The following is a 144179-nucleotide window of genomic DNA, read 5'->3' on the forward strand; positions in this document are numbered from 1 at the left end:
GAGAAAGTTTAAGAAAGGAAGAAGATGGCTTATCAGTGGAGGACAGAGGACCTGACCTGTCACTCATAAGAGCAGGGGACATGTTGAAAAGGTCAGTATGCTGGACAATGAGTTTCAAGCATCATGGCTAATGTGTTACATTTAGACGGAAGAAAGCCTGGTCACCAGGGAAATTTCTGTGAACACTTGCCAGAGATTTTGAATGATGAGTTTAAACTAAGAAGTTTTGGCATTTGCTCTGGTTCTTCAAGGGAGGTTTAAAAAATAAAAATAAAAAGCGCACACGTTTGAGAAAAAATAGTCACTGATCATGGAACACCGTGTTTCTATTATAAGCCAGAAAAAAAGTATCATTATTTGCAGCAGAAAACGTCAACTTATTTTGAGACTTAGAAAAAAATACCCATTTCAAAACCAAAAGTGCAGAGAAGGCTAATTTGTTTTCTTAACATCAGTGACATTGTTCATACTCAGTTCATCCCACAAAAGCAGAGAGTTGATCAGATTATTTTATGCCTAAAGACTAAAGTGATTGGTAAATGTTAAATACTTTTTAAAGAACTCCAGCTATGATTCATTTCTCAAAAATGACAATGCTTTGACCTGCAGCTAACTTTCTGTCACACAATTTTCGGGGGAAAAATTATTTACTGCCCTCGATCACCAGTCTATTTCACCAGATACAATTCCAAATGACCTGTAGTCATTACTATATTTTTAAAATCCACCCACAAAGGAATTGGATTTGCCACTATTGGTAACAGTCAAAAGGACATGATGAACTAGAATTCTTTGGAGAAATAGTTGATTTCAGGGTCAGGGCAAGGAAAATACTAGATGAGCCTGGAGCATCTGGTAGTTTCAGGAGTTAAGCAAATGCTCAAGAAACGAGGGAAGGAAAGTGTGTAGAAGGGACCCAGTAGCCAGCTCACATGCTGAGTGATATTGTGTGCCTGCCACATAATCCCTGGCGTGATGTGGTGAGAAGGCACGTTCCCTCTGTGACATTCCTTACAAATATCCACAGCTCCAGTCTCGTCATGAAGAAAATAACAGACAACCCAGGCCAGGGGACACCCAGTAGGATACAGGCCAGTTCTTCTCAAGACTCTCAGGAGAAACAATACAAGACGGGCCAACCATCTCAGACCACAAAAGATGAGAAGAAGCCATGACAACTAACTGCAATGGAGTATTCTGGATTGGATTCTGGAGCAGGAAGATCTCACAACATTCAGATAAAGTCTGGAGTTGAGTGCACAGTAATGCCCCAATGTCAATTTTTTTTTTTTTTTTTTTTTTTTGAAGAATGTTACCACAGTTGGGTGAGATGTCAACAATGGGGGAAACAGGGCAAGGGGTATTCAAGAACTCTCTCAACTTTCTGCAACTTTTCTCTAAAACTAAAATTATTCCAAAATAAAAAGTTGATTTTGCTCTTTTTTAAAGGTCAGTTCTGTGTCAGTCAGCTTTCCATCAGTATAACAAATAACTGAGAGCATCAATTATAAAGAAAAAAGTTTTATTGTGTCTCACAGTTTCAGGGATTTCAGTCTATGATTGATTGACCCTGTTGCTTTGAGCCTGTGATAGCAGATCATGATGGGATTGTGGGCTGAGCCGAGTCTTTCTGCTTATGACTGGGAAGCTAAAGAGGAAGAGGAACGGACCAGGATGTTCCATGGTCCTCCTCAATGTATACTCCCAAAGACCTAAAGACCTCCCCTAGGCCCCACCTGCTAAAACTTTCATGACCTCCCAGTGGTGCTGGGACCAAGCCTTTTAACACAGAGGCCTTTGGGGCCATTCAAGATCCAAACCATAGCAAACCCCAAGGGCAAAACGGAATTCCACATAAGCATTTTGAAAAATGGTAGTAGCAATAAAACAAGTGTTCAGTCTCTCAAGGGGATGAACTCGACTCTAGTTTTTGTTTTTGTGCTCCTTGTGTTGTTCTGGTGTGGGATCAGTCCCTCAAGAGGAAGGCGACTTTTTGTGACTCTTTAATGCTGATCCTGGCCGAGAACTCAGATCTCTGACTCTACAGAACAGCACAATGCCGCCTCAGTGCAACAGCTGGTATTTCTATAGCACTCTCCTGTACCAGACAGTTGTGTCTTGTGTAAACTATTCACTTCTCACTTACACTCTTATCCCCAATCCCTATGTTGCAGAGGGTTCCTGATTTGTATGTCTTCCACTACTAAATGGCAGTAATGGAAAGAGTGGGTGTCAGTCCTCCCGTCTGGAGTTTGTAGGAAGGCCCTTGCTAGACCTTCATCTTTGGAGCACTCAACACAGTAAGGCGTGAACCAGAGGTAGAACTGAGGGGAAATATGAATAGCCTTTCGGGGTGAGAGGAGAGTGCAGTCCAGGGAATGCCCAGGCTGGGGTTTGGGCCAGAGGAAATCTGTGATGCCCTTCACCTTAAGAGGAAGCTCAGGAAGAGGGTCCCCGGGAGAAAGAGATCAGTGGTCTTAGACATACTGCCTTGAATGTGGACTTTCTCTGGAATTTAATAAACACGCCTAATGCTGCAGGGTATATTCTGTTTTGGAAATAAAGCTTTGGGGTCAGCAACATGTTGACAATATGTGTTTTTCGAGGGAATCAGGTCACCTTAAGATTTTACAAACCATCGGTATAGAACTTCCACAGTTAAGTGACTCTCAGTTGCTTCTCTGGTTCGTTTGTGAAAGTCCATCAGGAGATCACCAGATCTTGAACCTAGCTCCAGAGTCTGCTTTCCCTGGGCCTGCCAAACACTCTGCATGGTCTGATGTGGAGGCTTCTCCCATTTCTAAAGATCCCAAAGTTTCCACTCAAAAGATCACTTCCTCACATCTACTACCTGGACATCTCAAGACTTCACTGAGTTAAATCCCCCACCATGCCCAAGGTGCCATGCCAGGTCCAAACCTGGGGAACTTTCAGACTTGGTGGCAGCAGAAGGGCCCTTTTGTACTGCAGTGAGTTGAAATTCATGTCTATCAGAAAGTGGCATTATTTGGACATCGCAGATGCAATTAGTAAAGATGACATCATACTGGAGGAAAGTGGGCCAAGTCCAGTGTGTCACTAGACACACACAGAGAAAAACGCCATGTGAAAATGGAGGCAGAGAATGCCAAGCATTTGCTGGGAACCACAGAAGCAGGAAGTGTCAAGGAAAGAAGCCCCCCGCCCCCAAGCCCCTAGAGACAGTGTGGCCCTGCTGATACCTTGTTTTCAGGCTTCTTGTCCCTAGAATGTGGGCGATAAATTTCTGTTTTAAGCCATCAAGTTTATGGTGATTTGTCATGGCAGACCTAGGACAGGAATACAGCAGACAAACATGAGTGAGAAGACGAGTGCTGGAGGCACTAAATACACACGTGGACGATGGCCAGATGATAGGACCACGACAATGGATTTCTGAGCCTCAGCTCTGCAGTGACCAGCCTACGAGCCAAACCTTTGCAGCAGTTGGTCTGGAACAGCCAGGACTTGGCCAAGGATCATCAGCTTCCCTAAGCTTTGCTCTCGCAGCTTCCACTTCAGAACCAACCGGAAAGAAGCCAAATAAATTCCCCAAACTGGTCACATACAATGTCCTGCTTCCAGCCAGGTTGCCTCTAGGCCCCTCATGTCAGCGACTTCCCAGTAGAGCACACCCAGCCGTCCACTGTTCCACTACACAGCTTCCACACCCTGCCTGCCCTGTGTCTCTGCCAAATGCAAGTGAAGGTCACTGACCCCCTTCTACAGTCAGGTCTGAGTGAACCGCCTGTCTGTTCTCAGTGGATGGGCTTCATTGTTTCTATACCTGGGGTTTGTGGGTATATTAAATTACTAGGGCTGCCATAGTTAATTACCACAGATGGAATGCCTTAAACAACAAATTAATTTTCTCAGTGTTCTGAAGACTAGAAGTCCAAGATCAAGAAGTTGGCTGGTTGGGTTCCTTCTGAGGTCTCTTTCCTTGGCGGGCAGACGGCAGCCTTCTCACTGGGTGCTCGCATGGGCTTTATTCTCTGTCCTTGAATCCCTCGTGTGTCTCTCCGTACATTCAAATTTCTTCTTATAAGGATGCCCGCTAGTCTAGTGTAGGACCTACCCTAAGGACCTCATTTTATTTAACTTCATCACTTTAAAGGACACATTCTCATTTAAAGTCACATTCTGCAGGGGATAGGGTTTCAACATGAATTTGGGGAGACACAATTCAGGTTATAAAATAGTATAGAAGTGACAAGGTCAGTTGGGGTGAGAGGGAGTTGTGTGAATGGCATCTTGATGGGTAACAAGCTTCCTTGTGAAAATCCATTGTCCAGCTGATAGTGGCTCCTGGATGGTTTGTGCACAGCACAGCAGGGAGCTTGGGATGACAAGACTGAAACTGAGGCTCTTTCAGTTTCCTTTTACTTCACTGTGAAGCTTGGGCCTCAGTACACCAGCCTAGTGAACAACTCTGTGGAGGGAGCGGCAAGTTAACTGTCCCGGTTGATTTGATCGTCTCCTCATCTGGCCAAATCTCTACAGGTCACCAAAGGAAAACAATCAAATGGGTAGGCATGCATTCCATACAGGCTTTACCACACAACTGAGGTCCTCGATTCCTTAATTCCAGAACAGGGAAGGGAGCTATGGTAGAAAGATCTGTAAAGGATCTTAGTACCCAAAGTCAGGCCTTCCTTCTTTAAAAGAAATCACATATTTGAAAACTTATGCTCAGGGTTAGGGGAGTATGCTCTTTACCCTTAACTGCCCTTCCAGAAATCCACTAACTCCTTTTAACATATACTCTTAGTTCTAATTTTTCATTGGTCCATTCATCTATCCACCAATTCATCTACCCAACTATTAGTCCGTCCATCCATCCATCCTCCCAACCATCCCTCCATCTATCCCTCCATCCATCCACCCAACCATCCTTTCATCTATCCATCCACCCAACCATCCATACATACAAACATACATATATACATACACTCACCCAACCATTCTTCCACCCACCAGGGACTCCTTTAATTCTAGGCTCTTCTGAGTTAGTGGAAGGAGAACTGAGCCCAGAGGCAGATGTTACTACCAATAAGCCATGAATTTTTCAGTGCATCGTTTCTCCATTCTGGCCTCAAATGCATCCTCAATAAATAAGAGCAGTTGTACCTAGCCCCTGCTTCTTAAAATTTTTCCCCAGCAGGTTCAAAGCAGACTCCAATGATGAGGGTTGTATTCACAAAATTCATACTAATTTTACATCTGTGTATGTGACACATTGGTTTTAAGGAAAATTGTTTTATTTTGCTGTTAAATTAGCAGAGTTAGAAAACCATGCTCAGGAAGCTGCACTGTGCTTATCCTGAGGCTCCATGTGTTTCTTGGTGACTGCTTCAAACTCCTGGGGACCTAGGCCCAGAAGCGAGTAAATTCCAAGGTCCCCGTGATTCTCTGACATGGGCGTGACAGCTGTGAGAGAGAATGGCTCATGTAATGGACGTGGCCGTGGGTGGAAGGGACACTGAATGGGCTATTTGGAACGCTCTGACTCAGAGGACACGATTCTTCCTTCAGAGGAGGGACGAAGGTCCAGCCCAGGGCCCTGCGTCACCCGGCGTGAGTAATGGCCACGATCCATCTGGAGCACCTTCCAGCTCCACATCTACTGCGTTTCCCCTTGGTCCCCAGGATTCCCTCTCTTCATATGCAAACAAGAGCCTTTTTTATTTATTTATTTATTTTTGAGACTCCATTCTCAAAAGAGGAAATGAACTTGAAATGGAAAAGAACTTGAGGACCCAGGCCATGCTCTTTTGTACAGACGAGGCATGAATGAATCTGAGTGGGAACTCAGTGGCAAAGGCAGATTTGTGACCCGGACGGCCCTCCTGAAGCCGTCACTGCCACTTCAGTGGACGGCCAACCACCTGTAAACCCACTGCTGTGGTCTCGGTGTGTTTCCCAGTGTTCACGCTGAAGTTTACTTCCCACTGTAAGTAATGCAGGAGTGTGGGCAGATTAATCCCACCTCGGTGTCTAGAGGTGGGGCCCTTGGGAGGTGGTTAAAGAGTACATAAGGTCATCAGGGTGGAGCCCCATCAGCCGCTACGATTGGGTATACAGGAAAAGAGAGACCAAAGATGTAGAAACACATGCACACTCCTCCCTCCTCCTCTCTCACCATGTGATGCCTTGGGCCACCTTGAGACTCTGCCAATGAGAAGCTCGTTTTGGCCTTGGGCCAGAACCCTGAGCCTAAATTTCTTTTCTTTATAAAGTTACCCTGCCTTAGGTATTCATTATAGTAATGAAAACCAGACTAATACATCTACCAAAATCAACACAAGGATTGGCAAGGAGAAAAGCCAGGCTCTCTACCCACTTCCACCTTCCCTTGGGTCAAATCATTTTGCCGTACTCCTAACCAGTTCATTACTATTATTGGCAGACCCTGCTGGGAGTCCAGAGAGCCAGCCCACTGTCCCAGACACAACAAGAGTTTTCTCTCTTCTCTTTCTCAAAGTGGTGAGTTCCTAAGATCATTTGTTCTATGTGTTGACTGTGAGTACTAGACAAAGTCCGCTAAACTCATCTGGAAAATCAAGAAAATATGACACTATACAGGGTTCTTGTGAAGATTAAATCAGGAGTTAGCAAACCATAGCCTGGAGCTGTGGAAGTCTGTTCTGGCCTATTTTCCTATGTCCACCAAAGATAAGAATGGATTTCACATTTTTAAGTGGTTGTAGTACAAAACAAAAAAACTTCACTAAACTGATTTAAAGGAAAAAAAAAAAAAAAAACTACAAGAAGAAGAATATGCAACAGACTGCATGGTAATCCTCTAGGCTTAGAATATTTACTATCTGGTCCTTAGCAGAAAAAGTTTGCAGATCTAGGGATCAAATGAAGAAACATTCTTGAAAATAACTGGCACACTGAGTTTAGTACTCAGGGAACATAGATAAAAGGTCACTCCTCAAATAGGGAACTTTCTAAGAGTAATTTAGTTGTCAGGAAAGGGTAAATGTATTTAGCAGATAAAATCTGTAAGATATGTAGACTATGTAAATACTACTGCTTGGCCTTCCCCCACATCAGCCCACTAGGGCTGCCATCCCAGACACCATAGCCTGGGGGTTTACACAACAGAAATGTGTTTTCTCACAGTCCTGGAGGCTGCCAATCAGATCAGGTGTTGGCGGGGCTTCTGAGGCCTCTCACCTCAGTTGGCACGGCTGGCTGCCTTCTCCCTCTGCCATCACATGGTCTCTCCTCTGTCCAGTGCCCCTCTTGTCCCGTCTTATACGCACGTTGGTCAGATTAAATTAGGTTCCACCCTAATGACCTCACTGTAACTTGGCTCTTTAAATGCCCTATCTCCAAATTCCGGAAAAATCTGAGGTACTGGGGGATAGGGCTTCAACATAAAAATTTGGGGAGGACATAACCCAGACCAAAACACTCCCCTTAAATGAGACATTATCATTTTCCAATGCTGACCCCCTTATTTAGAAAAAGTAACACTTACCCACTAAGAGGGGCTACAATTGTGTAACGATGGGGCAAGCCCAGTACAGCTACAGAGAACTGTTAAATGCCAGGCATCTGTACCTTTCCTAAGGTGACAGAAATATTACCTGTACCCCAAATAGCCATTTGCTTTCCATACTTCCTAGCCTCTTGCTCATAGACAAGCCCTTAAGACTAGTTTAAGTCAATAAGCTGTTAGAGGCAGTGATAAGCCCTCTCACAGAGCACTCGAGGGCTGGCGGGAAATTCTCTAACTCTCCCTTTCTTGCTGAGAAGCTTCATTTTAAGTGGCTGGAGCCACAAGCGGGAAACAGCCTTGATCCCTGAGTCACCACATGGAAGACACCTGCTTTGAAGTCAGTCAACCTCATAAAAACTTATGTAGGAAATAAATCTTTTTGGGAAGGTCACAGAGATTTGGGGTTTAATGCTACTAAAGTCCAGTTGCCAGAGAGAACATAGATGAAGAGGTCAAGTTCATGGCAAGGCATCCCTGCTGAGACCTGGTATGAATTCATCACCCAACTTTAGACAAGAAGCCTTATTCTGGAGAGGGGATTGCAAGCTGTCCTTTTCCAGCTGGCTGTGGCAACAGATCAAGAAAAAATGATTTTTTTTTTACAATATAGAGTTTAAGTCAAAGCCTTTGTTTTCAAAATAGCTTTCAGACCATTTTCTTAGTAGGGAATGCAAGTAGCACAGGCCCTTGAATCAGAGTTATTAATTTTTTCACCCCTAAGTAACCGTTTCCCAGCATTGTCCTTTCTACAATGTGCATCTTGTCATTGTAAACCAGTTGACTCCTATTGATCCCCAAGGTTGCTCCACCTCAAGCTTTAATGCCTCATTATCTGCACACCGACTCAGATGTGGATACTGGAGAGGGCTGGTGGTGCAAAGCCTGAGATGCTCCCCTCTTCTCTTCCAAAGACCTCTGCCCTCTCCCCAACTCCTCCTGCCTGCTTGCCCACAGGCAGCAAATCTCCGGACTAACCGTGTGTTGTGAAAACACATTCACAGAAAAGAACAAATATGTACCCCTTTGTCTTTGGAACCAGATGTCTGAAAAGCTCCCTTGACAAAAAAGCTGCCACAAATAATACAGTCATTTACTACTCAGGAAACATGCTCCTTTCATTGAAAAGTGATGACATTAAATTGAACCAGCTCCCAGTACTGCTCTGAATTATTCTTACTATGCCTGTGGCACACAGGATCCTACAAAGAAAACAAACACAATAACAGACTTCCAGACCACCCCCCTCAAAAAAATATATCAGTCTTGCACTCTCTGAATTTGTCTCATTTTGTGATATGGTTATATGCAAAATGTTTTGATTTAATCTGGTAGCGCCCAATAGACTTATAATAGCTAAAGTAGCAACAAGCTATCCAGGGGCTGATGCTTACCTGGGAGATCTACCAAGGGTGACAGAGTCCAGTAAGAAAGCTATTTCCAGCTCCAATACTTGGCGATGGATGGTGGAAAGGGGGATGTTCAAGAAACTGCACGATAAAAAAACTTATTCTCAAAATTGTGCAGAATCTCAAGAAGCTGCACAATTTTGAATATAACTTAAAAATGAAGCCTGGATCCTGTAGGAACCTCAGAAATACCTGTTGGAATGACAGCTTCATCGGCTGTCAATTTTACCCTCTCACCACAGTGGCCACATATAATTTCTCTGTTCTTTGAGAGAGGAATATATTTTCCAGACTGCCTCTGATGTAGCTCATTTGGGGACTCTGGGTGTGTCCTTAAACTATTGGGGGCTCCCACTTCCTCTTCGTTTAAAAAAAAAAAAAAAAAGCTGCAGTTGAACCAGAGAACTTCAGGTTCCTTTCCACTCTAAAATGTTGTGGTTCTTCTGAGAAAATTTCAAAATTAGATACTTGTTCTTTCATCTCCCCATCAACTCCAGAGTGAGCTTGTGTGGTAGAAATGGGGGCCTCTATGCTTTCCAGCCATGCTGCCCCCTGAGCCTCATTTCACCACTGTAAAAGGGGCATGAGGGTTAAGCAAGATGGTGTGCATGAAAAACGTGTGTGCACGGTTAGGAATGAAGCAATGCCTGGGTCATGCCACACAGCTAATCTAGAATCCCCTCAGCAATGCCTGGGTCATGCCACACAGCTAATCTAGAATCCCCTCAATCCCATCCCATCCCTCTTAACCCCATCCTTGACCCAGGCCTGAAGTAGGAACAATATCCAGAAGCCACGTTCACAGACATCATTCTGCAAGGGTTGTTTTCCGAGTCTCCATGGGAAACCTTGACCCCTCCAAACTGTAAAATGCTGATTCATCCTGAACTGCCACTTGCAACATGTCAGTGACAGAGACTTGTAGACACACCTGGTGCAAGTGAAATGAAGCTGGAACACTGGAGTAGAAAATGTCCATGATGATTCTATTATTTACAACCATCTTATTTTATAATGTATGAGCAAATAAAGAAGCAGTTGTAGTGAGGAAAAAGTGTATTTCACAGTCATTATAAAAGTACATATATTTAACAATGGTGACATAAACTTACTTAGGACCAAATCATACAATTACAATGGACTTTTCCCCCAAGACTTTCTGACCAGTTGGCAGTTCGGTCATTCCCATCAGTAGCTACTGAAATCACAGGCACAGACTGAGGAGGGACAGTCACGGGTCAAACAGACAACACGCTTTGTACTTACCAAAGGGATAGTCAAGTTTTCCATATAAATATAATAAAATAATAAAGAATTTAACATTTCTTCTTTCACTTGGTTTCATAGATTTGTCAGGTGCTCACACACACCAAAAAATACAGCTATTCCCTTTCCTCTCACTGGGTTCAGAGTAACCCTGAGTTCAGAGTCCAAGTTACCAGTGGCAACGTGGTCAGCTAGCGGTAGACATCTGCGGCCTTTCTTGAGGTGTGTGAAGAATGGGAAACATGTTTTTCACGCACTAACACAGAAGCACACACACTTGTGAGGAAAGTAAAATGCAAGAAAGAGACATAGGGGCTACGAAAAGTTCACAACACACAGATCAGCATCCCACCATCTTGCAGAGCAAGGCAGTTGCGATTGGAAGCCATCTTTAAAAAAGGATCCTTCACCATCAGAAATCCAACATTTTGTGTCAAATGGTTGGAGGGTCTGTCCGATGATTCTTCCCTTCTCTCCACTGAAAAGGCTGTTGTCAATGTGAATGGGAACCCAGTCTGAAGCACACAAAGGAGTAACACCAGCAGCCAGGATCCTGACCTCTTCCTAACGTGCCCCAGAGCTGGAGCGGGCCCCTCAGAGGGAGTGAGGTCTGCCCAGACTAGGCATCTCTGACTTCCAGCAGCAGCCACATCTGTTCCCTCCTTGCTCAGTGAGAGTCATGAGGGGCCAAAGGAAGTCTCCACCAGGAAAGGAGAAAGTGGTAAAGGTCCATCTCGCCACTCTGGCTCAGGGCTAGCTGCAGGAAAATGAAGTCTGACTTTGCGATTCTCAAGGGATTGGCCTGTTTTGGAATTCCTGGACTCAATGGACTGAATGACCACCCCAGGGGTGGCAAGCAGTGGTCTAGGGTCTCATTTGCACCTGTTGAAAGTCAGAGACCCGAGGCGGTTCGGCGACCCTGTCTTCTAACTGATATTCCAGCTGGGCGGATTTTCCCTTGCAATTCTGCTCACAGCTAAGTCCCCTGCCAAGAGCTGGGGCCCCATTCCCACGTGGAGACAGCCTCCATCAGGATCCAGCTGGACACAGGCAGACAACACTGAGGTCCACAAATGCACACACGGGGACGGCACAGTCACGAAACTGGAGACACATCTTTGGTTTGATCCTTGGCAAAAGGTGTGAAAACACAAGACAAATTGAAACCCTGTTGGAGGGACACTGTTTCCCTCAAGGAAGAAGCTGTCCTGTATCTGAACATGCTCCCAGCCTGCAGCCTCTACACAGCTCACAGCAAACCAGCTCAGCTCTAACCCATACGAATTTTCTGGGCAATTTAAAAACTGGTGCCTTCTCATTGTCTGAAATTTGCCAGCACATCCTTTCTCTCTAAAGAACCAGCTGTCACCATGTTCTATGCCTTCTGGAAGGATCAAGGTTCTGTTGATGCAATGGGGTGAAGACGAGGTGGCTGGGATCCTGCCCCCTCCTGCAGGCAACCGGGGTCCGACACCACAGAAAACGCCACCCCAGCCAGCCTTCCATGCCAAATCCTCTCATGAAAACATTAATTTGGTGGAACTTCTTTTCATCTCTCCATCTGGGTTTTTAAAGAATTCTGCTATATTGATTTATCAACATTATATAACAAAAAATATCTTTGGACAAGATCATTCAATCATCAGAAAGTTTTGACCAAATAAAATAAAATCTGCCCAAACCCTGCTTGGGCCTGAGTGTTTCTGTCCGTCTTTTTCTTCCCGAGTCCATACTGTTGGGTTCCATCCTTATCTGGGGCTCTGGCCGTCCTCCTCTGGGGCTCCTAGGGCCACTGCTCCTGGTCACGGCTCCTGCTAGGCTATAGGGATTGGCTGTCAGGAAAAGGGTTGTGTCGCTCCACAGAGGAAACCGTGGTTGGGATGAATGACCTTGCCATACTACTGGTCCCCGTGAGACTGTGACCAACAGCTGAACAGAGAGCAATCCACTGAGAGGCATGCACATAGCACAGAGTGAAGAAAGATCTGGTAACAGTCTATAAATCTGGGTGGCCCAGAAGGTCGGTGTGTGGTTTTCAGCCCCGAGTCCAGCAGGGGTATGTGGAGGCAGCCTTGGTGAGTGGTCAGGAGGGAGGGTCTGAGACTGGAACTGGGACTGCTTGCCTCTGTAGCCACCCTTCCCAGTGATTTCCAGCGTCTTGGGGGTCCCTAAGGGAGGCTAGGTTGTGCAGGCTTTGGGTCTGTGGTTTTGGCTGATCCATAGGGGAGATGTTGCAGGGCAGAGCGGGTGAGGCTATGAAGGATGCTTCTGCGAGGTCTCTGGTCACATCCTGGCAGATGTGTGGAGCCCTGTTCCACTGTTTTCATTACAGAGGCTCTGATCCCACAGGCTCAGGTTAACACTGGCCCTTGACCCCGTCAGTCATGTCAAAGGAAAGACTTCCAGGGGCTGAGGGCTGCAGCGGGGGCATGCTGGCTTCTAGGGGCCTCTCTGCACAAGGCTGCAGGCTCTGGTGCCGCTTCCTTAGCATCTGTCCAATGCCCATCATGGGGAACCTGCCCCGGCTCTTCACACAATTGGGGCTCCCCAGAGGCTGTGTGTGGCCATTGCTGGGAACCAGAGGTGGGGAGCACACACCCTCCTCTTTTGGTGGGCTGTTCTTATCTTCATGAGCAAAGGACACCAGAGTGGGATGCAGGGGAGTCTGGAGAGGTGACGTGCTTGCAGACAGCAGCCCTGGGGAGAGTGTCCTCTCACTGGAATTCCTGCGAGCCAAGCTCACGGGCGAGTTCAGAATCCTATAGTGATGGGAAGGGGACAGCAGTTCCATGTGGTCCTCACGATCCACAGACTCGAAGGACCGCACCATGTCCAGCATCAGGGGGTCTTCCTTTGGTGGGATGCTGGCACTCCCAGGCCCTTGTTGATGGGGTTCTGGCTTCTTTAAAATCCTGGGGGTCCGGGGGGGTGGGATGGGGATGAACTCCATGGAAGAAGAAGCCACACAATTGGAATCAGTGGTTTTGCGGAAAATGTTCCGACAGCCGAAGGAATCTGCACACCCAGAAAACAAAACCATTAAGACCACCACAGGAACGGTGTGCCTGGCCCTCCTCCCGCCTGTGCTGCCCCCCAGTCTAGCTGAGACACTGAGCTGGACATTTCAGTTGTGCCATCAATCCCCATTAGCCATGCTCACCTTCCAGATCTCACACTCCATGCCCACTAAACAGGGCCTCCCTGTTCTCTCCTGCCACCCCTGGTACCCATCCTACCATCTGCCTCTGCAGATCTGACCACTCTGGGAATCTTGTGTGTGCAATATTGGTTCTTAGACTGGCTCCCTCGACTCAGCACCATGTCCTCTAGGGCCACGAGTGCTGCAGCATGTGTCAGGACTTCCCCCTTCCTTCCCTCTTGGTTCTGATCCCCACAGAGCCTCATCCCATCCTACATGGAGTAGTTCATGGACCAGCCAATCCCTACGGTTTCCATCTCAGGTTGGCACAGACCAGGACCCAGGTTTGCAAACTGTGCCAGAAAAGGGAGGGAAAATCCCCACCAAGTTGGGAGGAAAGCCACGTCCACACTCTGGGTTAGCTCCTTTTTTCTGTGTAGCCATCAGCAGGCCCAGCTGCAGGGGCTAGCTGCTGCGCATGGGGAGGGTTTGGGGAGCAGTAGAGGGCACTGTCTTCCTCCTGGCCTCACATAAATAAACCCACAGACACCAAGACACCAAAGTCCATCTCCTCAGAAGCGCACAGCCTCAGGCCCATCAGCAGGAAGACGTAACCTTCTGTTGGTGGTCATGCCTCCAGTGCCACCAGCTGGCCCGTGAACCAGCCTCCCTGTGAGGTCAGTGGCCTGCTCTGCATCAGGGAGGCCGGCTGCTTTGGACCACACCAGGACAGTGGCTGCCTTCATCCATGAGTCCCATAACTGCCCGGCAAGCCTGGGTTGACCTCAGACGGCTCTGGCCCTCTTTCAATCTTGGTTTCTTCACATTTACAACAAAAGGATTGGACAGTGTGACCTCTCTCACTTGCTTGGAACCAAGAGCCTCTCCTTTCCCTCTGGGCTGTAAGTCAGGAGGCCCCTGGCTCCCCCACCCCCTCTCAGCACACCCCAGTGTGTGTTAAGCCCGCTCCTGGTGAGCGCTCCTACTTCCTCCCACACCCACCCGAAGGTTGTAGAGCCCCATTTATTGTTTACCTGCAACATACTAGATTCCAAACCAAGCAGAGAGGCCTATATATGAATCCCACTTTATCTACCTGGTAACTCTAACAGGTGGGAGCCGTTACAGGTAAGGGCACCAGTGAGGTGGGTCCAAGCAGCAGAGCTGAGATCTGAACTCAGCTCTGAGCATCCTACCTCTACCCAGTAGCTCAGACTCAGTCACACGTCCATGCCTCACTTCTGGTAAAAGTTCCAACAAAACCATGCGCCCGCCTAGGCTTCCACCCAACACTCTCTGCTTCTGCTCCCCGATCTCTGTTCCTGTACCCCGATTTCTATTTCTGCACATCCGTCTCTACTGAAATACTGCGCACCATCCCTGGCTCCAGAACACTGTGTGTCCCCACTTCTGACCATGCATACCTACCCCTGTTACTACACCCCAATCTCTACTCCTTAACACCTTATAGTCTCACCTCTCATCCCACAAAACCATATACCCCAATCTCCATTCCTACAATACCTTCACCCTAACCTCTGCTCCTATAGCTGCATGTGCCTCAATCTCTACCCAGGGTACCACACACTCCGACGTCTGCTCCCACAATACCAAGCCCAGTCTCTGCTCCTACAATACCGTTCACCCCAATCTCTTTCTATATTGCCCTGAACCCTGTTTCAAAACTCCTTCCTGCCTGGGTTGCTAATGTCCCCAGCTTGGCTTGCGACTGCTCTCCTGTCGTCTCAATCGTGCGACTGCTGCTTTCCCAAGGGCACAAGAATCGTCTCTGTCCTGGGCCCACACCGCCACCCTGCGAGGCGAGTGCAGTGGACTCACGGCTCCAGGTGAGGGCCGAGAGGGGCCCCGGGCTGAGCTACCTTTGTCGGGGAAGCCAGACTTGGACGTCTTGCGGTCCTTCAGCAGCGCCTTGGTGTTCTGGATCTGCGTGATGAGCGAGGCAGAAGGCTGTCTGTACGAGGGCGGGTTCTTGTCCATCTTCTTGGCAAAAGGCCGATGAAGAAAATCTCCTCTTTTTTCTTGTTCTTTGGGCTTTTTGTCCTTGGAATCAGAAGCAAACGTACATGCTCACACACACACAGGATATACGATGGGATTCCCCCTTGGGAAACCATCCACGTAGACTGGAGAACCTCCAGCTCTGGGCTCTCAAGTGTGTGCTGAGTGAGGAGAGAGCTGAGGCCCAGCCGCTACTGGAGCCTGCGTCCCTCTGCCTGGGCAAGGAGGGGCCTTGCCGGTCTCCAGCTCCCTGGCACTGTGACATTTCAAGGTGTCCCAGGGAGGGTGAGGCCACACTTAGGAGGCCTGTTATCCTGGCACAAGCTGCAGGAAACATACTGAGGCAGGGCAGGACTTGTGGGCTCCTCCCATCTGCATTTAGTGGTGCCCTGAGATTCCACCCACAGTAACAGCTTTGCAACTTGAGGTACAGTTGCTTCCATCTTAATATCAGGTCCTGTTTGTTCAGTCAAGCCAAGAAGGCACTCAGGGCAACTGGGGCGAGGGGTCCTGGGTGGGTTTCTGGCCCTTTCCGTCCTCCAAGCCTATAAGCACTTACTTGAGAACCTAAAACTTGCATGTATGTCAGCATTGTTTGCTCTACATTTTACCCGTACACAACTAGATTACAATCCCTCTGACAATTGACTATTTGATGTATCTCTAGTCCTACAGCCCCTGCCATAAACCAGGCATTTAGAGAGAGCGTAATAAATAATTATTGAAATTTAAACAATAAAGGCCAGCGAAGGCTGAACTGAATTAAAATGAATCAAGTTCAAGTTTCTGGGAAGGCTGTTGCCACTTAGAGGGAGCTGCATGTTTCCTCTTAAACACAAGCACTGGCATCCCTGATCTCCCCCCGGGTGAGGGAAAGAGACAGATTTCCACATTTCTGCCTCCAACTTCAATAGCATTTGCAATTCAAGAGAGCTCATCTATTTTTCATTTCTGTTGTTGAAAAGCTTCTCAAGGAAACATCTCTCTGCACTTTTACAGAAGTGCCTTTCCAATGAGGACGCTCAGCGACTTTGCAGAGCAGGGCTCATTACGTTCCGTTTTCCATGGGAAAGAACAACAGGGAGAAATGGGAAGTGGGGATGTGGGGCCTTCAGAGCCCCGACCAGGGGCAGGAGCTCCCTGAGTTTCTAAACCTTAGCCAAAGTGGTTCATCCCCAGTGGAGGGGCAAGGTGGGACAAAAGAGAGGGGAGACTTCCTCAGCACCGTAACCGTCACTGCCAGCCTTTCATGGGGACACAGAGAGTCACATGCTGTGCCAAGAGTGACCTGCAATGAGCAGATTCTGTTAGCCCCTTTAGAAACGAGGAAATGGCCTGGGTGGCTAAATAATTCACCGGGACAGGCTGAACACTGAGATTTTCATAACCCTGAGGTTGGCACTATGAACGCTTCACTCCAGCCTGCGAGGCCTGCGGTGGGTCATGCGAGGCCGGCGGAGCAGAGAAAGCCAGGTGCAGTGGCTACACCGAGGCAGGCAGCAGGCTCCGGAGAGGTATATGCAGGCCGGCCAGAGACATGTGCTCTGGGTCACTATCTGGGGCTATGGTTTGAATGTTCCTCCAATTTAAGAGGTGGGACCTTTAAAAGGTGATTGGGTCATACAGGCACTGTCCTCCGCCTGGATTATGGTCCTTACTGCAGGAGTGGGTTAATTATGGTGGGAGTAGGTAGTTAACCTGCAAGTGGCTAGTTGTCCTGTAAGCGGGTCAGTGTTCACGGAAGTGGCTTAGGTGTCTGTTGCAGGAATGGCCTCCTAACAGTGGATGAGTGCGTCCAGCTGCTTTCCTCTCGTCTCTGGGAAATGCTCCCTGAACACACGATGCCCTCCACATGTCACAATGTGGCAGACAGGCCCTCCCAAATGCTGGTACAGAGCTCGTGGGCTTCCCAACCTCCAGAAATGTAAGAAATACATTTCTGTTCTTTACAAATGACCGAGTCTCTGCTATTCTGTCATAGCAGCAGATTAAGACAAGGGGGAAGCTACCAAGGGGACCGTGTGCTCGGGGTCACCCTGGTCAAGGCCAGGACAATCACAGTTTTTCAATGTTTTGTGCTCCGTTGTTTCCATGAAATCTGAACAGGCCTCCCTCTTCCTCTAAGGCAAGGAGAGCAACCCTTTACACACACGTCCCTACCCAGGATCAAAGGGGACACGAATGGCCATCCTGAAAAGTCCGGAAGAACTTCTTCCGTTTACTGTTCTCTGATTTTATATGAAACTCACCAATTCTACCTTAATAGGAAAAATCACAAATGCACTTTTGTGATAGTTTTGAAACACTACTTGATAGAAAAGATCAAATTGCTTTCACCCTTTTTAGAATTGTTTTTAAAAATTGATCAGCAAAGTCTCCTTCAAGTTGCCCTGTGATCCCCACAACTGGAGAGCTCTGGCAGCTGGAAGGGTCCACTTCAGCTCCTTTCCAACTCTCCTGGGGTCCCAAAAGCTTAAGGCTCAAGTTACAACACTCCTAGGGCCAGCAGCATCAAGAGGCACACAGAGTTTGCTGTGGAAGGAGACCGAGGTTGGCCTGTAAGATCAAATTTCTCCTGTAACCAAGGGATATGTGGCAATAACCAGAAAACCCTCTACAGGAGCAGAAGAAAGGGAAACTTCACTGCTGGACAGAAAATTCTGGGAAACGCTGCTCAGGTCACCCTTGCTGAACTTGACCCCAGGATCCTGCACCCTGAACATCCAAACCCCCAGAACACCCTTCCCCAGGCTAAAAGAATCAGTGATTTCATAATAACTGGTTTCTATGAAAAGTGATCAAAAAATTCACAACTGACCACTCCCTGAAGGGACAAACCCTGCATCAGCCCATGCACAAGGGTCAACAGCCCAGAGTCAACGTGTTTGTTTACCACCAACTGAGTCCACTGTCCTCCGAGCACACGTTACCAAATACAATCCATTGCCCAATTATACCTTTGCATTTGCATGGCCTATTTTCTCTAGAAGAAACTTCCTAGGGAGCAAGATGCTAAACTGCCTTATGTAATAGGAAAAGGTCTTCAGAGGGACTAATTACACTCCCCCTCTCACACGCATGCTCCCTACCCAGCAAGGCTGCAGCCTGCAATGACCTGGCTTCCCTCCATTCTCCCTGGCCGTGCTCCCCAGCACCCATGTGAGCCTGGGGCTAGCAAAGGGCTTCAAGCTCTTGGCTCTGAGTACATCTTCTTTGCAGCCCCATGGCAGATGAGAGATGGGAGCCCGTGAAGCCCCAGATGCAAGCCACACACAATACAGCTTCTCATTTTCTAGAAATTGTTTCCACCCACTAGAAATGTGCACGGACATTTACGAAACTGGATGTTTAGAAAATATGGACCCATAAGGATTATCTATCCCAAATTCTTTTAGGTCTTCTATCATTTCATGGGGAAAAGAAGTGGGGGTGCTGATCCACTGGACTTCTAGAGGAAGACATGTGCAAGCTCCAGCCACCAGTGACAGAAGGAGGCCCCGTCCTCTGCCTTTGAGGTCTGAGCTTGAGAGCTGGCCCCCTCGGATGCGTCCCTGACAGCTGTGGGCATGGCACACAGGGGGCATGGCAGCCACTTCAGCACAACTCCAGCCTCCTGGAGCTCCCAGGACACCAGCCACGGCAGCAGCTGGACAGTCCAGAAATCCAGAATCCATCCCTGGACCTCTCTGTAACTTGCTAGGTGAACTTGGGCAAGTCATATCATCTCAAAGGACATGTTTCCTGGTCTGCATTGGAAAGTGCGGGTCCTCCCCACTCTGCGAGGATAAGCAAGAATCCACACAGCACCTGCTTCACTGCCTGAACAGCAAATGCAGTGACTTAGCAGGAATGGATGCTCTAAGCTGCTGCCTGGGAAACTGAAGAACAGGCTGTGGAGAGCGATTCTGACAGCAGAGCCCTGCGGGCTGAAGCCAACCAAAGTGCCTTCCTCCAGTAACCACAAAGTCCAGCTCACCATGGACTTTTCTGGAGCTTTCTGACTGGCGGCCTCAACCAGTTGTACGGAGCATTAGTACCAGGTGCTGACCACTAGTACCTGGGATGGCCCAGGGGCCCATGGGTCATTGGCTGGTGGTTTTGGTTCCTTGTTGCCCATCACAACGGAAAGCATGGTTTTGCCATGGGGGGCGGGAAGCAAAAGTAAATTGATAAAAAGGGACTTGGTGCATAAATCAGGCCACTGAGCCAGGAAAAGTTTGACTATAGAAAACCCCTACTCACACACAGGTAAACAGGCATGCACAGCTGGGTGTGCAGTTACACAGACAATGAAACAACCTCAGGGCAACACAGAAAGCATCAGCCTGATCTAAGGGGACTCAGATAAACCCACCCACAACAGGTTTCTTCCTGGTTTAATTCAGGATAAGGACAGGCATGCATAGTGTCTGCTGCCCTGGGCAGAGACTGAGCAGTCCTTAGGGACCCTATGTGATGGTTAATTTCCTGTGTTAACTTGGCTGAGTTTGGTACCCAGTTGTTCAGTCAAACACCAGACTAGATGTTCCTACTAAGGTAGTTTTTAGATGTGTTAACACTTAAATCAGCAGATATTAAGTAGATCATCCTCCATAATGTGGATGGGCCCTATCCAGTTAGTTGAAGGTCTTAAGAGAAAAAGAATGAGGTCTTCTGGAAAAACAAATTCTGCTTCTAGAAGCCTTTGGACTTGAAACTCAGCACCAACTCTTCCCTAGGTCTCAGGCCTGCTGACCTGCTCTGCAGGTATCAAACTGGCCAGGCCAGAATCACATGAACCAATTCCTTAAAATACGTCTCGATCTAAATTTCTCTCACTCTCTCTCTCTCTCATAATGTGTGTGTGTGGGAGAGAGAGAAGATGTGTCTGCTTCTCAGGGGGACCTTGACTATTATATCAGAACCCACCATGCTCTTACCTGCACAGCATGGAATTCAAGGTCTCTTGTCCAGGTGTCCAGGGAGGCCTGTGAAAAAAAGCATTTTTCAGCAATTGAAGCAGCTATATCTGCTATTTATTCCCTAAACCCTATCCCCTACCACTTCCCCTGTAGCTCTGATTGAATATTATTCATTTCAATGTTTATAGAAAAAAATTAACCCTCTAAGTCATAGTGGCAGTAGGGAGCAGATGTCCTAATTCAAGTGCTAGGAAGATTTTTTTAGGTAAACTTTTCATTAAAAGCTGAGACTAAGAACAGAAGAAGGCGCCAAAGAGAGGCAGGCAGTTCATTTTCTGTTTTGTTTTGTTTTGTTTTGGCGGGGGTACCAGGGTACAGGTACAGGTACAGAACTCAGGGGCACTTGACCCCTGAGCCACATCCGCAGCCCTATTTCGTATTTTATTTAGAGACAGGTCTCATGAGTTGCTTTGCATCTCACTGTTGCTGAGGCTGGCTTTGAACTTGAGGTCCTCCTGACTCAGCCTCCCGAGATGCTGGGATTACAGGCATGCATTATGGTGCCCCACAAGCAGCTTGTTTCTTAAACATCAAAAATGCCCACGAGAATGGCAGCCAGGTCAAGAACCAAACCCAGCCAGCATCTGGGGGCGGGGTCTCTCTGTGTTTTTTTCCCACTCTCTGTCCCCAGAAGTAATTACCAACCTGAGCTCCAACAGTGCAGCTTGCTTAGCCTGGTTCCAAACTTTATTTTAAGAAGTTGTATAGACATTAAGTGAACACAAATTGAACATTTAATTATTTACCTTTAAACTTAGAGTACATGTTGTGAGTTCAAGTGCACGCTCTCAAAATTTACATGTTGAAGTTCTAACCCCCAGGATCCCAGAATTTGGTCTTATTTGGAGGTAGGACCTTTGTAGAGATAATCAAGTTAAAATGGGGTTATTAGGGTTGACCCTGATCCCATATGAGTGGGGTCCTTACAAGAAAGGGAAATTCGGACAGACAGGCGCACAGGGAGAACGTCATGGGAGAGACCATGGTGGCCACGTTCAAGGCAAGGAATGCCAAAGATCACAGCAGCTCCTGGAAGCTGACAGAGGGAGAAAGGTCCACAGCAGATCCCCCTTGCAGCCCTCGGGAGGAACCCACCCTGCCAACGCCTTGGTCTTAGCCGCCAGCCTCTACACTGCAAGGCAATACGTTTCTGCCCCACACATTTCAGCTGTCAGAGCAGACCCATCAGAGTAAGCCAGTCCCTGCACCGCTGAACAATTTTTCTTCTAAAACTCCAACTTTCCTTTGCATTGTAGACAACGCCTACTTCCATTTCACATTTTCTATGAAGCAAAGCTACTTTTTTTTGTGTGTGTGAGAAGACTGACTTTGAGCTCCGTACAGCTTTAACAGACTGTTAAAAAAATGTTGCCTGCAGGCGGCCTTAACCCCAGCCATCCTCCAGAGTCCCTTTTTTAGGAAGAGGGTCCCTCAGGCATACACACACAGGTGTTTCCAGGTGAAATACATGTCCCACTTTTACAAATACATTCTCTGCCTTCTCCAAGAAGAAATAGAAGGGTAAGTCTTAAAATCACAGCCCTGGAATCCCAAGTGGGAAGTTTTTTAAACTCAATTCAGCTCATTTGTCTCCTAGGAGAAAGAGAACTGGAATGGACGGGAAATAAAGAGGCCATGCTTGCACTCAGGCAGGGACAGAGCCTGACCACATCCTGGGGGACAGGGGCCCTAAGTCACACCTCCATCACCTTGCACACGACCTGCAACTTCTGTCCACCGCATGCCCTGTCCCACCCATGCAGCCCTTCCTGGGCCAGCCCCTGGCAACCAGAGGGAGCCTGAGGCCCGAGCGGCGTCACCGGGGTAGGCAGTCCCAGACCTTCTGAGTGCTTTCCCTAAGTAGCCCCTTCCACTTCCAAGGTGCCCCCCCCCAGAAGTGGTGCCATCGAGTAATAGCCTGTCATCTAATTAGCAGAAGTATTGCTGCCGTAGGGAGAAAACAAATGGATCGTAGAAAGTTGAACTGCCGCTTGCCCATTAGCGTTCCTATTTAAATCCTAGTATTTCAACAAATGTTTGAAACGTTCGCCATGTGTCTCTGAGCCAAGCGAAATAATGATCAGAGAAAAAGAATATGAATGAAAGAAGGGGCCATTTCCTATCAGGGTTCTGGCACTTTCAGACAAACGCTGGGGCCGAGGGTAGATGTGAGGGTCCCATAAACAAGTAGCCCAGGGCGTCGGCAAGGAGGCTCAGGGCTGCTCAGGACACAGACAGCGAGCACTTGCTGCGTCTAAGTTTGAGTGATGATTTGAAAAAAATGCAACCAAGAGGCTGGGAAGCCTAGCAGTTAATTTTGCATCCCCTGGACTCCAGCCCGGTACTGCCCTGAGGCCCCACCCTGCCTCAAGACATGGCCATCTGGTGATGATAATGCCTCTTGTGGGCCACCCTTTCCTCCTTACTTTAATCCACCTGGGTGTCCCACCCGGAGCCTTCTACCTTCTCCAGCTGCTTGCCCTGGTCCTATCCATTTCCCATGACTCAGGAAAAGGTTCACTTGATCCTTTGATCTGTTCATTTAGCAGATATTTATTGAGCACCTACTAGATGCCAGGCATCATGCAGATGCCAGAGATACCGACTCAGCCCCTGTTTTTATGGAACTCAGTCCAGTGTGGGGCAGAGACGTTAATCAAATAATCCCCCAAACAAATGAAAAACTGCTGATGTGAATAGCCAAAAGCAGAATGTGGAGTGCCGGTGGCAGAGGAGGGTGGGACCCAGGGGCAGAGAGCAGGGAACGGCAGGGTCCATGTGGAGCTGAACTCACTGTGGGAGCTGAAGATACATGGACACTGGCTGGGCAAACAGGGGTGGGGAGAAACTTCTGGAAGAGGGAACAGTATGGGCACGGCCCTGGCAGGCAGAGGAAGCACAGCAATCCTGAAGGCCCAGGGCAGCAGGCACAGAGCAAGCGGTGGGGCCGGGCACGTGTAAGGCATGGGAGACGAGGCAGAGGAAGCAGCAAACAGTGACCCACACAGGGGCATGTCAAGGGCCACATTCCAGGAGAAAGAAGTCCCCTGGGCTTTGAGCAGTTGGGGGATGACATGATTGACATGACGGGAACGGAGGGTGAAAAGCTCACGGGAGCCGCTGTGGGTAGGAGGGGGGAGGCAGCCCTCAGGGAAGCCTGGGAACAAGGTAGGAGACTGGAGCAGGGCGGGGAGAGGGACCCGGCGGGGGACAGGGACAAGGCAGCAGAGGAGAGACAGGAGCCGAGTCAGCTGAGGGGCTGGCTCTGGGGAGAAGCAAAGAAAGAGAACGCTTTAAGAAGGAATTTCAGGCTCTGTCCTCTGGCCCGTGAGGATGAGTGGGAGTTCGCTGCTGGGCATGCCAGGTGTCAGACAGCTTCACTCAGGCAAGAGAGGCCAGGGGGCCTGGAGCTCAGGGGCGTCGGGTCCCCACACCCCCTGGCTGGCCTGCTTTCCACTGAGAGCCATGCATGCCCTGGTGCTCAGCTCCTGCCAGACAAGCTACCCTCCAAAAGTTCTCTCCATCCTGCTGCCCTGGGCCCCACAGCTGGTCTCAGGGGGGCTTAGCCCCCCCACCCCGGCCCTCCTCCGACCCTGCGTGGCCTTCCGCCAAGGCCACGTTGCCTCCTCTTCCCCAGCAGCACTGACCGAGAGCCCGGGTTCGCCGTCTTCTGCCTTCTGCCTTCCATGGGGCTGGACCCCCTGACGTCCTCTGGACAGCTGACTGCTCCACCAGCTCTGCGGGCGCACAGTCTCCCTGGCATGGCTCCCTCCTGCCTCTGCTCGGAGCCCTTCCTTCTCATTGTCTGTGCCCCCACCCTCTGCCCCAGCCCTCCACAGGATGGACAGATGTGCCAGCCCCCTCACCCCGACTCCTGAGCTCCCACCTCGTTCACTCGTGGCGCCTTGCAGCTCAGAATTCAGGGTCGTCCCGGGCAGAGCTAGACCCGGTGAACCCCAGAGAGAATCCTCCCCTGGCAGCGAGTGGGACTCGTGGGACCAGGATGCGCATTACACAGGGAAAGGAGTGGAAAGTGGCCAGGCAAGGAAGAGCCCTTTTTGATGTCTCCTCCCATGAAGGAATTCCTGAGTATCCCAGGACAGGTTCCTGTGACAGGGGACACAGGGGACGTGGCAGAGGTTCCAGACAGGGAGTGGGAGTGGGTTCTCCGGAAAAATACTGAGAAAGAGGAGCCTACTTGCCCAAGTTGAGAGGGAAGCCCTGTGCTCCTGGCCCTGGGTCTGGGATTCACAGACCCCATCTCACAAATGTGTATTTGGGGTGGGACATTGTAACCATTTGCCAGAGGTCACTAAGTGTTACTCTGAAATTAACTGTTGGTGTTTTCTCTCAGGTATGTTCTACATGGCCTCAGATCACCACAGACGACTGACTAGACAACTTTACTTTCCCCTGGAACTTTCCCTGCTCCTCATCTTGCTTTCTCCTGGTGCCAAGCCTGACATTCAGCTATATCTGGGGCACCTGATGTTTTGTTTTTCCTTGTGGAGCAGTGACAGGGTTTCTAACTTTGGTTGCTCATCGGAATCACTCAGGGAGCTTTGAATCATACTGATCCAAGATTAGGTCTAACTGGTCTGCCATGGGACCGGGGCACCCGGATGGTTAAGTGCTCTCTGACTCTGACATTGGCCACAGTGAGGATGGTGGCATGGGGACTGAGTACCGGTGCTCCAGCAGACCAATCCCCAAGGCCTCAGTCACAAGGTGTCCGTGTCTTGGTACTTCTTGTCCCACAGTAACTGGCTCCTGTCCACTCTCCCCTCAGAATGGAAATGCACTCTTCCCAAGAGCTGCTGGGTTTGCTTCTGAGCCACTCACCTCATAATGCTCCTTAGCACCCCGGCACTTCTCTATCTGGTAGAGCTGGGTCTTGTAGCAGACGCTGTCCTGGATGTCGGATTTCTACCAGAAGAGGAAAGAAAAAGCAGAGCTCAAGTCTTGAGAAACAGGAACGTCCATTAAGTAGTCATTAACTTTAAACCAGTGCTTGGCTTAGAAAGTGCCCCAAACGGTTGGCAAGCCAGCCCACAGCAATGGGAAGTCTCCTCTGAGGATGGAGGGGGCGGGGGACACACGTGGCTGGACCCAGAATCTGGCAACCTGCTTCTACTACCTGAAGCAGAGGGCCCCGTGACTCTGGGCCAGTCACTACTCCCTGCTGGGTTTCAGTTCTTTCATCTGTGTAACAATTACTCTAGGCTGGAAAGCAGAAGCCAACAGGTAAGTGGGTAAAATAACTTGTCTTTCAGAACCACTCAATAGAATCTAAATCTCACTTGTTGGCTTATTTTAGAACAGCATATCCCTCCAAAGGAAAGCCCCAGCAATTCATCACATAACTTAAAGAAGAAGATGGATAACTGCACCTAAGATGATAAAGGCGAAATTTTGTCTAGAGACAGAGAAAATTAAGTGATTAATTAATCAATCAATCAGTAGTGAGTGCCCTTACAGACTCTCCAACTCAAAACACATGCTTCCTCATTTTAAAAAGAGGAGGCCAATAGAAAAAGGAAGAAAAGGCAAATAATTAAGGTATTGTAGTCTACTTTTTAGTTCACTAGATTAGATTTCAAAATTATACATGTATTGTTAGTAATTGATAAGATTAATAACTGGGACAGTACATATGGTGCAATTAAATTAGCCACCTGAGCAGGCCAGCTGTAGTTGTCTGTGGAGATTAATTTGCTCTAGATTAAAAACAGCCATTTGCCTACAGTTTGGATTCTCAGACCAGGAAAGTCCTTCAGTTGAAGGGTTAAATATGAAACCAACACAACAAAATAAAAACCTTCTCCTGTTTGAACTCTGCCAGCTGAGTTTCCAGGGAATGTTCTCAGCGACAAAACCATGCTCAGCAACACTTGACACTCCAAGTCTAGACAAAGCAGAGGGGCAGAAACCTAGCAGAAAGCAAAACACCCAGAAGAATCAAGAGCTTCCGGCAAAACGGTGCACTTGCTTCCTATGAACTATGTAATTGTTTCAGAAGCACATAAATGACCAAAATTTTTTATCTGAAAATATGAAAGTAGCCACAGGAAACCATTTTAAAAATGAACATCTCTTCTGTTTAACTTGGTAAAACACTCAAAAAACACTATAATGTTTGACTCCATTAACTTATGAAAACAGTAGTCATTTCATAAGACATAAAATGATGAACTTTATAATATGGTTAGTTTCATGAAAATACTTCTTAATTTTTGAGTAACAGTCATTGCTTGAATAGTGTGTCAATTTTTTTCTTACTTGAGAACCATTTGAAAATTTGACTTTTACCCTCTATAGCATGGTGGTCTCCAAATGGTATCACTTTGAGCCCTTATGAGTGAAAAAGTATAGAGAGGGACCTATAATAATATGCATATTCAGCCATCAATCATAAGCAAGGACCATCTATATCATCTACATTATAAAATATGCAATAGGAAATTAAAAGAATAAGATAAAAGAAATTTGGAACATATGGTTGTCTTACAAAAGAGAAATGAGATTCAGCTCATGTCCCATGTCTTTTAAATTGCTCATGGTGACAGTAGAGGAACACTGTGTAGTACAGAGATCTTAATCTCTCCTCATCACATAGTAAAATAATAAAAATAATTCAACGCTATGGTTTGAGTGTGACCTACGGAAGTTCATGAGCTTTTAAAGCTTGATTCCCAATGTGGTCATGTTAAGAGGTGGTGGGAACCTTTAAGAGGCAGGGGGTCTAATGCAAGATAATTAGGTCACTGGGGACTCTGTCCTTGGACATGATTAATGCTGGTCTCATGGAGTGAGGCAGTTCTCTAGTGAGCAGACTGTTATGAAGTGAGGCCATGCATGTGTTCTTATGCATGTGTTCTCTGCCATGTTGTGATTATAGCCAGGGAGTCCTTACCAGAGACCAAGCAGATGGAGCTGCCTGATCTTGGACATTTAGCTTCCAAAACCATGAACAAATAAACATCTTTTCTTTATAAAGTAGTTTGTTACAGTAGCAGAAAAATGGACCCATACATATACTATGTGTCAAAAGTCCTGTCTTTGTAGGTTTGAAACCTCTTCTACAAAAGTTTTCCCATGAGTGATGCAGCAACAGTGATACTATCTCTGAAATGCAACCTCAAAGCTATAAATCTATTCCCAGTGGAATGGATTCTCCACTTACACAGAGCATATTTTACACCCATAAAATATCATTCTCACTTTGAAATGCCTTTCACTGTAGAGAATGTTTCTTCTCTTTCTTTTGGTGGTTCATCAAAAAAAAAAAAAAAAAAAAAAAAAAAATTCTGTGGATAATTCCCTACGGAAGCAAAATCTAGCAAATATCCTAAGCTGAATCAGCTTGGAAACATCTGTACTTTCATCCAACAATTTAGCAAATCTTCTGTAGAGTTCCTTCACATATTGAGCAATGTTTTCCAGACATCTCCCAAATTTATCTGCTGACAAAGAGACAAACTGACCATCTTGCTTTATGGATAGTATTTTGTCACTTCTGCCATGGCATGGAGACTATCATGTCTCCAACTGCAGATGGGTTTTCTTCTTTTGCTCTCATATAGAAACCTCAAAAAGGTGGTAGAATTTTGTGACATATTGGGCTATTGTGTGACTTTAAATAGCACTGAAAAAGCTCTAAAAGTTTATTCTTACCATCTAGATTCTAAACTTTATCCCAACAGAGACAACTATAGTCTATCAGATCTTAAGGTGCCATAGACACAGGGTCAAGGTTATTCTTCATAAAAGCTAATATTTCATCAAATCTTAGATGGGCTTCCTACCAATTCTGAATTTCTTTGGCTGACTTCCTGTTAGATCTGGTCTGCACTAACCCTTCTGAATAGAAGCAGGAGTAGTCCTGGATAGGATCATTATTGTCACAGATCCGTTTTCTTTGCAGAATTAGTTTAAGTTGTTGCCAACTTGGAGAGAGATGATTTAGCCAAAACTAGATACTGAAGCACATCAACTCCCTTTTCCAGGCACATATGAACTGCTTGTGGCCAAAATGATAAAGGAAATCAAATGCACTTGACAGGTGACACTAGACATGAACTTCCTGACAGCCAGACTACGTGGATTACCAGGGTCAAGAGAGTGAAGCTCAATTTCATTCATATTTTCTGAAGAAGTTAAGTGGAGCTATGGGCATCCCTCAGTATCCTCAGGAAATAGGTTCCAGGACCCAGTGAATACAAAAGCTGTCAACGCTTATACACGGTGTAGTATTTGCATATGACCCATGCATATGAACTCTTCTACTTTAAATCTCTAGATTACTTGTGATACCTCATACAAGATAAATACTATGTAACTAGTTGTTGTACTGTATTGTTTAGAGGAATAATATCAAGAAAAAAAGTTTGTAGTATTCAGTAGAGATGCAATTTTTTTTTTTTTTTTTTTTTACTTTTCTGTCCCTGGTTGGTTGAATCAGCAGATGCAGAACCCTGACATGCAGTGGGCTGTCATGGCTTTCTCAATACCATGCTGTACAGATGAATGCCCAAGAGGAACTACTCCCCAGCTGGCCAGAGAAGCCCTCAATGCCTCTAACACGGGGAACCTAAATGGGGCAGAAGAAAGACAGACAACCGAGAAGCTGAAGGAAAGCGGGCTAGAAGCCCTCACAATTCTGCCCAGTGCTTAATTCTATGGGAGAACATTTGCAAAACATCTTAGATTATTTGAGAAGCAGGGTTGGATACTTCTTTATCCCTCAGTCTGGAAACTCAGCTTTGCATCAAGTTAAGTTAGAAGCTTGGATCAAGTGTCAGTGACTGGGCAACACTGGGCAGAAATAAACCTCCTCTAGGGTCCCACTTACGCCTGACAAATAGCGTTCAAGTTTCTTGTTTAAAAGGAAGTAGATGGCGAGGATGTGGCAGGCACGGTTGGACAGCACCGTGTTGATCACGTCACTGTTCTTGTAGCCGAGCTTCTCTGTCATGTGCAGCACCACACTGGGACTCAGGTCCTCCAGAGAAATCCTACAAGGCAGAGAGACAAGCAGTCACCTCTCCATAGAGTGGCTCACTCACATGGCCGCACAGCTGACCCCAAAGGCCCCCTGAGGACAATCAGGGTCATTCATTCATTCAATCACCTAACTATGGAAAAGTTCATGCATACCAGAAAGGGAAGGGAACAGTGTACAGTCAGCCCTCCAGATCCAGGGGTTCCCCACCAGTGAGGTTAAGCCACTCTCAGAGGGAAAATATTCTTTAATTACTCTGTACTGAACGTGTACCAGCATTTTTCTTGTGATAACTCTCTAAACAAATGCAATATAGTAACTATTCACATAGCATTTATATTGTTTTTGGTATTATAAGTAATAGAGAGGTATATCAAGTATACAAGAGAATGTGCAAAGGTTACATACAAAAACTATAGTATTTCACTGTACATAAGGGATTTGAGCATCTCCCAATTTTTGGCATCCTGAGGAGGGTTCCTAGAACCATTTCCCAGATAGAGGGACGAGCATACTTACCTCATGTCACACCATCACCTGGATGTAGCAAGTAACACTTTGCTACACTCACTTCATTTACTTCATTTATTGATTTATTTAGCTAAAGTATTTTAAATTATGGACACCATGACATTTTCTCTCTCAACACTTCAGTGTATGTCTTTAAAACCCAAGGATATCCCCTACAGAATCACACTCCCTTAGTATCCTCTTAATAATTCCTTAGTATCATCTAATACCCAGATCACATTCAAATTCTCCAACTGTCCCCCAAGTCCCTTTACTTAGATGATACTTTCCATAAAACCTATTTCTTGGCCATGGGTGGAGGCCACCCTCAATCTGGCCTTTGGTCTGCGAAGGAAGGTATTCGAGAGCTGGCCCACACCAGGTCAGGGGACAGGGAAGACTCACAAGTTCATAGGGGAGAGCCTGGGGCTCAGCTGGGAAGCGGGTACTCTCAGAGGAAGAGAGGTTGAAGCTTCATCACAGGGGTATGTAAGACACTTGTTAGGTCAGAAGGTTGAAGAAACAGTGGGCATTCACTTACTCACTCATTCATTCATCCACCCACCAAATCCCTGCCCCCATGGAGCTGATGTTCCAGTGGGAAAGAGAGAACATGACTTGATTTGGTCCTCCTGACAGTCCTATAAGTAGATACCATCATCATGTCCATTTTACAGATAAGAAAACCAAAGCCCACAGCAGCAAAGTAACTTTCCCAGAGTCACACAGGTGGAAAGAACAGCCCCAGAATTAAGACCTGGGCAGCCAGGCTTGGTCTGGATGTTAAACCTCTATGCTGTCTCTCAGCACACAGAATGGCTACAGAGAACAAGAAGTCAGGCTTAGGGTTCTAAGGCACTGTGTGCTGGTAATGTATACATCGTCAGATAGAGCATTCTAAATCTCTAAACAAATAGCATCCTGGGTGAGCAGAAGGCAAATGCAGATGGCCAGAGAGCCCTGTAACTGTCACCAGTTACATATCCGATGGAACCTCGGAACCATGATACCCAGAGGAACCCCACAGTGCAACCTGTAATTGTAAAAAGCTGGGAACCAACATGCCCAGTCCACATGGCCAATTGACAGGGTGCCAAGGGCAAAACTGCCTCCTGACCATCATCTTCTGTCCGTTGGTGTGAACTACCTCAGCTCTCCTCTCACTAGATTGGAGTAGCTACCCTCCCCAACCCCAAACCAAAGAAAAAAATGCCCAAAGAACAATGAAACCATTCTCCTCACTCCTGTTTACCACAAAATTACAAATTCTCGGTAATGGGTAGGAGAGAAGCTGAAATGACTAGTTGTAAAAAAAAAAAAAAAAAAAAAAAAAAATATATATATATATATATATGTATTAATAATGTTTGTTCAAATATATAAAATTACATGTGGTTGGCTAAAATACTCAATGCTCAAGGTGAGGTTGAAAATGCATGGTACCAACAGTGGGGGATGTGGTTCTGCTCCTGGCCAATCAGACCACAGACTCTTGCATGACTCTGCTCCTGGCCAATCAGAGGGCACCTACACTCACACAGTCCAACCCTCTATCTAGAGCAGGCTCCTGGGAGGCGGTGAGGCCCTAGCACAGGGACAATGATGTGAGGAGGGATGTAACCCGGGAATGGACACTCCATCTCTCCCTTTGTATTTATTGTCTTCAAGAAGAGGAGAGCCTTGCCAAAACAGGCTGTCAACAGTTTCTTGACTGCAAGTAATACATATTTAAAACATTTCCAATAAATAATGTATAATATTTGGTGCTCTCCAATATCTGTTATTGAATTTGTATCATCTCTGAATGTTTGAATGATATGGAGAGTGGTAAACTGTTCCAGAATATGAGGTATAATTTAAACTATGTAAGTTCTCATTAAATCTGGTTTTATACCCTTTTGAACTAATTCTGTTCTGTATCAGCCATAACTTCCTTTCCTCCCCACCCATCTGCAGAGCTAAAGGAGAGTTGGGGAGCTGTCCAGGCCTCTATAGAGAGGCAGCAAGGTGGACCCTAAAAATGTCTGTGTTAGACCCAAGGGCCAGCCAGGCTCCCCACAAATATGTATGGACTGACTGGCACAAACATTTATTATAAAAATGTTATTTTCTTCTTTCTTTTTAGAGATCAGTTCAGAAGTCCAAATGACTTTATAGGAGAAGATTTTACAAAAGAGTGATATAAAACCTGGGACCTTCATTTCCTGAAGGAAAACGCTGACAACGTCTGAAATAATTAAATCTGGGGCTAGGAACGTTGGGAAACAATAAACCACACTTTATAAATAGTCCTTTCCTTAATTGAATGTTCTTTCTCCTTTTATCTATGTGCTAGTAAAACTGTAAAAGTAAGTATCAAAAATATATTTTTATCTTAAAGATAAACATTTTTTAAAATAAAGATTATAAATAACGTGGACCTCCCCCAGCAGTTTGGCATTCTGGCTTCCTGTCTTAAAAATGGAGCACTGATCTGACTCTAGTATAAAATGAGTAATGGACCTTACATGAACAGAATACACTGAGCATCCAGGGGCGGGGAATCGTTATATATGAGCTCTGAACCATGTTTACAATCTACCTGACCAGTTACTTGTTCCGTCTCTGTGTTTCTGACCAAGTGCAAAAAAATGACCAATCTGGCAAAACCAGAACTTGAATTTCAGTTTTAATCTACCAAATCCTGTTTACAAATGTGAGAAAGCTACAAAATGAGATGCCACATCATGACTCTTTGTCAACAAAGATGTGGCCACCAAGAGGAGGGCTGGCTGGATTTCTAAGGCCCTTCCACAGCTGCGGAGTTGGTGGATGGATTATGCTCATTTAGATGGTGATTACATTAGTTTAATGACTCATCTGGCTGCCACCAGTGCCCCTGCTTCAACAGAAAGCATACCTGAGTGCTGCCATCCATTGGTAATGAGGCACGTCCCCTCAGCTCTGCTTTCTGCCTCACTCTAGGGTAATATTTCTGGTGTATGTTTCAGATACTGGCCCAAATCGAGCAGGTGTTGGAAAACAGCAATCTATTTTCAGGTTCCCTTGGTAACCTAAGTAATCTAGACTTTGTCTAAATTACCGCCCATGAGCCAAATGCTAGAATTCTAGATGGCAACTGTGCAAAACCACCTCCTCTCTGGCCACAGCAAGTGTAAACTTGGCCGAGTAGTGTGGATAAAGTAGTGTGAAGGGTTCCACAAGGCCCCCTTCCATTCTTCTAGAACTTCCCTCCCAAGGCTGAACCTTGCTGCTCATTTTGTTCAGAGAACTCTGCATTTCAGCTCTGACAAGAACTAAAGCATGTTTTCAGAACTTTCTAGGCATTTTGGAACTATGACCACAGAGGATGCCCCCTTCTCTACCCTGTCAGTCTCCCTTCAACCAGTGGTTCTCTGGTCCCCATCCAAGCTTGGTCAAATGTGCAGGCCTCTCTACATCTGTAAAAAGAGGAGGGATCTCAGACCTGGAAGGTACTGGGTCTGGTGGTCTCCACGTCTGCTCTAACATAACCAGGGTGAAGGTCCCCTCCCAAGCTCGCATTGGTTAATATGATGTCAAATGAGTAAGAAAGAAGTTTATCAGGACATGATACTTGTTTTCAAAACTGTAGTCAGCACCCCAGCACAGAGAAGCATGGGCCACACAAAGTGCCCCTCAGTGTTCCTGGCTGTGGATTCCTAGTCCATAACTCTCCTTAATAGGTCCTCCTCATGGATATGGACAGGTAAAGCCTGATGGCAAGTCCAAGGGAAACCCAGCAGGAAGTGAGTTACCCCTTCCCCCTCTTCTTCAATGTATTAAGGTGAGGTCTCAGGGCTGCAAGAAACATCAAGAACAAAGTAGCAGAAAAGGAGTCTAAGGGGTGGTCTCAAGGACGGTTCCCCGGGAGTCTGCCTGGTGTTGGCAGGAGAGCTCAGGGGTGGATCAAACAGGCTCACATGCTCACAGACACACAGACATGCACACACACACACACTCACACATGCACATGCAGACCCAGGCAGACACGGGTACACACACATCCACACACACACACTCAGGCCATAGTTTGTCTGCATGGTCCCTTCTTGGGAACTGAAAAGCAGTATCCCTCAGGGAAGACACAGCCCGTCAGAGCAAGGCTAGGAGACGGGGGCGTGGCCTGGATTTCAGCCTCCACTCGCCCCTCTGAACAACCGCACGCCCAGGCCCGGTCTTCTTCCTCTTATGCACGGAGGTGAGCTTGTCTGTGGACAGGCAGATGCAGAGGCCAAGGGAAAACGCAGCTTTGCCTTGAATCACGTGCAACCTCCTGTCCAGAGGACTACTCAGGGCTTCAAGGACAGGCCCTGTCTCAACAGAGGCGTTCCTCTGCGTGCGCTTAATTACCTGTTGGGATAGGTGACGTTACAGGGCACTTTGCCTGTGTAATTCTCATTGAGCCAGCGATTCGCCAGTGCTTGCTGAATATTTGGCCTCTTCACGGGATCTGGTTCCAGGAGAGAGCGCAGGAAATTGATGGCTCCTGGAAGACATTTGGCAAAGAACACACTTGTTACAGGCTGAATGCAGATATAGACACCACTGAGAGTCACAGCCGGAGACCCAGCAGCTCGCCTTCCCGCCCGGGGCCACTGCTGGTGTGATCTTTGTCTGTGTCTCTGGGCACTGCTTGGACTCAATCATTCATAGAGAATGGGTTCCGTCCCACCTCCCCTTGGACAGTGTGGCGGGCGGAACCTGGGGCCCAGGGTTACGCCATGTGCATCCAAAGATGGCGACTGGCAGAGAGCAAACGGCATTCTGAATATGCATGGAGAGAGGCAGAACGCGTTTACAATTGGCTGTATTGTAATCAGTTCAGCCGCCTAGCGCGTGGACAGATATACTTTACATGTATGCTCGAGTGAGTGACTGCTTGACCTTTAACAGGATTGGATGGACATATCTGGTTACAATTGCTTATGCATGAGACTGCTTATATATTGAGAGTGTTATTGGAATAAACGGGAAGCTGCTTCATGAACTTCTGAAGAGTACGTGTCTTTTGTCCTGCTGGTCAGGCCGAAAGCGTGAGAAGCGGCTTTCCATAGGCGGAGCAGCTTGGAGCCGCCAGGCAAAGAAGCCATGGTCTTTCATAAGAGCGGCGCGAGCCACTTGAAGCAGCCTGTTGGCAAGCAGCAGTGGCTTTCCGCATGACAGATGGGATTTTATTTTATTATTTTATATATATAAAATATTTATAATCTATTAATATAATATATTAATATCATAATTATATTATAGATCATTAATATGTTACTATTATATTTATAATATATAATATAAATATATGTGTATACACACACACACACACACACACACACACACACACACTGGGGATTGAACCCAGGGGCACTTTATCACTGAGCCACATTCCCAGTCCTTTTTTGTATTTCCTTTTTTTTTCTTTTGTGGTGCTGGGGATTGAACCCAGGGCCTTGTGCTTGCAACTTTTTTGTATTTTATTTAGAGACAAGGTCTTGCTAAGTTGCTGAGTCTCAGCAATTGCCTCAGTCTCCCAAGCCACGGAGATTACAGGCATGTACCACAGCACCCTACCCAGATAGGGTTTTAAATCCCATTTCCTCCAATTTCTTTCTCTCTCTCTCAAAAAAATAAGAGAAAAAACAGAGGTCTTAATCTAAAGAGTTTAAGGTATCTGTCCAAGGGGTGCAACTGGTATGTGACAGCATATACTGTCTCCCTGAGCTGTGTGCTTCCCAGGACAACCTGTGGTCTCTTCTTATCATTTAGAATCAACCAAGGAAATGTATATTTATACACTTGAAGGATGAAAGAAGGTAAGCGGGAAATGCCTGCTCTCAAGGGCCGTTACTCAGCACCCAGAAGGAAGCCAGAGGGAAAGGAGAGGCCTTCGAATTAGATCCACAGACATGCCCTTACCGTGGGCACCCAGCTCTCAGAAGCCCAAGGAGGTTCTTTCTGGTCTCTTCTTATAAAGCCACTCTCCATGGCTGCCCACTTCTTCCCCAGACTCTGTGAATAGATGAAGTAGCACCCAGACCAGGCAGAGTCCATGCCCATAGAGTCGAGTGCATCAGGCTGACGTGACCCCAGAGAGCCACATGCTCTGGCTAAAGCGTTAGGTAAACTCTGTAGTGGCGATTCGCGTCTTAAACTCCTAGTTTGCCTACAGAGCTCCAGCAAGCTCCGCGCTGACCAGATGGGCTCCCTTCTTTTGTGCTTGGGCAGGGAGTATGCCAATAAAGTTTCTCCTTGTTTTTTGGCCTCAAGAGCCTGCCGCAGTCACACTAGTCATGCCGAGCATGATGTGTAAGGAAAGTAATGAAAAACTGTTGACAAAACGATAAAATCCCAAATATCCCTTTTCCTTCTATCACAGGCAAAAAGTCTTTTTTTTTTTTTTTTTTTTTTTTTTTTGCAGTTCATAGTACAATATTTTTAAAAGCACTGGATCTGCCTTCCCTAAACATTTACAGAACACCTGCTATCTGCCGAGGCTAGCGACCAGAAGCCAGCTCATTCCCGAGCAGAACATTTGCATCCTTTAAGATTATAACAAGGGAGGTAACTATGTAACACAAATATATGCACATCAAGGTCACAGACTGCAAAACTGTTCAGCTTGACAGCAGGCAGCGTGTCCTCCTACGGTCAGAGAATGCCAGGGTTACCACAAGTGAAGATGCACTGAGTGCTTGAGTTCTGGGGCTACAGTATTTTCTTATTCTATATTTCTTATTTTAGAGAGCATTATTACAATGTCTTGAAATATAAAAAGATTCTTTTATGTAGCCTTGTACATGATATCCAATTTGCAACATACCAAATAGTAAGTCCCAGAAAAATAAACTGAATTGAGTCAGTCTCCAAATTTTTCTATCTTTTCCTCCAAAGTTATTTTCCAATTTTCTAAGAGGACCTCACTTTGCAAGGAAAAGTTATAAAAATGCTCACTTTCTCACCAGCTTTACGTTTTCATTTTAATACGGTTCTTAAAAGCATGATGGGACGTGGGTGACGTATTTTCTGCAGGATAGAAATAAGGCCATCATGAGGGGCCAGCTGTGATGCAAGAATTGACTCAAGGGAAACCTCCTTTACTAGGTCATGCCCCAGGTGACTCCTCCAGGAAGAGTTCCCAAGCAGCTAAAGAGGTCACCAGAAGGTCATGTCCCTTTAAGAATGGAGCAGGTAAGAATATATGTAAAGATACCCTAACAATCACAAGGAATATTTAATAACATAAATTTGATAGCTGGATCTCCAAATAAAACTTTCCTAAAATGTTCTTCAAAGCAAACAGATCTCTAAAAGAAGAGCTTCCTCTTTTTGGACCCTCTACCTCCCTTCCCTGAGCACCCTGACATTGCTGAGTCATTTGGATCTTAACCAGGGACATCTACTGATCCAAGGAACAAGATATGGGCTTACTGAATGGAACTGAGAGCTGCAGAGTAGGATGTGTTCTGAGATGTCTCTGTTGCTTACCCTTATAGGACCTGAACAACCCTCCTGAGTGATGGCTGGGCCTTTTCAGAGTATGATTAACCAGAAAAGCTAAGGATAAACTGGATATGCATTTTTGTTCTATTTTCACAACCAAGTGCTCTGCATATTCACAAACTGCTGATGAGCACAAGTAATTTTAGTTCAAATCTCTGCTGACGAATTTTATTCCCTTGGACGTCACAAACATTGCATTACTATCCTAAAAGGACTTTGAGAACATCCTTAGACCTCTTTGGAGTTTGTGTTAGGTCTTAAAAATCTCTATGTCTCTGGGGAAAAGGGATTAAAAATATTTCCCATGGTCTCAGAAAGCCACTATAGCTTCCTGAACCGTCTAGAAGAGAGAGCTGGAAACGTCCAGAAGCTTGAGTTTCCACTGAGGTGACAGAAACAAGGGGTGAGTTTCATGGACTTGCAAGGGTAATAATGCCGAGTCAACTCAAATTTCAAGATTTCTTCAAACTGAATCTACCAAGATGACTAGGATATAATAGATATGATCATTACAATTGGGAATGACTCAACTGTCAAATTAATAAAAATGTGTGTTACTGAAACATGATCAAATTGACATATTTTCAATCTGGATTGACATTACTCAAAACACAAAGACCTACAGGCACTCGAAAGTAGTAAATCTTGGAGAGAGGGGCATCTTATACTCAATAAAATAAGGGAATGAAAATAACACAATATAGTGGGAAAATCTAGGTCTTCAGTCAAGCAGGCTTAATCCCCCTGAGACTCAGTTTCCTCACTGGTAAATTGGAAATGATGGTTCTTACCATGCAGGATTGAGTGAAAAAAGATAACATGAAAAACACCCATGAATGGTTATCCAATAAACAGCACCTACTCTTGATTAGGGGTAAACTGTATTCCTGGGGGTTAGCAGATACCATGGGTGAGCTGAGCTGAGCGGGTTGGAAGAAAGAGGAGATAAACTGGGAGGTGTGTAAAGGGCTGGAGAAACGGGACGATGGGACAGCAGCTGGTCCCCACAGCCCAAGTCATTCAGTCTGTAAACAACAGATGATGCCCAGGGCGACTGAGCAACTGGTGCACAGTCTGGACCCTCCTGCAAAGGGCCGTCCCAGCCCTGAGCAGTCAAACCATTGAGTAGGCCATCCGCCCAGGCCATGCATGCACGTCAACCCTACAGACAGCAGCACAGATTCCTTGAGCCACAGCCCTGGACACACCCTACACCTGATACCTGGCATAGAGGATTAAAGCCCTGGTTGAGGAGAGTTATTTATGTATACCAATAGTTTGAAAAGGAGGAATGGGAAACCAGATTCCTTAACTGGGAAATCAGATCTAGAAATGCAATTCATGCTTGACAAGTCAAAAAAATAAAGCCTTATAGGAACGTGAGGCTCTTTAAGAAACACACTCAGAGTTGTGCTTAGGGCCAAAGGAAAAGCTCTCTGCTCTATTCAAGAGTCAGGTGAAGCCGTGATATTAGACACCAATTCCAGTGACCCTGAAAGCTTTTGAAACATTTCCAATATTTCCTCTCTGCAATTACCTCTGGACCATTTCTTAACATTTCAAAGTGGGTATTTTTTACTTTTTTTAAAGAAAAATTAAATTTTCCCAATCAAAAAACACTTAGAAAGCAGCCTGAGGAGGTGGGCAAGGTTATTGAGAGTGAAAACACAGTATGTCTCTGAAGTAAGGAGAATGATTTTCTTGTGCCCTTAACCCACCTGCCTTTGTCTGGCTGCCCAACCCAGGCCCATGATGAAAGCAGGCTCAACTGTCATCTGCTCCTGTCACAGCCTGTACGTGTCTCACATGAAGGCCACTGGCAAATCTCTCTGGCTTTCCACCTTCAATACACAAGGTAAGGTGGCATGTTCCACCCCATTTCCTAAGCGAGCTATGTGCTGTGCTTCAGAAAGCTAAGAGGTATGAGTGGAAGGGACATGTTGTGGGAAATTTCATGATGGTGAGAGATCTTGGCTTCCTCTTTCCCTCCTCCCCTCTGCACCAACCCAGCAATGTTGGAAATGGTGGCTGTTTCACCAGCCTGGGGCTGTAGGAGGGGCAAAGCCTGTCAATCTCTGGTCCAACTCTTAACATATATAGCATGAGTGGGAACTAAGCCTTCATATATCTCAGGTCTCTGAGAACAGGGGTGGGGGATGATTGTTACTGAACCTTAACCTGGCCTACCCTGACTAATACAATGAGAAGGCAGCAGATCAGCAGTTCTCCAGCTGCTTAGGGTCTCAAGGGGATTCAGAGTGAGCACTGCTTGCCTTTTCCAGGCATGGGGTGCAAACATATTGCTACTGTACTGTGTTGTGGTCAAAGCAAGTTCCAAACCATCAGAGCAGCTTCAGAATCACCCTGAGAGATGGCAACATTCATGACTAAATGATGCTATAAACGGAGCTTGCTAGAGGGAATACAAAAGGGTGCAGCTACGCTGAAATGAGTGTGGCTATTTCTTACAAATGAAATACATGCTTACTATCTGACCCAAAAATTTCACTCTTAGGCATTTGCCCCAGAGAAGCGACGTCATATTCACACAAACACCTGTACATGAATGTTCACAGCAGCTTTCCTCAAAACAGCCCCAGAAGGTGAACTACCCAATGGTCCTTCAGTGGGTGAATGTTTAAACAAACCTTGATGTATCTTCGCCACTACTCAGTGTCACAAAGAAACAAGGTCTTATGCATGCAAAGACTTGGATGGATCTCAAAGAAATTATGCATCATACATATATAAATGCACGAATGCATATACTGACAAAAAGTCATATGTATATATTCAAATATATGCATGCATATACACACACATGTATTGCATTTTTGAAATGACAAAGTTACAGAGATAGAGAACAGGACAGTGGTTGGAGGGAGAGTGGGAGGGAGGGAGGAGCTGAGGCTACTGAGGGACCGCACAAGGGATCCTTGTGATGGAACTGTACTGTCCCTTCACTGTGGTGGCCGTAACACGCACCTACCTCTGTGATGAATTGCACAGGACTGACTATACTCCAAACCAAACAGGAAGACCTGTGAAACTCGTGAAATCTGAATAAGGCCAACAGACTTTTATCCATGTTAGTGTTCTGGTAGTGATATCATGCTACCATTATAGATGGTCACTGCCACTGGAGAAAATTGAGTGAAGGATATATGAATCTCTATGCATTATTTCTTACAGTCGGGTATGAATCTGCAATAATGCCACAAATCAAAGTATTTTTTAAAAAATCTTGCTAAACAACTATCCCCTCTACTTTCTATCCCCTTATCTTGATTTTACTTAGAGCACTTACATTACCAAATACCACAATTTTTATGTCTATATATATATATATATATATATATATATATAATTTTTTTTTCCTTACTCACTGAATACAGTATAAGTTCTATAAGGGTAGAGACATGGTTACTGGCACCAAGAACATGCCCAGCACATAAGTGGTGCTTAACACATGTTCACAATATAAATGAACAAATTAAATATGGAATGAATGAATGCATGAATATTCCCCATAGTGCTCTGCAGCACATAACAATTCCTTCATTATTTTGCACATTTTCTAACTCTAAGAGTTAACAGCACTCGAAGTAGAGAGATTTATTTTGGAAGACAGAACCATACCATATCTTCCCAAGGCTGGAAGGCCTCCCTTACTAGCCTGCAACCTCCAGGGATTCCACCCTGCCTCATGAAGGTGAAGGTGTGGTCTGAGTTCAATGATTACATACAAGAACTCGCTTCAGGGCTGGGGTGCAGCTCAGTGCTGGAGTGCTCTCCTGGTACGCACAAGATCCTGGTTCAATCCCCAGCACCATAAAAAAAATTAAAAAATAAAAAAAATTAAAGGGCCTTTGAGAACTCATTTCAGCTTTGATTCCACTGGTCAAGCATAAATTCAAGGTCAGCTTTGTGGATGTTTTATAAACTCCAGAGAAAAACTACCTAACAGTAGTAAAATAAAATGCCATTTAAAAAATTACTTCGTGGGGGGATGTCTAAAACTTCATCCCGGTAAAGCTGAGTTAATCCCAAGGGAAAACTAAATGGCCACCAAAGCCAAGCTTAGGTCAGGAACTTGATGCGAACTTTGAACAAAACAAAAGAACAATTTGTACTGACTTATAGGATCAGAAACCAAGTCTTAACACAAATTGTTCACTGCAATGGGAACGTGCTGAAGTCTGAGAGTTCTCTTCTCACACACCTGATGAGTCAGTCTAATGAAGTCACTGAACCCATATACATTAAAAGCTTTTGAACAGGCTCAAAAACTCACATAACAAAACAACTTGAATGAAACTACTATTTCTTTACAGTGAACTGACTGCAGAAAACATAACAGAAATGTGATTATAAACCCTGTTTTCCAAGCCAACCTTCTAATATGAAGAGTTTTAAAACAATCAAGCCTGTAATTACTTTTCGAGTGGAGAAGATCCTTTTGATGTGTGTTTTGTTCAGAAGGAGGGAGTTAGGGCTTTGGAATTCTAACAGAAACGGAAAGGACACAGGTGCCAGAAGAGGAGCGCACGGCGTCTGCTCAGCCACCCCCGGAGACTTAACAATGGGAAGACACACTCACCAGATAGCCACGACAGCACCGCCTCAAAACCAAATACCACGTCACCAATGGACCCAGCCAGTCAGAACCAAGGTCCTGCAACCCTGGATCCAGAGTCGCAGGTGAGTTACCTGTGGAGAGCTGGGTGGGCAGGGGGTTCATTTCTTTGTCCACCATCTTCTGGTACAAAGCTCGCAGGCTGAAGGGTTCCACTGTGAAGGGCAGGGTCCCAGTCAACATGGCATACATGTTCACACCTCTGAAAAGAGAAACCAAAGCATGAGGCCAGGGTGAGGCCTCAGGTGGGGTGGGCAAAGGGGACATGGGCTTGGTTCACGCTTCCAAGCTGACCTCAACAGGTCTCCTTCCTGGTCATCTTTCTAGAACTCTAAGCACCAAGCTGAAGCACCTGCGCTGACAGGTTCTGGGGAGAACAGGACTCCAGAGCTGAGCAGCTGAGACCTCCCAGACCTGCCTCCTCAGGAGGGGATGCCCTGTACCTCTCTTCTCTCGGAATCATGAACGGGTTGAGCATCCCTAATCTGAAATCCTGAAGGGCTCCAAATTCTGAAACTTTTCTGAGCCTCAACTTGCCACCACAAGTGGAAAATCCCACCTCTGACCTCATGTGACAGGTCAGCCAGACTCAGATTCACTAGAAGTGTGGCATAAAGTTACTTTCCGTGGATATGAAACACCCGTCAAGTTAGTGATTCAACATGGGCCTCATCCCCAAGCTATCTCATTATGTGTCTACAAAAATTCTAAAATCTAAAAAACATCCCAAATCCCAAACAATTCTGGTCTCAAGCATTTCAGAAGTGGCCCTGCCATTGTGCAATTTTCCAAGTGTGGCTTACAAGGTGGAAACTACAAGTGGCCAGACAGACCAAAACATCCAGGGCAAGACCTCCCTATGAGCACCCAGACCCATGAGCTGACCAGGTTACCCATCAGCCCTTTTAAACCAGGTTACTAATCAGCCTTTTGAAAATCAGTGTGTTATTCTTCTCTTGAATTTTTTTTTGGTTTATCGCTAGAGAAATTCCTTTCCACCCTCATTTCTTATTTTATTGCTTATTATGAGACCATGTCATCCAGCCCTGGCCCAATATCTCAGGTATGGTTAAAATACCTTCCGAGTGGGCTTAACTGCTGATATTCAAAGCCAATCTAGAGAAGAGCAACTTCTTCTCAGAGAGTTTTTATTTTCCTGATGTGCAAGCCTAATATCATTTTGATGAGATTTCCTGATGGGGATGAAATGCCTGCCTGCCAAGAGGTCTCCACTGTTCAAAAACACCCAGGGGAATATGTTTTTAAAACAGGCAATAGGATTGCCAGTCAAAACAAATCCGATGAGACTGATTGAAATGAAGACCCTTGAGGCCTAATTCCACGGAGGCGCCTCTGAATTATGGCATTCCAGATAATGACAGGTACTGGGGCCCATGGGCTCTGACTAAAAATCATTCTCAAATTTCAGACACACAGTAAAAGCCACTTCCCGCTCTGAACTCACAGCGGAGTGAGGGAGACAGTTACACAAATATTCATTCCACAAATTCCTGCTGGATGCCTCTCTGCCCACACAGGGTTAGAGGTGCCCGAGAAGGATGTCGCCATCTTGGATTTGAAGTTGGGGAGAAGCAGCCACTTGAATACATAAGAAAATAAGCACATCCTTTCAAGTACACAGGAAATAAGAAAGAGGTGAACTGTGCTGCTTTGGACAGCCACTAGCAGAGTTCAATGAAGGGAAACAAAGGATAGGCCCACAGGCACATGAAGACAGGGAGGCCTCTCAGGTGGTGGGCACTGAGGGTAGGAGCTCATGTTTGTATATACTGTTGTCTGGCTGGAGGTGAAGAGGGGAAGATGAACGGCATATCAAGAAACGGAGAGGAGAATAGACAGGGCACATGTGGCCATTTATAGCAGCAATTCTCACTGTGTGTGCAAGAATCACATTCCCTGGGATATGTACAGGTGCAAAGTGAACACAAATTCTAGAGCCAAAGTGGGGAGTAGTCCTCTCCTGGAAATGGATTAAAGGGGTTCAGAATGGGGAGCAGGAGATGGGCAGCAAAGGCAGTGAACTGCTAGTGATGTCGGAATGAAAGCAATGGCACAGGATAGAGAGAGAAAGCAAATCAGCAGCAGCTAAAGGGGACACACAAAGGCACCAGTGTGGAGAGCCAAGCTATGGTGGCCACAGAGGGACAATGGAGGAGGCTGAGAGAGCAAGTTTTGGGGTGGAGGGAAGGAGCGTTGGGGTGGAAACACATTCAAGAACCTACTAAGCAATGCTGCATTTAAGATAGGTTTGAGATAAAACCAAACACCTCTACCTTGGAGGATTTTTGGAGACCCATAAGAGAGAAAACTTAGCCAAATAATTCTAAAATTTCTAAATATATGAAGAGGCCTCAATGGATGGAAATCCTCTAGCACATCCCAGAAAGTTGCCGGGAAGCACTGAACAGCCTCAGAGACAAGTACCCGACCTTCCTAAGGCTGCCTGACCTACTTAGGACAGCTATGCAGGAGGAAGGGCTTCCCAACACTAGGCCAAGGTCGACATCTCCTATGCTTCAGTTCTGGAACAAGATCGGTTGCTCTTCCGTGATCAGCACTTGACTCATTCAAAACCTGGAATCATGACCTCCCCAGCCCAGGCCCTTTGCCCGAGCTTCATGTGACACGGCTTAGAGTCCCATCAAAAACCTGGCTCTCTGCTCTGAAAACACACCAGCTGATTCATGTACTTAATGAATTTTAAAGTTTTCATAGTATATAATAAAGACCTAATATTTCAACAGAATTCGAGTGAATTGAACTTAAGGGCAAAAAGAAAAAAAGTTTTTAAAGGATTCTACCCCTGCTCACTTCCCTGAACTTCATCTTGTCTCTAACCTTCACACTAAAGCTGCAGAGGCTGGTACTTACGAGTGTTTTATAACGTCAAACCCCATGCAGTGCTTTTGAAATTGAGGTACACGGGCATATTCTCTGGGGTGCAGCAGTTCTTATTTTTCTTTTTGGTGATGTAAATACATACATATATATATATATATATATATATATATAAATATTTTGTACACTAGAAATAGGGCATCATCAGGACCATGACATAACCAAGGACTCTTCCCCTGTAGACACAATTTCAGTGCTGCAAAATTATTTAAAGATGCACAGTTTTTACCAAAACAAATCCCTTTTATTGTCACAGTGTAATGGGAACAGAGCAGAAGTGATGCTTCTGAGCTTCTGTGGAAAAGAACATGTCTTGGTAGTTGGAGAACTTCAGAGGGCGTTCCTCAGTCCTGCAGCGTCAGCACCACCCAAGAATTCGCCATGGAACCTTCCGGGTGCTTCTGATGCACACTCAGGTTTGAAAGCCATCGGAAGGATGGAAAATGGTGGAGAACTGTGTCATTCTGAGACGGGCCTGACCAGCTGCAAGAACCCGGCCCAGCAGGGAGACTGCACTCAGACTGGCCTCAAGAGCTCAGCTCCGTAGACCATCAGCCACTGCGTTACATTAACATCACTTACTTGGAATACTCGGGGATTCTTTCAGTCTCACTCATAATTAACTTGTAAATTGGTTTTGGCAAAGGAGTTTGATTTTTGGATTCATAAACTTGTAAGTAACATTTAAATAAAAATAACCTAAGTCAACAAATGAGATGATCAAGAATGCTATTCCTTTAAAAAGAGAGTGTGCACTACTCAAGTCTGAAGAACTTTGAACTCTAAGGTCTATATTCACTTTCATCTTTAGGGGACATGTGGCTTCCTGTTATGGGTGGAGTGGATCCAAAGTGCAGGATGTCTCCAAGAGACAGGATGCTGCGGCCATAGGCCAGGAACCCAATTGAAGGGGTCTGGCGAGTGTATGGGGCCCACTCTAAAACTCTATGAAAGTCCCTTTAAGGAGTCCTGGAGATGCCAAACTGCCTGCCTCCTTGTCACTGAATGGCTTCAAAAGATGACTAAATCTCCAGTCACTGCATATGACTCTGGTCTTTGCCTCTCCATTGTCTGGCTTGAGTCACAGATAAAGGTGACAGACATTTGTCTTAAAGAACTCCAGGGTCTAACCAGAATCCAGTAAGTGGTTTCTAGAGAAACTCTTGATTACCAAATTGACACCAGAATTCCACTCCTCTGGGAGGAGTCAATCGTCATCAAAAACAGTGGCAAATCCTTAGAAGAGCTAACTTCCTCGTCCCAGGGACTTTCGGCTGTAAAACGTGGATAACAATGGCACCTACCTCCCAGGTTATATGGAGGTCAAACACAGGAAATCACAGAGAGAACTCAATGCTGTGTCTGGCAAAAGTTAAGTGCTTAATAAATGTGATCTGTTGTTTCATTTTTAAAATCTTTTTTAAAAAACAACAGGAATAAAAGTTACAATTAAATCTGTGCCCCACAGCCAAATAATAATGGAAACCTACATTCGTAGTCAGATAGTTATAGATGTCAAAAGGGAAACCAGACTGGGCATCTGAATTCCTCTCTCTGGGAGTTTGCATGCATGTTTAATATCTGGATAAAGAGAAATGTAGTCCCTTTGACATGTGACAAGCATGCAAGAATACCAACGGGAGACGTGGAATGCAGTTTATAAACCTCTGTAATCCCATAGAATTAGGAGGAGTTTCCAAACATGTTCAGAATTTCCTGATGGGTCTTTGAAATATGGCTCAGGGGCTTCCTGGGTTCTCTGTGGCAGACATGGGACTCCTAAGAATCAAAGAGTTTTAAAGAAAGAGAATAATTAGAGATGGGAATGAAGGAGATCGACAAACTAATACTACTAGCATTTTTCCAAGCAGAAAGAAATATGGGTGAGTCATTGTCAGACGGGAAAAAACCCAAAGGAGACTGGACAGTGGAATATTCTGACGTCCAAAGAGAAAGAAAGAGTGAGGTTAAGAGAGCTGAAGGAAGGAAAGGGGCCCCACGAGGTGCAAATGTGGAACCTCTGAAATTAAGTCAGAAACTAAATGGTCCTAATATTTAGTCTGAGACACAAAAATATTTCCTGAAGGAAAAGCTGGGATATCACCTGCCAACCCAGAGAGGAAAAACATAGCTCCCTGGAAAAGTCTTTAGAAACTCTACCAAGATGCAAGGGACAGAGCAACTGCAGTGCTATGCTGGTAGGTGGATACAGATTCTGCGTCCTCAGAGGGCACATGGGCAGGAGTCTCAACAACCACCCAGAGAGGTCCAGAGTGCAGCTGAGAGAAGAGCAGCTCACAGATACACCTGGCTTCATGAGTCTTCCAGGAAGGAACCACCTTAGAAAAAATGAAAACATTTTCCACCTGAAAACAATATTCTTCCATCTTTCACTATCAATTTTCAGTAAAACAACTTCCAATTTAAGGTCTTGTAAGTAGAAGAGGAACAGATCTCTCTTTAGAAAATCTCACTCTTCAACACTGCTCCATTAAATGCTCTGCAGATTTTCTTGTGGGTTTCAAGACTTTTGTTTCCATTTCCTTCCCTCCTTCATCTCTTCTATTTGAAATGCTCATGCTAGCTGCAAAAGAGGGAGAGGAGCCTTGGACTTTATAACTGAAAGCTCAAAAGCTAAAGGAAGCTTCTTTTTGAAAAGTCAAAAGCCCTGAACGTTCCAAAAGCAGCAGAGGTCTCTTTCCACCTCCTTGTCCTTCCATTCTTCATTTTGAGGGTGTCTGAATGGAGAAAAAAAATTCTTCCACATCTGACCCCTGCTAATAGCTGATGGTGTCTGATAGCACTTTTTTACCAAGCACTGAGTCTGAGGCCTGGAACAAATTCTCTCACTCTCCATCCTTGATGCCCAGTTCTTATGAAGATAGGAGAATGGAAACATGATGGTACCTCTCAGGCAACTTGTCTACTCAGATATGTTGGAGACAGGCAGAGGATTTTTTTCCCACTCAGTGAAAACAGATTCAGTGAGCTAGGGAGGAGACTTGGGTGTGCCAAGCATGAGTCTCCCTGAGGCGCTCTGCCTTCACACAATGCTTCACCCACCCCAGAAGGCCCAGGACAGCAAAGGGCAGCTCTGGTGGATAAAATGCTGTAGTCTCCATTCTTTGAGAAAGAACTCTGACAGTCCATTTTCCTTATCCTTAGGGGATCACAGATGTTCTCCAAGAAGCATTGTAATATTCTAAAAATAAAGTTAATTTTGATTCTTTTCAAGTAAAAAAAGTACTTCATTAAAGATCTTTAAAATTAGCATAAATAGCATTCTAGAAAAAGACCAGTTAGCAACCATAAAGATTTGATGCACCAGTATGAACATCTTGGTTTTGTGGGTAAAGTCTCAAAGTTCACTGGAGATTTTAGATAGATATAGATATACATATATATGTATATTATATACATAAACACATACACACATATGTGTGTATATATTTCAGTCATCCAAAGGAAATATGCGAGTAATTTTAAGGATTTTTTTATGGTCCTGAAAATAATGGAAGAGCACATTTCCATTTCCATGGTTAATTCCTGTTTCACTAGAGGAGAGTCTGGGGACCCTGCCTGTGGGAAAGAGCCTCCCAAGGTTTTCCCTGAGTGGCGGGCTGGTTTGCTTCCTGAGTCAGTGTTAGACTTAGGTCTTAGAATAAGTCCCTGTCACCCACCAGAATCTAAAACCTCTGGAGAGGGGAGTTTTTGATCTCAGAAGGGAACTCTTCATTCTATTGTTGTTTCAGAGCAATAAAAAGAGAAGATGCTTTAAAATAACCATATCTAACCCAGGGAGAAAACTGGTTCGTTTTTACTTGTCTTAAGCAGCCCTTTGAATTAAATCCTCTTTGGGTTTTCCATTTGCAATTCTGCTGGCAAAGCCATGGACACCAATAGTAAACCTAACCTGTATCTCAGACACCATACCCCAAGGCAGTGGAAAATCGATTTCTGAAAGAAGCTCGGAAGTTCTGTATTTTCACCAAGGTTAAGAGCACTGGCAGTTGGATGTCCCCCACCTCTGGGCCTATGCACATGCTGTACCCTCTACCTGGAAAGAATCCCCACCTGTTCTCCACCTGGCCCTGATGGCTTCTTGACTTAACCCAGCCCCAGCTGTACACCTGTATTTGCCTCCTCTGCTCCACCACACTATTTACAGGTGGGACTCATAAGAAGGTAGCTTAGTCAGCTTGGGTGATGTTATGGTTTGAATAAATGTCCCCCAAATGTCCATGTGCTAAAGGTTTGGTCCCCAGGGTGTCACTATTAGGAAGTATTTATGTCACTGGGGGGCTGTCCTTGAAGAAGACTGTGGAACCCCAGCCCTTTCCTCTCTTCTCTTTGCTCCCTGGCTTGTGATGTGAGTAGCTTTGTTCTGTCGTGTGCTCCCTTGCTGATCTGCTGCCTCACCACCACCCAAAGCAACGGAGCCCATCAATCATGGCCTGAAACCTCCAAAAGTGTGTGCCAAAATAAACCTTTCCTCTTTATAATTAATTATCTCAGCTATTTTGCCATAGTAATGAAAAGCTAACACAGGCTACTATAACAAAATGCCACAGATTGGCTGGCTCTAATAACAGATATTTGTTTTCTCACAGCTGTAGAAGCTGTAAGCATAAGATCAGGGTACCAGGAAGGCTGGGTTTGGGATCTTCCTAGTTTGTTGGATTCTTGTGAGAATGCTCTTCCTAGCTTTCTGTCCCTCACAAGGCACAGAGAGGGTACAAGCTCTCTGGTGTCTCTTATAAGGACATTCCATCAAGGGGCTCGACCCTCATGACCTCATCTAACCCTAATTAACTCCCTAAGGCTTACGGATTCACTATATAAATTAGGATAGAGGGCACAACTCAGTTCATAGAGGTAGGTAAATATTTACCATGCAAACACACGCACGCGCACACACACAGACACACACACACACACACACACACACACACACACACACAAAGCTACCATTTCTGCCCACACCCCCAATAAGGGCTGAGATCTACCTCTCCTCCTGACTTAAGGCCTGCTCATGCAACTGGCTTGGCTGAATGGGACATTAGCAAACACAACACAGCTTCACCTGCAAGGGTCTCCTGCACTTGAGTTTGCCCTCTCCTATAAATGCAGTTCTACGTATTTTCTGCTTTCACGTCTGCCTCCTTCCCAATAAGCTCCAGAGCTGTGTCACCACGAACTGAAAGACCACCTGGTGTTTTGCTCCTTATCTAGGACTTTTGCGAACGTAACTTTATTTCACTGGGACTCAGAATGTGGCCTCATTCGAGTTTTTTTGGGCACCTGGCAGCTGCACCTCACCTTCATAGAGGAAAAACAATGCAGTGAAGCAGAGGTAGCCCAAAATGTCCAGCAGCCCTGGAGGGACCCCGCCATGCCAGGAGCTGGGGGGGTGGGGGGGCAGCTGCTCCCTGGCTGGATGCAATAGCCACCAGAACATCCAGCCCCCCTGGGCTGGCATCATCTCTGTCCCCTCCCATGGACGCCATGGTGGAGTCACCATTTCTGCTTAATGGACAGAGACAGAGAAGGTGGCAAGGGCCCTGAGGGTTGGAAAGCCGCTTCACTGAGGAGCCGATGCTTTCTTTCCATCATGGGGCCTGACATGGACAAACGGAGTATCTGTGGTTACTAAAAATGATTTTTTCCCCTGGTCAAACCACCTGGCACAGGAGCAAGAACAAAGCCTGACCTTTTAGCAGCTGGAGCTTTTCATCTCCCTTTGTATCTCTCCAGACAGGTACGGATTCGCTTCCCTGTCACAGAGAGCAGGAGGAGACAGAAGTCCCCTGTGAGTACACAGCCTGCTGTGACACTCATCCAGAAGCTCGGCCTGGGTGCCCTCCTGTGATTCCGACAACCCACGAGTCCTCCCACTTGCATTCTAGACTTGGGGGAGATGCTGCTTCACCTGACATGGTCTAAAAAGGGTCCCGTTCCCCAGGCGGAGCCTCTTCAGATTGAGGATTAGACACCACACAGCCTGGACCATCCTCCTAGGAGTGGGAGGGGACAAAACCTGTCCCCTGCTCCCTAGCCTCCCAACTGCTCTTTCTCTTTGGTCATCCCATCTCCCTGTCCCCACCAGTCACATGACACCCTTGGACGATCTGTTGGTATCTCAGGTTCCCAGAGTCCCATGGATTTACTTGCTTATTCACAAATTCTCCCTTCCACAGTTTTCTACTGAGCATAAAGAGTTCCCCAACTGTTCCGGAACTGTCCTCTCTGACTGCTGGAGACAGCCAATCAAGGGATTTGCAAGCAGGAAAGTGACAGGCAGGAGCAGGTGTTAAAGAGGAAATGACCAGGGTGAGGAGAGCCCGGGGGGCCTCCGGGCAGGAAGCTGGAGAGTGGGGCAGCCCTGCTGCTGGATTACGGCCGGAATGTGGCACACGTGGGCCATTTGAAGAGCTGGGCATGGCAGTCTGAGCACAGGGAATAGCAGGTGCAAACCCAGAGGTGGGCAAGGTAAAAGGGAGGCATGTCTGAGGAATCATGGGTGGAGGGCAAGGTGAGGCAGGAGAGGTGCGCAGAAGCTTGGAAAGTCACAGCCAGCTCTTAAGTAGGACATGAGTGGTTCCTTTAACCCAAGTGTGAGGTCCATGAGTGCAGGACCTGGTTTTCTTCCCTCCCCAGCATCTTAACCAATGTTGGTGACGGCCATTCTGACAGTTTTTGCAGAAAAGACTAGAAGGAACACAGAAGAAAGCCAGGTCCCAAAGAATCACGGATGACATATTCCAGAGCCTTTCCTAAACACCTTCTCATCAAATCCTGAAGAATTATCTCATGGGAAACGAGCAGCAGAGATGCAGCAGGGAGCGTCAACTTCCACGCGCTTGATCACTCACATGGACCAGACGTCGATTTTGGGGCCATATTTCTTCCGGGCCAGCAGTTCTGGTGCGGCGTAGGCAGGACTGCCACACTGCGTGCTGAACGGGTCGGAGTAGCCCAGGATCCCCGCACAGTTGCTCAAGCCAAAGTCTGCAAAGAGGAGAGGACAGAACCACCTCTGAATTAGCAAAACGGGGACATGAGGAGGGAGCGGGGAAAGGAGGAGGATAATTAAATAAATAGCAGGAAAGGAAACTGTCTCTGAGGCTAACGTGTAATTTAGCATCCCACAAGGAAAGCAGGCAGCTGCAAACCACAACCTCTGGATAAGGAGACTCAAGACAAAAGAATGTCAGGTGGCGGATCCCTTGCTGAGCCGAACATGTTCCACCCTTCCTACCATAAAATCCAGGCACAGTTCACAGCGTGTTGGACCAAAGCATATTTCCAACAAGCCCTGTAAATGAGTCACCGGGGAAAGCAGAGGTGTGCTTTCTAGGACTAAGGCAGGAAGCGAGAGCCCAGAGAGGCTGCCGTCAACGTTCTGGCTTCCCAGTGGCCAAGCAGGGGAAGGCTGGAGGGGGGCGGACTTCTCTGGCTGGTCGGTGTCGTCACCCTTGGTGACATATGATACTGCCATTTACAGCTGACTTCAGCACAATGCTTCATTTCATAAGTCTTTTACAAATTCCTCCCTAATGGATGTGGCACCTACAGGCATCTGAAGAGGGACTTGCTGGGAAAGGTAGCCAGCAATTGAGACAGGGCTCCACATTGGCTAGAAAAGGGACGCGGGCGAGATATGATGCAAACTGGACCAAGTGACCTCACGGCCTGGCTTTGTTCTTGGAGGAGGCAGGAAACTGGGTCGAGCAGAGGCAAGTCCCGGGCACCTGAAGCTGCTCTGGGTCTCTTACGCCTTTGAGCCTTGTTGACTTTTGATCTTAAAGATACTGCAACTGCCAGGTAATTAGAGAGCTGTTAGTGTCATGCCCTCGCCTGATCTTTCCTCAATCTTTGTTTTGATCTCAGAATTAAGATTCTTTGAACTTCAGTGTAAATATTTCGGCCCTACCCCCCAGACGCAGGACCGCAGGCCACAGGGCTGGCTCAGCCCAGACTGGCTCCAGGACTGGAACAAAACCCTGGGACGTTCTCAGCTGGCCCTGAGAGTTTCATGCCTGCCGTTTCCCCTTCGTGCCACAACATGCCTCCATCTGCCAAGAGCACGGCTATTAAGAAAGCAGTAGGAAAGCTCTGGAAAGGAGAAGCAGCACAGGGGTCCCACCAAGTTCCCTGCACCCTGTGGATCAAGAAGATACAACTGAGAAGTCTCCCAGCAGCTACTGGATTGTGCTGTGCAATGAGACAGCTTTTCTAGAAAGAACCCCATCCAAGCAGAACTCTAAAACTCTGTAAGGCTCTGAAGATCATCCCTGGCTGCCACAGGGGCAGAGCATACAATAGGAATTGGCACAAACAAGGACCAACCAGGAAGGCCGCGTGTTTGAACACTTAAGTCTTCTTCAGTTTCATTTTGTTCCAGTTTTCTTTTTCTGCCTTATCCTCCTCCTGCTGCCTTTCTTTGCTACCTTGAACTTTCCACCCCTACCCTCATCCTGCCCCCATTTCCCTTCCCAGTAGCCCCACCAGCACCAGGAGACACAGAGACCCTGCCCAGAAAAGCCCTTCAGGAGCCACAGAGGGTCTCTGGGTTCCCATCTTAGGAGGAGCGGTCTATTCAAAGAACCTGATACACCCTGATCTCAGACCCTGGTGACCTAGACTACAATATCCCTGAAACAGTTGAGGGTTTTTTGTTTTGTTTTGTTTCTTTGGTTTTTTTTGTTTTGGGTACTGGGGATTCAATCTAGGGGTGCTTTACTCCTGAACTACACCCCCAGCCTTTTTTATTTTTTACTTTGAGACAGGGTTTCACTAAGTTGCTGAGGCTGGCCTCAAACTTGCGATCCTCCTGCTTCAGCCTCCAGAGTTGCTGGGATTACAGGCATACACCACCATACCTGGCAAGAAGGGTGACCATTTTTCCAAGAAAAAAAATCATATTGTGCTTAGCATCAGAGAATTCTTTGATTGCTAAGAGCATCTACTATAAGAAACAGCACCACAAAATAAAGACTAGTCTTTATCACCGGGGGTGACATTTTAAAGAAATGTTCATGAACTGTTATGTTAAAGGCCCAATCTCAGAGGTGACACAGAAAATCTCTCTCTAAATTTCAGAGATTAAAGCAAAAGCCTGTGTTTCTAATCAGCAGGTTCCCTGAGCAAAAGGCTGCCTCCTTCAGTTCACTTCTTAACCCCCCAGATCTGGGTCTATAATAAAGGGTAGGGAAAGACAAGATAAGAGACCAGATCACCCTCCTTGTCCAGGCAAGTTAAAAGACTGGCCTTATCTTAAGCACTTTCAAGAAGATAAATTAGCAGAGGGTTTGGGGAGCGGAGGGAACAGAACCTGCATGGCAAGCGACTTGTGTTGATCTAGCTGAAGTAATTTGATTTAAATAAACGACATTGCAGAGAAATAGCCAGCATGTTTCACATTTGTAACTGGAGTTATTAAAATTTTACACATATGCCTATAATTAGAATCGTGAAGCTAGAGAGAAGTCTGCCTCCCAGTAATGTCACCCAGGTCTGCCTCAATTAGATTTGGTAAATACATAAGCCAATTATCACTCAATTTTTCCAAGAACTGCAAAATGAATCTCAAAAGAGCGTCCAAGTGAATGCTGCTTTGGAATATGTACACAACTGTTGTGAGTTGTGGCTCCCCATTTTAAGATGACACTAAACTCACAAATACCAGGCTGCTTTGTTTTTTGGAACAGGGGGAAAGTCCTGATTAAATCTAATGCTATCCTGGTAATGCTAGTTAATTGGAATCATGGCTTAACTAGATTTATTTAAACCAAATTCTTTCAAAGAAAGAGAAACTACTAAGAGGAAATGATAATAGCTATAATCACCTATGAAAATCAAGCAGGTAATTCCTTTGAAGGAAAGAAGTTCAAAAGGCTTTCAAGACACAAAAAGGCAGCAGCGGAGACTTTGATCTGCATTACCCAACCCAGTGGCAAGAAAACCCACAAGACACTGGGCCTTCTTCCCTTAGAGTGGAGGAACTGCAGATTCTGCTAAGCAGAATGCAATTCCCTGCTGCCTTCTAGAGCCACAGAATATCCCTTTCATTTACAGGTGTACGTCAGGGCTCTTTAGCTAGTCCTGAGCTAATGGAAGAATTCTAACAGGGAAACCCAATTTTCCAAGTCTCCTTTCCAGCTGTGCTAGAATCCTGGCTTCTGACGCCTGGTCATTTTCCAAAGACTGGGCCTATTTTGTCCTGTTAAACTAATTAAGTTTGGTTTCCTCTGTGCATATTTTAAGTTTGGCCTAAACACTTCCCATACATAGTGAGGTGGAACCTAAAGACATGTAAACAAACTGTAACCTACTTTTGTAAGAAGGAGCTGAGTCTCAGCCACTCACAAGCCACCAACTGTTCAAGTCCTGTTCAGGTAAGACAGTTGTGAGCTGGAACCAATCAGGCTCTCTGTACCCCACTTCCGTTTCCTGTATGTCACTTCCTTTCTCCAGCTGTACATGCAACCATTTTTGATTGAGACTGCTTTCCAACCAAACCGATTGCAAAAACAGCCAGATAAGAGCTGCAAAACCATATTTACTTTATTTTTGCTTTTCAGCAGTCCCAGTGACCTGGAATATATGCTTAAATGCCCATCCAGAGGTTACCAGCTAAAAGGTGGTATCTCCCAGGGATCTGAGTGAAGTAGTTCCTGGTCTCCAAAAAGCAACTCACTAAAACGGCAGGCTCTGATTTAGGTACATAATTGCTTCCTATTACTATACCGGTTTCTTCTAAGAGGTTTTATTATTCAGTTAGTCTGCAAGCTACATGTAAATGCATCTGCTATTTACAGTGACTGGTTCTTTCAGAATCATCAGAGCAACCTTCTAATCAATAAAAAGGTCTATGCTTTTCAACATTGACAATCCCACAGGGCTATCATCTAGGGCTATCACTTGAGAAGGAGGAAGAGAGGCCAAAGTGAAGGAAGGACACAATCCAAGCAACGCTCAAGTGGGATCTGGAACCTACCCACGGGTGGATTGCTCTCCACTTGACTCACCGCTGGTGTACATGAGGCCCAGAAGTGACCAGTGGAAGTGAATTAATCTTTTACTGTAATATAAATCCAGCATTTACCAAGCCTGTTTTCTTCACAACCTCTGCTGTTACAATAACTCTGTACTCCCACCTCCACATTTTCCAAAATCAAATACAGATCAGCCTGCCAGGAAACCTTTTAAAAAAATCTTCTTTCCTCCATTCCTTACCTCCCACCAGGAGGGTCCTTTGTTGAGAGCTGAAGGTCCCACAAAGTAGGATCAGAACAACATCCTGCAGACATTTGGCCCTGTCTTATTTCACTGTTTCTGTGTTTGGCCCTCAGGAAAATTAAATGCAATAATAAAACAACTTAACAAAATGAAAATCCTTAGGATGGTCTATGAATCTGCTAAGAATAGATGCTTTCAAATGCTTTTGGGGAAAAGAATTGGTTTCCTTTTAACAGTTATTCTTCTAATAATGGGTATATCCATCAACTGCTATCAATGGTGCTCAGTCACCCAGCTAAGGGGACTAGAGTCAGCCTTCTGCCTATTTCTGTTGGGAGCTGGCTGTGATCCCAAGGTATCTAACAAGTTGTTTCAATGATATATTTTGGAAAGTATTGAGATGATTTTCAACATTTGCTTACAAAAATCTTAGGTACAAAAATACCAAAATTTACAAAGTTGTATTGATCCTTCTCTTTTCCCTTATAAAGCCTTTTCAAGTCATTGGGGTGGGAGAAATGACTTGTACTTGAGGTGGGAAAAGAAAAGAGAATAGAGGAATAACAGACAGTGCTAATACCTGGGTCCAAAAATAATCAAGAGCAACCACACAGCACAGGCAAACCACCTAAACAAACAAATAAACAAAAGGCCTTAATTCTTCTAGAGAATCAGCAACAGAGTGAATTCCCTTATGGATCCTGAATTGCGAACTCGTACTACCCAGAGTTTCCTTGCAATTGGTACAGACTCTAACCATTGATCTGCACAGCCACCACTGCATCATGGGGCTTGGAGGCTCAGATAAAGATTTTATCAAAAGAGAAACAAGTTTCACCTCTGTTTATCTTGGCCATCCCTAGAATCAGTGAAAAGTGGAATGAAACATGGCAAAGCCATAGGCTACATTACTGAGCCAAACTGCTTTCAACTGTTTTCAAGATGCTTTCTTGTTAATCTACATAAAAATAACCTCTATAAAAGTTCAGCTCCATCTGAATTTCAGGAGAAGCTGAACTTTGAATAATGCAAAGAAACACATGGCCTACAAATACTTATTTGGGACTATGAATTCATTTCACAATCAAATTACAGTATTTTTATCTTACTAATTTTGTTTGAACTATTATTTAAATAAATTATTAAATTACTATAAAATTAATTTTAATTTCCAAAACCATTATTATATATTAGACATAAAAGAAGGTAAACAAGAATTCTTGCCCAGGGATTACACATAGAACATGGATAGTTTTCAAAGTTGAGAATTCACAACACAACCCTTAAAAGATAATTTTGCTTAAAAAAAAAAAAAAAAAAAGCCATACCAATCAGCTTGATATTATTGTCTTCATCTAGAAGCAAATTTTCTATCTTCAAGTCTCTGAAATAAATAAAACCACACAATATTTCAGATAAGCATTGGAAATAGTGGAAAGACATTCTGCTTCTGAAGGGAAATGAACTGTTTTAGAGTCCCTTCCAACCAACCCATAATGTTTTCTGCCAAAACTCACTCAGTCAGGTAAATATTTATAAGACATGATATAATTCATTGCCATTGACTATAAAAGCTAAAGGATTTCAGAGAAGACAAGAGCACAGAAGAAATCATGGTTTCCAGAAGCAGGACGTCAACTAGAACCTGGAAGTTAAACACAACCAGGTGAGTAGAAAGCAGAACACACCTTCCAGCCAGGGTCTGCCTGAGCAGTCAGGGAAATAAGAGCTGGCTGTGAGTCTGTGACACTGAGCAACATCAGCCAGAGGCAGGAATACATCTGGAGAAGCAGGTGCATCATCATCATCAACAACATCATCGTAATAATAACAACAATAAAAATAATGATAGCTAGCTGACGTATCAGTCTGACAACCTCCCTGCTTAGAGTCCAAGTGTCAGGAAAAATTGGCAAGTGAAAATAGGTTAATATTAATCTATTTAGCAAGCAGTTACTATCATGGGCAGAATAATAGAGTCCAGAGAGATCAGCACTCTAATCCCTGGTGTTATGACTGAGGATATGTTAACCTGACATGGTCAAAGGGAATTGAGTTTGCAGACAGAATAAGGTTTGTTCATCAGAGCTGGGAAAGGTGGCACACACCTGTAATCCCAGCTACTAGGGAAGCTAAGGCAGGAGGACTGCAAGTTCAAGGTCAGTCTCAGCAATTTAGCAAGGCCCTAAGCAACTCAGTGAAAACCTGTCTCAAAATTAAAAAATGAAAACAGCTGAGGTGAGGCTCGAGGGGTAATGACCTCTGGGTTCAATCCAAGTACCAAAAGAAAAAAAAAAGCCATCTATGTCAATTATAAACTCTGGCACCTTCAACTGTAGCCTGCCAACTCAGACACACCCTGAATGTTAATTATGTAAGAATATTTTTCTCTTTCATAAAACACACATTCTCTTCCATTGTTTTGAAACAGTCCATTCTTGGTCCAGCTTTTGTTTTTACATTTGAATAGTGAGGCAGTGGGGGATGGAAAACTCTTTTTCTTCTTAAAGGGAATAGGAGCTAGGCCTGTCTGTGGTAAACAGGACAGCAGAGTCCCATTTAACAGGGACAGATGCTCCAAGGCCGGTCCCATACTGCCAACTTATCCCATTTTAAAAGAAAAGCCAGAAATGTGGATTTGGTCTCAATTTTTAAATGTTGGCAACAAACTCACATTTAAAACAATAACAACACTATGTGAGCCAAACTCACAGGCAAGATGTGACCTGCCAACTGCCCATTTCCAACGTTCATATGGGTAGAAGCTGAAGTTTTGAAAGGACTTGTGGTAGCCCAGGAAGAGGACAAAGAATGAGAGAAAAAGATGAAGGACCCCAGGTCACTGGGGGACACAGCCATCCAGAGTCAGGCAGGCAGGACAGAAGGACAGGCCATTCTGGAAGGAACAATCATGGGTGGGATTTCAAGACAGGAAGAAGATTTAAGGAGTCCAGTGGAGAAAAAAAGTGGGTTCTACAAAGTGTCCAATGGATTTGAAATAGGAGGACGCCTTGGGCCGGATACTGGGATGAGAGGAAAGATCTCTGTTAAAACGCGCAGCTCAGGACTGTTAGGAGATATTCCCACCCGAATGCTCTCACAGATGTGAAGAACTGTCTACTTCCACCAGTTCCAAGAAAACAGTACACAGTCAACATCAAAACTATGGCTGCCTTTAAAAGGTATCATGACTGTCCAAATACGATATGACCCCAAATACAAGGTGGGCCCTGCTCCTTTTTCCAATAGGAAGACCTTGCCCCATAGAATGGGGATTTTGGAAAAAAGAGATAAAAAATTTTAGGAATGCAATGGAATCATCAAAGGACTATTTCTATTATTTACTATGAAGCTACATTATAATCATATTTAGATTATACGCTGTTAGCAGAATTTTTAATTTTCAAAATATTGTTTCCATTACATCCTCACATTTCATGAAATAATGTTATTCACATTTGTCAAGGCAAAATAAAGGTGGTTCCCTGAGTCACTGTACAATGTTTCTGGTGGAACATGATCTTTCCCTTGACTAGAAGTTTGCAATAAAGCACTTTTGGAGTCTGAGTCTGAGACACTTGCTAGAAATCTGATCCCAATCCATAAATGCCCACTCAATGTAAGTGAGCCATTCAGGGAAATGGTACAGCGGTACTTCAAACTGTTGCCATTGTGAGGCCATACCTCTAAAAAGTTGTGATTAAAGCCACCCTGAGCCTCTCTTCCTACAAGATTCCTCAGGGGACATCTACAGCACCCAAAGTCATCACAGAGTCAAAACAAGGCTAGTGTGTCTTCCACAACTCTACCACATTGTTAAAGATAAAATAATTTCATAATAAAATGAGAGCTGAGCACAATAGCTCACGCCTATAATCCCAGCAACTTGGGAGGCTGAAGCAGGAGAATGGCCAGTTCAAACCCAGCCTCAGCAACTTAGTGAGGCCCTAAGCAACTCAGGGAGACCCTGTCTCTAATAAATTATAGAAAAAAAACTGGGGATGTGGCTCAGTGGTTAACCGTCCCTGGGTTCAATCCCTGGCACATCATCATCATCATCATGATAATAATAATAATAATAATAATAATAATAATAATAATAATAATAGATTCATGAGCATACTTCCTCTTTCCTAAAGATAATTAAGACATGATACAAGCCTGGCTTCTAACAGTAATTCCAAAACACACAAACACCCAAAAGAAGGCCAACCTTAGCCCAAATTGTAATTCTGTGAAAACCAATTATATAGCAGCAGCAATATTAAAATCTGAAGAGAGACTACAGTGTGCTTCGAGTGAGATTCAGCCTCTTTGCCTGGGAAGAATAGAAAGCACACTAAGTCATGAAGGAAAAATTTGGTTCCAAAGAAACAGGGAGGAGAAAAACGGCCTAAAGAGAACAGGTGAAAGAAAGCAATTGCCAAGAATGATAAAACTAAGCTGGGTCATTCCGGGGCGGCACAAAGTCGAGAGACCCAGAACAATGATCAGAAAAATGGTTGAAGGGGAGATTAAAAATAAGAGATAATGCAACAACAACAGAGAAAGCACCCGTTTTTTAAATTGGGGAAATGTCATAAACCAGGGGAGGATGTATAAAAACATAATTATTAGGCAAAAATGAGAAAGATGAAATCAGCTCAAAACCACTGTCTTCCCACTCTGCTTCCCAAAGTAATCAACCCCAACCCCTAGGAAAAATGGAGAGAACAAGTCCAGGAGACCAGGGCATTTATCCAAATTACACTGTGTCCAGGTTTCTAAGATTTTGCATAACCTGTCTGACCGCCTGAGGCTCCATGACTAGTTAATGGGAAGGAGACTGGCCTGAGTCTCTGTCCAGGTAATCAGTGGGTATAACCTACCCCAAGGAAAGAAGCTCACTACCTGCCTCCATCTCCTCTACTACAAGTGTTTTTAAAGTAGCTTTTAGAAAATTTTCCCTTTCATAAATAAATTAGGACAAAGAGTCCTGTGGCTACCACAAATGCCCCTAGGCTGTCCACTGTGGGGCTTTCTTAGGGCTCGAAGTCGTGACCTAAGTCTGTTCAGCACAGTGGGTCACCCAGACCCTCTACCCAACTAAACAACCACCAAATGATCCCAAGAGATCACAAAACCAAGAGACATCTTCTTGAATACAAAAGGAATTTATTCATAATGTTTCAGTATTCATGTATTACAATATACCTTTAAAAAACACTGGGGCAGGACTCTACTATCCAGAAAACTAGCTCCATCAGAAAACCTGCTGTGGTCCAAGAGGAAAATACGGTATTGACTCTAACTCCATCCCAAGGGCAAATATTTGGCTCTGTTAAGTGTCCGCCTTGCTCTGTGGGAAGGAAGGCAGGGATGGCAGCCTAGTCACACTTGGTCATGGTGGGGTGCGGGGGACGCCCACTTCACACCAAGGGTCCTTGATCTGATCAACACCTTTGCAGCGGGGGAGGGAACTAGGAGGATCTTCCTTCAGTCTTGCAATATGAGGACTTCCTCCCCATGGAAGGTAAACATGAATTTCAGTGTTAATTGCTAACTGACAACAAAAGGGAAGGAGAAGGGAAGGGCCCCCAGATGGATGAAAAACAGTTTTTTCTTGGCCATACAGGCTTCGAAGAGGAGCAAGTCTTATTTCAATTAACAGACCGTCCTCCAGGCACATGCATATTGCCACCAATGACAGGACTCCATTCTTTTTATGGTTGTCATAGTCCATTGCATATATACACCTACTTGATTCCTCAGCTGAGCACAGGGGACAGAGACACAGTAAACATGGGGGTGCAGGTGTCTCCTCGACACGCCGATTTCCTTTCCTTCGGAAGTACACCCTGAAGGATATTGCGTTAAGGGAAATAAAGCCAAATACTGCATGTTCCCAATCATTTGTGGAAGCTAAATAAGCAGACCTCACAGAAGTAGAAAGCAGAATAGTAGCTACCAGGGAAGAGGAGGGGGACAGAGAGATGAGCGATCAGGAAGAAAATTACAGTTAGGCGTGAGGTCTGGTGTCGTCTAGCACAGTGCAGTAACGCGAGTGAACAATAATTTATTGCAGATTTCAAAATACCTAGAAAACAGGATTTTGAATATTACCACAAAGAAATGAGAACTGTTGAGGTGACAGATACGCCCGTTACCCTGATTTGGTTTTTCCACATTGCGCATGTGTCCAAACAGTACTCCATACCCCAATAAATAGGTACAATTATGTGCTGATTAAAAACAAATTTTAAAAAGGAAGAATGAAAACAATTACACTTAAAAGAGGACTTTGGACAGCAAGAAAGGGGAAGGGGCAGGCCAGAGTTCAAGGCGGCTACAGAAGGCGGGTTTGTAGGACAGCACGGGAGGGGAGCCGGGTGTCATCAGAACAGAGAAAGGACCCGGGCACACAGAGGAGAAGCCACTGGAGCAGACCTCTGGCAAAGCGTGAGCAGGGAGCCCAGCCAAGAAGAGCTGGCCGGGCAGACAGTGGACGCCGGCACAGAAAGGCTTCAGGCTCCTCTGCTAACTGGAGGGGTCCAGGGAGAAATGCCAATGGGACAGACTGACATTGATTTGAGGCATGGGGGAGGCAGTTCCAGAGAGGCAAAGAGGACCCAAGGGCAGACGTCTCTTCCATACCCATGCTGGCATCACCTCTGTGTCCCTGTGTTCTAGGTGCTCTTGAAAGGACTCACACCAACCACTGCTAACCACTGAAAGTTCACCCACGGGCTGTTATGTGGTCTCCCTCTCTCCTCCACCCACCCAGCTCTGCTCACCTTTCCTTAGAGATGGTCATCTCAAAGGTTTGGAGAACGGCCACCGTGACCTCCAGTGGCTGCCCTCCAGGTGGAGGGGTAAGAGGGAGGATTCAGGGAAGACTCTTGTGGTAACCAACACCAGGGTCCTGGTGGATCAGGCAGGGAGGCAGCTGCTCACATCCTGCAGGACAAAGAGGCAGCCAGAGCCGTCCTGGGGAGGAGAGCAGCTGGGGTGGAGAATGCACACGCGCGTGTCTGCTGGGTACATGTGTGCACACCTGAGTTGTGTAAGTGCACATGAGCGTGCATGTGCACACGGCAGGTGCAAGCACACATCTATATGAGTATGCACATGAGTGTGCATGTGGAGAAGAGCATGAGTGTGCATGCATGCGTGTGAGTATACACGTGAGCGTACATGTTTTGTGAATATATACGTGTGTTGGATGCATACTTGGATGTGGGAATCATTTGTGACAGTGAGGTAACACAGTGGATATGGTCATGTGTGTGTGTGCGTGCGCGTGTGTGTATGTGTGGCCATGTGTGTGGCCAGGTGTGTAAGTGTGTGTGGGCGGCGTTCATCACTCCCATCTAGGACAGTGAGATGGGAATGAGGCAGATTTCTCCGGGGCCTTAGCATGCTGTGCCCAGCTCAGCCATGAGGGTCAGGCCAGGCTGCCACCAAAGAGGAGGCCTAGACACAGGGACAGGAATTCAGGAGAGCCTCGGGAGTCCCCAGAGTCGATGCCCCAGATGAGGGCAAAGAGGCGAACGACAGAAAACCAAGGTGGCAAGGATTCCAGGACCGGGGAGGAGACCCGCAGGAGCGGTGCATCCCTGCTACTAGGGAGCTGAGCAGAGACCAGGAGCAAAAGGGCCACCAGAGAAGTGGACAGACAGGTTTCCATGGCCTCCTCGGCCTGGTCAGCGCACCCGCCCTGGGCAAGTTATCCAAACTCCTGGGTCCAATTATTCCTCGAAATATGGCATCCTAACACGGACCCCAGGCAGGGCCGGGAGGAGGCACCAGATGTCTGCTTGTGTGCGCCAGCCGGCAGGCAGGACACAGGCAGCTGCTGAGAGGCCAGAGGCTGGGGGTGGGAGGACAAAGTTCAGGGTTCTAGAAGGACACATTTGAGGCCCCAGGCACCACAGGGGCAGGGCTGGGGGGCACTGTAGGATGAGACCAGGAGGGAGGTCTCTAGAAAAGAGGTAAAGGGGGATTAACTTGGTGATAAGTCAGCCGTGCTGGGGGCACAGCCCTCCAAGGGGAAGGTCAGAGGAGCGGGCCCACCAAGGGCTAGACCAAGCACACAGATTAAGTTTGCGGGGCTGCGGGGGCAAGTTTTACCTGTGGGCAGGCTACAAGATGGATTTTAGTAATAAGTCAAGAATAAAGCATGCAAGAAAAGCCTGTAACTCCCCAAAGCATTTAGTAGTGAACAAGAGGGTTTTTTTAGGTCTAATCTTCAAAAGCACTGTATTACAACCAAATGATTTCTAAATCTTTTATTTGTTTACAATATGGGTGTGTTGGTAAAACAAGAATAATTTGCTAAGCATGAACCTGATTCATCTATTCAAAGCAAAACCTTTATTCAGTTCCCATAATGTTCTAGAAACAAATTCTGTTTATAAAAGTGAAAGTGCAAGTCACTAAAAAGATGCCACTCTTTAGATGGTAACCTGAAAAATAAACAAATGGCAACTAAGTCAGTGAAGAAACCCCCTTGAAATTCCAAGGAGAATATGGAATATTCCAGAAAGAACCTGGATCTGGCTACCAGAAAGCTTCCATCCCTGTACCAACTCTGACACTGACTGTATTCATTTGATTTTCCTTCCTTCATTTCAGGCTTGGCCCTGAGCTAAGCAATGGGCAGGACACAGAACGGTCAGGTAAGTAATCCCTGAGAGGTGTTTAGAAGGCAAAGGGAGGGCGCCCTGGGGGCGGTGGCCAGGAGCCCAGCCTGGAGGGCTTCCTGGAGAAGGTGAGCTTGGAGCTGGACCTGGAGGATTAGCAGGATTCAAACAGGCAAAGATGGCAAAGGCAGCAGAAGCAGAAGATGACTGTGGGCCCTGGGAGCACCCAGGACTCGGAGCATAAGCTGGACTCAACAATAATCGCAGCAAACCCCACCCTCGGGGAGAATCTCAGTTTGAGAACTGGCACCTCCAGATACCGCTTGCTCTTTATAGCAGAAGGCCCTCAGATCCCTCACAGCTCCTGGATGTGAGCAGAAACTACTCCCCTCTGGTCTGCCTTCCCTGCCTCCCTGTGTGGGGTGTGGGGGGGGCTCCTAAAAGTCAAAAGAACTTCTTCAGCCTTCCCAGCCCAGATTATGCTTGCTTCTTGTCCTTCTAAGTGTGAGGACCTTCTTCCAACATTGATGAATGAGTAAGGTCATGGCCCCGGGGGGAGGGGTGGGGGATGGCGCTGAGACATGTCCAGGCACAGGCACCGGCTCCCTTTGATCATGGGTCCCTTTCTCCTAATCCTGAGGCCCCCTGGCTTGTCTCTTCCTGCTTAGGAACAAGGATATTGTATTACCCTGCAATGTTTTGCCTGTATAGTTTGATTGGACTTTGTCATTTTGAATGAACAGATGAATCTCAAATTAGCTCTCAGCAGAATCAGCAGGTCTTATTGATTCATGGTAAGAGTCAACTCTCTGTATACAATAGGCAAATCATCAGATTTGGGCATCCTACTGGGAGAGCATGCTGGAGGGAAGGAAAAAGAAAAAACAAACTCGTTATATTTTAAATGTGTAGTATCTCAGGCAGTTCTAAAATTGGAGTCATTAAGTTAGACCATGCTCTGTGTATGTAAAAGTTCGTAAGAGCTCACTGGAGCAAAAGATGCAGACTCCAGACAAGTCCAGGTTCATGTACAGCTGGGAATCTGCTTTATATGGCTTAGTTTCCTTGTTTTAAAGTCCACCTGTAATAGTTATATGACTTTTAAAGATTTGCTTCTTTTAAATGATATTGAGTAGTTCTGGGTAGATAATTAAATATTTAGACTTAATATCAGAGGAAATGAGGGCTCCACTAGCATTAGGTTGATTAGGACCTAAGAGCACAGTATTAGCCTCATCAAGAACCGAGTTTAAACGTATCCTCTAACACTCAGAACCAAAATCCCTTTAAGTGACTAGATTTACATAGCCAGAAAAACTCACTCCAATGGGCTCGGGATGCGGCTTGGTTGCAGAGCTCTTGGCTAGTATGCACAAGGCCCTGGGTTTCATCCCTGCCGCTGGAAAAAAAAAAACAAAAACAAAAATTCATTCTGGCTGCTTTTGAATAATCCAATCTATTCGATCAGAAATCTTCCCACCAGGGACCCCAGGGTTTCTCTGAAATGCTAGGCTCTCTTATTCATTTGAAAAATCTAACCTCAAAATAATTTCTGAAATTCATTCCTCCTCTGCAGCACCAAGAAAATTCTCCATCAATGGAGAAGGCTACAGTAAAAAGTAGACCGAAAGAACCACAGTTAAAAAAAAAATAAAAAATAAATGCCAGTGGCCAGCCAAATTACCATCTCTGCTAGTCAAGACCTTCGGATGAATGTATCCTACGCAAACATCTTAATGCAATGCCTCAGCCACCTGAGCACCTACATCCAGGTGCTGTGACACACATTAACATGATTTCTACAGAGAAAAGCAAAGAAAGTCTCCTAAAAGTATATTTATCTAGATTTCCAATCCCCTCTAACTTTAAAAGATCTGAGCCCTCACCATTATTGGATTATGAATATATTTCCAAGGAGAGAGAGTAAGAAGGAGAAAGCTGGAGATGAAAGAAAAAGCGTCCTGTCTTTGCTATCAAAACATTATCAAACTCATTCCTTTGACATTCTGACAGTAATTGCACTGAGAAGGATTGGATTTTGTTAAAATTACTTTAAAAGGGTTGTTGAGAACTTCCTGGGGGAGAGAAGCAGAGAGCAACGTTGGCTTTCGCCTGGTTTTGCTTCACTGTCCTGAACATCCTGAGAAACTCCTCTCATCTTATTTTTGACAGCACAGAACCCTTGGAAAAACACCCCAAGTCCCACAGAAAGCTCTGCCACTTGCCCCGCCCCCTGCTTCTATTTTCTGCTGTGACCCACGGAGTCAATACTCCGGACTGATTCATCCGTGAGGTTTCTGCCTCTCTCATCTTAATAAACAAAGACGGAGCCAGGCACCCTCACGACCATCATCTCGCTGATAATGGCAGAGCCGTGACACCACGGGCCACGCAAGGTATTGTTGGGAAGAGCCAAAAATAGTGTTCTTCACCTCCAGTTTCGGAGTGTTCCCTGCCTGGCTGACGGAAGCACAGACTTCAATAAAGCATGATTGCACAACAACATGTGAGACTAAATGTCTGTGAAGAGGGTCTGGCACCTCAGTAAGGAGGAAGTAACCAGCCTGAACAGTGCCCAGCCGGAGCTGGCTCTGGAAGGCCCCACAGTGCCCCTGGGTTTAGAGTCCCCAGGGCTCAAGAGGAAGAGTCAGCCCTCTCCGTGGGCAGAGTGCAGAAGCTCTGTTAAGTAAAGTCCTCGAGTTGCTTTCTTCACTGATCAGAAAATGAATGACTTTTGGACAGATAGAAGGTACCACTAGATGTTCATTTTTTTTAATATACATGTTTCCTCAAAAGGCAAAACTGAGAATTATTGTATGGCCCAGCAATTCCACCCTAAGAGTGGAATTCTCCAAAAGAAGCAAGAGAAGTGAAAACGTGTTCACCCAGAAATTATCTACAAACACTCTTCTTAGCATTATTCATAACAGCCAAAAAAGTGGAATGACCCAAATGTACATCACTTGATGAAGAGGCTGACAAACTGTGGTATATCCATACAGTGGAATATTACCCAGCCATAAAAAGGAAGGAAATACTGATACTTGATATGACAGAATCTGAAAAACATCATGCTAAGAAAAAGACCTTAATCACAAAAGACCATATATTACCCACCCCCCACCACACCCCACACCATGGGCTCCCGAGTTGGCAGATTAAGCATTTTATAAATTGCATTTTAAATACATGTTCTAAACTTGTCAAAAAAAGACCATATATTATATGATTCCATTTATATGAAATATCCAGAATAGGCAGATCCACAGAGACAGAAGAAAGTCAATTAGTGGTTGCCAGGAGTTGGCAGAAGGGAGAATGGAAATAGAGTTTCTTGGGGGAGGTAATAAAAAATATTCCAAAATTAAGACTGTGGTAATGGTTGAACAACTCTTTAAAATACTGGATTATATATTTTCATAAGGTGGATTTTAGAGTATGTGAGTTGTATCTCAATTTTAAAATATTAAGTATGTGTGCATGCATGTACATAACAGTATGTGGGCATGCACATTTCATGCTATCAGTTGGTTTTTTAAATGAGAATTCATTAAACATGATTTTTGATTTTTCTCTACAACTGAGTAATTATTAATTATAATTCCACCAAGGAAGAACCATGCATTTATTGGTGAAGCCCACAGTTTCTTAGAAACTTTTTTAATTTTTTAAAATTTATTTTATTGTCATATTAAAAGTAAGCACCAGCAGCAAGATTGTTAAGAATATTATTTCCATTCACTTTCTGTGAAGCCTCCTCCCCAGAGGCAACAAGTTGGTGTAAGAGTTTGATTTTCATAATTATTTGCAAAGTTGGTTTGATTTATGGGGAACACCCCTTGGTTCCCAGGGCAAGTCCACAATTTGGTGATTCAATTCAGTTGACGAAAACAGTTACTGAGCAGCTACCATTTGAAAGTAAATAATACAATGAAAGCACTCTCCCTAGCTGAAAAGTCATCCTACCACTGAGTCTTCTTTCAGGCACCTACACACCTGCTCTCAAGACTTCAAGAAAAATAAGAACCGCGGCTAACATTTACACAGTGCTAAGTATGCACCAAACACTATTCAAGCTCTCCCCACATATTAACTCACTGACCATCAATGGAGAGTAAAGTATTATTTTCTCATTTTACAAATGAAGAAACTGAAGTTCAGGTTGGTTAAGTAATTCGTCCAAGTCAAACAACCACTAAAAGCCAGGGCCAGGATACACGAGAAGGCACCCTGACGTTAGCCTCTACTCTGAATCTCCACACTGGCATTACCCCAACTTATAAAACAACTCGATGGAAGAAAAAATACAAAACAGGATGTGGTCACTCACTCTTTCTTGGAGCGTCCATTCAGTACAGATTCAGCGATCACAACCCATCCGGGGCCTTACCCGTAGACCACCCCAGCCCATCCGGGGCCTTACCTGTGCGCCACCCCAGCCCATCCGGGCCTTATCCGTGCGCCACCCCAGCCCATCCGGGGCCTTCACTGTGTGCCACCCCAGCACATCCAGGCCTTACCCGTGCGCCACCCCAGCCCATCCGGGGCCTTATCCGTGCGCCACCCCAGCCCATCCGGGCCTTACCTGTGCGCCACCCCAGCCCATCCGGGACCTTCCCTGTGCGCCACCCCAGCCCATCCGGGCCTTACCCGTGCGCCACCCCAGCCCATCCGGGGCCTTACCTGTGCGCCACCCCAGCCCATCCGGGGCCTTACCTGTGCGCCACCCCAGCCCATCCGGGCCTTACCTGTGCGCCACCCCAGCCCATCGGGGCCTTACCTGTGCGCCACCCTAGCCCATCCGGGCCTTACCTGTGCGCCACCCCAGCCCATCGGGGCCTTACCTGTGCACCACCCCAGCCCGGTGCAGGTGCTCCACTGCAGAGATGAGCTGCCGGATGTATCTGCGAGCCTCGGACTCCTCCAGCCGCTTCTTCTCGTAGATCTTGTGCATCAGGTTGCCCCCGGGGCACAGCTCCATGACCAGGTAGTAGCTGTTTTCTGTCTCTAAGATATCGAGGAGCTGCGTGATATTGGGGTGGCGAATCATCTGCTGGATCTGCCCCTCTCGCCGCAGATTTTTGGTAACATAGGTGTCCTTTTTGGCTCTCTTCTTATCGATGACTTTTATGGCCACCTGAGGAGAAGCCAAGAACATGGGTGTTAACAGACTCTGCCGGCAAAGGTTATTCCTCGACCACTCTCAGGAACTCCAGGAAAATACACAGCTACTTCGCACCAGGAGAAATCCTGGATCCACAGAGCAGCAGGACTGGGGTCTCGCTCGGCCGGGGAGCACTTGCCTAGCATGTGTATGCCCTGGGTTCGATCCCTAGCACACGTGAATAAATAAACTAATTAACTGAATTGGACAGCAGCAAATGGAAAAAAGCAGATCATCAGGGGGAAAAAACAGAAGATCCATTTATTAAGGGGCAGCATAGAATTTACTTGGGTAAACTTGAACGGGGGCCTGGAAAAATCAGGAAAGGGTTAAGGTCGAATTTCACTCTCTGCAGGGAGCTAAATACCAACTTCTGGAGCAAAGGTCCCCACTAGTTCTGAGGACTCTCCATCATCCCCCTAGGTGTGGCCCCCCCACTTCAGAAAGAACTAACTCTGCCCCCCAGTCTTTAGTTCCAGGCAGTTAGGCAGCCAGCCTCCCCAAGCCTTCTCTGTGTCCTGCACCCCCAGGCTGCCCCTGGCCTCCCACACTGACCTCTCTCCCTTGGTGAGTCACCTCTCAGGTGAACCCGCACCCCACTGTCAGGACCAGCCTCACAGCTCAACCACCCACAGGAAGCTGCTCTGGCACCAGTGCCCCACCAGCAAGGGTCCTGCACAGTAAGGGGTTGGGGAGAACAGAGGGAAGGAGGACAGGGAGGGAAGACGTCTTTTCCACCCCAACTCTCCTTGTTCCTTTTGGGGTATCACCTCTTCACCCTCCAGGCCCCAAGGCACCCTGCTGGTCCTCTCTCATGTAACCAACCATGACACAATGTCAGTTCCTCCACACCCCCTTCCTTTCTGTTCATTCAGTACCTTGCCTCCTGGTGCCCAGGGTCCCTGTGTCTATTGTATACTTCATACTGCTAAAAGAGTAGGTTTCAAATGTTCTCACCACACACACGTACACACACACACAAATATTAACGATGTGAGGTGAAGGTTGTGTTAACGAGCTTCGATTGTGGTAACAACTTTATAATGTATACACATATCAAAACATCACACCACACATGAGAAATAGATGCACTTTTATCTGTCAATTAAACCTTGATAAAGCTGTCAAATAGACTTTTTTTAAAAAGAAAATGGAAAAAAAAAAAAAAAAACAGTACAAACCAAAGGCAAATTTTAAATCAAATTAAATGAATAAAGTTTGGCAACCGCCGATCAGCCTGGAGTAACACATCCATGTCCTCTTTTCGGTGACCCATCCTGGCCTCCTGAACTCACTCTGCCCTCTGCCTGGAAATCAGGGGACCGGGAACCTGTTGACACACTCGGGGCTCTTGTGGCCAACAGGAGCAGCCAGCCTCTGCTCAGTCAGCACCACCGGGAACCACTGGGTACCCACTGAGTCTCCAGGTTGTCTCCAGTGACAGGGTCTCCGTGCTCTCCTGGGACACATTCTGTCACTCTCCCCACTCACATACCCCCAGTTCTCAGAGGTCAACTCGAGAGCCATCTTCCTCTAGGGAGAACCCCAGACACCCCCCACCCCTGCCCTGCACACTTAGCATTTGAAGGTGGCACAGCACTCCCCACTTTAACACAGGGCCCGGGGGAGCCACTCCCTCTTCGCCACAGATAATAAACAATAGGTGACCAATTAAACAGCTGCGTCTATTATCTCTTCTGGAGAACAAAGTTTCCTCTTAATAGGGAATCTCAGGCCCTTCATCCAAAGATTAAGTGGGCCTGGAGCCAAGGACAAATCAGCAGAGGGAAGCAGACAAGCTGGGGAGCCCCAGTTTACATGCGCCACACAGAAGGGGCACCTGCCCCACCCCAAGTCCCCGAGGCCAGCACACCCAGCCCACAGAAGTTGAAGTCACACTAGGTCAGCAAATGGGCCCCAACTCGCTCCCCAGAAGGCAGGTGAATGGATACTTTGTAAACTTCACTTCTTCCTGTACCCTCCCATGTATATCTTCCCATTATCTTAGGGGGATGGGGGAAAAGATGCTGAGGAGTACAATTAAGTTCTGTCTCCGCTTGACTCCGTGTTGCAATGTTTTAAAAATTACACCCCTCGGCAATGAAATCTTTAAAAAGTACTATGCATAAACAACAGTCTGAAAGCCAGGCGGAATACGATCTGCCTTTTTCGACAGAGCACACAATTGTTGTTAGGATAATTTATTTAGCTCGTTAATTGCCTGTCCTAAGTTGAATAATGGCCATCCAAAGATAGGAATAGGAAGTGCTAATCCCCGGAACATATCAGTGGGACTTTATTCAGGAAAAGAGATTTTGCAGATGTGGATTTAAGTGAAGGACTTTGAGAGAAGATTAAATTGGATTACCAGGATGGGTCCTACATGTCCTCACAAGTGTTCTTACAAAAAAGGCAGAGGGAGATTTTGTACAAATAGGCAGAAGAGAAGACCATGTGAAGAAAGAGACAAAGACTGGTGTGGCCACAAGCCCAGGAATGCCAGTCACTCCAGAGGCTGGGAGGCAAAGTCCACATCCCCCACTACAGCCTCCGCAGGGAGCATGATCCGTTGACATCTTGATTTTGGCCCAATGCAGGGATTTTGGAATTCCCAACTACAGACTATGAGAGAGTCCTTATTTGTTGTTAGAAGTCACCAACTTGGCAGTAATATGTCACTGCAGTCCCAGGAAAGTAACATACCAGGCGTGGGCCCCACCATCCATTGATATGTGGGTCGCAAGTTCTACTGGTGGAGAGACCCCCAGGGAAGACCCTGAGTTGGCAGCTCCTCCCCCACAGAAGCCTCCCTTGGGCTCCCTCTCCGTTTTCAAAGACCAGCTCGGCACCTACTTGTTTCTGTCCACCTCTCCTCACAAGCTTGAGGCTGGTAAAAAACAGAAAGTCACTTTGATTACACAACACCACTTAATCAGCTTCATCTACAACAACGGAGATGGGGGGAAATGAGTGGGAAGTTAAGGAAAAGGCAATCGATGGCAGGCCAAGGGAGGCATGGAATTTAATTTGACAGCAATCAGGTTTGCAGGCAACACAGGTCCGACACTGATTCTATCAGAGTAAAAGCCCAGTGCAACGAGGGGACTCCGGGTGGAAAATATGCTGTAGACAGGAGAGTTCTAAAGAGGAAAAATAAGTCTGCTCTCAAATGGCAGCAAAATAAGCAAGTTTAGCATGTTCCAGAAAACAGGAGAGAGACCACCAGTGATTGATAACAGCTCTGCAGATTCCCTGACTTGCAGGAGGACAGTCACAGCCAGTGCTGTTTAGAAACTCCAGATCTGGTCTGGTGTGTGCGAGTGTGTGTGAATTGGGGGGAGGAGAGGAGGGGGACCATCTAAGCCTCAACGCCATCCTGCACACACCCAGCAAAACGATTTTCTGTGAAATTAAAACTCCAGCGCTTCAATGGATCCAAGCTACAAAGCCTCCCAGGATTTCACAAAGGAATCTGTTGTCTTGATTGCCCCCGTTATTTCCAACAAACTAAATAGCAAGGTCTTGCATGGCTCCAACATGTGACAGTCAAAAACAACAGATTATTCATCAACTTCGTTAATTAATTAAGAAATAGGATGTCTCACAATATGGCAACTCTCCATCATCTCGCCCCTTTCTCCACCAAAAAGAAAAAGAAAAAAAAAATCCTACCAACAATGGATAAGACCAGCAAACCAACTTTTAAATAAATGGCTAAGCTCATAAGAAAGAAATGGAAATCCTCCAAGGCTAAAAAAAAAAATGAGCAGGACTAAATCACTAGGCAGCAGCCACAGGGCTGAGAAATAAAAGATAGGGGAGAGACGTCAAAACCTGAAGGAAGGAAAGAAGCAAATGAAATGGAATGGGAGCATAGCTCTAAGAAGAGAGGAGGTGGGAAGGATGCACATGGGTCCCAATCCACCAGGAAAGGGATCAGTGGAAAACAGAAGCATTCATGCTCTAAGTCTTCGTCATATACCAGGAGAAAAACCAATGCAGAATAAGGAACACACAAAATCCCCTGGAAGCAATAGTGGCATACACTTCCACAAACCGACTGGTCCCCAGGATAATGTATACAAACTCCGAGTGTAGAGTCTGGCACATGGTAAGTGCTCCTTAAATCAATGCCATTAGTGTCATTACCTTTTTACTTTCAATGAATCAACCTGTAGAGAGAGTGAAAAGCCATCCGAGCTTGAGTCAGCTGAGGAAAAATGGTGCATCTCCTTGACCCCCAGTTGTAGCATATCAAACAAGAACCTGAACCGCATTTCGGTGTTTCAAACACTCTAGAGTCGAAGAGCATTTACATCCCATGGTGGTGGTCTCCTAACAGTCTGGTCTCTCATCTTGTTTAAATATTGACTTAGTTGAGACTGTCTACACAGGATCAGAGCTAACGTGATTTTAAATTCATCATTCGTCCTGAATCACCCTTCCCTGCCTTTAAAATTCATTACTGTGAGCCATATCAAGCATTGTCAACATGTCCAATCTCCAAAATGAAAAGTCAGCTGTAAAATGAATCTTCCGTATGACTGAGAGGAAGAAAAAAGTACTGATCAAAGAGACTCCTTTTTAATATCTCAAAAATACACATGCATGTTTTACGCATTATACAGTGTATGCTGTACTTTAGAAAGCTCATCCTTTCATCAAAGTGCTTTTATATCACGATGTTTTAAATAATCTAAACGCACAGGGAATGGGAGGTCCTGCTCAACTTAAGTTTTTTTTTTTTTTTTTCTATATGGAAAGGAGCCAAGAAAGAGCCTTCTTTCCAGAACACTTTGGTTCCTTAATGACTACTGTGTGCTAACTGAAAATAATCTCTCCTTCTTCAACAAACATGTATTAAGCACTTAAAATACACCCAGTACTGTTCTAGGTAACAAGAATGTGCTAGGTAAGAGCCATGACTCTTCAGGACCATTTGCAGCAGATAATTCTGATTCTTTGTAGTGGTTCAAGATTACTATTCGTTTAAAATAAATAGTGTCTCCCTTAAAATGCACATGTTGAAGCCCTAACTCCCAGTGTGACTATTTGGAGCTAGGGCCTTCCAAGAAGAGATTGAGGTAAATTAGGTGCTAAGGGTGGATCCTAATCCAGCAGGGCAGGTGTCCATGTGAGCAAAGCAAGAGCGAGTTTTCTCTTTCTTATTGTGCTCAGAAAAGGCCGTATATGTGGCACAGTTAGAAGGTGGTCTCTTAGACGATAAAGAAAGGGGCTTCAGGAGAAACCAACCTTTCCCACACCTGGACCTCAGACACCCAGCCTCCAGAACCACAAGAAAATAAATGTCTGTTATTCGAGCTACTCAATCTCTATGCTTCACCAAGCAGATTACTGGACCACCTAAGTATTCTATGATTCTACGGGGTTACCTACAGGAGTAAACAAGAGCCTGGCCTGTGCCCACTGAGGGCTGGGGTCTGACTTCATAGTACCACTCCCGACTTCATCCTGCTGCCCCCGTGGTGGCAAGTCCAGGATGTCCCAGCAAAGCAACACGGCGCTGAGCACTTGGGCTCTGAAGCTCGGTGGGTGCCATGAGCACAGGCTCTTGTCTCTGCTGCTGCGCAGCTGGGACCCCTCTAAGCCTTGGTTTCCTTACTGGTTTAAAAACTGAAGCAGGGGCTGGGATTGTGGCCCTAGCATGCGAGAGGCACTGGGTTCGATTCTCAGCACTGCATATAAATAAATGAATAAAGGTTCATCAACAACTATTAAAAATAATTAAAAAAAAAAAAAAAAAAACTGAAGGGGGATAACAGTGCCCACATCAGGATATACTGGAGAAATAAATGAGGAACCGGATAAAAGGCAAGTAGCACCAGGGCCATTCATCAGCGTCCTCAGGGAGCAGAGTCCTTAGGGGTTTTGTGTTTGCACAAGAGGAGTAAGTAGAAACAGTCAATCCCCTGCTGCCAGGCTCCCACGCCAACCACCCCTGTCTGCCCTCCACAGGTCCCTCGGGCCCTCCCAGGTGCACCCAGTCCAGAGCCCTCTCTCCCCAGCCCTGCCCCCACCCATCACTCCCTTGCCTTCCCAGGTGCTCCTGATTTTCCTCCTGCCACAGCTTGTCCCAGGCCTCTTCCCTCCTCACATCAGGGAGGTGCATGTCCACCTCCTCCACTGCCCTGACTCCAGTGACCATCCAACTGCTGTCCTGCTCACACCTCTTTCCTGGCCTCCAGCACGCCTGGGGCCATGTCCACTTGGATCACCTGAGGGCTGCTCAAAGCCATCACATCCCAGCACCTTCCCTGGGCTCCACAGCTCAGCCTACAGCAAGTGCAGCTCAGACGGGTCCAATCGCGCTGGCCCTCCTCTCCTCTACTGCCCAGCCCCAGTCCCCCACCCCTGGCCCCTCCACCTCCTAACCACCCCCCTCCTGTTCCTTCCTCACTGCTGCACAGACCTGGGTTAGGCCCCTGCTAATGTCCCTGCCGCCTGCCTCTGACTCCCACCCACCCCCCGCCTGGAATTCCCTTCCACAGAGTTCCCAACTCCTACTCCTTCTCTCTGGCCTCAGGTTACATTTTGCTTTCCCCCACACCTCCCCCACTGTCACATCCATCACCCACACGTAGCTGTTTGTGACACCCTCCCCTGTACTTTCCAAAAGGCAGGAATTGCATCTGGCCTCCCAGCACTAGCACAAGAGCAAGGGAGGGAGGGAATGAATGAATGAAAAAATGGAAAAAGCCACCAGTCCCTACAGGGGGTCAGAATAAGCTCTCGGCCATTCTACCCACTGGACTCCTCAGTTCCTTAACTACAAGATAGGGAGACCAAAGCTTCCCTTCCACCACTGAAATGGTCAGATGTCCATGCCACCTGTGGATATGGGCTGAGCTAGAGAGTGTGGTGCAGAGTTCACAGACCTCCCTCTGAAACACGCCACTTTCTGAGAGAGCCTGACAACTGTGTGGCCCACCCCAGCATCACAATCCTCTTACCCTAGTCCATTTTCCCCCATTCCTCACTGAGTTATAATAAGAATTTTTCTTTCACAGCATAAAATTCTTCCCCCTACAAACCCCTTCCCAATATCTGGGGTCAGGTCTGTTGGATTCAATCCTTCTCACCCTTCAAGGCATGTTCTTTTCCTAGAGCACATGTCCAGACCCCTCTTCTGGAATCAGTCCTTGTGATATTTCAAAAGGCAGTTCACCCTCATATGCCAGTGCCCAGCAGTGTTAGGACAGAGAGGGAGTTCAGTAAACATGCTCTGGATGAATGACAGAGCCAATGCACAGAGAGTGAAGAAAGAGAGGAAGGGAGGGCAGAGGAAGAGAGGAAGGATGGAGGATGGATGAGTGGGTGGATGGATGGATGGATGGATGGGTGGGTAGATGGATGGATGGGTGGATAGATGGATGGGTGAGTGGGTAGATGGGTGGATGGATGAATGGATGGGTGGATAGATGGATGAGTGGGTGGATGGATGGGTGGATGGGTAGATGGATGGGTGGATGGGTGAATGAATTGGATGGGTGGGTGGGTGGGTAGATGGATGGGTGGATGGGTGAATGAATTGGATGGGTGGGTGGATGGATGGATGGATGGATGGATGGATGGATGGATGGATGAATGAATGAATGGATGGGGTGGGTAGATGGATGGTGAATGGGTGAATGAATTGGATGGGTGGATAGATGGATGGATGGGTGGATGGGTGAATGAATGGATGGGTGGGTGGGTAGATGGATGGGTGGATGGGTGAATGAATTGGATGGGTGGATAGATGGATGGATGGGTGGATGGGTGAATAAATGGATGGGTGGGTGGGTAGATGGATGGGTGGATGGATGAATAAATGGATGGGTGGGCAGATGTGTGGGTGGATGGTTAGATGGGTGGATAGGTGGGTGGGTGGATGGACGGGTAGAGGGGTGGACAGATGGACAAATGAATGGCCCCATTCCTCTCCTCCCCAATTATGTGAGTGCCTGGTAGGTTCCACACAGGACTGGAAAGTTGCCATTGGCTAAATGCCAACGATAGAAAGTGGATAAGAGGAGACTGCATGGCTCTGGGTGAGTCCAAGTAAAGAGAGAAATTTAGGATCACTGCCAAGTTCAAGGTGGTGGAGCCAACTAGCCTTTCAACTGCAGGAAGCAGTTTCTCGCTTCCTAAAGGTATGGCTAAAAGCTGGGGGTGAGGGGAAAGCTCACATCACCGTGTTAAATCAGGTTTCTGGGGACCCCAGGTTTCACGGTCAAAGGACCCTCATTCTTCACCTCTCACCCCTCCTGCCCCTCTAAAGTCCCTCCCACCCCAATGACTATTTCTGGGTGGAGCTTCCGCCTGGTACACTCTCTCCCTCCCAAACTTGTCTGAGCCATCTGCCACCTTCTCCAGAACAGCTAACCTAGGGGGGACAGGAAAGCTCCCCAGATCCACAAAAACACACCCAAGACTCCCCATTTCTCCCAGAGGAAGGGCTGAAGCCCTGACAATGCCTGTATGCCCCTGCGCTGTTTCTGCCCTCCTCTCCCCCAGCTTGACCTGCTGACCTCCTCACTGGTCCTCAGGTGACACAGGTGTGTTGCCACCTGGAGCCTCAGCCACACGCTCTCTCCCTCACCTGCAAGACTCTGTGGAAATGTCCCCTCGCAGAGGCTTCCCAGGCCTCAAAACCTGCGCTCACAGTCCCCTGATTCCAGTCTCTTTTCCCAAAGTCTCTTAGCACCTCTAAGATCTTTCACAACTCAGTGACCCCCACAAGCCCGGAAGGAAGGGATGGTCCTGTCCCCTTCACTGACAATGTTCTTGGCATCCTTAACTGCACCACACACAGATGGCGCTCAAAAAATATTTCTTGAGTGAAACAAAGAATCCAAGTATACTTGGATAAAAAAAGATTCTATAACTTGTCTGGGCTGAGTTATATCCCCTACTGAATTTGTAGGTTGAAGTCCTAAGCCGATGTGCATGTATTTGAAGAAAGTATCTTAAAAGGAGGAACTAAGGTTAAATAAGGGCATAAGAGTGAGTTCCCAGTCCAATAGGACGGGTGAGTTTATAAGAAGTGAGACGCCAGTGGTGTGCACACAGAGATAAGGCCAAGCCAGGACACAGCAAGAAGATGAACAGATGCAGGACAAAGAGAGGCCTCAGGAGACAGAAACCCTGCTGGCATCTTGATCTGAGACTTGAGTCTCCAGACTGTGAGAAAATAAATAAACTCCTGTGGTTTATAACGGCAGAGCCTCTGGTATCTTGTTATGGCGGCCTGAGCAGACTAACAAAGTTATTCCTATAGCTTGCTTTGTAAATCTCATTATAAACAGGAAAACCTGGCTGACAAGGCTGGATGAAATGGATGGAGTAGGATGGGTCAAAAGGGAAGCCCCAAAAGCCAGGGAGAAAGTGACAAGAGACCAAGGGCTCTGTGCTCCAGCCCAGGCCTGAATTCAGTGTAAAAAGGCTGAAAACTGTGCTAATTAGCATGACCCAGTGGGACGTTCTGAAAATAAATTGGTTTCACGCCTTCTTCCAAAGAAGATGTGTGCAAATGCATCCGGGTGGAACGTGCCCCTGTGTGGATGATACTTATTTAACAGGAAGCAGAAAATATCCTTTGCTGGCTTCATAATTAATTTCAGTGTTGCTCTGATTCACAGAGAAACGATGCTAGACAGCAAACACACATGGCTGTCTTTTCTAGGGACCCATTAATTGCTGCTATTTATGTAGTCAAGCTCATCTGCTTCTGACCCCTGGCTCCCTGCTGGTCACCCTCCTGCTGGGAACTCAAATCCATCCTTCTAGAAATAAGGGGAGAAAGTATCCTCTCCCCATTTTTGGAAAAGAGAGAAAAAAGCTTCCTTCCCGGTTGAAACAACAGCGTTCATTAGGACCCGTCTTGTCCACACTGACACCTGGTGCTGGATAAAGCCTGCTCCCAGAGCAGGGCTGGGAAACCCTCCCACGCCCACCCTGTGGAGTTCTGAAGTCACTTTCCTGGAGACACTGTGCCCGCCCCACTCCAGCTCCGATTCATTAAGCAAATCACCCTGGAAACACATCCTGCTGGCGGGAAAGTAGGATCTGGTTCCTGCAGGAGCGAAAAGAAAGGGAAGCAGAGCAGGTGGGAGCTGGGCTGCCTGTTGAGAGTGGCCTGTGGTCACCAGAATCCTCACCAAAAGCCCGTCTACTCAGATACAATGCACATCCTTCCTGCATCATCGTCAGCACGTATTTATGACCCAGAAGAATCAAGTGAGCCCAAGGAAAACCCAGCTTGCTGTCTGGTCGGAGCTTACCAAAACTCAGTAATCTCAATGGAAGATGAGGCAGTAATTAAAACAGGCAATGCAATCATCATTTCTCTTTGGGTCTGGAAGTTTCTGGAGACCCTGTGTAGTTGTTGGGGCCCCACCACGCCTGCTCTCTGGAGCCAATTGATCTATGTATTAGCTAGAAATCGGAACCAACCTCTCAAATTCCCATCAGTTCCTCCAGCAGCCCTTTCTGCACCACCCTTTCCCAGCTGGGCCCCCGAGTAAATCGGTGACAAGGGACAGGAAGCCCTGACTTACATAATCTAAAAGCACACAGAGCCAAGGAATCCAGAAGATAAGGGGTTGGTTTTAGCTGACTGCCCCTCGCCCGCTACAGTGAGCCCACAGAGAGGAGAGGCTGCCCCACTGTGTGCAGACACCCCCAGGTGGGCAGCCCATGCCCCAGCCCTCCCTACCCACCTGCAGTTCAGACCTCTGCAGCCCCACCTGGTGCCTTCGTCCCTCCCCTCCCTCCCTTCCTTCTCACCTCCAGGCCCCAGGGCTTCTCCCTAAGGACAGTCATTTCACCAACTGTGCTAGCAAATCTTAAGGCCAGAGTCCTTGACGAGGCAATAAATGTCCTTCATGATCTGGCTCCAGGCCCTCTCCCCACCCCCTCCACTCTTCTGTTTCTTGAAACAGATTTTATTCTGATTACCTTATATTCTGTCCATTTTTCTTTTAGTCCCATTGCTTTTGGTCAAACCCCTATCATTCTTTAAATGCTTTTTACATAATAGTCCAAGTAGACACTCCTTACATTTTTGTTCATTTTTTTTTTTTACTTTTTTACTGTATTAAAAAAAAAAAAAGCATAACATAAAAAAGTTACCATCTTCAGCAATTTCAGTAGTGTTAACGAGGCTCACGTTGTTGTAATCCCACCTCAACTTGCATTGTGCTCCCAGTTATGGTTATGGTTATGGTTTAGATATGAGGTATCCCCCAAAAGCCAACTGTGGGACATGTAAGAACGTTCAGAGGTGAAATAATTTTGATTATGAGAGCTTTAATCTAATCCACGGATTAATCCACCGAAGTGGATTAACTGGGTGGTAACTGTGGGCAGGTAGGGTGTGGCTGGAGGAGGTAGGTCATTGGAGGCGTGTCTTTGGGGTCTGTATTTTTTCCTTGTTGAGGGGACCGCTCTCTCTGCTTCCTGCCTGCCACGTCTTGAGCTGATTTCCTTCTTCACACCCTTCGCCATGATGTTCTGCCTCACCTCAGGCCCAGAACTATACCATCAGCCGAGTGTGGAGTGAAAATTCTGAAACCGTGAGCCCCACATTGACTTCCCCTCCTCTACAGGGTTCTTGTCAGGTTTTTCAGTCGTAGCGCGATGAAAGCTGAGATATCCTCCGAGATTACCCATGTGCTGACTTCCAGACTTCTCGACACATCCAGCCCACCAAAATGTGCCCAGGTTAATATTTATTAATTACTGGTCAGGAGGAATCACTGTCACCTCTGAGCAACCAGACACTCCTACATCAGAATGACACAGGAGAAGCCCCTGGAGTTCCAGGTATAACATTGAGATTGAAATCATCGCTCAACCACATATCCAGTGCTGTTGGACCAAAATATGCCTGCCACATATATAATTTTACATTTTCTAGGAGCCACATAAGAAAGGTAAAGAGAAACAGATGGAGTTAATTAACATATTTTCTCTAACCCAATTTATTCAAAACATTATCATTTCAGCATGTGATTCAAATTTCAATGTTCTTGATGAGCTATTTTATAAGCTCTTTTTCATCCTATGTCTTTGAAGTCTGATGTGCATCTTATATACCTGCAGTACTTTTTTTTTCCAGTGCTGGGGATCAAAATCAGGGTCTTTCTTGCACATATCAGGCAAGTGTTCTGCAACTGAGCTGCATCTCCAGCCCCACATCTTTTACATTTAGGCACACTCCAAGTTTTCAGCAGCCACCTGTGGCAAGAAATGACTGGAAGTAGACAGCTCAGTTCTGGCCACATGGCTTTACCCGATCATTTACCCTCTCAACGCTTGAACCCAAGCATGCTGCCTGCCTAAGACCTAGCACTTGACCAAAAAGTCCAGTAAAGGAATGAAGACATGCTCCATTTTCCCATCAGGCAAAGCGCAGGTGACATTGCCAATCACACATTATTTGTAGCAAAAATTAAATCAGCCTTTTAGAACCCAGCTGAGGTCAGAGTGCCAGTCCTGAGAAATCCCTGGCAAGAACTTCACCTCAATAAAGCCTCAATGATTCATCCGTGATCTGGGGATAAAAATGGCAGCCAAGGTGAATCACACAAGGTGCCTGGCACACAGGGACCTTCCATTCATTATACTTACCACTAAGTGAACAGCAACAGCACAGTGGGATTATGATACAGTGGAGAGGAAGGAAGGAAAGAAGGAGAGAAGGAGGGAGAGAGGAGGAGGTCAGGGAAGGGCAGGGAAGGGAAGGAGACATGCCGAGAGGTTGGGAGGGCAAAAACCCAGAGGAGAGACGGATGGGATAGCTCCAGAAAAGGAAAGTTGGAATAACACTTGTGCACTGAACAGAGCACAGGAGTCCTTCCCATCGCTCCGGACTCCCAGGCCCGGGCCACTGGTGGCCATTCGCACGAGGTCCTCAGTGCACTCTGCAGGTGCTTCCCTACGCCACAGGAACTCAAGAATTCCCTCCCCTCCGCCTAAATCCCACGCTTAGTGTCAGGACCAGCCTCCATGCTGTGTTCATCAGAAAGGGAAAATGAGGCCTTTTTCCCACTCTGCTCTGATTTATTCATGTGCCTTTACTGTGTCAGTCTGAATAAAGCACAATTTGTGTTCCTGCAAGGAGTCCCTAAATCCTCCCGGCCTCCTTTCCACTTGATGGGAATTCTGAAGCTCTGCTTCCACTGACAGCAGATAATGGCTCTCAGGAAGGGCATAGAATGCACAAGCAGATAACAAAGGAACTCGGTGGGAGGTGGGCATGTGCTTGCACGCATGTGTGCGTAGGGCAGGGGCTGCTGGAGAACGCCTGGGATCCTGACTCAGGCCGATTCCTTTATCTTCTTTTAACCTGAGTTGCTCTTCCGGTCACTTGCATTGGCTAGGGCCACCATAACCAAGGTCCACACACTGGGTGGCTAAAAAGCATGGAAATGCATGGTTCCACATCTCCGAAAGTAGAAGTCTGACGTTGGTTCCTTCTGAGGCCTTTGTCCTTGGCTTGTGGCATCTTCTCGCCACCCTGTCACGTGGAATTCTCTGTGTCTGGGTCCAGATTTCCTCTTATGAAGACACCCATCATGGGATCAGGGCCCAGTCTCATGACTTCATTCAAATTTATTTTAATTCTTTCAAGATCAAATCTCCAAATACAGTCGCATCATGTGGTACTGAGGTTTAGGACTTCGACATATGAATTTGGGTGGGGGGAGATATAACTCAGCCCATAACCTCCAGTTAAACTTGTCACCGATTTTAGTGATAAGAAGGGAAGCAACAAATCTACAGGACAGGAGACCAAGCTCCAACAGGAAATCATATGACTTGAGTAAACTCAGCTCCAACAAGTTGTCAAAAAGTCTCCAAGCGAACAGAACACCTGGTGCTTTTCTCTCTGTGGCACATTTCCCTAGCTTGTGAATTTCAGCACTTAATATTTTGTTATTAACTTTTCCACAAGTAAGTGTGTCTTCTGCATCTTAACTTTGCACAAGTATGCTTCCAGCTTATGTTTGAATAAAGAAGCCACCATCTTTTTAATTTGCCTTTATCACACCAGCTTTCCTTTTCTCAGCCACTTTTAGTGATGCTCAAAGTTTAGGAAACAACAGATAAAGACCATTTTTACTCTTAAGATACAGAGTTTAGTAAAAAAATAAAATAAAATAAACAGATGAAAGGGGCCAAAAGAGTAGATCCTAAAAGGAGACTTCCTAAAGCAAATCCATATTGAAAATCATCTGGGATTTCATATTTGAACATTAAAAGGCAATTCTTTGGTATATGGTCATGATTTGAATGAATACTGTACAGAGAGCTGTGGCTAATCATTTAGTTGGTAGGAAAGGGGGAACACAAGCTGATATTAAGAAGAAACAATTGTTTGTTGGTACCAGATCCCATAGAGAGGTCTTTAAAACCCTTTCAGTAAGGAAACCACTGAATGAGAAATGCACAGCCCCACCCAAATAAGCAAGTTTTTTCAACTGATCTTGTTTAGTTTTCTTAAATGGCAGCATGTCTTTAGAGTAACATCACCTAAATCAACTACCAAAAGACAAAAAGAGGAAACCAACCATTTTAAACCAATACTGTTACTCTTAGATACAATCTGAGTACGTTTTAGTAAGATTAACTTGAAACACTCCTCTTATGTTCTCCAAATGCCTCTGAATCTCATCTCGCCAATGTGCAGAGAATAGCACAATCCCTCTGTAAACGTGACCATTTTAGGAAGGACTGGTGTGTTAGTGGATTTTTTGTTTTTGTTTTTGTTTTTTCCCATTAATGGGAGGGGCAAGCTTTATCTAATGGAGGTCTGGGGACTTGCATAGCGTCACACAAGATACCATGGCTATTCCAAGATTGAAACACACTGAATTCTATCCAAGATATCAATGTTCAAAACTCTTTTAAAATGTTAGAACTCTAATTCAACATTTAGTCAACTACCTACCTGTAAAGGTACAATTTTTTTTTTTTTTTTTTTTTTTTTTGCGGGGAATAAACTTATCTGAGTGGGCAAGAATTAATTTCAACTCAACAGTATTTTCAGTACTTAGAAAAAAATTTTAAACTATTTCAATGGTTAAAAAACTAGTGAAAAAAACATACAACAACATGAATATGTATATTAGTCAAGTCCGATGAAAGAATCATTTCAAGAAAGCAGACGATCACAGACTTCAAAGGGATGTTTCCCATTTAAAAGAATATGAACACCAACTATGAAAACCCATTTTAAATTCTGAGATTTTTTTAAAAAAATTCTTAGTGGAGGAGTAGCTGTGATTAGAGTTTTCCTTCTCAGTCTGTGAGCTCCTTTCCTCTTGGGTCCCGAACTGTGAATTTGGGTCAAGCATCAGTTATCCGTTTCTTTTATCACAATTAATGGAGCTTTGTTATGTCAAAATAAGGCTGGAAAAATTTTAATGTTGCTTTCATGGGAAATAAGATTTTCTGGGTGCAAATTCAATCTCTCTTCCTCTCCATCAAAATAAATAAATAAATAAAGGAAAGTAAAATTAGATACTTTGATCTATATCGTATATATATATATGTAATATATATAATTTTTTTTGCAGTGCTGGGGATTGAACCCAGGGTCCCGAACTTGCAAAGCAAGCACTCTACCAACTAAGCTATATCCGCAGCCCCCTTTATCATATTTTTAAAAAAATGAATCAGTAGCATGGATCGCATGATACGGAACACATTTTTATCACGTAAACAATATAATCAAGCAATAACCATGGTATAGTTCAACCAACCAACGAATAGAACTTAAACCCTATAAATAGTCCTCCATATTCTTGGTTTCCACCTCCAAATATTAAACCAATCTCACACGGAAAATCCTGGAGGGGGGGCGGATTCCAGAAAGTTCCAAAAAGCAAAACCTGAATTTTTTCCACACACTGACCACTACAATAAATCCATGAGAATGAAGTGCAGCTCCCTGCTGTGGTCTCCCACCATTTAGTCCCTTCTGTTGGAGCATCCCTGGCCCAGAGTCTCACTTGCATCCTCTGTAGTTAGACCACAGCTGCTCTGCACTTGTACTGAACTTGTGCAGACTTTTCTTTGTCCTTATCTCCCAACAACAGTATGCAATCACTTGCACAGCATTGACATTGTAGTGGGTATTATAAGTAATCTAGAGATGATTTAAAGTGCAAGGGAAGATGTGCTACACCATTTGACAGCAAAGACACGAGCATCCACAGACTTTGGTATCCAGTGGAGCTGGGGAGGTCCTGGAACCAATGCTCCATGAATACCAAGGGATGACTGTATTCAAGCTGGTCTGACTTACCTAGTAGAGCTGTCAATGAGTATAAAATTGATGTGGCCACTTCTTTGTCAACCACACAGCATGAAAAGGAAGCATGCTGGGGCCACATTCATACCTTGTAAATTTCAAATGGAGACTGGTCCCATTTAGTAAGCACTTGACAAGCAAGACCCATTTAACGTGTCTCGTGCAAACTTTGCACCACCTAAGGAAGATTCTAGCACATGCCCTCTTTGGTTTACACAGAGTAAGAAACTTGCCCAAGGGTTACCCATCTGGGACATGACTGGGCTTGAATTTAAATCTCTTGACATCTAGCAGGGTGATGGGATCTGGGTCAGGCCCGAGTTGGACTGCCCAGGGGAGGCCTGAAGTCATTGTGGGCAGTCACATCTGATAATCCAGTGTGAGCAGGGAAAAACAGTACCATCTTCAAAAGCATAATTCCCAAATCTCTATACACTGGCATCTCAGGGAGACAACCTCTTCTATCTGTTTTAGCAGAAGATCTGTGTCTCAGTCCCTCATTATCAGAACTTGGTTTGCAGAGGAAGAGACAGCACAGGTGAAACAAGGGAGACAGGGTCAACGGCAAAGGGCAACTGACTCACTCAGACATCAGCTGAAACAGAAGTGTCTGATGCTCGGTCCTTAACTCTTGAGGTCTCAGCTGCTAGAGGGATGGGCCAACCATTGCCTGCACCCTCCGTCCAGGCCCACCACTCCTGGTCACCAGCATGAGGCCTCCACATCCAGATTTGCTGACTATGTATCAGCAGCCAGACACATAATCCCAGAGTTGTCTTCCCAAGGAGCAGAGGAGGGGTAGACGGATGATCACCCTCTTCCCCTCACCACTGAGGGAACATCCTTCTGACCTGAGGAACTTCAGTGACCTGCCCAAATCACCCAGCAGACACTACCAGATCCTCAAAAGAGTCAGTACTTGCTAAGGGTTTAATGGTGTCTCCTAAAAGATCTCATGTTGAAGTCCAAACCCCAGGGCCTCAGAATGTGATCGTCTTTGCAAACAGGGCTACTGCAGACAATTAGTAAAGATGAGGTTATTAGGGTAGAGCCTAATCCAGTATGACTGGTGTCCTTTTGAAAAGAGGAAATTTGGACACAGATGCACACAGGGAGAACTCTGTAAAGCCCGAAGCTATGCTGCCACAAGTCAAAGAGCCACCGGAAGCTGGAACAGACACTTCCCTGCATCTTCGGAGGCACATGGCCCTGTCACTACCTCCATCTGGGACTTCTAGCCTCAAGAACGGTGCGACAGTATATTTCTGTTGTTCTAAGTCACCCACTTGGTGGTACGTTATTGTGGCAGTGCGTGGAATCTAATGCAGCACTCCAGGGTTACGGCTGCTGGTGTGTCCTGACACCCGTCTGGGAAGTTCTTTCCAACCCCTCTGCATGCAGTCCATCAGGAAGTTAAAAAGTAAACCACAGTCAGCCCTGAGCTGACTTGGTACAGGCTGCCTTCCAGAGTGCTGATTAACTTGGGTAGTCCTGTGCACACGGGGCTCAGGAGGGCGTTATTATGAGAGCCAGACTCAAAGAGGAAACCCGTGGACCACAATGAAACCTCAAAAATGCGGCCAGAGCTTCCACACACACCTTCCCACTCTGCGGTTGTCTAAGCGCCCACAGTCGGTGAAAAATCATGATCGGCACAGTACAGTTGTGTTCTGGGAGCGTGTGGTTGTTTTGCTTGTTTGTTTTAATTACTGAGACTGGTTCCACTCTAAATTATCCTACGATTGAGTGAGGAAGCCAACAACACTCACTAATGCCCAGGATACCACAAGGAACAGAAAGGGGACCCAAGGAGGCAGAGCACGGAGACAGGAGAAAACGCTCCAGGCTGGGTGGACTGGAGGGCAGGCTCCACGGATGCACAGAGGGGCTGGACAGGCACGGCAGAGGGCAGAGGGCAGAGATCAGAGGCAGTCAACATGGGAACGCAGAACCCGCCTCACCTGCGCCAAGCCAACGGTGCTGGGGGAGACACTCTGCACTAGCACAGGGACTGACTAGGGAGCCCTGGACACGGAGGACTCAGTTCAGAGTTTGCTCTGTAGATGATCAAGGAACAGGCCATGGTTTTCTTGGCGGGGCTGCAACAATGATGTAGGTTTTTTCTAGACAGGATGGATTATACTGTGAGGAACTAGGGGAGAAGAGGGGTGAAGGACTCAACCAGACCATGGCAGAGTCGTTGGGCAATAGGAGAGAAATGGACAGGGAACCAGAGGTGGAACTCCCAGAAGCCAGGGAGCCCAGCAGGGGCTGGGGAGGATGGAGGAAGTGAGGCAGCCGGCCCTGGAGAAGCAGAAAATGGCGAAGGGTCAATGGGGAAATGAGTCCTCAGGACTTAGAGCATACTGTGGGAGGATCTGTGTTCCCAAAAAGAGATGTGTCCAAGTCCCAACCCCCAGACTTCCAAATGTGACCTCAGCTGGAAATAAGGTTGTTGCAGATAAAATCAGTTAAAAGAGGTCATTTGGGTGGACCCCTAATCTGATGAGGCTGGAGGAGATGCAGACAGACGAGGAAAGGCCACGTGAAGACAGAGGCAGAGATGGAGTGATGAGTGTCAGTTTGGTTTCTGTTGCAGTAATAAACTGGGTAATTTACAAGGGGAAGAAATTTATTTGGCTTGTGGTTCTGCAAGCGGGGAAATCCAAGAGCACGGAGCCAGTCTCTGCGGGCTTCTGGTGAGGGCCCGAACTACATCATAACAAGGCAGAAGCAGAAGGGCCAGCAGAACCTGCAGGAGACAAAACACGAGAAGACTAACCACCCCAGTCTCATGTGAACAGCATCATCCGTTCGCAGAGGCTGAGCCCCAGGACCGGTCACCTGGAGATCCCACCACCTCTCAGTACTGCCACCCTGGGGACTAATTTTCTAGCATGTGAGTTGCAAGGAACAAACCACTGCAGGTAGCTTACACCAAAGGCAGCCAAAGATCGTGCATACAGGCAACCACTAGAAGCTAGGTGTAAGGATTCTCCCCTGGAGGTTCAGAGGGAGCGCAGCTCAATTTCCTGCTGCTGGCCTTCAAAACTGTGAGCAAACATTTCTGTGACCTTAAGCCCCACCCACACCCCTCATTTGTGGTACTTTCCCACAGTGACCCCAGGAAACTAATATAGAAATTCATGAGGTCAGTGCAGGAAACAGTCACCAGCCTTGACTTGTAAAATCCTTTCCTCTATGGGGCCAAGTACAGAATAAGCTTTTTCCCTCTTACATTCACATACCTGTCGGGAACCATGCAGGGGGTGATAACAGGAGCAACTTGGAAGCATTAAAACTGGTTCTGCAGTAACATACATTAGAAATGCCCATAAACACTAAACCACAAAAGACAAGAGGCTCACAAACGGTGTTCTGTAAGAGGCTCCTCACAAACTATTTAGGAAGAGCAACGTGATGCTTCGTGAATGTTAAAGACTCCACTTAGATTTCAGATCTCTTCATTTCTATGAAACCCGCCGTTTCTCTCAAACTTCCCAAATTCATCACTTCAGGCAGAGGTAGTCTGACATTAGTAATCCTCCCCCTGACTTCTGGAAGACTAAACCAGATTCCCATCTCATCCACCTCACCCCACAACAAAGTTCAATGCAGGGAGTGACCAAGAGACAGGAGAGCAGACTTCACAGTCTGGAAGAAAAGCAAGTTGCAAATTACATAGTCAATGTGTCTATGTTTGCCCTAATAAAACAAAAAACGCAAAGCATAAAGGTTGCCTAATCATAACCAAAAAGGGTACAATGGTTTTGCCAAAGGTGAATTCACTACGGGGCATGTGAGTGAAAAAATAAAAGTGAACAATGCTGCCTGGTGTTGCTCACCTCTCATTTCCCAGAAGCCAGACCAGCCCAAAGGGAACGGAGCACCAGTCCCTTGCCAGGGTGTCCGGAAATCTGTGTCAGAAGGTCACATAACCACCCTCATCTCTACAGTACATTCTGCTGTGAGCTCCCTGTGACCTCCCCACGTTAACTGCCACTGCACCATGAGCCCCAAGAGCCCTTAACAGTGACCACCTTGCAGGTGAGTATCTCCAAAAGCCAGAACTCAGGGAACAGCGGCAACTCAGCTACCTGGGAGTCTAGGCATGGCTCTTCCCCCAAGTCCCAGGATCACCAATGCCCTGGCAGGACCGTCAGGCCACATCCACGGCTCACAATTCAACCAACCATTGATGGAAAACATCATGTCTGTACTGAACACTACAGACTTTTTCTTTTTTATTCCTTAAACAATATAACAACTATTTGCAAAGCATTTACATTGTATTATAAGCTATCTAGAGATGATTTGAAGTATATAAAAGGATGAGCATAAGTTATATACAAACACTACCCTATTATACTGTATCTAAGGGGCTTGAGCATCTGCAGACTTTGGTATCTGAGGGGATCCTGGAATTAACCCTCTGCAGACACCAAGGAACAACTGTATATCTCTGGGCCCTATCACCCCATCTCCTTCACTGGCCCTGGATCTTGCCTGTCTCCTGCTCTTTGATTTGAGGGAACGACAGTCCTTCTTGGAGTTAATAAGAAAAATTCTAACATAATGCTATGGGTTGAATTGTGTCCCCCCAAAAGCTGCTAGGTTCCTAATCTCCACTATCTGTAAATATGCCCTTGGAAATAGGGTCTTTGCAGATGATCTAGTTAAGATGAGATCATCAGGATGGGCCTTAATCCAATGTAACAGTTATAAAAGGAGAAAATTGGACAAAAGGCAAATATACAAAGACAGAAGATAACGTGAAGACTCAGGCAGAAGGCCAGGCCAAGTCAAGGAACACCTGAGGCCACCAGAAGCTGAGAGAGGCCTGGAGAGACCCTTTCCTTCCAATTTTCAGGAGGAACTGGCCATGGCAAACCCCTGATCTTAGACTTCTGGACTCCAAACTGGGAGACAATAAATTTCTGTTGTTTAAGCCACACAATCAGTGGTAGCTGATTACAGAAACCCCAGAAAAAGAACACTCATGACAACATGCAACGGGCAATAACAACTTATTTAGTGTGATGCCTTCAGGAGCCACACAGCATACCCTTTTAGATTCATGCAAATCATATGCAAATGCAAACTACTTACAAGCCACATATAAATATCCCATAAACAATTAAACACTGATGCCTTTGTGGGCCACCCTAATAATTTTGTATATCTAAAATGTGTCCCTTGAGAAACTAAAAACACTTTTTTTTTTTTTTTGATGGTGGGAGAAATGTTCCAGAGAAATCAAGAAACTATTACTGAGGCTAAACATTTTCGAAGAGGAATTATGTCCACTCCCCTTCCACTTAATCAGACAGCACCGGGCTCCACACCACACAGCAAACCAGGAGTCTACCAGCAAGATCCATTCCTGACTCCAGAGGAGGTTGCTTCAGGTAAGGTTTCATGGCATCTGGACACAGTCACAGTACAAAGTAGAAATTAACCAGGCAAGGGTGTGAGAGGGAGACCCCCGGTTCTTTCCCACAGGAAAAATTCACTGAAGAAGGAAGAGGATCTCTTTTGAAAGAGGTCTTAATAATTAACTGCAGTTTCTCAGCCTCATTGCCTTAGCATTCAGTACACCCAGTGAATTTGGATTTATAAACACAGCATTGGCTTGTCAGGGCTGCCATCACAAAGCACCAAAAACAGGGTGGTTTATGCAACAGAAATGTATTTCCTCACAGTTCTGGAGACCGGAAGCTCACGATCAAGACATGAGCAGCGCTGGTTTCTCCTGAGGCCTCTTTCCTGGGCTTGTAGATGGCCACCTTCTCCGTGTGTCTCCACAGGATCTCCTCCCACTTGCTGTCCCAAATTTCCTCTTCTTACAGGAACACCAGTCATATCAGATTAAGGTCCAAATATATGATCTCCTTTCACCTTAATTACCTCTCTAAAGACCGTATCTCCAAATAATCACATTCCCAGGTGTCGCATTTTATGGGGACACAATTCAGCATGGCAAACACCTTGACAAATGCAAGACTTGTCAGATCTAATGTGACCCTGGCTCCTCCTGGGCCTCCGTATGCATATGCTCAGGATGACAGAGTCTCTGGGGTCACTGCAATATACCAAGTACCAGTCTAGCAGTCTTTCTAGAAGAAGCTGCTAAGCAGCTATATGTAAAAGGTTACTTTTGCCTAGGCACCAGTGAGGCCTGGCCCACCCAGCTGTTTGTTATAAATCATAAGTTCCTTTCCTAATGCTAAAATTTTTCCTCTGTCACAGAGAGATGGATGAGCCTCTCAGATTACACACAGAGAAACCCAAAACCGCCACGTTCCTTTCCCAGAAGAAAAAGAAAAGAAAATCCCTGTTCAAAGGCTCTGGCTTTCCATTCTCTCCAGTTGCATGTCATTGTACAGGTCCCTTATTAAATTGTGACACTATTTACTCATCCAAGAAAGGAAAAGCACAGAGAGAGCCCGTGAGCAATCGGCACTTCGGGGAGATTTTTCTCTCTCAACTTGTAGCCCGGGATCTCTCAGACCAGATTGAGCAGCTGCTTCAGCTCTTAACACACAGGAAGTCTGAGCCCTGCATCAGGTTGAGTGATGGCTCCGGAGACAAAAGGTGATAGGTCTTGAGGGTCCAGTGCAGGGCATTTCCCCAAGACCCTACTTGTTACACATGCCACAGAATGTCTTGTGTCTCGCTGGTAGTGACTGACACAAATACACCGAATTGATTTCCCACCCAGATTCTTCGTCTTGCTTCTCTTTCTCTTCTAAAGAAAGCAGCAGAGTAGACTGCCAAAGACGGACCAGGACCAATTTTGCAGATTTGTACTTGAGTTTCCCTGAAGTCCTGGGGTATTTAATCTGTCACTCTAGTAGGAAACATTTCCTTTTGCACTGTGACAGCATGAGTCCTGTCTGTGATTCAAGCCCAGTTTCCATTCTACAAAGCAGGGTCCAGTGAGGGTGAATCTGATTTTTGAACGTGTTTATGGAGTCTTTGGTGCATTAGATTCCAGCACCCATTGGAAGGTAATACTGGGGGCAGAAATCCAGACCCCTCTTGGCTTGCCAGCCTCTGTCCCTGGAGGAAAGGGCAGATTTTTTCTCCCGAAATGGGCCTGCTTGCTAAACAATACACCATGTAGCAGGATCCACTCAAAGAAGAAGCATTTCTCCAACTGGTCTACCCAGAAGGGGGGCCTTCTAATTGGTCCACTTTTTCAAATTGGCCTATTCAGAATGGATGTCTTTTTCTAATTGGTCTTCCCAGAAAGGACACCCTTTCTAACTGGTCTGCCTAGGTATAACTTTTCTGATCTGTACAAAAGTCCCATACAGGTTATCAGCAGCTCCCCATGAAGAAGGCAAGCAGATGTTTGAATGAAAAATGGTCATCTTGATGGTCAGGGAAAGGTAACGTTTTGATACTTTTTTGTTTTTTGTTGTTTGTTGGTTTGTTTGCTTTTGCAGTGCTGGGGACGGAATGCAGACCTTCATTCACACAGAGCACGTGCCCAACCACTGAGCTACGTACCCAGGCCTGTTTCAGTTTGTTTTTAAACTAGTTATATCTGGGAAATTTTCCAGTAATGAGTCTTCTGACCTCACAGCCCATTTAGCAAATGGCTTTAGATTAAGAAATAAACCTTAAGACGACCTTTATAAAAACGGAAAGAGATTTCCAGAAGTATAAAGGAATGGCATAGAAAAGGAGGTAGTCGCCAGTTCTCCTCTCTTTTCCCTTCCCCTAGGCCTGGGATGCCCTTCCCTTTACAACAAAGAAGTCTCAGAAAAAAAAGAAAAAAAGAAGTCTCAGACATGCTTTCTTTCAATTTGACATTTAATACTTTAAACTCCAAAATTAGTTCTAATTCAAGAAGAATTCCTGTCCCACAGGCAATAGGAAACAATCACTATCCTATTTTCACATCATAGAACAACTGGCGGCCAAATGTGGCTGAAAAGGTACAGGAATAAAGTAGCCTTGCAGGACAAGAGGCTTGGGGGCATCATAGCAATTGGAAACAGAAAATATGGCAATCGTAATGCAAGACAAAATTCTCTCAACCCAGTCCCAACCTCTAAAAAGATCTTAGATCACGTGGACTTCTGGTCAAAGGTTAGATAATGAATGCAGCTAGGTACCCCCAAAATCATAAATGTAGAAGAAATCATAACCCCTAAAGATGGTAAAATGTTTTGCTGACTGTTGAGGAAAGAGGTAGCTACCAAACCAAGAACATGGAGAATTAAGCTGTCCAATAAACCTTCCCAAACCATTTGGTAACTCATAGAGAATCACCTATAAATGTGTTCTTTCTTCCATTGTGAAAAACGACTCTACCATCAAAGGACATGCAGTGCTAAGAAGGTAAGGAGGAGGTGAGGCCGCTAAGTATCCAGTTATAGCCTCCCAGCGCTATGGCATCAATCCTAGAACTGTCAGGGACAGTAAGAAGCCAGGAGGCAGAGGGCAGGCTGGTTGGAGGAATATTTTCTAGGAGCCAAAGCTGCCGAGGAAGCGAGGAAGCTCCGGGCAAAGGCAGATAGGAGGGAAGTGGAATCTGAGGGAAGCTCTGGGCAAAGGCAGATAGGAGGGAAGTGGAATCTGAGGAATGCAGACATCTAGCCCCCTTGTGGCATCCCCAGAAGGCTTCCAGGTCTCAGGGGGGTGATTAAGGCAGAGGGCCCCATGAGCTTCCTCACCTCCCCTTTATCCCCAATGTGAAACTCCATCATCCCTGATCAACTAGGTGCAGATCTGTTTCTTGCTATCTTGAAGAACCTAATTTACACATACTTCTAAGTTTTAAACATAGCTCTGAGATTAAGTGAATAACCCACTGCCATTTGTTCACTAAAATAATAATGAATGTTTTCAAGCTATCTGTGTGTGTGTGTGTGTGAGTGTGTGTGTGTGTGTGTACTTTTTTTTAAACCAAATACCCATTGAATATCCATGATATATTATTAGCATTATTTTACAGATACAGAAAGTAAAGTTAAGAGTATTTAAAGCAGAACATGGTGGGGCATCCTGTAATCTCAGGGACTGAGGCTGACCTGAGATGGGAGAATCACAAGTTCAAGGCCTGTCTGAGCAACTTAGAGAGACTCTGTCTCAAAATAAATAATAAATAAATAAAGAGTTGGAGATGGTAAAGCACGTCTGAGTGCAATCCCCAGTACAAAAAAAAAAAAAAGTTTTGAATGCCTTGCCCAAGATTACCCAAATACTAAGAAGCAAAACCACGGAACCAAAGTGATCATCCCAAAAGCCTATACTTTAGTACGACACCAATAGGTTAAGTCACTATGCAACAGGTTAGAAAAAAAAGGCCAAAGTCCCTACCCAACACAAACACAAAGACTTTTCTGCAGAAAACAATGAAACACTGACAAAACTTACTGATAATATGTAAAGCAAAGCCAACAACAAACCCTCCAGCTCACATCATAAGCATAAAACTAAGGGGAAACTAAAAAAAAAAAAACAAAAAAAAATGAGTTGGTTTGAAGAGACAAAATATAAAATTTCATTGTGCCTCTGCCTCCTATATAATGAATTGAAAGATAAATGACCAACTAGGAGAGAATATTTGCAACATAACAAAGAGAAAAGGCTAATACCCTTAATATATAAAGAGTTCATACAGTCAATAAGGTAAATAGGGGGAAATCATTAATGAGTTTGTAAAAGAAACATTTTCAATCAAGTACACCAATTATGATTAACTCTACTAATTATCAAAATGCAAATTTAAAGTCACTTTCATGCAATGGTGTATCATGTGGCATAAAACTTCTGAAGTCAATGTGGCAAAATGACAAAAGCCTTCTAATTATGTGTCCTAAGGCGGGGCTCAGAGATGTACATATAAGAATAATCATAGCAGCATCATTTATGTAGGGAAAATTTTGAAACAACTTCAGCATCTAACAATTGAGAACTGGTTTCACAGTAACTTCCAATAATGGAATGCTATCAAAATCAAACTTTAAAAGAATATTTAGCAACATGGGAAAACGTTGTGTTATCAGCAAAATAAAGAATACTTGCAACACAATGTGAACAGTGTATTCCAATTTTGGAGCATAGGTATTCAAAGGGGGCAAAAGAAAAATCAAGTGATTTACAACAGATTGTGGGATTACAGGTGATTTTTATTTTCTTCTTTGTGTTTGTTTATTTCCCACAAGAAACAGAGGTCTGAGGGAGGGGTCATGTTTAATTCACCAGAAAGAAAATTACTGTTTGAAAGTCATCTAAAGCGGAGGGGGAGTGGATAATGAAGCAGAATGGATAAAGTGCACAGAGAGCAGAGTATGTGTGGGGAGTATTAAAAGAAAGCACATCACAATTACCAGATATTAGCCCAGGATTTATTTGAATGTGTTACAAACTTCAACCATTCTAAAAGGTACCTGTGACTGAACTGATTAAAGGAAAGCTAAAATGCTAAATATTTGGTCAGAAATACTTCTTGAATATTATTTTAAAGCATGTAGGTGGAGGGTACTGACGGGGTGAATGCAGATGGGGTACCTAGCAAAGGAAAAAATCACAACTGATCATAGGAAAAACACTGAAGTGTCTGACAATTTATATGTGTTTAAGTACATATGCTGTTGAGTAGTGAACCCCTTTGAAATCTGGAAAACATTCTTCATCTGATTATTAGGATTTTTAAAAAAAACATTTTTTTGACTCCAAACACTCTTAAAGAGTGTATCAGCTGCTTTAATATAGCCCTCTATGATTAAAAAAAAAAAAATTAAAAAAACAGCAACACTTCAACACCCCATTCTTGATCTAGGAAAAAGCATCTTAGAGTAATGAATTAGGAAGGAGCACAATAGTCACATAGCACTTGCCCTCCAGAGGAAAATTCAAGTTTCATTACATCAAATTGGCCTTGAAACTGCAACGACTGCTCACAAACGTTAGTTTTTAATAGAATAAAATGTCATCCTATGGGAATGACGCATTACAAACCTGGAGAAGTGTTTTCAAAACAAGCTTTCTTTATTCGTATTATTAAATGTAAATGTTCAACCGAGAACTGAGTCATAGACTAGTTTCTCTAATTAAATTTTTAATCTGGAACAAAGAATGAATTGGAAAGCCGACACGTCTATATCAGAGCAGCAGGAATTCCAACGAAAACCCAGATTACATAAGTGATAACACTTATCTTCATCCATTTGGTTTCACTGAAAGAGGGCTCAGATAAAGCGTTAAAATACTGATCCCAGACTCTACAGCCAACTTTCCTCAAGTTTTACTTTGACCCCAGGCACTTCCTCATTCCGATTGCCTCTCATGTCCCCTTTCTCAGCCCAAATGAGAACTATGCAAGGTTTGAAAAAGCCCGTCTAATTCCAGAGAGTCTGCATATTACACTAGGCAAAATCACCAGGTATTCTGTTCTGCTTTTAATGAACATTCCGTGTCCATTCTTGTAAGGAGGGTTTAACAAAGTGACTTAAAGGGCCTGTAGTTACAAAGCATTGTGCTACGTAAGACACACACTTGCAGCTTTACCATTGGATTCAAAAACCTCTCTCCTCTCATAGACTTTTCCCCCTCCAGTGCAAAAGAAAAACTAAAGTTAGACTGAACACGAACTTGAGCAACTCAGTCCTCCCTGCTTCCTTCATTAAGAAAGTCTCCTACAACAAAATGATGGCATGATGTCACTTTGCATGGTATTATGTAACTTATGTTGAATATTATATATACAAGTGCACGTGCATTTGTGTATATATATATACTACACACAGATGCCTTTGTGTGTGTGTGTGTGTGTATCTCAATGTGTGTTCATCATAACACACATAAGCCATAAATGTTAATCATTATTCTTGTGATCAGTGCTGTGTTCCTGCTTCATGGTCAAAGAAAAGATCATGAGCTCATTTCCTTACAGTAGGTTTTTGGTGGTTCAGTTTTTGGTGATCTTGCTCCAGGAAGACAAATCTGGACTTCGTCCTATCATCCCTGAGATAGCAGACTCCGTGGTGGCTCTCTGAACTCAGTGGACACCCATTCTTGCTGTACACAGAGCTCTGGCAAAGAGCAGAGGACCAAGAGAAAGGCCTGATGGAACAAAATTGTCCAAACAGCAACAGGAAGATGGTCTGACAACTTACCAAAAAGCCATGAGGTAGGATATAAGACAATCAGAACTCAAGCAGGGGGTGAGATGGCAGAGGTAACGCAGGCAGGGGGATCGAAATGAAGCCAATGGCTCAGAAAATGGGCAAGGGAAGCAAGCAGGATTATAAAATGTTTTGGCAGGAACTTGGCTTTGGAGACTAATAAACTTATAAAAAAATTATAGTCAAAGAGACAGACGCCAAGCCTACATATATCTCCATGGGAAACATCCAAAGAAATGTATGTTTGCAAATAGCAGCTTCTCCCATCTGTTGCAGTGTTGGTACATTTTCTCAGGGAAAAGCTGGGGGTCCATTAGCAGTCCTGTGACACTGCAAAATATTTGTCTGCTTCTTGTTGATCACCTGTCACTCTGATCCCTAGGTACTTACCTTAACAAATCCCTGCAGAAAGCACAGCTATTTCTGGGACAGGATTTTCTACAGAGCGCCAGCCAAACAACCCGTTCAACCTCAGGCACTCCCAGAAGCAGCAAGGAGCATGAGAAACAGAAAATGCCTGTGGATCCACAGCCTGCCAACTTGTATACTGCCACCCAGGAGGCTGTCCGCCTGTCCTGGAAGATGAAAGCTTTCTTAGCTCCATCCCCAAACTATTTACCCAACACTTTCTCTGCGCCAGGTACTACTCTAGGTACCAGGGATAGAGACGTGGTCCATTCTTCACTGGGTTCACCGTCTAGTGGGGGAGTTAACAAAAAGCACATCGACACAGAAATATACACTGTGTTAGTCAGCTCTTGTGTTGCTGTGACCAAAAATACCTGAGAAGAACAACTTAGAGGAGGAAAAGTTTATTTGGGGTTCACAGGTTCAGAAGTCTAAGCCCATAGACAGTCAGTCTTTGCCCTGGGCCCAAAGGGAGGTGGCACATCACGGCAGGGAAGGGCCCAGCAGAGGAAAGCTGCTCCCCTCGTGGCAGCAAGGAAGCAGAGAAAGAGAGGGGGATGGGGCCACAGGGAAGATGCGCCCTTCCAGGGCACACCCCAGTGCCTCCTCCTCCAGCTATGTCCCACCTGCCTATGGTAGCCTCCCAGTCTACGAGGATGGACTGGCTAGGTGACAGTTCTACAGTCCAGCCACTTCTCCTCTGAATATTCCTGCATGCACACAGGAGCTTTGAAGGGGGGCGGGAGGGGAGGACTCATATCCAAACCGCAAAATACACACAGGTCCAAGCGACAGTTCAGAGTCAAACTGTGCCCCCTCCATTAGTAAATAGGAGTCCTAGCCCTCCAGACCTCAGAATGTGACCTCATTTGGAGACAGGGTCTTCATAGAAGTTACTGAGTTGAAGTGAGGTCATTGGGGTGGACCCTGATGTAGTATGACCAGTGTTTAAATGCAGAGAAAGACAGGCACACAGGGAAGACAATGTGAAGAGACATAGGACGAAGATGCCACTGAGAAGCAGGAAAGGCTCAGAACTGCCCCTTCCTCTTGGCTCTCCAAGGAACAACCCGCCAACCTTGACCTTGGACTTCTAACCTTCAGATGGGGAGCCCACAGCCTCTGCTGTTAAGACATCCTGTCTGTGGTAGGTAGTTACTGCAGCCCGAGCAGCAGTGAGAAACACCCTGAGGAGAGCAGGGGTGACAGGGGACAGGGGCATTTCAGGGACAGCTGTCAGAGTAAGGTCGTACTGATGCTGATTCCAACCAGCAGGACCCAGTGATTTCCCCACCAGTGCTGCTCCCCAGGGGGCCTCTCCATAGGAAGAACTCAGAGTGCCAAGGCACATTTCTACACATGTGCACACGGTTGACTTGGTGCATTTGATGTCCAAGTTCCACAGTGGCTCTTGCTCCTTAAAAAGTCACTTCCCTCCACATTCCCCCTTTTTCTTTGTCTTTGTCCCTTTGGGATGCTATAACAAAACACCACAGACTAAGTAGCTTGAAAATAACAGAAATTTCTCTCTCACAGTTCTGGATGCTATGAAGTCCAAGATGGAAGCTTTGACAGATTTGGTGTCTGGTGAGTCTGTATCCTGGCTCATAGAAATGGTGTTTCTTGTCTCATCACACAGTGGAAGGACACTAATTACACACAGGAAGCAGATCTAATTACCTCCCAAAGGCCCCATCTCCAAAGATCATCACATCTCCAAACAACCAATGCAACAATTCACCATAAACTATATTGCCTTTCCCGTGAAGAGGGGATGGGAGATGCGGTTTTGGCTTGTCCCAGCTAGGGTCGAGGTATGCCAGTGTCTACTCTCTATCATGCCTCTCCCCTGAAAGCCAGTAATGGCAGGGCTGGAATAATAACCAGGCATGCTTAGTTTAGGGTCCTGGTTATACAACTAACCCACCTAGCCTGAGTATGATCTGCTATTTTAGCCCAATTACACAGATGCTAACAAATCAAGGAGGCCAAAGCCTCGTCCTAGTGACCCACAAACCTCTCTCCAGTCAGCAGAGCTGACAAAACAGGCACTGAAGCAGTAGCTCTTAGCATTTTGGAAGCAAGTAACTCCTCATAAACCCTCTCCCCAGAAATATGATTACGCATACAATCTTTAGGGGCTCATGGACATCCAACTCATTAGTGGACCTTTCTAGTTAGTGTAATTCATGGAAATAACCCCTGCAGATGGCAAAAATCACCAAGACATAAAGACGCAAAATAAATGAGGAACAGGGAAAGATGAAGCAGGCTGCAAACCATATCACTCAAAGAGAACTAATTTCCTCAATATATAAAGAGCCCTGACAAATCAGTAAGAAAAAGACCAAATACCCAAGAGAAAAACTGGGGACCAAACATGAAAAGTGAACAGAAATGAAATGCAAATTGCCAAGGACGTGTGGAAAATTTACTCAATTCTCTTGTAAATAAGACAAACTATAAATAAGGTACCATGTTTAATCTACCATATTGGAAAAAATCCAAAAAGTATGAGAATACTCTGTGTTGACAAAAATGCAAAAAACAAACAAACAAAACCAGACACCCCTACACCAAGTTGTTGTGAGTATAAACTGGGACAACCTCTATGGAACACAATTTGGTAGTTAAAACAGACATACGATTTGATCTAATACTAAGAATTCACCCCTCAGATACATGGAAAACATCTACAAAATAACAAATGGGCATAGATATGCACCTCAGTATAATGTGGGAATAACAACCCCCCCAAAATGTATAAAATCTAAATATCCATTTACATGGAATGGTTAAGTCAGTATGGAACCTCCCTATACTGAACCCAATGCAGCATTTAAAAAGAATAAGGCAATTCTATAGTAGTTCTGGGGGAGGATGTTCAAGAGGTATTGCTAAGCAACGAAAACATGGTACTGAACGGCACATACGGTGCGCAGACACATCTGTCCACACCCACACATTTACAGATTCCAACATGGGCATGTGTGTATAGGGCACCTCTAGAAGGATGCATGAGAAACTAGAACCTTGGGTCACCTCCGGGGACAGGACCCAGGAAAAGAGGAGCACACTGAGAGGCAGCTACTTCTCACTGTGAACTCCCTCAAAGACTCCGAATTCCAGACCATGAATCTGTATGACCTATCCCCAAACTCCACCAAGTGCATCCTAAAATCACAAAACAAAAAGAACCCAGGAATTAGAACTGCAGACTCGGGCACAGTGGGCACAGTGAGGTGATAAGAGGACATCAAAGGTGGTTCCGCCCTGAGTCATCTCAGAAGGTCCGAACTGGTACTTGAGTTGTCAAACCCATTTCCCACAGCCCCCTGAACGACCGTGGCCCCACTCATGATTAGGGGAGAAGGGTCTTTCCCAGGGAAGGCGATACTGTCTCTGAATCAGGCGCACAGGTGGACAAGTTAGCCAGACACTGTTGCCACAAACTTTTCCAGAGAAAACACACAGAGCAAAGGGAGCCTTCAAACTATAAGGACCAAGGAACACAGAGTCCCAAGCACTAAAATGGAGAGAAATGAGAGGCCCGACTCTCGCCCTACATGTTTAGACCATGGAACCTGCCCATCAGCCAGCCACCTTACTAGAGGCTGAAGTGAGAAGCTGCCCGCTCCAGCCCAGTCCCTCTCAGCAGGCAGCAGATGCTGTGCTGCACCAGACTCCCCCAGCTCGGGGCTCTCAACTCTGAGACCTTCCCAGGAACTGCCCTCAACATACCCTGTTCAAGGTCATGCCTCCTTCCCAGGGCCTGATCACTGAATTAGAATAAAGATCCAGTCTGCTCAGTTCAACTTGGACAAGGGCCAGCTCAGTTCTGGACTCCGGGCAGAGCTGTGCTCCAGACTGCATGGGAGCCTGGCTTCTCTGTCCCTCACACCCCCTCCCCCACCTTCCCCTCACAGGTATTGACCTAGCCATGCACTCCCCGAAACCACATTCATTTCCTTCCAGGGTCAGTTTGCCAGGAAGTCACCTGCAGCACAATACTGATGATCTAAGGTGTCTCGCTCGGGTTGAACTCTGCTCCCCCAGCCCCAAGAGATACCTCCAAGTACCTGTGAAGGTGATCTTATTTGCAAATAATATCTTTGTAGATTTAATCAAGTGAAGATGAGAAAATACTAGAGGATAGACCCTAAATCCAAGGACTGGTGTCCTTGTAAGGAGATGGATAAGGAAACTTGGAAACAGACGCGACGCACAGAAGAAAGAAGACCATGTGAAGATAACAGATCGGAGCACTGCAGCTACCAACTAGGAATTCCAAGGATTGCCAACAAGCACTAGAAGCCAGAAGAGGCAAGCAAGGAAGGATCCTCCCCTGAGCGTTGACAAGACTTTCATGGTGGACTTCTGGCCTCCAGAACCGTGAGAGTATACATTTCTGCTGTTTAAACCACACAGTTGGTGATCATTTGTTACAGTCTTCCTAGCAAACTAATAAAGAAAGTCACAGAATAAACCTACTCAGGGAATCTGTATGGTTTTGATATAAGGTATTCCCCCCAAAGCTCAGGTGTGAGAAAATGCAAGAAAGTTTACAGATGCAATGATTGGGTCATGAGAGTCTTAAGTTAACTGGGTGGTAACCGTAGACAGGTAAGGTGTGGCTGGAGGAGGTAGGTCACTGGGGGCATGTCTTTGGGGTATATATTCTGTCCCTGGTGAGCAGAGCTCTGGCTGCTTCCCGATTGCCATGTCCAGAGCTGCTTTCCTCCACCACACCCATACGCCATGATGTTCTTCCTCACCTTGAGCCCAGAGCAAGAGTCAGCCATTTTTGGATTAAGATTTCTGAAACCATGAGCCAAATAAACTTTTCCTCTTCTAATTGTTTTTTGCCAATCTTTGGGTCACAGTGACAGAAGGCTAACCAAAATAGCATTTCTCTCCTTAGTCAATACAAGTAAAAACAACAGCAAATTCGTTCTCACCTGCCCAAGGTTGCTGCCAGCATCTAATGAGAAAATGCATGGCACATTCTGAATAAGCCATAAAACTCAAAACCACTGGACTGGATGATAAAGGAGAGGTGAGAGCTCTCTCAAGTTTATCAAGGCATCAACCTGGGCAGGCAGTATTTAGGCCCTGAGTTACTCCCTCCTTCCTACTAGGACCTTACCAGCCAGCAGCCGCCCCACCAGAGAGCATGAAGTTCAATGCAGGTCAGCACTTGAAAGTGGCCAGTGCCTGCTCTGAGCAAATGAAGTGTCTGCACCACTTAGCTAAAATAAGTCTTGTCTACTGGGTTGCAATTAGCCAAGAGAGCAAGCCTCTAGGTTACCATGAATAATCGAGACGGGGTGTATATTCCAAGGGAAATAATACTTCAAATTCAAACTACCTTCCCACAGAGAACACTCAGCCCGCCCATCTCTTTGAGTGGGCACGACTGGTGACTCCCAACCCTTCCTGGGAAGGTAACCTCTGGGATGGATGATTGCCATGCTGCTCAGGGACAATCGACAGCATGCACAATTCTATATTCTTGGAGACCTGAGTCTGATTGATATGTATGGAAACCAACACCTGCAGAGAAAATGTAGGGTTGTACTCCTCCTCGTGGGCACTGTTCTGCCCTGTTACGCTGACTCGAAGCACCTTTTGAAGTCCATGGCACCTGTATCAATGAACACTAGGAACCCAGCTCTATGTGCCAATTTCCACCATTCCCAAGTACTTCAAAAAGATGAGGCAGGCAGGAAATTCAAAAGAATGTGCCCACAACTGCAGCATGCAATCCAGGAAATTATAAGCACTACCTTGTCACACAGGACACACTGAGCAGGTGCTTTGCAAAAGCCTCCTTCTTGCCAAGAAGTCCCGCTGAGGATTAATAGGAATTTCCAGTTCTCTAAGTATTTCTTATTCCCAAAGTTATTACCCCTTAAACTTCTAGCACTTAAAAAGAAATACAGGATTTAACAACTGTTTGTTTCAGAAATACTTGCTAAAAACAGATGTGCCAAAAGGCCACCTCTAAAATTAGTCATATTTCCTGCTCTGCAAAACATAGTAAATTTTATTTTTAGTAACTCCTTCACTCCAGGTATCTGTCACTGTCAGGCTCTACGCGTGATTATTGGCAACTTACTAAGCATGCAATCCTTATTTTTAGCCCAAAAAGAGCACTAATGAAAGTGATAAACAGGCTTTTTTTTTTAACCAAAGGTTAGTACAAGATATTTAAATATCTTAATCAGTCATTATGAACACAACTTTGTCTCTTAATCTCAAAAGAAGGCAATGGTGACTCTGGTTGCCCTTATAAAACACTTTTGTCTGCCTTCCAAATCAGCTCTATACCAGTTACACATTTACGCTTTGCTCAATAAAGCTTTTCTAACTATATTTTGTCAGTTTCTTAAAATGTAATAATAATCTATTATGGGCCAGAGACTGTGCATTTCATAGGTGTCAGGAGTCAATGCCAGGGACTGGAAGCACAGTGCTCTTGGCTTTCCCACGTCCTGACTCCAAACTCCTGCTCTGCAACTTTGTTCTCTGTTTCAAAGTCATTGAGAGTGATACTTTTCGGAATCTAATTCTGTAATCACTTTTCCTGGCCTAAACATCAACTTAGTCTCAGCCCTGAGTGAAAATGTTCCAATTAAGAATTTCATATGATCAAGTGAATATTTATTTTTAAAGCCAGATTTACGGAGATTGCATCTACTCAAAGCCAGAAGAGATCAAAATTAGGTCTCAGCCTAAAGTCATCCTTTCTTTTCAAGCAGTAAAAGGGACATCTAGATTCAGATTACTTCCAGACAAACGACTTCAGGGGACAGACAGGTAAAAGACTGTCCTGCAAGCACCAGTAGCAAAAGGGGCCCCTTGATAAGATAGGATTGTAGCCTGAAAGAGTCAGGAAAAAGTGGCTCCTTTGTTATCCGGACTCAGACAGTAATTCCAGGCAAAATGCGGAGAATTTCATTCACAGCACTTTGGAAATGTGCTTCAAACTGAAAACGCACACAAACACCACAATCACCAGCATCTCCCCAGATGCCTTCGACCAGCAATACCCAGATTTCGGCACAAATCGCCCAAAAGAAAGTACATAGTTTGAGATCATAGCTATAAAACAGGTGGATCTCAGGGCACCCCCTCATCTTCACTTTCTCTATCCTGTTGCATGAACTGATGTTCCAAGATAAGTTGCCCTGAATCCTTCCATTAGGGGTGGGTCGGGAGGATACATCTATTTCTAAGTCATACTCATGATTTCCCTTTCCATACAGTCTGTGTCTTTTAAAAAAGGAGGAGAAAAATGAAGAACTTTATCCAAAAAGTATGCACCCCAAGAAAGGAGGAAATAATAGGGGAAGGGGGTTGCCTTCCAGGTTCCCTCCATATCAAGGTCTCCCATAGATCTGCTCCCTTTAATACAGCTTCCCCGGATGAAGCCTGCTCCTTTTAAAAAGGACTTGTGGTGCAAATAGCCTGAGGTTGCTTTCACCTTTGTTTTGGTCTGTATTTAGTAAGGCAATACCCAAAACAAGAGTGGGAATGGAGACTCATTAACTCTGTGATCCTTCTCAAGCAGAGTCCTGCATGCAAGCACCACACACAGACACACACACACACACACACACACACACACACACACGTTTTAATCTCTACAATCTGCTAAACTCCACATCTATTAGTTAAGCATTAAAGGTGCTGGATTTAGGAGATAAATGCTATGAATGACACTTGTATCTTTAAAGCCAACAACAGAGCGTACTAAAATCCAGATTTCTCCTAATGCTTGCAGCCACTAGAGCCCTGGTTCTCACACTGGAGAGAAGCAGAGCTGGAAAACCAAGTTTTTTAACATAAACATCCCTCCCTGGCCTCTGCCACCCCGCTAAGAACCATGGGCCTTAACTAGATCAAATCAATTGGTCCAGGGAAATAATTTTACATCCAATTAATACCTCCTCTCACTGCAAAGATGAAGTGAGAATCATCATTTAAGAAAGACAATGTGGGGGCGGAGGAGTTGAGCACCAGAGTGTCACCAGGCTCCTCATTTGGAGCGGTAATTTCCCACATTCCAGGGGGCCCAGCATAGGGCTCCGAACCCAAGCACTAGAGGTAGTGGCTGAGCTCTGAATATATCCTGGGCAGTTCAGCAAGGCCAAGAGCTTTATGTTATGAAGCAAAAATGCACCGGTGAGGAACAGAGGCACAGCCCAACAAGGAAAGTGGAGCAAAGCCAGAGAAGCTGCGGGGCAGGGCAGGGGAGGTGAGTGTACTCCCAGTGTGAACTCATGTTTGCCGCTACCTGGTTTGCAGGGAGACTCCCCTCTTTTTGCTCCATTTAGAGAGGAAACATGCAGGACCAGACAGAATCCAATGTTTCCAATGAAATAAACTTCAACCACCCATTTACACAGGGACAGAAGTGAGCTCACCAATTAACGTGGCATCTAGGCGCCCTGAACGGACCCACCATATGTAAGGAGGACAGCCTACTCCAACCAAGGAGTAAAGTGATCCTTGTTCCCTTTGGACTAGAATGCTATTTGGAGGACTTTGGCTTTTTATTTTTGCTTTTTTTCTTTTTCTTTTTCTTTTTTTTTTTTTTCTTTGAAGACGACTGAAGTGAGTTGATATTGAATACTCACTTTTTACACGGAAATTCAGACAAGAGGCGTCTTTGAAAACTACTCCCTCTTACCCCACTCACTCAAAATAAAGGGGTGCCCCAATCAAAATGGCTACAGAAATAAATGACAATTCACAAGGATGATGCAAATGCAGGGCACTCCAGGACAAAGTGGGGAAATAGGGAAGGAAACTAAAGGTAAGATGAGGCAGGGACAGAAAGGCAGGCAGCACGGTTTGCCTCTGCCACCAGAGGTCTCCAAGCAGTGAGACAAGACTCCAGGCTGGGTGGAGGATCCCACTTCTGAGGCCAGAAGGGTTTGGCTTTCTGGCTACTTGCCCAGTTAGGATGCCCCCAGCGCCCCTCCTCCCTCCAGGAGGGGCTGCTCCCCTCCAGTGTGAGCAAGTCCCAGCCTGGGGGTAATCTTGTCTTAGATGACATAAGCTGGGCAGCCTGGAGTAGCTCCAAGAGTTGGGCAACTCCCTGCCTGGGATGGCCTCACAGGCAGGGTTGACCCAGCCTCAGAACTAAGTCACTATGTCTTGTGTTTCTTCTCAAGTAACAGCACAGATCCATCAGCACCTGCCTGGCAAGGGTTCACGTCATCTCACTTCTGACTTGGCTGGAGAGGTGTCCCTCCAGGTCTGGAGGGGGTCCTCCTTTGCTTGCCCCTTTTCTACAAAGATAAGACCGGCAACTCCCAACCTCTAAAGTCCGGGAATAACTGTGTGATTCTATAGCTGCAAGAAGTAGGGTGTACACTGAAGCTGCCTCCCCGGGGCTGGAGGAATCTGAGGGGTTGAGGGGAGGGAGGGCAGGGGGGAGAGTGGTTGGGGTGAGAATGGCTGGTGCTCCTGGGATACAGATGTGGGAGGGGCAGATGGAGAGAAGTGCGGGTAGAGGAACAGACTATGTGAAATCTGTGCGCAGAAAATTCCCTAGCTGCCCCAGGCCAGAGGTGAAGAGGAATATCTGTAGGGTTTCAGCCTTCCCCCAGCTCCTCCGCAGAACCCAGAAAGGGATCAGACCCTAAGCAATCCCTATGGCTGGCTAATCGGTCCTCCTGCCCCTCACAGGAGACCTAGGTCCTCTAGCTCTTGTTCTTGCCTCTACACGGATCTGTCTCCCCTACCCGCAGACAGCGCCAAGTCCCCGACCCCCTGCGCCCAGCTCCCCCTGCCCTGGTGTCCACCAGGTGGCGCCTTTCGAAAAGCCAAAAGGTTATGTGGACCACTTCGCGGTGAGTCGGTTGCCACCCCCCATCCCCAGGATAAAGACCCCAGACCACCCATCAGTAGGTGCCACTGCGAGAGGCCGAGCGCGCGTTTGGCTCGACCCCTCTTTTGGCCGGAGAGGAGAGCCAGGTGGAGTGGGAGGCGCCTGGCCCGGGACGATGCTTTGGTACTCCCAGTGCAATGCTCTCTGCAGGGTCCGGCCGTCCGCTCCCTCCCGGAGCCCATAACCCGCGGGCCCTGAGTCTCACCTTCTCTCCGGTCAGCACGTGCAGCCCCTCGCGCACCTTGGCAAAGGAGCCCTCGCCCAGCTTCCTGCTGCCGATGAGGTAGTTGCCCACGCGTTTGTGGTGCTGGAAGTCGCGGAGCCGCTCGCGGGGCACGCCGCTCACCCAGGCCGGCAGGAAACTTCCCTCACAGGCCGCCGCCGGCCTGGCCGCCTCCTCCGCGCCGCCGCCGCCACTGGGCGCCGCCGGCTCGCCGAGGAGCCCGTCTCCCGCTGCCGCCGGCATCGCGCTTGCCCGCGGCCCGCGCCGCTCGGACTCGGCTCCCGCGCGTGCAGCTCCTCCTTCTCCGGCTCCCAAGCTGCCCCGGCTCCTCCTGCCGCCACCCCAGCCACGGCCCCGCCCGGCCCGGGTCTCCGCGCCCAGCTCCCGGGGCCGCCGCGCTCACGCCCCCCGCGCCACCAAGCGCAGCGCGCAGACAATAGCGGCCGCCCAGGCGACGGGGCGATCCGGGACCCGCCCCCAAGAAGTTCTTCCTCAGAGGGTCGCCCAGGCTCCTTTCAGGACCCCGCGATCCCGCCCCCGATCCCAACCGGTGGGCTGATGACAGTCACCCTGCTCGGGTTCGCAGGGATCTGCGCGCCAGGGGAGAGGTGCGGTCGGTGCCTGGGTCCCGGAGTCTGGGCGCCGCCTCCGCCTCCGCCCTCGCAGCAGCCGTCTGGCCCTCGCAGGCTCGGGTCCGGCTGGTTTGCTCCTAGCGGTGCGCAGGGCAGCCGCTCCCGCCCTAGAGGAACGCGCGGCGGGCTGCAAGCGCCCTCTGGAAGGCAGCAGAAGAAAGCCCCATTCAGTTTGAATTTGCAGAAATTTAATCCGGTCGCGGGCGGCGGGAACAGATGCGAGCTCCACTCCGCAGCCTGTGCACTTTCAAATCCCTTGTAGCCCCTCCTTCCCCGCGCGCAACAGCCAAACTCGCCCCTTGCCGGAGAGGGGAGGGGAGCGGCGAAGTGGGCGGTGGAGCCACCTGAGAGCCAGACTGGGGGACCCTGCGCGGCCTCGGAGACGCGCGCTCCCGGACCGCCCAAGTCGGGCTGCCTTCGTCTGTGCGGCTCGCTCAGATTCTGGGCTTGGGTTTTGTGGACCTTTCGGCGGTGAAATACCCCCCACCAGCCGCACCCACCCAGGGAAGGGAGGGAAAAGCTCTCGAACCCTGTGAACTGTGGGTTGGGTTGAGTGCCCAGCTCGGAGTCTAGCACACAGTAGGACCCCCTGGACCCTGGAAGGATGGCTAGATGGATGGGTCCAAGAAAGGATGGGGAGGTGGCAGGGCCAGTGCCCCTGTTCGCACGCAGACCCGATGGCTGGGTTGGAGGAGGAGCAGCCACCAGCGTGATAGTAGCGGCTGCGACGTAGGAATCAGGGCGTCTGCTGCCTCTGCGTGAACGTTTACACCTTCTTTGCCTCCGTTTGAAACGCTGCCTTTGAGTGCAGGTGGAGCTGGATTCGCGCACGCCGCACCTAGGTGCTTTTGTTCTACGAGCGCTGTGGCTCTGTTCATCTCGCACAAACAACTGCAGCTGCTCTGACGACAGATACCCTCTTCAGGATCCCCAGCCTCTTCCTGAACCGAAAAATGAGGAGACCTCTAAGGGCGAAGCTGAAGAGTAGGTAGGAGGGAGGCATTTGCAAACATACTACCTGTTGAGGAGCCCGCGTTTAACGCGAACTTAACCTCTGATTCGGTCCTCGCAAAGTTCCCTTCATTGTTTACTCCTCAGTAAACAAGTATGACATCGATCCACCTCGGTGCCGAGAAACTGGGGGAGGGGCACACAGCTGTTGTTAATCCAGGCTTGGGGGCTCCCAGACCCATCAGAAAAGTAACCCAGAGAAACCTCAGTTTTCTATTTTAAATAGATATGCTTTCGAATATGGTACTTTGAACCCCTCGTACCACAAATCACCAACCGTTGTTATTATGACAGAGCATTTTGTGGTTTCTGTTGGTTCACTCCTTGTTCCCATTTCCCACATTAAAGATACAATTTAATTTTTTTTTTTTTTTTTTTTTTTCTCGCTGTGCTTAAGGGACTTTTTTATCCCCGGTCTACCCCTACAGGACTCCAATGGCTTTCATGTTTCTAATTCAGTAATCAGATTCTAAGAGGACAGAAACGTGGGAGAGAGATGGTGCCCAGCCAGTGCCAGCAGAGTAGATGTTCTACAAATGTTTAATGAATGAGGAATGTGGGGTCACTTTGGGGTCAAAACCATTTTGAATCTTCCCTCAGAAAAGGTTTTGGAGTTTCTCCAATGTTGTATTAATTTTTAAAGAATTCTATTTTAATTTTAGGACATAAACTTTTTATGAAAATTCAGAGATTTATTTATTACAGTTTAAGGCAAATTTCAGAGATTGCTCGTCAGAGTATTTTTATGGAAAAAATAACACAAAACTGCCCCCACACAAATTGGGGAAGACATTTACAATGAAATAGAGATTTTTCTCTCCTAAAATGTTTCAATTATCCTCTCAAGGTGGAGGTCAGGAAAGGGGTGAAAAGGAAAGAAAATCCAGGCCCTTTAAATCTTTTTCAAGCCTGCTGTCTGGGTTTGATTCAAGTTCACTGCTAATTCCATCAGCTGGGATGAATGCCAAAGAGAAGTCCAAATCCTACCCTGCCTGAGCTTAGTAACTACTTTTTGAACTACAGGTCCTGATCTTTGAAATGGGCATGTTTAATAAAGAGTGACTCCAGAAACTCCTTCTGTAAGACAAATTGGTACACAGAACATTGTATTGCCCTAATATTAGATATGGAGGAAATATCTAATTGAATAGAACTAGCCCAAATGCAATTCTGGCTGTGGCCACCTGCAGGATCCCTCTGGGCATTACATTCCAGCTGTCTTCATGCAGGTTTGGACTTCTCTACCTCCACACCTTTGCCCATGCTATGTTCCCCTCCAGCCTGCTGTCTCTGACCCATTGTCACCTGGCACAGGTATTCCCTGTCCCAGGAGGTCCTCCCCAACTAATGAGCTGCAAGAAGCTAATCACCCTTTTGTGCTCTTACTTCACAGCGCTTATCTCACCTCCTTCTCATGTCTCACATATTATTTCTTACGAATGTCTTTCTTCTCTTTTAGATTCATTAAGGGCAGGGGCTATGGTGATTTTATTTTTCTTTGCCCTACAATGCCTAAAGCACGGTGCCTGAGACATGGTCATTGTTCAATAAATATGTGTTGAATGCATGAAAATAATCATTCACTAAATTCTCAAGTGAAGTCTGCTTGCTCCGGGTAGCAAGACCCCATCTACCCTTGGGGAGACATTGCTAATAACTGTAAGAGCATCTTTAGTTACATTGTTGGTTGTCTTTGGGGACCAACAAATATAATCATTTGTCAAAGAAGGTCCGTTCTCTAATATGGATGAGTTAACCCTTTCAAAAACATCACCAATCAGAGAGGGCTGGAGAGCCTGGCAGAGCTGACTCGGTTGACTTGGACCAGCTGCTTCCGTCTTCCTCATCTCCTTCCCCATCTCCTTCCATATGGCTGAGGGGCTGTCTGTGTGCTCTCACAGAACGCCAGCTAGAAGACCCAGCTGGAAGCAGTCAGAGACAATTAGAAGTAATCAGGCTGGCTCGGCCAGGAAATGAGAGTTGGCTACAAGGGGTTAGGCTGGCAGAAGCTGCCTGGTGACTGGATAAGGAACAGACAGAAACCAAAGACAGCAGGCATGAGAAAAACTGGATGACATCCTGTGCACTCTGTGCACTCATTGTCCTGAACAAAGCATCTCATAGAACAGACTCTGGACTCGAACCCATGTCCCCAGAGTCTGTGTCCACCATGTTTCCTGTCATGAGACCCAGCAGTGGAATGTGCACGGCGATGAGGCTGAGGAAGATGGGACTCCTCAGTCAGAAAGTGTGTGTGGGCAGCCTGTCATGTTGAGGAACAGGGTGTCACCAGCGCCCTGCAGTGAGGTACTTCTCAAACATGAATCATGACAACGCACTTCTCAGCGCCTCGGTTTCATTAATCTGTAAAACAGATTTTAGGGGATTTGAGAGAATGAGATTATGCACCTACAGTGTTGAGCTCAGCACCTGGTACACAATAAGCACATGTCCACTTTAGCTCTCTCCTCCCATCAGTACTACTGTGATCATACAACACAGACAGAAGTCACTGAAGAACGCCCAGGAGTCCTTGTTACTGATGAATTGCAAACATGACCTCCAGGATGGATCTCTTCCCCGAATCCAGAGTCCTGTGGTCAGTCTTCTTCATTGTCTGATTTCACCTAGGAATACACACACACACACACACACACACACACACACACACACACACACCCCTTCCTGCTCCTGTCCTAGGGCTTCACCTAAATTCACCAAAAATCTAGCAGTCATCCTTTGCTTCCTCATTCATCAGCAAATCCCGCATCTCATGTCTCCCACCTCTATCACACTCTTCAAGCCACCATCCTCTCTCACCTTCTAATCAACATCCCTTGCTTCCTCCACAACAAGCCAAAACCATCTCTTAAAAATGGGAACCAGGCTGGGCACAGTGGCACACGCCTGTAATCCCAGCCCAGGGGCCCAGGAGGCTGAGGCAGAAGGATGGCGAGTTCAAAGCCAGCCTCAGCAACTTTGTGGGGCCTTAAGCAAGTTAGCAAGACTCTGTGTCTAAATATATAAAAAAGGGGTGGGGATGTGGCTCAGTGATTGAGTGCCCCGAGTGCCCCTGAGTTTGATCCCCAGTACAAGGTGTCCATGGAACCTTTGCCCTCCAGGAAAGCAGCACTCACCATGGATGCGCCTCGTCAGTCCCCAGGAGCTGGATGAAATGGCTATTTCAGGAAGAAAAGTGACCCCACATTCCACATTAGGTGGGCCTAGGGCTTTAGGATTTCACATCTTGGTGTTTGGTCCCTGACTCCAAATCCCTGAAAAAGGCTATTGAGAAGGAATAAAATGTAGAATATTCTGTGGGGAAGACACCATCACACAGTCTCCCCTGCATGCAATTCTCATCTGGAGGCAGCGTGCCATCTTACATCAACTCCGGCGTCTTCCCTGGCTCTACAAGGGCCCAGCACCTGCACCCCACTTGCCTCTCTGCCCCAACACGTTTCTCCCCTCCCCTCCCCACTCATCTACTCCAGTCACACCGGCCGGCTTCCCCAGGGGTCTTTTACCTTTTCTCATCCTTAGAATATCTGTCCTCCAAATGCCTACAGTGCTGGCTCTCTCACCAACTTCCAGTCTTTACTCAGATGTCACCTTACTCAGATGTCACCTTCTCTGTGTGCCTTTTCTCTCACCTTTGCTCTGCAATGCAAATATCCCCAGACTTCTCCCCGCCTCCTGCTCCCCATTTCCTGTTCCCCCTTCCTTGCTTTGTTTTCCTTCATGGTACTGATCAACACCTCACACATCATATAGTTGCTTTGCTTGTTTTGCTTATTGTTTGTCTTGTTTTCCAGAATGTCCATGAGACCTGGAATTTGGGTTAAGTGCACTGGGGGGGGGGGGGGGGGGGGGCGGGGACGACTCAATACAAAATTGTGGTGGTGGCATGAATTTGTAATTCACCATAATGAATGAGAAGGCAGAAGACAGAAACAACAAAACTGGGTCCTGCCAGAGAAGTATGTATCCTAAGGGCAGATCGGAAAACAGTATTCATGCCACAAAGTGAACGAACTTCCATCCCAAGATCCACACTTGTTGTAAGGTAGGAAAGGAAGGCTTAGTGTTAGCACTAAGCTTCTTGATAGTGGCTGGCAGGGTGCTGTCTATTTCTTACTGGGGACTGGACAGAGCCTGCAGTAGCTGACCTAGAGAGTCAGTACATCCAATGGGCAATTATACCATGTGGCCTGCAAACAGAGATGCAGTAAGAGGTAGAGCTCTCTGGGTCGGAGCCCACTTCCCATTCCCCCCATTCACGGAAGACACCCAGGTCGACCTGATCTCAGCAGCCTGCCTAGCACAGATATACGGATGCGGACAAGAGGCGGCGCCCCCTGCTGGTCGACTCTGCTCTGCGTTCCCCCACAGCACCCCGAGGCAGTCCTGGGAAGGAGATATGCTCAGACCAGAACCTCGCTCACCACTTGGCCCCATGGTGTAGGGCGGGATGCTTATAATCTCTGAGCATCAGTTTTCTTCATCTGAAAAGGGAAAAACTTTTCTGTCATTCTTAAGTCCCAGGACAGTTGCCAGGATAAAATGAGACAAATCTATGCAAATACACTACAAAAATAGAAGCTATTTTTGTTATTGTTCTTAGCACAGTAGTCTTACATCAGAGTGGAAAATGTCTAGTACATAAATCAGAAAATGATACATTTCAAATAAAACAAAGAGTGAATGGTCCAAAAGATGTGGCTGTTGAGCTCCTGTTTGGTGGAGGCTTTCTGGTGAGCGTTAGCATGGGACGCAAACACCTCCGTGCTTTGTGCCCACAGCCGCAGGTCCAGCTATATGCATGCCTCTACTCCAGCACCCGATCCCTGACTTTCCAGGTTTTCCCCTTTCAGGCCCATGATCCTCTGGACAAGCCATCTGTTGCTGCTGTTCAATCTCTCTGTGTAGAAAGGTAGAAGATTAGTAAGGATAGATAGAGAGAGAGAGAGAGAGAGAGAGATAGATAGATAGATAGATAGATAGATAGATAGATAGACAGACAATTGATAGATAAGTGTTCAATAAAGAGATAAGTTAATATGTGGTTATAAATTCGTATATGGACATAGAAAGAGATGATAGATGATGGCTAAATAGATGATAGAAAATTGGGTAGATTACAGAGAGACACACTAATCAATAGATGATAGATAAAAATAGATGATAGATAGGTAAGTATAAAGAAATAAAAAGGTGATACCTAGAGAGTAGATAAATAGATAGAAAAATAGATGAATAGATGGGTGGTGATAAACTAGAACAGGAAGAAAGGAAGAGAGGGAGACCTGGAGAGAGGGAGTAGACATTCTGGACCTATCCAGGAAGATGGCCCAGTGCACAGTGAAGCTCTGTCCACCAGGGCTTCCCCGGCTACTGTCTTTAAGGCCCACCCCAGGGCAGCTATAGTGCAGGCACTGTGGCTCTTACCCACATACACCATCCCGGGTGTGAGCTCGTGCCTCTTCCACCTCATCGATGGGTGATCAGTGGCCCTTGCCGGATGCAGCCACAGAGTGAGCTAAGGGTGAGCCCCGGCAGCAGACGAGGCTGGGAGGTCTGGGCTGGCTGCTTGGGCAGCTGACTTGGCCCTTGGGTCCTACTCAGGCTTCACCCTGGATAACCACTTATTTCTGTCATGGCAATGGGTGCTGCTGAGCACACCCAGTCTCATAACCTGATGAGTCGGAAGGACCCAGGCTGTGCTGAGCAGCTCTGGAGGAATGGCCACTTGGTGTCCATTGCTCCCTCTCTACGAGGGGCCAGGGGCAGAACACCAACAGCTCTTCCCTGAAGAGTATGAAGTTTTCTACTTCAGAGGCCACAGCCTTGGGCTGGGGATATAGCTCAGTTGGTAGAGTGCCTGCCTCCCAAGCACAAGGCTCTGGGTTCAATCCCCAGCACCACAAATGAACAAACAGAGGTCACAGCCTTGCTGCAGAACCTCAGGGATCTGCTTACTGTAAACCTCACATGGAAGCTTCTCCATGCCACTGATGTCACTAGTAACCTAAGGTCTGCTAAATCATTTGGCCCAAGCAGCAGGGCTGTTTGCACAGAGCCTGGATCCTCAACAGATCTCTCTTTTACCTTTTACCACTGGCAGCCTCCCTTGTATCCCAGCCAAAGAATATTCCCAAGTATGAAACAGGTGCCCCCAGAAACCAGGAGACCTACCAATATTATGCTTCCTTCTTCATTATGGGAACTGCATGATACAATCTTTTATCCTTAACCTTGAAGTGAATGCCCAGCTTGCCTTAGAACACTAGATTCTTAGGACTGAAGGACAGGCCTCTAAAACACAGGATTTGGAATCCACGTGTCTCTCTAAAACCTCCAGTTCACTTGCTTCTTACTCATCCATCCAATGGACATGACACATTGAAATAGGGGACCAGGTGATGTCCTGCAGGATGCTCAGTGGGGTCAGTACTCTTTGGACAATACATGAGAGAGGGAAGGAGTGTTAATAGCCCAAAAGGAGACTGTAAACATATACTATTTTCTGATCTGAGTGACTGCAAACTTAATTTTTCTTCTTTCTGATGATAATAAAAAAGGAAGCATTCACCAGATTGATGGTCACGTACCACATATTAAAGTCTGTGTTCACCTATTTTAGTAACGGTGCTGCTTCAGCAGTTGTAATTTGGGCCACTTCTGTTGGAATTTGCAGCAGTGCACTGTCATTGTCCAGGATCCAGGGTTTTCTGCAGGAGTCAGGCTGCTGAATGAAATGGAGGTATGCTGGGGATAATCACATCTGCATTCTTTAAGTGTTTCAGCGGGGTCCTAGCTCTGGCATTCTTTATGAGATGTGCAATTGTCTTTTAGTTTTAGGGTCTTCCACCTGGCCTTCTCCCCTATAACATCTCTTACTCCAAATAATCAATGCAGCAGTTGTAACAGGTCCCACATATGTCCATTCCAATTGTGTATTTGGAAACTGGGGAAAACCATCCCATGAGTCCATAGATACAGCGACCAAAACTCTGTTGATATTCTTGCCCCCATCCACCAACCCCCACTCCATCAGGGGATCCATGATGAGCCTTCAGGTCTTTGGGTATCAATTCAGGCCTAATAGTCCTTGAAATGTTTGGGTATTTCCCTATGCTAATTATTTATCAATGTATATCAAATCCCTCCCAAATATAGTGACTTCAAATAGCAATAAATATTCATTATCTTCACAGAATATGGGTCAGGAATTTGGGGTTATTCTGACTCAGGGGCCTCTCACGAGATTGCTGAAGGCTTTACTGAGGCTGGATGCCGTTCCAAGGTTTGTCACTGGGAACTTCATGCTGGCAGCTGCCAGGAGGCCAGAACACTTGAACCTTTGCAAAGGCTGGTGTGAGTGTCCTTATGAGAGGTCAGCTGACCTCTCTCAGATGCACTGATCTTTAAGAAAGGGCAAGGGGGAAGCTATCATGTATTTATGACTTAGAATTAGAAGCCCCCTGCCATGGCTTCCACCTCGTCTGTTGGTGACACATCTCAGCCTTATTTAGCATGGACAGGGACCACACAGACATATGCAGTATAGGAGGTTAGAATCACAGGTTCCATCTTGAAGGTCAGCTACCACACACCTTTCTCTTCTGTGTGGTTCACCAAGTGAGTGGCCAGAGGTCCCTCTAGGGACAGATTGGCCGGATCGTTACTGTGCATGCTAGCTGTAATATAGTAAAATCCTTCTTCCTAAAGACCTGGCCTTTCCTTCAGTCATCAGTTTATAGTTTGGAAAACTGACTTAAGTCTGGAAATGGACTGAAGGGTCATGATTTGGTGACTGGGCAGCTGCCTTCGGCCTCCTGATCATCCATCCTTGACTTCTCCTATTTGCATAAATGAAGTAAGTCTTCCTTTGCTTACCATCCGTCTCACCCCTGACATCACATTCTTTGGTCCACAGCGCTCTGTGGGGAGTCCTCCCTGGCAGCCACTCCAGTTTGGTTTTCCTCACAATAATGGACCTGCTGGTCTTCTGGTGACCAAGCTCTGCCACCTGGCCTCTGTTAGTTCACAATCCCATGAAACTTGTTGATGCCAATGAGCCAATTCTGCAATGGCATCTCCTCCTGCAGCCCTGGGACTGCCACCACCGAGTTTCTCAGGGTACCAGTGTCCCTCTCACCAGCACACTCCTTAGTGCTAAGAAAAGGGAAGGTCCTCTGGGCCTTCATGTGAAATGTTACCCATTCTGCTGTAAGGTGAATTGGCATGTATCCCTGCCAATTCGTGTTGAAACTTTATCCCCAATGCAGCGGTCATAAGAGGTGGAGCGTGCAGGAAGTGATGTTCTGTGCCCTCGTGGATGAGACAGGTACTAAGGAAAGAACTGGAGGAACTGCCCTCCGAGGGGAGATGGAGCTTGAGGAAATGGTGAGAAACAGTTCTGGGAGGAAAATGTAGCAGGGACAAGAGCCTACACTGGTGAAGGGAAGTTAGTCTTCCAAGGAAACGTGGACATGAAAAGTAAAATAAATGTGGAAAACCAGATGCTCTGTTTAGGCCAAAGCATGCTATTCCAAATACAAACCAATCTCAGAATCAGTAAGTGTATCCACATTTAAGCTCCTACCAGCAGAAGTCAAGAAGCATTAGAGAAAATTCAAGAGTCTAGCCTTGTATCAAAAATGTAAGGGCTGGGGATAAAGCTCAGTTGGTAGAGTGCTTGCCTTGTAAGCACAAGGCCCTGGGTTCAATCCCCAGCAACACCCCCCCCAAAAAAATATATATATACATATAAAATATTTAAATGAGGTCCACCTTAATTAAAGTGAAAATCATAGCTTTTTGGTGATGCAGCATACAGTTCAAAAGAAAACAAGAGTAAAATAAAGCTTTGACAACTGACCGATGGTGTGTGTTTACCTCCAAGAAAATATGAAGATGACCAAGCACCGAGGTAAAAGCCACTCCGTGGAAATGTGCTCAAAGGAACAGATTTAACCCTTGAGAAAAAAGAAATGTGGGAAGGAGATGCTATTTGTGCATTGAAATAGTGGACTATTTCCATTTCAAGTTACTTAAGATATCCATGGGCCTCTGGAGTTTCAGAAATTTAAAGTAATGATTCAGATAACTAAAGAATGTTTTTTCACAATTTCTATGGACTCTAAATAGGATCATCCAACACTGATGTGGACCTGACTTTGGTGTGGAGACTATGGAATTCTCCACTGAGACAGTGTCTCATGGCACCATGACTTATGAATTCTGCCTATTAATAGGAGTCAGATTCTTTCCCAAAGGGACTCTGGCCACAGAGAGAGAGAGAGAGAGAGAGAAATATAGACACTTCTAAGTGTACCCTGTTGTCCTCCAGAATCCAGATGTCCTATGCACCCTGCCCAGTCAACCCTACCCAGCCAGGACATCATGTTCAAGGTGCACAATCCCTGACTAATTCAAGCCCTTAAAATCCTAGTTGAAATGAAGTACAAATACCTTGATATAACAGAAATTTGCTTGCTCTAAGAAAATAAATCATTGCCAAATCTGTTGAGTGAACTTGCACATCCAATTTCACATCTGAAAAAAAAAAAACTTAAGTTTACTTAAGAAGGATAAAAGGATCTTAAATCACTGTACTTCAACCCCTCAAACTTATAAAGTCTTCATGTGCAACTTTTCATCTTCTTCCCAGTTCCCAGAGAAGGAGCTAGCAGAAAGTGCCAATGTCCCCCAAGTACTAGTTTAGAAAACACAGAAGCCAGGTTTGAGCCCGTAGCCACCTCCTCTAGCAGACAAAACTGTGGCTGGAACAAGACTGGAGCCATTTCAAAGAATCCCTCACGATGCTAGCTCACTTAACTGATAAAGAGATACGAGAAAGCCAAGAACTTGAAAAGTCACGAGCAAAGATCTCACGAATGTTCGTTTCAGGCTGTCGTCAGTAATGGTGATGACGTCACTAAAGACGGACCCTGCTCCAAGATGGCAATCTGCAGCTGCTACCGTACTGAGGAGGAAAACCACTGTAAATAGTGCTTTTTAAATTAAATCACTTGGAGCCTCTAGCATTTTGCTCCACTGATAGTTACTCTAAAGAGAATAGATAGAAATATTAAAGATACATACATACCTATTATTATAGATTATATAGATTTTATAGATTATCTTCCCCATACTGTTGAAGTAGCCATCACACTGAAAAGACTAAATATTAGATGCCATGGAACCAAATATTGAATGTCTATCTTTTAAGCATGTAGAATTTAAAACACAAATTTAGAAATCATACAAAAACTATACATTATAAATCAGGTTTATTACATCACAGGCATTGTATTACATTGTATTATGTCATAATGTGCTTCTTTACAACTTTAGTAAAACGATAAAAATTGTTAATGCATCAGTACAACACCCATCATTAATATAACTAAAGTCATGCAAAAATGCAAAGACGATGACTTAGTCTGTTTTCTATTGCTATGACAGAATGCCCGAGGCTGAGTTCTATAACAGAAAGAGGTTTCAGAGGTTGAAACTCCAAGATCAAGTAACATTGGTTCAACCTCTGGTGAGGGCCTTCTTGGTGCATCACAACAATGCAGACTACCACACTAGATCCCATGAAAAAGGCAAAAAGTAGTCACATAGTAAGACGGGAAGCAAGACAGATTCAAGAGTCAGCTTGATCACTACACAACAACTGTCTCTCAGGGTCACTAACCAGGGTCCTATGTCCCCCTACCAGTGACCCGACTCCCCTCCACTAGGGCCCGTTTTAAAGATTCCACCACCTCATCATTGCCACACTGGAGACCATGCTTCCTGTACGTGAGCCTCTAGGCGACTCACTCAAACAATACCCAGGCCATAACAAACAGGACGTTCCCTAATATCCCTAATACCAAATATAGTATATAGAGATGAATTGTGGCATCACCATCTTGTTCTCAAGTTTGGATTTTAGGGGCTGAGGATATAGCTCAGTTGGTAGCATGCTTGCCTAGCATGCACAAGGCCCTGGGTTCAATCCCCAGCACCACCAAAAAAAAAAAAAAAAAAAATCAAGTTTGAATTTTCTCTTTATGTACCTCTAATCTCCTGATTTTTTGTTCAAGCAAGTTTCCAAGTCACGGTATCGTGCTACAGTCACGACTCACACTGTGCAATGTTCTCTGCTCCTTAGAACTAAGATGAATTGGCTGGCAGTGGGATTCAATTACTATGGACACATTTCACTTTCGAATCCGAACATTTTTGCCATGATGGGATATTTTTAGAAAGCCTCCTGATATGTTTCAGAAGCACTCTGATTTTAATGAAATACCAACTATAACAAAGCAAAATCCATAAAGGTAAATTTTTAGAATACGTTTATTCTCTATTGTTTTAAGGAAAATTAATCTAAGATATACAAAGAGAATTTTGTTGAACATTCAATTTTGGTACCTCAGAAATAAGAAAATCATACTATATTAAAAAATATAAAAGATCTTATAAATCTTTGTTTCTTAAGCCAGGAATTTTACTCCTAGGCATTTAATCTGTAAAAGAATTCCTTCAAAAATGTACAAAGAGCCAAGCAGTGGAACACGCCTGTAATCCCAATTGCTCAGGAGGCTGAGGCAGGAGGATCACAAGTTCAAAGCCAGCCTCAGCAGCTTAGTGAGGCCCCAGGCAACTTAGCAAGATTCTGTTTCAAAATAAAAAATGCAAAGGGACTAGGGATGTGGCTCAGTGATTAAATGCCCCTAGGCTCAATTCCCGGTACCAAAAATTGTACAAAGACATGCACACAAATACAACAGCCCCCCTACCAATTTCTAAGGTTTCAGACTCCCTCAGTCAACTGCAGTCTGAAAATACTAAATGCAAAATGATTCAGGATCACCCAAAGCAGTTCATTCTCCTTTTAATGCACGGTCAGAAAGTCAGTCGTATGTAATTGACCTCAATTTAGCTCATCATGTAAGCATTGCATCATCTCAGATCATCCCAGTACGGTAAGATTTTGGGAGAGGAAGACCACATTCACACAGCTTTTATTATGTGGGAGGTGAATCAAAGGGAGAAAGAGAGTACCTTAGCTAATTTGAGCTGCTATTACAAAAATATCCTAGACTGGGTGACTTAAGCAACACTTATTTCTCGTAGTTCAGGACCAAGCCATGGGCAGATTCAGTGTTGGGTGAGGGCCCCTTTCTATGATGGCATCTTCAAATGACCCAAGAGACCTCTCCAAATTCCCTTCTAAGGGCACTAATTCCATTGATGAGTGGCCTACACTCATGACCTAATCACCTCCCAAAGCTCTACCTCCTATACTATCACATGGGCGTGAGGAGATCAATATGAGAGTTTGGGGGACACAGTCAGCCCATAACAGAGAGTAACAGGGAAATAGTTACCTGGGACTCCAAGTTTGGGGCTCAGGCAGCCCTACGCATCAGGCGCCATGACTAAGAGAAGCCATGAAGGTGGAATGGAGTTTTGAATTGGGAACAGAGGTGAAGGGTGACCAGGAGTTCTGCCAGACACCAAGTAGACACAACCAAAAGGCTCTGGGGCTGGGGATGCAGCTCCAGGTAGAGAACTTGCCCAGCATGCACGAGGCTGGGGAAGAGAAGAGTGACTGAAGATACCATCCGGGAGTTCACAGCAGGCAATGGGTTTGAAGCTCTGGACCTAGATGAGCCCACCTAGGGACTGGGCATTTAGCGGGACTCCCTCCAAATCTTCTGCAGTGTGCCTCTAATTTCCAGGTTTTCTGTGCTAATCATACATCACAGTTTGAATTAGTGAGAAAGAAAATTAAAAAAAGAAGCCAAAATGTCATCTAAAAAATGAAAGGGCATCACGTTGAGGTTCCTTCCCAGGGCAAACAGATGGCAGGCTTGGGAGGGAAATGCAAAATAACTCCATGGAGAGAGGACAAGCGATGAAAGGAGGGGCAGGGTTGAAGGAAGCAGACAGGGGAGAGGAAGTCCCCTGAGCAGCACCTCACTTCCTGAGCTGGAAGGAGTCGAGGCAGGAGGGGAGCCAGAGTCCAGGGCAAGCTGTGGCCCCTGGTCGAGATCTGCAGCTATTGCGCCCACAGCCCCCAGCAGGGAGGCAGTCAGCGGGGTCAGGGCTGCAACCCCTCTTCGGTCTGCCTCAAGTCTGGCTGTGGTCTCCCAATGGCCAAGCCCATCGGGGATCCCAAGAACAGGATCACTGTGGCTGCTGGGAAGCCAGCCCCAGTGAAGCCCAGAGCAGATGCGCGATGCTCAGGGCACACCTGGAGGAGGCAGCGGGGAGCTGAGGGTCACGGCCACCTGCCCCTGCTGTACAGAGCATGGAGCCATCCGAAGACTCTCACACTGAAGTCTTTCCTGACCTCCTTACAACACCACAAGACAGTTTTCCCAGCTGCAGGATGGTTAGGGAAAGCCCTCTGAGCAGTCCTAAGGGAGCCTCTTTCCCAGGCCTCAGAAGAACAGCAAGCAACCCAGCCACCATTTTGGGGTCAGGACTCAGTTTACCAATAGCTCTTTCTAAGGAAAATCCTCCTCCAACTTCAATCTTAGTTCTTCCGTACACCCTATATTTTTAAGGGTTCCCATCTTGAGACACCCCTTCTCGAGTCCTTCATGGTGCTCCATGTGAGCCATGAAACCCGCTGTCTTGGGGACCAGCAGAAACAGGACCAAAACAGCTTCATTAACTGCTTCCTGCTGTTCATCTGTATGGGAATCTGGTATTTGACACAGTGGCCATTTAATAAATGTCACTCAATAAATGATGATGGACATACAGATGTCAACTGATGGCTGAGTAACTCCCGATTTCACAACGTGGTACAGATAAATCCCAAGAGAATTAAAATCACTGAACTCTTTTTTTTTTTTTTTTTTTTCAGTACTGGGGATTAAACCTGGGGTGCTCTACCATGGAGCCACACTCCCAGCCCTTCTTATTTATTTATTTAATTTTGAGCCAGGGTCTCGTTAAGTTGCCCTGGCTGGCCTTGAACTTGCAATCCTTCTGCCTCAGCCTCCTGAGTTCCCAAGGTTACGGGTGTGCACCACCACTCCTGGCCATTTCCCCAAACGTTTGCAAAGCATGAACTAGAAACAGAAGGTAATGTGTATATCCTCAGCTTTCCTAAGAGACAAAAAGGACAGGGATGTAACTCAGTGGTATAATGCTTGCCTAGTATGCTCAAGGCCCTGGGTTCAACCCCAAGAATTTTAAGAGGGAGAGAAGGGGTGGGAGGAAAAGCAAACACACACACACACACACACACACACACACACACACATGCACACACACCACACTTGTTCATCAGTGGAGGCCATGAGAAAGTGCCTCATGGACTTCCGACCTCAGAAAGCATGATTGTCCAAAGGCCTGGCTGGGGGGCTGAGATGCCCCACCACATGGCGCTGAGGTCGAGCTTCTCACAGGTGGCCCTGGGCAGTGACAGCACAGGACTCTGGCAGCTTCATGTCCAGGACTCCTGCAGTCGGACAGGCCCTAAACTCAGAAGGACCCCCTCTCTGCTTTAATAATGGCTCTCACCATCTTGAAATTCTTAATAATTTCTAACAAGGACTCCAGAATATTTTCTGTCCTGGATCCTGAAAATTATGTACTTGGTTTTGCCTGGAGGCAGAACCCTCCTGCCAACCAGTCGGCTAAAGGACTACCTGGCATCCTTGTGGAACTTTCCGTAGACTATCAGTCAAGGATGCTTCCACCCAACCTTCCCTCCCTTCTTTTTCTCTCAAGGTCTGACAACTCTCCCACCTTTTCTGAATCCCCTTCCCATTTTCTCATAGTGATTCGCCCCAATAACATCCTTGCATGCTGCTATGACACTTGTATACCCTTGTTTATTCAGTAAAACTCACAATAGCCAAGTTTGGTACCAGCCTAGGTGTCAGCCTCTGGATGAAGGGATAAAGGAATCGTGGTATACATGCACAAAGGAGTTTTGCTCAGCCATAAAGAAGAATAAAATTATGTCATTTCCAGGAAAAGGGATGGAACTGGAGAAATCATGTTAAGCGAAGTAAGCCACACTCAGAAAGTCAAGGGTCGTATGTTTTTTCTTATATGTGGAAGCTAGAGAGAATAAAAGGGGGGAAGTGACCTCATGTAAATGGAAAGGAGACCAGTAGAGCAGAAGGAGGATTGGAGGAGGGTGGAGGGGAGGGGGCAGGAGAGGTACAGGGTGGGGGATGAAATTGACGAAATTAGGTTACGGGCATGTACGGATGATGGATCACATTCAGTCTCATGATTATGTGTAATTATAATGCACCAATTAAAACACTTAAAATTCCTGCACTCTTAATCTCATTTCACTGTCTGCTTCTTAGAGGACCCAGAGGCTGACTTGGTAACGAGAGAGGGCAGATGATTCAGGCAGTAAAACAGGAATTCAAGACTCCTTTATCTACAGTCAGTTGAGCAAAGAGGAGGATGTCTGTTGGGTGGAGCAAGGGTGACCCCTGTCACAAGTAATGGCTCAGTTGCTAAAAATGACCAGTGGTGGCCTGGGAAAATGTCCAGTGGAAGGGAATCAATGGCAGGTGGGATAATGTGGGTATTTGAAAGATCACGGGCAGGAGGAGGACAAGGTCTATAAAGAGAGCAGAGTTGGCTGAGTAATGCTGTCCTGCTGACACCCTGCAGAAAGATAATGAAAGACTGATGGCTGACAACCAGCAGTAAATGGCCCGGGATGGGAGCCAGAAGATCTGGGTAGGAGCTCACAAGGAGGCCTATCAGCCGCAAAGGAAAAACCAACCCAGGCCAGCAGCCAGCAGTAGACTGACTTCTGTTGCAGGTAGCTCCAGAGATGTTTGAAAGTTCAGCCCAGGCAGGTGACAAAAATCTGGATGGAGTCAACCCAGCCTGTAGAATAAACTGAACGAAGAGGTAACAAGAGAGAGAATGCACATAATATACCATGACCTCCTGGATCCAGGCACACCTAAAGCCAAATCCACCTCAGGCTTTCCGCTCCTAGAACCAGCATCATTCCCTTTTGCCAAGGTTAGCTTGAGTGCAGTTTTCATCTCTCACACTGCAGAGTCCAGCCACAGCTTTCCCTTCTGTCTTTTTTGTACAAGAAGCATCTTTCTTCCATGCAACTCAGCTATTCCAAAAACTTCACATGCTTTCTTTCATGCTTTCTGCAGCAAAAGGGGAAATGACGGACTCACAGAGGGAAGGATTCCACAAGCCGGTCTTGTTTCAATCAAGAAAATCCTCATGGTAGTCTGGAATCCATTTCATTCCTTCATGCTCTGCGCCTCCCTTGGAGGCTTCCTGTTGGCGGGCAATTTGTTTTACATAGGACGGCTCCAGATTACTTTTAAAGCCCTGTTTTATACAATCTGGCTCTGGAACTAAGCTCTTCAACTCCTGGGGGGTTTATAGCCTGACTTTCTGCTGATGCGAATTTCTTCTTAATCCTTAGAAGCTCCAGATCTTTTTACAACACATTTCAAAAAAGGCATAATAGATACGAGGTTGGGCAACGGTGGTTGTGGTCTCCTTACCCAAAGGTGGGGAGTGACCAAGGGTAGTTGTGACTTAGGTGTGGCAGTGAAAATCTTGAGATTATTTTAAGTTCATTTCAGCTCTTTCCATATCACAAAAAGCACACAATCACAGATTTCTACCTACGGAGCCTAGTTTATAAGGTTGGACTCAGATAACGCATTGGGACTTGAGTATTTATTGCTTAGAGATGTTTAATCGACAAATATTTACTAAGTACTATGACACTTTGCATTATTGTTACCAAACATTTACTGCCCCCTCCCTGGGGAAATATCACGTAACTCTCTGTGCCCGTGATGTCAGTGGGAAACCACTTAGCTTATTTATCCAGTGAGGAGTTGATAACAGCCACACGCGTAACTCCCAGGCAGAAGTTGTAAATGCCAACGTAAAATTCCCCGGGTCCTTCTTTCATCCCTGCCAAGGCCTAGTGCTGTTCCAGGTAAAGACCGACTGTCAACTTGAGCCCCCACGTTCCCCAAGACATGAAGTGGAACCAGAGAAAATGCACAATGGACTTATGAGTATGCTCTTCTGTGTTCTTGGTTGCTACAACAGAACTACAGTGTTTATCATGACCAAAAATGTATTTAACTCATGATCTGGAGGCTGGGAAGTTCAAGATCAAGGGGCTGCATCTGGTAAGGGTCTTTGAGCTTGATCATGCCAGGGTGGGAGAGCAAGCAGGTGAGCACATGCAAAAGAACAAAGTGCCAGGCACAGTGGTCCACACCTGTACTCCCAGCTATTCAGGAGGCTGAGGCAGGAGGATTGCAAATTGGAGGCCGCCTCTGTAACTTATCAAGACCCTGTTCTAAAATTAAATATATATATATATATATATACATACACACACACACACATATCATATATATACATATATATAAAAGGACTGGGGGTGTAGCTCAGTGGTCGAGTGCCCCTGGGTTCAATCCCGTTTTGGGGAGGCAGAGTATAAGGGATCAATCTTACTTTATAAAAACCTACTTTCAGGATAACTGACCCACTCTCCCAATGATGCCCTGAATTCATTCATGAAGATGGAACCCCTGGAACCTTATCACTTCCTAAAGGTCACCTCGCCACTCCTACAATGGCACTCTTACATTTCAAAAGAGTTGAACTATTTATACACTTAGACCAGGGCAGTGAGCAAGAGATGAACCTTACATGTTGTAAGTCTCTGAGATTTGGAGATATTTGTTACAACCACTAAAATCAGCCTGCCCTGAATAACACACAAGAAAACTACGTGCATATGGGGGTGCCAATATGTACTTGATTTACAATTGCACCTATTAGATCATGGCTCCCCAAAGAGCTTTGCTCAATAAAAATCTTCTTTTAAATTCAGACTTTCCTTATGCCACAAGAGATTTCAAACTTTCCTTTAGCATCAGGATCCCCCTTACACAGAACTCAACTATAATGCAGACACCAGCAGATCCGGTGAAAGGAGTGAGGACAAGAAAGTTGGCAGATCTCTCTCCCCAAGGACCCTGCACAGCCCAGTGCCAGACATCTGGCCAGCACTCAGTGAATATTTGTTGAATAAATAAACAGATGCATTATTTCTTACGGAATTCTTTGAGGACCCTCTGAAAAAAAAATTAAAAAAAAAGAAAAGCCTGGCATTCCACAGAGAGAATTTAAAATTCCCTTTGGTGACAGGATGTTCCCTATAGATTACACTTGCTGTTGTCACATTCCTATGCACATAACAAGAGGATAAGAGCAGAGATTGTAATGATTCAGGGTTTTTTCCAACCAATTGTTCCTACATCTCTGCACCCGTTGTTCTATCAAAGATGTTAATGGTTGTTACCACATGGTTTTGTTCACTGTTTCCTAAGACATCCTTTTCCAAAGGCCAGCCAACTATGGAGATGCTCATAGATAGAGAAGAGGGACAGGGCAAAATATCTGCTAATTGACACATTGGGTCCTAATTGACTAATTAGTCCTAAAGCAACCATTCCACCCCCCATGTCTAGATTGTAAGAGAAGATGCTGAAAAGCTGGTAGGAAAGACCTAAGAACTGACATAAAATTATGCTTTCAACGTGAAAAGAATTTCTGTCCTTACCAAGCCTTTCTGCTTCCCTTTCTCTCTTCCCTTAAATGTGACCCACTAAATATAAGCCCAATGCTCAGATCACTCTTATTTTTAAAATAATAACAGGGGTGGGGGAATTCTGCTTGGAAGATGGCAGACTAAGATAAGAGAGAACATCAAAGACCTCCCCATCAAACTTCTCGACACTGTCTTAAACATGGCCTTTCAAAGATTCTTTGAAAATGTATAGTTGAGCTCATGTGAAAGAAAGAAGAAACCCCAAAGGCAGCCCTATGGAAGAGATGGCTGAGAGCTGGCTCGAGAGCTGACACTTCCCAGGTGCCAGTAGGTGGCTGCTGGACCTCAGTCCTCCTGTGGAGGTAGTCGCCCAGGCCCTGGGCAAGATGAAGATGCAAGAACTAGTTCTGGCAGGTGGAGCTGGACTTTGAGAAAGAGGAAGGAGGGGGAGGGAGCTCCCTGGGATCCCCTTCATGGGGGCTCAAATCCCACTCATTAGGGCTCCACCCCCATGTCCTAAATCGCTGCCCACAGACCCCACTTCCAAAAACCAACTTATTGGGAATTAAATTTCAACACGAATTGGGGGCGGGGGCAAAACCATTCCATCCATAACCAGCATATCAGAAAAAAATTTATCTCTTGGTCCAGAGTAGTTTAAAAAGGAAGCTCATACTACCACCTTATTAAAAAAAAATGTAAATTACTCTACTTACTGTGGCTTTTCTTTACTTGTTAGTTGTTTTACTTTCAGGTTCGGTCCTTACTAGTGCATTGATTCTGAAGTTTAAGGTTCTAACTAGACCACTCCCTGACCTATTTTCCCCATCATGCTTTCTTGCTTTTAATGTGCAATTTCCTGAATGTAAGACCTGATTTTTATTTAATGCCTATTTGGTACAAGGGGTTTAGCTTGGTGTTCTTGGAGAGAAACAGATGGCTGGCACAGGCCATGCTACTAATTTTTCTTTTCCGTGCCAGAGATGAAACCAGAGCATCGTGAATCCTGGTAACCACCACACACTGAGCTCTGCCCCAGCCCTGGGCCCGGCTACTGAAGCCTCAGAAAATAACAGGTAACTCGATGACAAAATTTCCTAAATGTGGCAAGGTCTATCAGGAGGGGAAAAGCACCAGGGAAACTCAGTTGATTGGAACTTCAGGCTAATACTTCTAAAAGAAAGATGAACATCTTTCTAGTTATTTGGAAAGAAAAGTTAATGTAACTATTACCACATCACTGACAGTTTTTAGCATTTGTTAACTTTATTGGCAATATCTTGAATTTTATCTGGACTTCCATTTTCATGTCATTTCATTTGTTTAGTATTGTAGTGAGTAATTAGTCTCCATTATCCATTGTTTGTCTTTATAGGGTATAAGTAGTCATAGAAAAAATCCAAGAGCCTCTACTTATATGGCATGCCTATATGAATAACATATGGTAGATATAAATCTCCATCAAATATCTCCACTATTAAAAGGGTCAAGTCATAGCCATTGAAGAGGACAAAATCTCTTAGTCTTAGCATCTATACTCTGTGAGATGGAGCCAAAGAACTACCAATCAATAAATAGCACCCAGGTAGCCAGGCACAGAGGTGCACACCTGTAATCCCAATGACTTGGGAGCCTGAGGCAGGAGGATTGAGAGTTCAAAGCCAGCCTCAGCAACTTAGTGAGGCCCTAAGCAACACAGTGAGACCCTATCTCCAAATAAAATATAAAAAGGACTGGGGATGTGGCTCAGTGGCAAAGAGCCCCTGGGTTCAATCTCTGGTACCAAAAATAGATCAATAAATAGCACCCAAAATGTAAAGGTGGTCAAGATAGTAAACATTTATACAGAATCCTTGAATTGAATCTTCCAGTGACATTAAAATGATGCCTGCAGATCAGATACACTGTTCAGGTCATGTCACGCCTCCTGTTTATGTAAAAATGGCCAGTTTATGAGTTCTTAATGACATCAAAGTTTATTTTACCACAGTGTTTTCTGTTTTTCAAATTTTATTTAAAAGTAATAGTCTATGGGGAACAAACTATTTCCAAGAACACGTAACATAAACTTATACTACAATGTTCTTTGAAAATTTCAAGGACTTTCTCTCATTAAAAACAAGAGAGGGCTGGGGAGATAGCTCAGTTGGTAGAGTGCTTGCCTTGCAAGCACAAGGCCCTGGGTTCAATCCCCAGTACCACAAAAAAAAAAAAAAAAAAAAAAGAGAGAGAGAGACATCACCTTGAAAGGCAGCGTAAGGATCTCTGAAAACCACGCTCCACAAAAGCAACAAGAACACTGGCAAAAACCATCAAAATCAAATTTTCAGAGTTAGAAATTAGGCAAAGGTTTGCAACAATCCTTCCGAAAAACATAACCATTTTGTGTGGGATTGAACTTAGGGGCGCTCTACCACTGAGCCATATCACAAGCACTTTTTATTTCTTGTTTTGAGACAGGTTTTGATAAGTTGCTGTGGCTGCCTTCAAATTTGGAAGTCTCCTACCTCAGCCTCCTGAGTAACAGGCAGGTGCCACTGTACCTGTCTAAAACATAGCAATTATAAACATATATGTACCTAACAACAGAATCCCAAAATATGTGAAACAAAAACAAGGAAAATAACAGAGAAGGAAATAAAAGAGTTGAACACCACCAACACAATTAGACCCCACAGACATCAATAGAATCCCACAAGAGAACATCACACATTGTTCTTGGGTGCACATGGGAAATTCTCCAGGTAAGACAATATGTTAGTCCATAAAACAAATCTTGATATGTCTGAAAGGATTGAAATCATAGAAGTCCATTTTCTAACCACAACGCAATGAAATTAGATATCAATTACAGAATGAAATGTGGGGAACTCACAAAAATGTGAAGATTTAACTACAAATTCCTACTGAATCAATGAATCAAAGAAGAAATCACACAGGAAATTTGAAAATGCTTTTAGATAGACAAAAATACCTACCAAGCAAAGAGAGAGGCTGTAAATTGATCCTGATTTTTCAAAAAGCAATAGTGGAGGTTTTGAAGTTTTTGGTTTTGTTTCCATTTTTAGGATTCTTTTTCTTTCAGACACATTGATACTGGGTTTCTTCAACTCACATTGAGACTGACTTTCAAAGAATAATCCTCGAGGCCACCACGCTGTGGTAATACTAAACTAAAAAAGGAGTTATTTGTTTTTAGGACTGCTATAGGAAACTGAGGCATTAGAAGGAGAGAACCAACCCACAGCATCCATGCAGAGCCAATGGCTGGAGACTGGTGCTGGAGGGAGAAATGGAGATTGCCTGGCACCCAAGTTTACGTCACCTCAAGTTAGAGGAGCATCCCAGTTGCCCAACTTGGAACCGATTCTCATTTGTGGGTAGGAAAGGGTACAGCACTTTCATTTGCTGTCACATTAAGACATTAAGAAGTATGAATTGGGGTGTTCTTAGGAAAGCAAGGAGTTTAGTTGGCAGAGCATGGCAGATACCATGGACAGCTATTGGAGTGTTCTCTCAGCTTTCGGTATCGTGATCCCAAACAACGGACGACAACACAAAGAGAAAGTGAAATGATTGTAAAACCAATTGGATCCAGGAGAGGTTGAAAATCCAGTGAACTGCTAAAAAACAGGGACAAAGGAATTGTCTCCCTCCCTGACCCAGCCTCTGGGTTGGGGAGGTGGCTGACAGTGCAAGCGTAGAACACAGAGTTACAGTTCTAATGCCAACCCCAGGTTCATGTACTTCCAGGTCCTCTCCATTGAGCTTTGGCAAGTGGAGTCATGGAAGATGGAGAGGCAAGGTTTCCTTCTGCACATTCCCCTGGCAGCTTTGAACACAACTCTGAAAACAGCATTGGCTGAAGGATTTCACCCTGCCCAGTGCCAGCCTGGGTATGAGCACAGGATGGCCTGGGTAAACCAAGTCTCTAGATTTCTAGAAATTACAAGTCAGACAGAGTGGGAGCAGGTGAGATGCTCTGTCATTAAACTACCTTCCTTCTTACTCCAACACAGACTTAGAGGATCTTAGTGCTGGAAGGAATCAGACAAAATAAACACCTAACATTTGAGAGGCACTGATTATATGCCAGGCCCTAATCTAAGGGTTTTCCATGAAATAATCACCCAGAAGCTCCTTTTTACTGATAAGAAACTGCAGCACATAGTGGTTAAGCTAATTTGTCCCAGATCATTAAGCTAGTAGGTGTTTGATCCCAGATCAAACGAAGAGCCCTTGCTTCCTGCACTGCACCACATTGCCTGAGATAATCTGGGCAGCATCAAGCTCGAATGTCAGAAGAAGCCATGGAGGATCAGAAAGAAGGGAGTTGCTTAATATCACACAACTGTTTACGGAGAAAGCTAGATTAGACAGTCTTCTGACTCCTAGAACCTTGCATTTTTATTATGCAATGAAGAATAAAGAGAATTTCATTGATGGTTACCTTTTCTTCCCATTATGACGTGGAAGCAAAAAGATGAATGAGGAGGAGGAGAGAACATCTCATGCAGGTCTGTAATTATCCAAGGCTGCACTCCATTTGTGGCCCCCTTCTCCTTTTGGGGATTGGAGCAATGCTAACATCAATAGCTCTCCATGTTCTTCCAGTCCTGGAGGGCATCATAGAGAGCGACAGAGCACGCACCAACAGAAACAGTATGCAGATCTGGATGAGAGGAAAACTCATTTGATTCTCCATCTGTCTCCCCATTTAATTACTTAGCCATAAATTAGCACTTTTTACTAGCTGCGTTCTGCAAATGGGATCAATTCACTAACTTTAATGTCAAAAAAGGAATATTTTTTATTTCAAGTATTTAGCCTTTTAATTTACATTCACATTTTGAAATACAAATTAACAGTTGAAATCTGCCCAAATATAACACTGGGGAATCTTCTTCTTTTTTTTTTTTTTCTATTTGTCTTCTCATTAATGACATTTCTTTGATTGAATCGCTAATGAGATACTTTTTTTGAAACATGGCTTTTTCCCCCAAAGGGCAAGAAAAGAAAGTGATTCAACATTTAAAGGATGTGATGAGGAAACATCATGAGCAACGTGGGCTTGGGGCCTTAAAGAAACAGAGTCCAAATCTCTGCTCAGTTTGCTTCCAGCCTGAACCAGAGTCTCTACCTGCCTCCTCTACACAAGCCTAACCAGCATCCCTCTAGTCCTCTCCTGCACATCCTCTCCTGAAGAAGGCATCTTCCCAGACTGTCTGTTGGTGACATCATCCATTTTTATTGGGTACTCACCCTCCAGACTCAAGAGGGAAATATAGACCACAAGACAACTTCTGATATTCTTAGAATATCAAGGATAAGAATAGGCCCACGAGAGGTAGAAAGTGTTTAAGGAAACATAATAAACTATCTTATGTAAGTGTGTATGCATATGGCATCACACCCATTTTCTCTTTCTCTTTATCCCTTGCCTACATAATCCCAGTTTTATTTAGGAAGATAATGTGCCCACCTCCACGCAATGAATCAGGATCAATTGAATCCAATTGCGACACTCCTGTTCCCTAAAGTCAGATGTTTCTCAACAATGCATAGCTGTGGGGTAGAATTCTAACAAGAAAGTATAATGGGAGTCCTTTGGGGGCTCTAGGAAAGCACCCATCTCCTTGATACAAGTTCTGGAGTGTTCTCCCACCCTTTCCTGTTATGAACGTAGACGGGATGTTTGAAGTGGTGCAGCCATCTTGAGATCGTGAGTTAAAAACAGAAAGAATTGCAAGAATGCCAGCCCTTCAGTTTTGAGTGGCAGAATTAATGCCAGAAGCCACCTACCTTTGGACTCATTGTGAGAAAAATAAATCTGTTGCATGCAACTGAATGCATTCCATATATAAGTATATACACATATCTATGTGTGTATATATATATATATGAACTAGAAACATATTTAGCACAAAAGTACTGAAATGTATCTGCAAAATGGGAAATTACTGGAAAGCTAAGACTTTACTTCAATGTCTGCTTCCCAACTGAGCCTCAAAACACCCAGCTGGCCCAATTTCAAGTCCTCGGTTGGGTGCTGATTCATCAACCCATGGTGACGGTGAACTCTAAAGTGTTCTCTCTGGACTGGAACAAATACAAGAGAGAGGTGTGTTGGTGTCTTGAATGATGTGCTCAGCTAGTTCTGGGAAACAAAATATATATAGGCACCGAGTAGCTGAATGGTTTCACTGCTCCAAACTCAACATAAAAAGTGCTGAGCAAAATAGGGTTTAGCCATGCAGTAGAATATTACTAAGCCATCAAAATGAAGTTCTCCTCTATGCCACAACACAACTTAATCTTAAACCACCCCAAGTAAATCAGCCAGACACAAAAAGACAAATGTAATATGATTCCACTTATATGAGATACCTAGAATATATAATTGAGGGAGACAGAAAGTAGGTTACTGGGTTCTTGGAACAGGGAAGAAAAGGAAGCTAAGGCTTAGTAGGTACAAAATTTCTGTTGGGGTGACAAAAACATTTTGGAACCACAGTTTAGCAGAACTGTGAATGTACTTAATGCCACGTTACAGTGATTAAAATGGAAAACTTGGTGTTACATATTTTACCACAATAAAAATTTTAAGTAGCCGGTGCTGGGGCCCCTGGCCCTGGTGAAGGGTACCTCACCATCCTTTTTGGTGTGGGCTCCTCTCCATATTTTCTGCTGTGGTCTCCAGGACTATAGGAGGATTCCTTGCAAAGACTGGAACTGCACAACCAGCAAACAAGAATTGAGTATTTAAAAGTTGCTCCCTAAAGAAGTCGTGGTTTTTCCCTCTTTTTAATTAGTGATCGCAATTATTTTACAACTGAAGTGTTTTCCAATTCCTCTTTTTTTTTTTCTTCCTAAGAGAAGATCTATAGAAAAGCACAAGAGGCTTCACACTTTGATCAATGCAAAATCTTCCTTTCCCGTCCTGCCCTTCTTCCAGGGTGTGGCTGGGTACCAGGTGTCTGCTACCATGTGACAGCCAGGCCCGTCCTTCCCCTTGCTGGAGGGGTCGCCTCCCTTTCCAGCTGGCTTCCAACACGGCACCCAGGGGCTCCGCGTCTACCAGGCTCAGCCCATGGGTGCAAAAGTAAACTAGCTGAAATTTCATGGTGATGTCCCACCTCCTCCTTTCTCTAATTCTCTATTTTTTGCATTTTTAATGTCCATAATATTTTATAATAGCACAAGAAGAAGAGTGTGAAAGGAAAGCAAGATGCCAAGGTTCTAAGCTCAGGTGGGTCAAAGGATGGAGGTTTTTCATTTTCTGTTTTGGTTTTGGTTTTGGTTTTGGTCTGTAGCTCTTCTGTCAGGAAAGAAAAAAAAAAGACCATGGGCTATAAGTCAGCCATCCATCAACGCAGACATGCACACTTCATAAGGAGGACACATTCTGTGGCAGTGTCGGCCGACTGTCCCTGCGAGGACATCTTGGAGTGTTCTTCCACACTCCTGGATGAGGCGGATTACTTGGTGTGGCCTCTGAACACAGCGGGAGAGGCAGGGACATGCCAGAGGCTGCCAACACGGCACAGCCTGCGGTTCACAGCAAGCTGTTCCACAAGGAGGAAAATAACAACAAAGAGCACAGTCCACTGTTGGTCGAAACACCATTCAGTGCACGACTGTAAAGATGCTCCATAAAATGGCGTGGAGCCTCCAAGTCCAACTTTTGTCTTTTGATAGAGTTAGTTGATCAAAGAAGGCAGGAAACTCTGCTTCGGGACTTACAGGGAAAGAGGACTTGTTGCTTTCCCCTTCGGAGATGGGGCTTGCTAGGTACGGCCCTCCTCCCCCTTGCTTTCTGCCTCCTAAGGCTCTCAATCCCCACCCTGTGCTGGTCTCAGCAGAACCACCACTTTACCCCTGCTGGTCTAAGACCAGTTTGCGTAACAGCCTTCCAGGGGGTTCCGGGGTGACCGCAGGGGATTATAAATTGGTAAAGCAACTTAAACTCACACGTTCAACATCACTATTGTGAACGTTTCTTACGTACTACTGCCGCTGGGAACTTGGCTCAGTCCATCCTTTCCCCAGGCTCTGACTGCCTACCCATTCGTGGGCCCCTCCTCTCTATGAGAGAAACTTCTTCCATCTTTCTAGAAGCTTCTAGCAATTTCTAGAATTCTTTCTTTTCTTTTCTTTCTTTCTTTTTTTTTTTTTTTCTTTCTTTTCTTTCTTTTCTTTTTTTTTACCAGTAGTGACATAGCCCCACACCAGGGTGAGATGCATGTCCAGTAGATGTGGCCTGGCATTCAGTTGGAACTCTTGTCAATAAACAACTCCTACCACCCTGCCGTGGGATAAACCAAATCCAAATAATAATCATCTCTCTGGTTTCTCCCTTGGGCTTGTGCTACCCAGAGGAAAACGGGCAGGAACTGGGATCAGGATAGCACATAGCTCAAGCATCTACATTTGGAGGTCCTGCATTCAGATTGTCTTCTAAATTATCATCAAAGAAAATATTTTTCTGACATACATGAAAATGGTAAAGACGACTTAATTTAGGACTGTTGAAATTGATGTCAAGACTACTGCAGTCAGTGGAGGAGGGAAATGAAGTTCAACTCCCAATAAAACGACTCCTGGGGGACTAGCAATCAACTGGCAGAGAGCAGCCAGTGGGTCGGATTCTCCCAAGAGGAGACATGGAGGGTAGGGGAGTCATTAAGCCGATATGACAGGATTCTTGCTGAAGGCAGGCCAGGACCGTCAGATATTGGGAGTGGGGGATTCTGCCTGAACTGCCTCAGCAGTATTCTTGGGTTAGGGGTGGCAAGAACAGGCACTGAAGTCAAGCTAGTGAGAAGAGGGCTCAGGGTAGCCTGAGTAAGGCTTGATCAAGGAGAGTCTTGTCACTATCCAGAGATCTCACAGTTTATCTTCTTGATTGCTCAGTCTATCATTGTCCAGGTCTGACACATGGCGGTGCCCTCGGGCACCACTGAGGATGGAGGGTGGGCTGTGGCCCCAGGAGACAGCTTCCCTACTTCTCAGGTCAGCCTGTGATACTGGGTTGTCATCATTCTTAGTAGTCCATTAGCTGTCATTTGGCACATTCGTCTTTTTAGTTTCCAGTCTCCTGCGAGGGAGGGATCCAGGGTTTGATGGGCTCCTGCCAGAACAATCCAACAAATTCAAATTCCCCTTTCCAAGCCCAGTACTACTTATCCTCAGCGTTTGTGATTTCTCCCCCATACCACTCTTTCTGGAAAAATAAATAAATAAAATAAAAGGCAAATTAACACTGTTAAGTGCTGTCTTCAAGGAACAAGTGATGCACATACCAGGCTGGGAAATGTAAATTTCATAGCCTAGTAAGAAATTCAACACATGCTTGCAAGACTCTTACAAGAAATCAGATCCAAAAATGGGAAAGAGGCAGGCCCATTAAGCCTGCCCAGCCGGGTCATGGAGATGTGACGGGACACTATTGTTGTCAGCCACATTTGTCCCCAGAGGGTCATGAAAGTTCCAGCACATTCTCCTCCTGAGCAGACTGGAGTGGGGGTGGGGGGTCCTGTCCAGATGCATGCAAGCGTAAATCATCACACCAACAGAGCAGAAATGTGTATGATTATATCTAGAAGATTATTATAATTTTAATGGAAAATAAGGGGAAAGGAAAGTGACTTTTTAAGGAATTCAGGTTTCTGGGGGTCCTGAAACATTTACCTCATCACAGGTATGAATTAGCCCTGTTAAAGGAGAGAATCCACTCCTGACTTTGGTCAACAAAGATACTGCTTTTCAAACGTCTTAAAGTTAAAATAATACTTATTTTTAACAGTGGTTCACTTTATGCTTTGAGAACAGCCTTTGCTGCTTGGCCACTGCAACTTATTTTTTAAATGAACATGTTTCTTCCTCTTCCTCTCTCCCTGCTCCTCTCTAATCTCTTCCCTTCCTAATCTCAGGGGAAACAGGATCACCTTTCTTCCCCATCCTAGGCAGATTTATCTGTTCTTCAGCACACACCCACCATAGGAACAAAGTAATCCAGACTTTTACCAGAAGATCTCAGAAATGGCTGTCTCCCAAATGAGCGAGCGAATTACAACTCCAACAGAGAACACCTGGAATGTCACCTTTGAATCACCTCTTTAAAAGCCCCCTGTTCCTGCTGATAGGCAGGATCACAGCTTCCGGGACAGGCATACCCTGTGTTTCTCCTTTGCTGGCAAAGCAATAAACCTTGTTTGTCCTTTTTTTCAAAACTATGTCCTTGTTATTGGACTGGCATCAGAGACAAGGACCGAGTTTTTGGCAACACTACTAGGGTCTAAAATAAGAATAAAGAGACAGATGAGGGACAGAGGAGCTTTCCTGTGAATAAAGAAATAAAACTTCAGGGCATGGATTCTTTTGACGCTGAGTCTTACTGACATGTGAACTTTCTTGCTTTCCTACCAGGCTCCCGGGTGAATTCCAAATGGCTGAGGTCATCGGATAATAATTTTCTCCCTTTAAAACAATGAATATAAATAATTTGCATTTATAGATTGTTGCTTTGTTCTAACACACATTTTCTTTTTCTTTCACCCTGGTAAAAGAGAAACATGGAATTCCACAAACGAGATATGAGATTTCCCTCTGCCACGCCAGGGGTTTCTTTTTCCACTGAGGGGAAACAAGCAGCCCTCTGCGTGCTCTGCTAGTGAGGACCTACTTGCTGTCCTCAGGAGAGCAGATGGCCTCCCTGCTCAGTCCCTGAGCATGGAAGCACTGTGGGCTCACACCAACCGATGGTTCCCAATCATTTTAGGCTATAAATCTCTAACGTGTGTGTGTGTGTGTGTGTGTGTGTGTGTGTGTGTGTGTGTGTGTGTGTGTGTGTAAAATCAGAATTAAAAATCTATAAGATAACACCCTTTACCCTTTGTGTTACTTTGGGAAAACACCACAGCCTGGATGGCTTGAACCAAGACACGTATTGTCCCTCAGTTCTGGAGTCTAAGTCAAGGTGTCAGCCGGGTGGTATCTCCAAGACCTCTCTCCTTGATGGTCGCCTTCTCCCTCCATCTTCACATGTTCTTATCCTTTATGAATTTCCGTGTCCTGATCTCTCCTTCTTATGAAGACTCCTGTCCTATTGAATTAGGGTCCATCCCAAATTTCATTTGACCTCAGTCACCCCTTTAAACTACCCTGCCTCCAGGGGCTGGAGTTTGGGCTCAGTGGCAGAGGACTTGCCTGGCATGTGTGAGGCCCTGGGTTTGATCCTCAGCACCACATGTGAATAAATGAAATAAAAGATCCATTGACAACTAAAAAATATTTTTAAAAAATAATAATAATACATAAAATAAAATATCCTGCCTCCAAAGAAAGTTCCATTCAGAGCTACTGGGGGTTAGGACTTCAACATATGAATTTGGGGAGAGGGGACACAGTTCAACTCATACACCATTATGCATATACCCATGCAGTCTGGTATCCTCTAGTTGATTCTGGCGGCTCAGATCAGAGGACCACTCAGGCACCTTGGCCTCCTTCTTTACTGACGTCCTAAATCCAAGATGGCCAACCCTCAGGCCCTGATTCCAGAGTCCAATATCAGTCATGCTGTGTCCTGTGATCTCTCCAGAAACTGAGATTATCAGAAGAGCTAGAAAGTACCTCCTTGAAGGAAATTTAATTTCCCATTCACACAAATTCCACCATAAATCAGAAATTTGGTTCTCAGTGAGTTTGCTTCATAACCAACTCTCTTCCCCATGTCTCAGAGAGCTGCGTTTCGTGTTATATAAAGGAGTTCCTATAATTAGTGTTTCTAATTTGAATTATTTTTTTAAAGAATTGTTAACATCCTTACCTTTTTTCCAGTTTAATTCCTAGTGAATTAATTCCAAGTGAATTTCTCTTGTGCATAATTAGATAGATTTTTTTTTTCTTTTGGAAAAAAAGTCTTTAAAGTACTTTCAATAAAGACAAGCTGGTTATTAGTTATGAATTTAAATTCTTGCCACCTACATCTCAGTGTTCAGCAAAATGTCAGAGGTAGAGGACATCAAATTATCTGCTCTCCAACAAAGGGACAAAGGTGCTGTATACAAAGCTAAAGACGCTGGGAGAAATTATGTCCACAGAGGAGTAAAGAGTAGATCTGAGGGTTAGACACGTCTGGGTGAAGAAGAAAGGAAGACTCAGAGGCGCCGCGGGAAAGCCACGGACACAAGACAGCCTAAAAGAACCCCTTCTCTGCATAAGAGAGAACAAGGGCTGCCCCCCTGAGAATCAGGGGCCACAGACACGTTCATCAAAACTCACATGAGGGTCTTTCCAGTTTCTGGGTCAAGAAGTAGGTGAGAGGAGAAGGGGGAAGAAGTCACAGCAGCCTTGCTTTTAGAAGAGAAGGGACACCTGGCTGAGAGGAGAACCTCCAGCCACTCTTCCGCGAGCCCCACCTGCATTCCTTTTCTCCGCCCTCGTTCCACCGCCATTCTGCACGTGTGACTCCTTTCCTACCTCTTTATCCACCTCTGCCATTCTCTCATTCCAACACCCCATTTCCAAAGTTCATTTTTTAGTCCTTCCCCCATAGTGGAGTCCTCGTCCAACACCCCCAACACCAGCTCGGAGGCCCCACACCTCACCCATCCATCTCTCCACCCTCATGTGGAATACAGGACACAAAAGGCTCTTGATCTTCTCGGGAGTCAAGATTTTCGAGGGTTCCTTCTGCTGTGCTATGCCTCATGCCAGCCAATGGGCTGTGACGGACAATCCGCGGTGACCAGCTTTTGCTGGGTAACAAGAAAACCCAAAGTCTCAGTCTTCCCACATCAACCCTTTAACTCCTGCTCTTGTTTCACGAGGGTTACAGGTCAGCTGTGGCTTTGCTCTGGGTGGCAGAAGACCTCCAAGCCTACCGCACCTGTCTTTCACTCTGGGAGACCCAGAACGAGGAAACAGCCCTTAGGCGCCTGCTGTTTTCCTTTTGCAGAAAGCAGGGTACAAAGGGCCAAAACCACTCACAGTTCTGTTTACAGCTTCTGCTCTGACGGGCCTGATGGGTTTGTTCACACTGCACTGACTAAAGTGAGACTCCACCTACAAGGAGGGAACAAACCACTGCCACCAAAACTGCCACCCACCATAAGTACATAGGCCCCAAATGAGCAAGTGTCCAGAGGCTGCTGGTCTAGGAACCGATATTTTCACCAATCTGGGTAATTCTGTGTTTTAAAAAAATTCTTATTTATTTTTTTTTCTTTTTTCTGGCTCAGGGGAGGTAGCTTAGAGATAGAGCACTTGCTTAGCATGTTCGAGGCCTTGAGTTCCATCCCCAGCAAAGCATGCACACGCATGCACACATACACACACGTATACACACAGGCACACACATGCACGCACGCACACATGCACACACACATGCACACAAACACATGCACACATGCACACACACATGCACACAAACACATGCACACATGCACACACGTGCACACATACACACACGCACGCGCACACACGCACACACACATGCACACGCACACACAAAGTTATTTTCTAGGTATTGTTAATCACAGCTGTTATAAAATGTGGTAAATATGGAGAGGGGACAAAAGAATAAATAAGAAAACAAAAAACTCCCACAGTATCACTGCCACTATTCCCCACTGGGTGACTGACTACATCTCCTTCAAGGACTTTCTCTGCAGGTGGGTGTGAGCGGGAGAAGGTGGCTAAATTGTGATTTTTACACCTGCTTTTCTTCACACTGTGTACCTCTCCCTGGATCAGTAAGTTTATCACAAATCTCACGTTACATAAATGGGCCATCCTGGCTTTTACGGCATCGAAGGACATTTTACTTCACACCCTCCCATGATCCCAAGTTTTAATCTGCCTCTGATTTTTTTATGCTTCTGGCAATATTTCTGTAATGACCATCCCTATAAATACATTTTTATGGTACCTGTGATTATTTCCTAAGGATGGGATTTACTGAGTCACAACTGGTATACAATATGCCGTGTATATTTAAAGTGTGTAATTTGATGCCCTGACACATGTAGATGCATGAAAGCATCCCATAATCAATTATGGATAATGAACACATCCACCTCCTCTAGAATTTTCTGTGTGCCCCCCCTCTTTCCTCCCCGCCCGGCTCAACCCATTAGACAGCTTTCTGTTACTATAATCATTTTTCTAGAATTTGACAACAAATAGAATCATATGGTATCTACCCTGTTGTTGCAGGAGTCAATTCAATGTCCTTTCCTCTTTTATCTTTTTTTAATTTTTTTTATTTTATTTTTTACAAGGACAGAGAGTTTATTTACTGTTCTATCCCTACCTGTCAAAAGACTACATGAAACATTCTACATACACATAATGAAAAAAATGAATGAAACTAAATTCTCATGGGGTAGTCAGTCAAAAGTTAGTGAATAAAAAACATGAAAAGTACTGTTAAAGGAAACAAAGGACTCAGGGTGTGGAAACAATGGGACCAGCTTTCTTTTGACAAAGTGGTTTGAGAAGCTTTTTCTGGTCTTTCTAGAGAGCTGTAGAAAGAATAAAAATAAGAGTATTTCAGGAAAAGAGAACATTTTGTGCAAAGGCCCTGAGATGAAAATCACTTAGTGGAGTTGAGAACAAGTACAGCTAATATGGTCAGAACTGGAGAGCAAAGGAGAAAGTGATACAGCTGAAAGATGAACTGGGGATATAGCTCAGTTGGTAGGGTGCTTGCCTTGCATGCCTAAGACCTTGAGTTCAAGCCCCAGCACCACAAGAAAGAAAAAAAAAAAAAGCTGAAAGGTGAAGTCCTCTCCTTTTCATTGCACAGTAATATTCTCTTGCACAATTATACCCACAGTGTGTTTATGCAATCATCCATCCAAGGACATTTCTGTTGTTTTCAGTTTGGGCCTACTATGAATTTCTCCGATGTTTTATTCTAAAAGTCCATAACTTTGCATTTAGGTCTGTGATCCACTGACTTATTTTGGTACTTGATGTAAAGTATTGATTGAAG

At 45.6% G+C, this 144179-nt stretch overlaps 1 protein-coding gene across 2 annotated transcripts; it reads right to left on the reverse strand.

The window, feature by feature from the left end:
• Positions 1-11063: 11063 nt before the first annotated feature.
• HUNK (hormonally up-regulated Neu-associated kinase) lies at positions 11064-109760 on the reverse strand. Of its 2 annotated transcripts, XM_079156425.1 has the most exons (11): positions 108905-109757; positions 69607-69899; positions 57470-57525; positions 51773-51908; positions 42056-42183; positions 34205-34340; positions 29174-29336; positions 25165-25248; positions 20281-20328; positions 15223-15403; positions 11064-13218 (listed from the first exon to the last, which is right to left on the reverse strand). In XM_079156425.1, the coding sequence occupies exons 1-11, from the start codon at positions 109163-109165 to the stop codon at positions 12560-12562; spliced, it is 2145 nt and encodes a 714-aa protein (XP_079012551.1). In that variant the 5' UTR covers positions 109166-109757; the 3' UTR covers positions 11064-12559. The 2 variants fall into 2 exon arrangements, with proteins under 2 accessions (XP_079012551.1, XP_079012552.1); XM_079156426.1 differs by lacking the exons at positions 51773-51908; positions 57470-57525 and having other exon boundaries at positions 108905-109760.
• Positions 109761-144179: the final 34419 nt, after the last annotated feature.

The sequence above is a fragment of the Sciurus vulgaris genome, assembly GCF_902686455.1.
Source record: "Sciurus vulgaris genome assembly, chromosome: 10".
Lineage (NCBI taxonomy): Eukaryota > Metazoa > Chordata > Mammalia > Rodentia > Sciuridae > Sciurus > Sciurus vulgaris.

What these genes read in the sequence shown, in the direction of transcription:
- HUNK (XM_079156425.1), bottom strand. Translation starts at nt 109,165, where the DNA reads ATGCCGGCGGCAGCGGGAGACGGGCTCCTCGGCGAGCCGGCGGCGCCC. An exon ending in ACGTGCTGACCGGAGAGAAG is followed by an intron (nt 69,900 to 108,904) that starts GTGAGACTCAGG and finishes GCTTCTCCTCAG; the next exon opens with GTGGCCATAAAAGTCATCGA. An exon ending in GCCCACCCAGCTCTCCACAG is followed by an intron (nt 34,341 to 42,055) that starts GTAACTCACCTG and finishes AATGTCTTCCAG; the next exon opens with GAGCCATCAATTTCCTGCGC.